Here is a 144,179-nt window from a genome sequence, read left to right as displayed (position 1 = left end):
TCTCAGTCTATTTTTTCCAAACTTCTAATCACACCCTTTCCTTTCCTCTTTTTGAGTAAATTTCTTATATTTGTTCAGTCTCAAGTACCCTGTTTTCTTTACAGCTGTTTCTTTAACACCATTGCCTGGCTTCCAACTTGTAAAATGCTTTCTCGCTTGATGTCTCTAAGACCTTCTCCTCTCCTGTCCCTTGAGTTACCTGCCAATTTTCTCTTTTTCATCCTTGCCCCTGAGAACCCAATGCAAGGTCTTGGTTGATATTTTCTGCATGCCAAAAAGTATCTGAAAGAATGAGGCTTTAGCTGTTTTCTCCCTCTTTTGCTTTCTGTCACTTGTCTTTGCCATTACAGTCTTGTTCATACGAATGACTTCAGCTGTCAAATTAGTGCATTTTATCCCATAATTCATGGCATTAGTTCATATCTGTTCTGTATCAAAATTCTGCATTGCCAACTACCTCGTTGATACCTCCACATCTGCGTTCTTTCAAAGGCCAACCTTCCCTCCCAATTCTTCTTCATGTGGTAGCAGTGCCACTATCCCTACAATCACACAAAGATGTCACGGTCCTCTCACTTCTCAGGGTGTATTCTTTTACAACGTAGTATCTCTGCTGCATTCATAAGTCTGCATCCTTGTTCAATCTCATTACCTCTCCACTATTATAATGATCTCCTGAATGGTCTTTTAGTTGAATATACATAATATTTAATCTTTATAACACATTCTTCTGCTTAAATTATTTTAATGGCTCCCTGCTTAATGCCAAATAAAATCCAAAAGCATTGCACAAGTACCTCCATGTCTGGTCTTACATTACTTTAGATGCTTCTAGAATACCATTGCAAACGTCTCACACTTCTGAGGAATGTATAATGAGAGATTCACATTCTCACGATTTTCAGTATCCATAATCATTTTACTCTTTTTTGCCTCTGGAAGTGTGATTTCCCCATTGTAAATTACAAAAGAAACCTCCCCCGTTAATTCTATCGAATTCTACCAATTGTCTTTCTTTCCTGAATACCAGTATTGTATTTTATTGTAGTCTTTTAACTATGTGTTCACCTTGAATCAGAGTCACAGATTTTTGTGTCTCCAGGACCTCAAAAAGTTAGAATCAAGTGGAGGGATTCCCACTGACTTCAAACCCCAACAATTCTAGTGCCTATCATAAGCGTTTGTCATCTCTAGTCATTAACTCAAAGCTAAACCTCAATGACTTGGCCTTTTTCAGAAAACTTGGGATAATAATTCCTTGTTTGTGCTAAGGATTAAGTGAGAATGTGCAGACAAAAAAGAAAAACACCTAGCATAAATTTTGCTAGACACAGCAAGTAGCCACAAACAAGGAAATTATTAGTAGAACCTAGAGGAAACTGCATTTTATTTACTTTATATTTCTATCCTCACACCCAGGCATGTCAAAGCCACGCCTGGCGGATGTGACAGTGTTTGTAGAACAGATACATGAGCAAGTGGATGAATTAAGTGATTAAGGAACACTGCGTTGAAACTGTCTTCTTTATTGTTAGGAATTATTGTATTCAAGCATGGGCACACATTTAATTCAGTAGTGTTGATTACTTGCAGAGGTTGTTGTAACAAATTCCCACAAACTGCATGGCTTAGCCAATAGAAACTTGCTGTACTAGAGTTCTACATGATAAAAGTCTAATTCAGGATCAACACGATGGCTCAGTCAATAAAGGCACTTGTCACTAAGTCTGGAGACCTGAGTTCAATCTTCAAGGTGGAAGAACTAACTCCCACAAGTTGTCCTTTGACCTTCATATGCATGCCATAACACACATGCAAGTATGTTCAACATGTAGCACACACACACACACACACACACACACATATGCTCCAAGAAAATAAATATGAAAATTTTCATTATAAAACTGAGGTGTGAGTTCAAGGTGTTGATGGGGTAGTTGCATCTGAAGGCTGCATAAACAAATTTACTGCAAGTTTTCAGGCCAATTCTAGGATCTGCTGGTGATCTTTGGGGTTCCGTGGCTTACACAACCATCATCTACACTCTGCCCTCGGGTCTCATGATGTTCTCCGTGCTTTGCTCTTATCTTCCTGGACATCTTCCTATACACCTGTCTTGTGTCCAAGTCACCAATTTCTGGTAACGGCATGGTCATATTCAGCTGGAACTCACATTAGCAACCTTGTTTTAACTTGACTCTGTCACCTGCAAAGATCCTGTTTCCAGAGAAAGCCGTGGTCACCTGGTCACCTTCATGCTTTCCTTGCCATGGATGACTGCATGCCTAAACCCTAAGCCAAAATCAGCCCTCCTTTCCTTACATTGCTATGTTAGGTATTTTGTCTCAGCTGTGGGAGCAAATAGTGAGCTTCAAAATGCTGGTGGGAAACACAGCCCTGATTATAACAGCTTCTAATTTATAGAAGCCATAATCTCTAAGGAGATGAAAGACCAATATAAAAATAATTGCTGGAGTAACTATATAAAAGAGTATATATTTAATTATTCCAACGAATGACATAATCCCTCAGCTATGCTTGCTCTTAAGAAAGATAGTGGCTTGGAGGGTCAATGAAAGCCTTGTGGAGCAAGGGTGATTTGAAGGTGAGCTGCTTCCTTAAATAGATATTATTCCTCAATAAGTATTATTTTTTTTTTAATATATTGCTACTGCTTAACATTTTGAGACAGCGTCAGATTACTGGAGCTAATGAGACTGCTCAAACAATAGGACTGGGCTGTTAATGCTGCACACAATAAATGTGTGTTGAGAGAAGGAAGTTTCCAGGGAACCAGAATTGCTATGGTAACCTGATATATCATTAAAAATGTAATGAATAAATATCATCAGGGTCTCAGATTCATCGCACAGGAAAACTTCGCGAGACTGAGATAACTAAGTCATTCTCAACACTGATTGCCCCGTGTTTTGTAAGTTAAATCAGAGTGATTGTCCATTAGCAAAGAGTAGTAATATTCAAATAATCCAAGACTCTGTAAGGCACATAAAACCCCCTCGGTGTCGCCTTTTCATTGAAATCACTGGATTTTTCTCAAAATATTAATTTTAGCTGTAAGTAATAGTCATAATAATAGACCTGATTATATGCTTTTCAAAAGAAATAATGTTTTGCCAACTCTTCTAAGAACACAGCCGACACTACAGTGTTTGGGTGTGTGGAGCCGTGTTAGGAAGGAGAAGAACCTGTTCCTGCTGTTGAGGGATCCACCCCTCACACCCCACCTTTCCCCTCTCCTCACCCCCATCTCAGTAGCTCACAGACACCCTCAAATATGTCTATCAATTGTTCATGTCTTGAATTTTATTTTATCACTATATGCATAAGTCAGGAAGCTTTGGGAGCATGCCTATGGCTAACTAAAATTCAGCTTTGGGGGCTGCAGATCCGGAAGGTCCAACCAGGAAAGGGTGACAGAGAGGACACACGGCCCTGCTACCATAGGGTCTCCCACCAGCTGCTCCTCAACTATTCTGTCAGTCGCCCCATGCCCATTTCTCATGAGTGTGGCAATCTCCCACGCCTTTGCTACGTTTCCTCCTAACTCAGGGCCTTTGCGTGGGTCATTTCCTTTCTCTGGAGCACTGTTCTTTCCCACTTTACCTAAGTAATTATCCACTTATCCTGTAAATTGCAGATCTAGCTTTACTTTCTCAGGCAAGTCTTCCCTGGACTGGCCACGTTTCCTTCCTCCTTATAGCCTGTGGAGCTTCCATTCAGAATATTCATCTTAATGGCCTTTTATATGAATGTTTAATGAATGGAGGTTTTCTTATAATAGTGATTTAAGTCTATCTTGTTTGCCATTGTGTTTCTGATTTTAGCACATAGCCTGGTTTCAATAAATGCCTACCGAGTAAATGAATGAATATTTGTGTTTCTAAGACTGCACTTAAGAATCCCTGACTTAGTGCGCTTATGTCTAGGATGTATTTTGGTTCCTGCTTGGGCTGGCGTAGAGTGTTGGCAATTTGAGTGATTTGCTCTCACAGTCTATAACTGTGCCACTAATGGCTGCTGAGAAGTGGAAATCTGTCTTCTCTTTTTTCTTCTGGAAGTGTGTCTTATAAATTTCATTGTATAGTTGTAGCATCACTGTCCTTGCTGCTATGTGTTGTCCATATTGTGGAGCTCACAATTGTGGATGCAATGTGGATAGATGCTCCCTGTGGAGAAGGATGCTACGCCCTAATGGTTTGGTATATGCTTGAATGGTCACCACTACAAATGAAGCTGAAGAAAATGGCAATAATGTGCAGTAAGGTCTTTGATGTGTGCAATTAGTTCTTTAGAATTCTGGAAGTGTTAGTAAGGTCAGAAAGTGCTTGTGCCATGGACCCAAGGGGTATAAGAGATTAGAGGATTGCACGTTTGCTCTTCTTAGTATAGTATTTTGGAATGTTGGAAAGAAACCTGGGAGCTATTCTCTGTGCACCAGAAGCTCACAATCTAGAGGTGGTTGGCAGAAAGAGAAAGTCTGAATTTCTAACAGTGAAATCAGAGAGAGAGAGAGAAAGAGAGAGAGAGGGGGGGGGAGAAGGAGGGGGCAGGGAAAGAGAGAGGCAAGAGGGAAGAATACTACACTATCCTGTAGTTGGGATTATAAAGACAGTTCCATTCCCTTACTGTGTAGCAGTGTGTTTGCCCAGTTCCTTTGTTCTCTGTTGCACTCATTCCTTCCTCAGTCACTCCCTCAGTCACTCCATATCCAGCAAATGTGCCTGCCCATCTTGTTGTTTACATGTCCTCTCTGGTCCTCCAGTGCATCCTGCACTAACAACACTTTATACTCCATCCTGTAGCTTTGCTAACTTTGCTTCCCAGAACACAAATCCTCTGAGATCTTCTTTGCTACTGCATGTCCAGTGCACAGCATAGCACTGAACACGTAGTAGGAGTCCAGGTAGCATGGGGGACATACGCAAGCTGTGAGAGAGGTACTCTCCTGCTGCCGTGGACACTGCAGCCTCGGGCACAGCCTTTGACCTCTGCCAACCTTACCTTATTTCCCTCTGCAATTGTTCTCTGTGTGGCAGTGTTTACTGGATTCTGAAGTGGGACCAGACACTGTTCCTTTCCTCCTCTGGGTCTTCCATGAGATGGTGTAGGAACAGACAGAGGTCTCTGAACATGTTTCTGGCTGAGTGAGGTGGCAGACACCATAATCTCAATATTCAGAATGTTAAGGCAGGAAGATTACAGGAAAACAGAAGACAACCTTGGTCACAGTGTCAAGTCCTGGCTCCAAAACAAGACAGCAGAAAAGAAGGGCCTTCTGGAGAGGCACCTGTGGTTATGTATCCCAGGATGCTGTGTCTGCCCTTAGCACACAGAAGAGGGTCTGTCCCACATAGAAGGGCGTGAGAATATCAGAGCAGCCCAGACAATCTCAGGTACCCACCCACAGGTATGTATTTGGTAGAGAACGTTTCATTTTGCTAGCGTATTCATATGCTGATAACTCAGAAAAACAAGTCGCGGTGTTTGGGCTTAGTGGAAGGTCATCTTGTGCGGTGCTGGAAATGTCCCAGGCTCGCATCTTGATGGGGGAGGGGTACCTTGGTAAAAGCGTATGTTAATTATGGATCTGTGCACTTTGAGTACCGTAGCTAAAGTCCATCCATTCATGTTTACCTCCTGAAAGTTGCATTTCAGTAAAAATGAAAGAAATAAAAAAAAAAAAAAAAAAAAGAACGGCTTTTGGTTATAAGGCTGTGAGTGTGTTCGGTCATGAAGGAAGCTTGCTCAGCAGTGATGAGCTCGTGAGAACCATAGCCATAGAGGCATTTAAGAAGGGAAAGGTCAGAGTGAGGCACGTGTCACTGATGGGAGATAGAGAGGACTAGGGCTCAAGAAAAAGCAGAAAGCTCTTGGTTCTCCTAATATTGCTGAAGGGGGTGAGAAAGCAATGTTTGTGGGGCTACACAGGGAGGGGGCGGGGTTCAAGGCCTTTGTTGGGGTCACTCAGTGCTCAGTGTCCACACAGCAAACTGCTAAGAGACTTTAAGCAAGAGTGTTCTCTCTAAAGCTAAAGGAATAATCGACAGAGAGGCAAATCCCAGAACTTTCTGCTCTCGTGGCATTGGAAGGTGGGAAATTGTCTCCTTTGGGGACGCTGGGGATCACATTAGCACCACAGGAGGAGATGGGAGAAAGCTCTAGAAATGCCAGTCTCAGGCACAGGGAAAATCCCTAGAACCAAACAGCTGTGAGGGCACATGATGAGCACGGGCAGCGGGGTGGGGGGTGATTTTATTGCACAAAAGTCACAATGGCAGATCAAAAGAGATGCCATCTGATTCAGTAAGTTTGTTCTGGGTGCTTCAGAAAGTCACACTGTGGCTTCCGTTCTCCCTCTTTCCTCCCCACTGTTCTCTTCTTATCCATGCCTCTCCATCCTCCATCTCCTCTCTCTCTCTCTCTCTCTCTCTCTCTCTCTCTCTCTCTCTCTCTCTCCTCCTCTTTCTCCTCCTCCTCCTTCTTTCCTCCTCCCTTCCCTTCCACCCCTCCATTTCTCTTTCTCCCATCCTCCCTCTCTTCTCCCCATCCTTTGCTCCCCCCCCCCTTCTTGGGAAAGCTTTAGCAATCTCTTGAATGAGTGATTACTCTTTAAGGTATTAAGAAATTTGTATTTCATTATGCTCTAGTCAATAAATTGTTACTGGAATCAAATCATGTAATATATTTAAATGTATTCTGAGTCCTTTATCTAATTGAACCTGTGAAACAAAATAGCTTACTTATTTTTCTGGATAGGCACTGTCTTTAAAGTCTGTAATAAGATTGTTTTAGGGTCAATAGCACCTTCACAGAAGGAAGACAGGATCATTGACATTATAATCTCAGGTAAGCTGTGCAAACAAATACAGCAGCATGCCTTAATTTCCTTAATTCTCATGAAGCTGTTAGGAAAATTACTAATGTTCACAGTATGTATTCTCACTCCTGGGTCTTTAAGACTAAAACAGAAAGAGATGCCATTAAAATATTGAGAGAAAAGTCAACAGTTAAGATCTCCAAACTTAACCTAGCCATCATCAATTAATCAACCAAGAAGGGGAGTCAACTTCGAGAGAGATTTTTAAAACATTTTTAATTAAAAGGAGAGAATTCATTTTCATTCCTTACAGACACTGAAGTTGTAATTGAAATCTAAATACTATTTTTAAATTGAATACTGAGATTAAAATTTAATAGGTCGTTGCATGCTATATGGAGACTTATGGTGCTAAAATAAAAGTTATTTTCACCTTTAAGTAAAATAGACTTTGTTAGGCTAACAAAATGTATTTCTACATTCTTCAGAATGTAAGATGTATTTCTCTCTGTGTACGTGCATGTGGGGAAATCTGAAAATACGTTTTTTTCGGACCTGGAAAAGGGAATGAAGAGAAACAGGGAGTGTGGAGGTTTGTGCTCTCTTTGATCCAATTTCTGATCATAAAGGAAACTGGGCTATGGAAATGTGTGTCTCTTTGATGCAGTTTTTGATTAGAATATTTATAAGCACTGGAGGAGTTCTCCCGGAGATCTAGAGACAGGAGCAGCCTCCTACCCCAGACCTCCTCTGGCTCCAATGTACCTGGTATAATTACAGAGAATGCAGAGAAGCTCAATTTTCACTGAGGAGCTAAATCAGATTGCAAACCAGTTTTTCTCTGACAACCACAGGACGCATAGCTCTGAGCCGCACTCTGGACACAAACAGCAGCCTCCCTGTGCTCTGCTCCGTGGGTACCAGACTTAAGTACGGCTAAGAGCGTCACACTGGCAAATGTTGCCTTAGTTATTTTTAATCCAGACACTGGCATTAGATCGGATCTGAAAGTCTTGCTGCTCTAGTAGTTTTCAAAAGGTTGGTAGGGCAATTCATCCGTGTCCTTGGAAGACCACATCTGACCATATTAGACCTGGCGTAAGCCAAGTATTGTCAATTCTGAGTTCGTCAGTTCCCAACTCAAGTGGAAATTTCATTCGATTAGTGATCCTGATTATGTTCCCCCTAGAAACTCAGTGTGTATTGAGGTTCAGTACTTTTGTAGATTTCTAATTGGATTTGGAAGTCCATCTTTTTTTTTTTTTTTTTTTGTCTGCTGTACATTTCTATTACCACCAAGCTCAGAAGGCTTTCTCTACTTCCTTATAAATGCTTTTGGGCCCATACTGAGCAATCAGCCATCCTCCTGGACCTGTTTCCTTATTGTCTGGGTCTGGGCTGCTTAATTCTAGAGATTAATTCTTTCCGCACTCCCATGCTGGAGAAATCCAGTAAGAAGGCAGTGGGATGGGAACAAAGGTGCACATAACCCAAAGATGATCTCAGCATTGAGGGCTTTTCCTTAACAATAAAAATTCAGTGTTTCTAGGCCCATTTTCTGGAAATTTTTACTTTAGTAAGTTCTAAGCAAATTCTGCTGCTGAGATCTTTGGACTATCAAGTTGACTAGGAAGTATTAAGAAAAATGAAAATGTTCAGACATGATTGCTGAAGCCTGTAATCCTGGCACTATGAAGGCCAGGCTCATGATTTCAAGACCATCCTGGAGTAAATAGTAAGATTCGGTCTCCAAAATACAAAGAAAGATATCAGTGCGTGTGTGGGAGGTATATATATAGTATAATACGGTGTGTAGCATGTATGTATGTGCATGGCAATGAGGAAGTATTGATTTAATTTTCTTCCTGCTATATTGGTGTTCCAGGAGTGCATTGACAACGTACCACACATTGAGTAGCTTCAACAATAATTTATTTTGTTCTCACTCTGCTCTCTGGGCAGGTCTGGGGAAGGATCAATCCCTAGTCTGTTTCTAAGACTTTGGTCCTTTCTTGGCTGTGGCAAAACAGCACAGTCCTCCCATAGATTCTTCTAGGCTGTGTATCTGTCTGCAGAAGTCCTTCTTTTATAAAGATCCTGATGAATTATGGCCCACCCTAATTACTTTATTGCAATTTAATAAGTTCTTGAAATAGTCAAGGTACGGAAGATGTCTCTAATTTGGCAGAATGTTGACCTACCCTGCAAGAAATCCATGTTCAAACTCCAGTATAAGTCATATCCAATCTCCAATCACCCATAACTGTGGTGTGGTGTTGTATATCTGTAATTCTAGCCCTCTGGAGATGGAGGCAAGAAGATCAGAAATTCAAGGTCATTCTCCACTATATAGCAAGTTTAAGGCAAGCCTAGAGTAGAGATCCTATCTCAAAAATAAAATGAAGAAAGTTACATCTGGGGTACTGCCAGGATTTCAATCTTTGAATTTAGTGGTGGACATAATTCAACCAAGAATATCCACAGTAGTCTGGCAATAGGCAACAGATGTGGGAGCCCCCAGTCTCTCCCCATCTCTCATCCTCAGGCTTCTCTTGGATTTGATCAGAAACACTGTGGAGAAATAGCTTCGGGGATTCCTATTCTCTGCCCCTGAGGTCAGGCCAGCCAGGCTGATTATGCTCAGCCTCGTTCACAAAACACAAATCCTGCCTGCAGCTGACTTTTACATCCTGGCTGTAAGTGAATGGTGGACCAAGACAAACATCTTTGGTGGAGTACTGGCAAAGTTTATTTCCACTGAAATCCAAACCTGCCATCTTTTCTTTCTAATGGCACACGTGAGTCCTGATCAAGATCTACAAATCCACCGAGCCCGCAAGACCTCATCACGTTGGGAGGCGAAAATGGCAGCAATTTTCTTTACTGGGCACTCTGTCACGCTCCCCTGGGGCCTGCTTTACGATCACCTTGTCTGTGAGGTGTGGTCTGTGCATAATCTGAGACAGTCAGCCGCGGGCTGAAGAATTCTGATTTAAAGCAAAACGCTGTGGGCGCGCGACCTCCCCTTAAGAGTTGCCTGCTTGGAGAATGGCGGTCAGATGAAGCCCAGAATGAGAAATGGCTCGGACCCGAGCACATCCGTATTAAGGGAACTTGAGGGGACACGGGGAACAGTGCGGTCGTGTTGGAGAAACTTGTACCGGGAGAGGATTTCTCTGAGAGCTTTCGCAGCCGCAGTGAGCAGCTCAAACAGCAGGATAAAGAATATTCGTATGAAATTTGTTTAAGGCACCTGATTTTCTGCACTTCAGTCAAGTTCCACATGTTGAGAATTTGGAGGTGTGGATGCAATGGACGAAGAGAGGGGCACTTCATGTAGGATCCTTCAAACTTTGCAAACATGAGACTGATGTTTGAAAAGTGATCACTAGCGACCGGAGCAGGGGAGTGGGGGTAGGCAGACATGGAGCATAAAGGCGCACGCCCTAATATGGGTCAACGTGTGTCCATATCATAGAGGCTAACAGAAGGTTTTTGAGATGTTTTGACCATGACTTATAGTGGAAGATAATTTTATATTTGGACATAGACCATGCATACTTGTATATGTATAAATCAGAAGCAAGCTTGTCAAATCCTTTCCTTACTACAATATGAAACCTTCCCTCCTCAGCAATTTTTACCTTCCTTTCCCTTCAGTTCTCCTCTCTTCCCCTCTCTTTCCCTTCCTTTCTTCCCTTCCCCTCCCCTACCCCTCTCCTCCCTTCCCTGCTCCATCCCTTTCTCTCCCCTTCCCCCTCCTCACTTCCTCTCTGTTTTCCTTCCTTCCTTCCTTCCCTTCCCCACCTTTTCCTCCTCTTCCCATGTCCCATATCCCACGTCACTCACTCTCTCCTCCTGTCTCAGGCTCTTCCCCTCTTGTTCTGATCAAATACCCTGAAAAGCAGTTCAAGGGAGAAAGGTTTTTACTTTCGCTCACCAGTCTCCACCACCCAGGGAATGGTTCTTGCCCCAATTAAGATGTGTCTTCACATTTCAATCAATGTAATTAAGACAGTCCTCCCCAGACCATCCAATTGAATAACCTTTAACGTGAGCAGTTGGGGCAGGAGAGATGGCTCAATGATTAAGAGCACTGGCTGCTCTTCCAGAGGACCCAGGTTCAATTCCCACCCACATGGCAGTTGTTAATGGTCCGTAGCTCCAGTTCCCTGGCATCTGACATCTTCACACCAACACACATGAAATAAAGTTAAAGTAATGTAGGCCGTCTAGACGGGTGTGCCAGAAGCTTCTTCCTAGGAGTTGAAATTGACAATACTAACCACCCTTCCTTCCCTGTCCCTCTCTGCCTCGTTCCTCTCTCCTTCTACTTTGCTCTTGCTGCGTCCTAGTCCACTCTGCCTCATCCTCACCCGTTCTATCTGTGTTCAGTGTTTTTTGTTTCTTCGTATGTTGCCTTTACATCCCTACATTGATTTTATGACCCCCTTCATGTATCGCACTGTGGGAAGGATGGGAAGAGTGCTCTGTGTGCCCGTGCTTCTCAAAGGCACAGCTCTTGAGTGGAGGAATGTAAAACACTGGACAAGGGTAAAGGTTTATGGATGCGCCATGACTGAAATGTAATTGCTTTTATCTTTAATAAGTGATAAAAATACAGTTGCAAACAGTTGTGAGCCACCATATGGGTTCTGGGAATCAAATCAGATCCCTTTGAAGAGCCACCTACACTCTTAACCTCTCAACCCTCTTCCCAGCCCCAGAAAAGAGAATACCTTAGTGTATTTGCTGCAGCTGTTTCTAAACACGCAAGCATCAGATTAACATACCCTTGGCTTACATTGTGTTAAAGTGACTTTAAAAATTGCGGTTTGGATGTTGCCAAGTTCAGTTTGATTAAAACAACAGCATTAAAGAACGTTGGCTTGAGAACGGAACTTTCAACAGTTTCTGAAATGGCCCTAAACACACTTCTGCGTTTTGACTGAGTATTTATATAGAGTAACATTCTCAACATGGACAATTTTAACACCAAAATATCAAAGTCTGAAAAAAAAATGTTGAAGGTGTTCTCGGTCCTGCAGTATCAAATATTCAGCCAAGATCGAATTCTTAATGCAAAAAATAAGCAAGCATCTTCTTAGTATGCAAATTTGATTTCATCTTTAATAAATGGTAAGAATATTTGTAAGCCAAATAGTTGTTTTGTATTTCATTGTGTTTTACTATTAATAAATGTTTTGTTTTCATCCCTACTTTATAAAGTTTATACTGAGGGTTGTGCAAAAAAAAAAAATTAATGGCAAAAGAGGGTTGGAAATAAAAAAAATTAAGAAGGCATGCTCAGGAGAATAGCAAGTGGATCTCTGGAGCTATTTGGGGTGTGTCACTGTTGGGAGGGTGTGCAGATGCCAGGCTTATTGCAAAACACTGCATAATATAAATGATAGCCCTGATATGCCCGGGACACCTCTTCCCCAGATGGTCATACTCAATGTCCCTACTACTGTGCCGCAGAAGAGTGTTGTGTCCCCATCTTTCCAAGTAAGCCCTGGAAAATGATTTCAGTTCCTTGTCCCCATCCTCAGAACCCATCCCAGACACCAAGAACAGTATAGAGCAATAGAGTTCCATTGTCGTCCCTGAAACCTCTCTATGAGGCACGGCAGAGTGGGCTTGGATTGGTTGGGTGACCAGTCGTCCAGTGACATCAGGTCTTTCCTGCTCTTAGCGCTGGGAGTCCTGTCTTCTGAGAACTACTTCAATCCTTGGTCACTCTGTCAAAGACAGGAACAATTCTGCTAAAGGCGAGGATGGATGCTCTCCAGCTGATGCTTTCATGGCCGTAAATCTGATTATGGAAGGGTGTTGAGAGCTCGGAGTAAACCTCGAAAGCATCATTTTTTTTAAACGTTATTAATGGTTTGGGAAACAATCTTGTGAGGCAAGGCTGAAGACCTACGTTTTTCTCCCCAGGAGGCGAACCCTGGGGAGAAGAAGGCCTTAATCACTGTCTTCCTGGGAACTGAGTGGTACTACTTGAACAATTCTAAGCAGCTGCTATCAGCTCCCAGATTTGACAGGTTAAGAGGAATTCTAACGAAACATTAGGAAGACCTTCTTGCCTTTAAGGGCAGTTTTTGAAATATCTTATTCTTGTTTTTTCTCTCCCCCCGAGGAAAGAAGAGATAAGACTCTACCTTTAAATACACATATAATTGTGTTTGTGACTCAGACCATCCTGTAAGCGAGGGACTTACAGCTTTTCTAACCTCCCTCTTTTTCTCAGTCCACAAATGGTTTAAATCTTTTCTGGCTAAGTGCCTAAGGCTGGTTGAAGTCTAGAAATAATGAAAAAAGACACACACCTTGTCCCTTAGGAGATGACATACTCCAAAACAGTCAATCAAACAAACATCAACTATGTCGGGTTTTTTATTATTATTATTATTTTTATTTTTGGTCATATCTTTTTGAAAGGGTTTCTAGAAATTTTTTTTTTTCTATTTCCTGCAAGCCAATTTCCTGGGCTTCTCGAGTAGTCCTTCCAGACCTGAGAACTTCAACTAATTAAACTTCAACAAGCTACTACCTGACCCTCACCCCTGACCTACTTTGGGTGCCGTTTTGTTATATTGTATTCAGCTTCCGGGTAACACCTTCAGAGAAGGTCAACAAAAAATATTCCAGAGCTATAATTAAGAACACAGCTTTATCATTCTTCTCCTCTTTTTTGAAGCCACGGCAAGTTTTCCCTCCCATGTGCTTTGCGGTCGGATGTCAGCTGTGGATCAAGATGGCTTCTTTTGACGTTCTCTCTTTCTAGATGAGATTATAGTATCAGTGCCTCTTGGGAAGGCAGACCGTCTACCAGAAGGGAGGGAGAATGGAGATATTTCTGTGGATGGAATAAATATCTTGAATCGTTTTAAAAATAAAATGGTACTATTTATTTCCCCAGCGCGTCAAGCTCTTGTACAGAGGTGACATCTTGGTCTGGTCTGACTGAGGAAGTGAGAGGCTTGTTCATTGAGATGAGAACTGCCAGAAAAGAGCTGGAGAGAGAGCCCAGATGCTGTCACCTCCCCTGCCCCTGTCATGACACTTCTGGGACTGCAGATGAGGGCGTCTGAGGGCCCTGTGCTCACAAATGAGGCTCTTTCTCCACGCCGCCAAGCTGCTGCCACTTGCAAACAGTGCATCTCTTAACAAGGCAGAGCTCATTTCCTTCCCACAGGAGTAAAGCATCTCTCTTTAAAAGCTCAGAGACCGTGTCACTGTGTTTACAGTATTTTAATTATTATAGACCCATTTGCTCAATTGAAGAGGCTGTGGATAGCGCTTTAAATACCTGCATGGTCTAGCCTGCATTCTGAGAGTCACTGGGCTCTGAAATACTCATTTGCCAAACCCTGCTGCCTTGGGCCATTAGGCACTACGAAGATCTATAATGATTTGGCCATTTTTAGTGACAAGCACAGAGAAGTGTCTCATTATCCTTAGCGCCCACAACTCAACATACGGGCTAGAACTCTTAATGGGGGCTTTCCCAGTTCTGCCTGAAATGAATTTTAAAATAAAACAAAAGTCATCATTTTGCTTCAATGGCTGTGCTCGTACTTGTCCCGTGATGTGTACCATGCCCTTAGCGAAAGGAAATGTGAAAATCTCTCTTACATTTTGGGAGAACTATCACATGGCAAAATTCCCGCCACTTGAGTAGAAAGTGTCTGCACCAACATCCCACATGAGGGCAGAAACTTACCTGGGCTGGCTGTTCGGTAGCCACAGCGTGGCTCAGCATCCGTACTGAGAACTGTATCACAGAGGGGAGATCCAAAGTGGACAGAGATGAAGACAGGTTCAAGATGGTTTTCCGATATGCTATATAGACATTTCTTGGTTTGGCAGGGAAACGGATCTGAGAAACAGGAATGAGCTTCTATCCCTGGAGAGAAAACGAAGAGGAATGAAAATACTTTTAATTCACAATAGACAGGTTTAGCATGTCTGGAAGGGAGCAGATAAAGGAAGGAGAATAGTGCAAAGGTCTAATAGATGCTACTGAGCAGATGGGGGCGGAGTCATCTCAAGATCAGGAAGCCAAATATTCAGTTTGGAGTATTTACCTGCTGGGTAAGCTCTCTTGCTCTCTCAAAACATGTGGTGATATTCAGAGTGGTTCCTGCCTTCCTACTCGCCCCCTTTGGTAGACCGCTGATCACTGTTTAATAATGTTTACTTATTTATTTTCTTTATTTGCTTATGCTCTAGTTTTCTCCTCCTAGATGGAAAGCTGTGGTATGGGAATAGAGCCTAAAGGCCTTCTACATGATGGGCAATCACTTTACCCACTGGGCCATATCCTCAGCCCAAATGAGATCCTTTGGGACATTTTGCTTCATGGTGTAGTGTGTTTAGCAGTTGGAATGAGAAGGGTCCCCATAGGCTCCCCTGTTAAAATGTTTGGTCCCCAGCTGGTGGAACTCTTTGGGAAGGGTTGGGGGGGTGGCCTTGTTGGAGGAGGTGTGTTAGTTGGGGATGTGGGCTTTGAGATTCCAAAAGCAGCTCAAGACATTCCATTTCTCTCTCTCTCTCTCTCTCTCTCTCTCTCTCTCTCTCTCTCTCTCTCTCTCTCTCTCTCTCTCTCTGCATCATGCTTGTTGATCAGATGCAAGCTCTCAGCTACTGTTCTAGTACCATGCCTGCTTGCTTGTTCCCAATTGTTGGGAGCTGTGAACCCCCCAGATCCTGAATTTCTGGTAAACAACTTGTAATGCTTGCAACTGCTCTGAGCACGAGACCCTCAGGAGTTCCTGATGGCAGGGGAGTGGTTTCTGGTGGGTTTGGCTGGGGCGTGGCTATCAGTTAAGGATCTCTATATAAGCGTCCCTGGTCCTCAATAAAGGGGGCATTCCTATTTCAAGGATTTTGGCATCAAGGATGACCTGTGTCTCTGTCTGTGTGTCTTTGTGTGTTTCAATCTCCATCCCCTTGCCTGGCTTGCGAATGGTCCTGTAGAGCAGGCGCCACAATACAGGAGTAGTACCGTACTGTCATGTAGTACAGGCGGGCGGTACCCAATGATGGTCAGGGACTCACCGTCTCTGTGCCTGTCTGCCTGCTATCTTTTTTCCCCCAGTGATGGTCATGGACTCACCCTCTGAGACTGTAAGCAACCCTCCAAGTAAATGCTTTCCTTTATAAGTTTCCTGGGTCACAGCATCTTTTCACAGCGACAGGGTAGAAATACGATGGAGTGTAACTCAGAGTGGAGAGTGTTGAAGTGTTCCTTACTGAGAGAATGAACGTGGCAGAGACAGCTACCATGACCAAAAGCATCCAGGGGACTTGGGGCATCTTCAGACTTGTTAGACTGACGTGTGTGATCTATTTAAATCTGCTAGCCAGTGTCACACATAGGGAGATTACCAACAGTCCTTTCTCTCTGAATTTTCTTTCTCAGTAGCCTAGCTATTACCTGAAAAAAATCTGTGACCTCTCTCCCTATTCCAAATGCACAGGATAAGTTGTGTGTAGCTGTTTTGGGATGAAAAGATGGGTCGCTTTGTAGAATCTCATTCATTAGGGAGAGAGTTTCCTTTTTATACTCTCACTTTTTAAACATTATTATAAGAAGTGATGAGGGTTTTTTTAAGTTTTAGATTCTAGAACTGTATGTAGCATGAGTTAGAATCTAAATATTACAAACCGTACATTCTGTTTCCTGATTCTCAGCTCCGGACTTTGTATGCTGACAATGCTTGCATTCAACTGGCTGAATGCCCGTAGGCTGTTATTAGATGGATAATAGAAAATCCCTCATAGTTCAGGATAGCAGTACAGATGGATGAAGCTGGCCTGCCTGGCATTGTGGGGAGGGGTGGGGACTTGGGAGAACTGAAAGCGCTGCCCCCTCTGATGTCAAGTTCACATTTCCAAAGGCGATGGTGGCAAATATAATGAATACATCTTTATAATCAGATTGAGAATGTTGTTTTCATAACAAGGCTGAGAACTGTTTTAATCATGACTACCATATTTACCTGATGAGTTCTTAAACATTTCCTTGCAAGTTCTGAAACATATAAATGGTATTGTATGAAATACACACACACACACACAAACTGCACAGGGAATTTCTGGTGTAGGATTACAGAAGATGGACAATCCTTGGGTCTACATATTGTTTATGGAGGGCTATAAATGGGAGCTAGGTAGACAATCAACAACCTTAAATCATTCGGCATAAGCTACAAAATAGAAAATAAGGTAAACATATCAACTGCTGTTCTGTCCTGGCTTTCTGCAGATCTCGATAGGTAGGAGGCCTTCTCGCTCATCACAGATGCATGGAATCGAACCCAGTGCTATTGGCACTTGGCTCAAATCGCGATTCAGAGTCATGAGTTATGTGGCCTAGGAAGTTACCTGACAGCTCTCTGACAGTCTCCAGGCCTGTCCAGCAGGCTTTTGGATAATGGGTAGAGTGACACAGCTGGGGCTGGGTAGCACTTTAAGAGCGTTTCAAAGGTTGAACGAATGACTGTTGTTATCGTAACATCATAGTTATTTCATAGAGTGGGAAAGCAGCGCTTATGGGCTATGCTCATTGGCCCTCTCATGTCTCCTGCCATGTAGGATGCCCACTTGTAAAAGGGCATGACAGCTGCTGAAGCTGACCTTGGTAGCTCTGCGCATGTCTGCAGATCATCTAACGCCATAGTTTTAGAGAGACATTTCTGTGGGTCAATATTTTCTCCTTTTTAAGTAATGCAGAAACCATGAATCCCTGAATGATGATAGTCCCAAGTCCGTCATTTTTTTTTTAATGACTGAGGTCAACTCTGTCAGCAATATTTCACAACTTTGTGGAATTTAGTAACTCATTAGAACGAGACCAAATATGTGAGGCTAAGATGCCCCACACTTCCTGATCAATGGATTCCTTTACCCTAGAGATATGATTTAAAAAGGAACACATTTGTACACATTAATTCATAACTGAATGGGGGATCTTGCGCCAGGTCACAGAGGCTGAGGCAGGATATCATCAGACACAATCTGAGGCCAGATCTCTATGCTTCAATACCACTGTGAACTTAACGATTCACCGTTAAGCAGAAGCTGAGGTTCAGCTTTCCTCTGGTATGGTCCCCCACAGCTGACTGCCCTCGTGGTCTTCTGACTAATTGCTGGCTAATGGGGCATAAGAGGAAGTTTGTGGGTATCTCAGGAAAACAATTTAAATAGTTGCTCAAACGGCATGGCACCCTCTGTCTTTCTGCTTTCCCCATTACCTTTTCAGACTTAGAACTTGAACATGAATGCAGGCACAGTCGTACAGGAGTGTGCCCTTGAGTTTGAAGCCGTATGTTAGGATGATGGAACACAGAGCTAAACAAAGTCCCCATGAAGCCCTCTCTGTCCATGTCTGGGCTTCTTTATCTTTCTAATATCCAAAACTTTTCATGTATGTATGTATTTTGTGTATGTGCATGTGTGTGTATATATATATACACATATATACAATTATGTATGTATGAGTATGTGTGTGTATGTATGTATATATTTATATGTGTTTAGGGGTACAGGAACATACCTGACCCAGTGTACACATAGAGGTTATAGGGCAACGCATTGGTTTTAGCTTCTCCCCTGCACATTTGTAGGATTCTATATCAAGTTCATGTCACTTGACATGCATGCAGATTCCTCCCCTTGACCAGTTACCTCGCCAGCCCCATAGCCGAGAATATTTTAAGTCCATCTTTTTGGGTATTTCACTTTATTTTTGTTCTTTTCTACTTCTCCTGTAGTTCTGTCTTTACCACCATTCTCCATCTCTTTATAAACCACTTTTCTGCCACGTGTCTAGATGGCTCATTCTCCGCCACGCCTCTCTTCCCCCTCCATTTCCTTCTCAGGGACTTCTTTCCTTTCCTTCCCCAAGAGAACTTCCAAACCCTGTGCACAGGTTTCTCATTTTTGAGAATAGTCGATATCAATATGAGAATTAAGAATGCACACAGACAGTGAGCTGCAATTTTGAATGCAAATACAATAATTGTATTTGCACGGTAGGATTATGGATAATTTCATGACTACCCTGTCACTAATAATGCCTTCTAATGTTAATTGTTTTCAATACCGCATAATGGCAGGGTGCTCATTTGTAATTCTGTCCAAAGCACTGGTAACCATTAGGTACCTACTTATCACTTTTACTATTTTATTTTTTGAAGACCACATTTTGAAGACAGTTGAACATGTATATCCTGGAAAATCAAACCTGTCAAAGCACTAAGGAAGAATAACCAGAATTAGAAAGTTAAGTCATTTTCTAAAAAAAAAAAAAAAAAGCATAAAACCCAGTTTAATCCGCCTCCTAAACTAAGGATTTAGTTGCTCCATGCAGGAGTAGCACTAATTGAAAATTAATATTTGGCTCGTTCAGTCCTAGAGACCTATTGCCTGAACTCCCTTTCATTACATGAGAACACAATATATCCTGGGAAGGAAGAGCAGAGGACAAAGCTTAAGAAGCTATGCTATTTATTGTTGACACCCAGCAGCTTGTATTCAGTGAGCACCCGCTGGTGCATGAAGAGACCATCTCTCGCCTGGGTGTGGTAGTGCACACTCGCAGGGCCAGAGCCAAGAGTGAGCCGAGTATGAGGCCAGCTTGGGCTGTATTGAGAATTCAAGGTTCATCTGGCAACACAGTGAGATTCTGTGTATGCGGACGAGGGCTAGCAATGCAGTTGGGCAGCGGAGCACTCTGCCTGTCGTGCACAAGGCCCTGTGTTTGATTTCCAGCACTGAAACCCAGCATCAGCATCAACATCAGCATCCCCTTCCTTCCACTCAGCATCTGCCTCCATCCTTAGAGCCCCAACCTATTTCTTAGATGTACAACCATCACTTCCGGTAGTCTTGTTCCTAATATTGTTGGTTGAAGATATCTGTTGGGAAAAAAGTCTGGAGACTTGAAATTGTCTTTCTTTAGTCATATTTTCATTTTAAGGCACCTTTTAGCTTCAAATACAGAAGAGATGAAGTGACTTTTCTCTAAAGCTTGAGATTATGTGGGTTCCAGCAGAGATTTTTTTCCCTAAGACAGCTGGGGGGAAAAAGGTTCTGATTAAAGTTTCTGAAAAGAGGAACATTCTTGGCAACTAAAATAAAATTCACCTTCCCTTTTGGACCTGAAGTCTGAGCAGTCAATGCTTCCTTACTAGTCACTCTGAGAAGTTCAAATGAATTCTGGGAGCCTGGCACGTCTGTATGGATTGAATCATGGGCCCATTAACAGAAGAAGGAAGCCAAGTTTTCTGGGGTTATTTATTAATACTACCTGTGCTTTTGAGAGCGGCCTACCAGGTCCTGCAGCGTCGTTATATCTCAGGTTTTCAGAGGTCTCCTTAACTTTTTCGCGCCACCTGATATTTTCCTCAGAGTGACTCGGTTTTCTGTCAGTAGCAAAAAGCAGGTGGCCCAGATTGGGGAAGGAAAAAAAGAATTGCCTGCAGTCCCAAGCCAGCTACCAAGAAATGTAATAATTAAGTTATGTTCGGTGAATTATAAATTGTGTTGTCTCATGTAGGTAGTTCAGATGTTTGTTGTCTGTTCACACAGCAATCTCTCTCTTTTTTCCCTTTCTCTCTCTCCTTTTTTCTAACAATATTAAAAGCCAGTTCAATGGCTTCCTTATCTAAGGAGACCAGCTGTTTCCTGACGTTTGGATCTCGCCTTTCCTTTCTAAATCAATGTCTGTCATAAGGAGACAGAAATATGTGTGTGACTTACAGGATTTGTCTCCATAATGATGAATGCTTAGCTAGAGCATTGATTATAAAAATAGCATCCAGACTCTGAAAAGCAATTTAAAGCCATGGTATCTGCCTGTTACAATCATTAAAAGCTAATGAGTATGTTTCTTTGTTGTACTTAATCTTTCCGCAGTCTGACTGGCAGTATGGATGTTGGACAGATTACACTCAGTGGATGGCGAGCATTTTGTTTATCGGCCGCCAACTTCTATGCTAACTATTTAGCCCATTAGTGAAATGTGGGAGATGGCAGAATCTGCTTCTTAATTAACAGGTATGTGGACAAGAGCCTAGATTCGGGCAGACGGAAAGAACATTCCAATGGTTCGTGCGTCCCCTGCCTGAAGATACATTAAGTGTGATTAGAGTGTGAAACCCTTGTAAGAGCAGGTTGTTTTCCGAAGAGATCAAAGTAGGGTCTGCGCACATCCTTCTGCTGTCGCCTCATAATCTTGTCAAATGTCTGATGAGACTAATCAATTGAGCTACATTTTCCATGCCTCTTGCTAGGATGATGATTTAGTTTTTTTTTTAAAGGCAACAAAATCACAGCTTTTTCTCTACACTGGGTGAGTTTATCGTAAAGCGATCAGCTTCACGAAACACCTGAAGCTCAAGTTTGAGAAATCTATTTTTTTTTCAAAAAAATCTTTATGTAATTTATAACTATCATAGTCAAAGAAGCATATGGTTTTAGATAAGGGACATTTTCATTGACCTTTTGTTGTCTGAGCCCTGTTTAATTTGTGAAGAGAAAGAAAAACATAAAAAAATCAGTTTGTAGGGTGGCTGGGAAGATGGCTAGTTCAGAAAAGGCTTTAGGCTTTACATTTAAATATCGCAAGAACCTGGTGAATAGAGGAAATCTTGACTCTCACTGAAGGAGAGACCACGTTCATTCCCAGAAGCTTCCAGAAAACTGTTTCTCATGGTTCACTGCTACCAGGATCACTGCCCAGGTGAGGTCCAGGCTTATTGAAGGATTCATGACAAAGAGTTCAACCAGAGATTCACGGAGGTGGAGACGGTGGAGACAGGGCAACAACCACACTTTCAAATGTTCAGTGATTATGATGATATTTTAAGCTCCTTGAAGAAGTTTTGAAGAAATCCTTCAATCATAACTAAAATAATTACTCTGTCTCATTTTTTTTAGGTACTGTGACTAGTCAAATATTACCTCACTATGATCGTTTGGTGCATGATCTTTTAATCAAAGTCTTAATAGTAAAGTTCACCCCACATCTTCATCTTATCCATCCATCAAATTGGATATCTAGCTTCAATTTTACCCTATTTTATATTGGAAGCAGACGGTACTCAGAAGCCTTTCTCTACATTTGAAACCTAGGTTTTTGAAAGAACGACTGTGGGACCGCTTAGATAAACAACAGTGGCAGGCAGAGCCTCGCTTCTCACTGTGCTTTCAAAGCCCCCTTTGGCTTGTCTTTAAGCATTGTTGGATTGAAAGGTCATGGAGACTTTCTCATCTCTAAAGGGCTCTAAAAATCCCCCAGGGTTCCGAGACTTGCTGCAGAGGCGAACTGCCATCAGTAGGGGATGCAGACTGACGGCTGCCGAAGGAACCTTTCTCTGGATGAAAGAAGGGAAACTCCTGGAAACTGATTGAACATCAAGTCATTGCTTTTTCTAAGTCTCTACTGCTGTCCAGTGTGCCAGTTGAGAAGCCACTATTGATGCTGTGTCTCTTGATTTCATTACTCCAAAGGGTAAGGATGCCTTTCCGCCATTTTCAGAAGAAAATAATATAATACACAGCAGTTAGTTGAACGTTTTCTTACGTGGAGCATCTATGCCAATCTTTATTATTACCTTGTAACATTTTATATTGTCTTCTTCTCTTAGGAAGTATAGAGCAGCTATGATTGAGCCCATATGACACAGGACAGAAGCGAGTGAGTATCTTAACAATCTTAGAATTGTCCTGCCGATATCACACTAATATCAGCATTTGGTGACAAGGATGATAGAGACAATATTTATAGTTGTCATAATCACAGCTTAATCTAGGGAGGTTAAGAAACTAGAGTTAAGACACTACGAAAAACATCGGTGCTATCTATTTTTATAATCTAGACTTAGTCATTCAATTTTCTCTGATTAGTTGAAATGGTAAAAATTGTTCTTAAAGTGAATCATTTTTAATAAAAATAAAGTGACATAGGCAATATGCAGAAACAAAAATCGCTTTAATTCTGCTAGCCTTGGAGCACTGATGCTAACTGATCCATGGAGGGTTTGCTCTGTTCATTTGCATAGTATCTTCTGACATTTGACTTGTAACTAAGGAAGAAAGCTTACAGGGACCTAAAGGTGACTCTACAGTGCAGAAACTATTTACAAAATACTAACTCTGGGAACGTTGTTTTAACTGCTATAAAGATATTAAATAATATGCAACTCAAAATCTTGGCTAACACCTATGGAGTAGGCCTGCAAAGCCCTAATGTAATGCCCAGTTACAAGTGAGGAAATTGACCAAAAGACTCAGCCCTGTACACAAGGCCTTACACATGTCACCCTGGGTCACCTGACTTCACAGCCTGTATCCTTAACCTGTGTTTTATGCTGCCATTTTCACTGCCCCAACACTCTCAGGAGTGCCTTGAAATCTGAGGGCTTGGGACATGGACAATATCCAGAAAGGATGCTGTAGACAATTATTTGGGATCCTTGTGCTTCTGGGAGACTTGTTGGGTAATTTGGGGTCTCCACGTAGAGCATCTGCAAAACCCTAGCTTCTAAGTTGCGGCCAGTAGGTCACTGGTCTATCAGACTCACAAGAAATGGTCAAGTAGATGGAGGTCTTGGGTATTTTATTGGCCTTCCTTTAGTAGACTGAGCCAATCAGAGTCTTTCAAAAACATGACCTGCTTTTAGTTGTTTTTAACTTCCAGAATGGATACTGACAAAAGAAATTTTTATTTGTAAATCACTGCTTTAAACATGTTTGTTTTAAATTCTGAATGACAGCACATTTTAAAAAAACAATCACAATACAAAAATCTAGGATTCCCCCACTTAGGAAGAGGGACATCAGATTCTGTGTCCGACTCTGTGCTTCAATATACAGTCTCTTGCTTCCCCCTCTTAGAGCCTTGGCTTCTTTTCTCAACAGGTCTGTGTCCTAGTTTCCCCATTCATTGAAGGAGGAATAAGTTCACACATCTTTAAAGGTGAGTGTGAGAATGTTACTTGATGTTTACAAAAACATCATAGATAAACAAAGATGTTTCCGGATCATTGGCTATAAAAGCAAAAAAAAAAAACCTAAAAACAATCAAATATTCATGCCTAAATATATATTAGTGAATATCACTGTTGAGTATTGTGCAGCCACTGAAATTAATCAGGTGAATTTAAATTCTACCATGAAGTCAGAAATACTGTTTAAAATTGCTTTCTCAGGCCTCAATAAATAGATAGTCAAGAACTCTGTTTCTTAATTTGAAAAGGAATTACCACCTTAGGAATTACTGGACAAACATCTACTGTACATTAACTGATGAGAAAGGATTGCAGGATTTCTCTGCATCTCTCCTTGTCTTTTCTTATGCCCAAGACTTTTACTTCCCTGAGATCACTGTCTGATCTCCAGGTATTTTCTGTACCAGCTCTCTATTTGTCTCTTTTCTTGGGCTGATCACGGTTCATAATCCTTTTATTCCCATTGTAAGTCATGTCTTTCTCCTAACCACTGAGACATTTCTCCAGCCCCATCTAAATTTCTATTTCTTTATACCAGAAGCATATAGGTTGAACCTGTGCCTGTTCTCCTCACTATCATAACCACACAATATCACCAAGCACATAGTGCACACTGAAGGCATATGGCGATACACACAGCAGGCACGCGTAGAGGATTCACTGTCAACTGTTAGCTGAGGTTTTCTTAAAATTATAGCAGCTGATAAAGAGAGGCGAACTTTTCAATCTATCTTCAGATTATTTTTTTTCAAATAGTGTGGATCACATTTGGCTATTCCCCCAGAACTCTGTGATCATTCAGACTTGGCTAGGATGTCTTTAATACTTTCTAACTCATGTTGGGATAACCATTGCCCTTCATGGCATCTCCATGGAGGACACTGACAATGAGAGATGTCCGTGCCGTGTTCTCTGGTTCTGTATGAAGGAGCATCCGGGTTCATGAGACAGTTGCTAGTGGACCTATTCTTTTCCCTCTCTCCTCCTGATTTCTGTCAAGAATGTTATTTGGTGATCAACATTTTGCTAATGAGTTTGTCTAGGCTGCATTTGCTGAGTCTCTCAAGATACAATAAAGTATAGGCACAGGTGGTTTGGAAGATGGCTCACTTATTAATGGTGACGACAGAAGACAGGCGGTGTAGAATATGAGACAGGAAAGCTGAAGAAACCAGGGCAAGGCAACATAGGCTAGCAGAGAATCATTTTCATCCTCATCTTATAAGCAGGTGCTAAGACTGATGATAGAACAAAAATGGATCCTAGACACACGACAGTACTTCCAGAAAGATGTTGCCTTGAGCTGCAGAAACCAAAGAAACCCATCTGGAGATACTGCAGTGACTCAGCACGGCGGAGGCTAATCTTAGGTATGCTATTGAAGCTGTCTGCTCTACAGGACATCTGAGCTTCCTTCCACAGGGGTGGGGGTGGGGCTAGGATGTCTTGATTGGTCAAACACTCGCCTCAGACTTGCTGATGAACTGTGGATACCCAGTAGATGCCTGGGTGTTGGAAGAGAGTGGATGGAGTCTACTAATCTTCTCTCCTACACACACACACACACACACACACACACACACACACTACATTCTGATATCATTTTACTGTGACAACCCACACACTCCTTTAAAACCAAGTTTGTTTGTTTGTTTTTAACTTTGTCACTTAACATTTTGGGGTCAGAATATTTTTGCTGTGAGATGAGAATATTTCTGATTTGTTTTGTTGCCTATCTCTCTCTCTCTCTCTCTCTCTCTCTCTCTTTGAAACCTCAACATCGAACTATGAGAAAGAATTAGGGCTTTGGAAACAGATCATCTTAATTCAAATATTGGTCTTAATAATTCCAGAACTACTTCTCCCAAACACTCTTCCTGGTCTCCATCTTCTAGATACAAGACTTAGTTCTCCCCACAACTGCAACAACCAAAACTGTCTTCAGACATTGGCACATGTCTGTTAGAAGCCAAAATCCCCAGATGAGAGCTGTGCCTCTCAACCCCCTCTATGTAGTAATGAGAGCTCTATTAGCATGGCTGCTTCCGATCGTCTAGCACCTCCTAGGCATCAGAATGTTTTAGAAAATCAATTCTGCTACCACCAGGGAAAACAGTACAAAAAAAGTAGATGTTTGTGTCTTACAGGGATCTTCCATGGGCTCTTATCACAAAAGAATTGTTCCCCAGTGGGGAGCTGATGAATAGAACTTTCCTCTTGGAGTTTCCTCCTTTGATGCCACCTGCAGTTCAGGACCCTGGGGCAAGATTTTTGTTCACTTCGCCCCTCCTTTTTTGAAAATGTCAAAAGAAATACTTCCTGAAAAGAATAAGGCATAACTTAAATCGTTAACTATATTGCATTAGCTTATCTCTTACGTTCCTGTTCTTCAGGGGTGCAGAAGAAAGCAAGGAGGGAACAGCCAATGAAATCTCATCCTCTGTCCATCAAAAGTCTTTGGCAACAGTCTGTAGCACAAAACCCAAGCGATGCTTTAAATAAGTTCAGAATCCAGGGCGGCTGAGTGCGTGAAATGACCTTGAGGTCTCTTAACATTGTGTGACCAGTGCATTTAATGGTTGTTTTGACTTTGTTCAGTATGTTTTTTTTTTTTTTTGTCATTTCAGTATTGATATTTTCCTATATGTGATGTTGCCTAACAGGAATGCATGTTTCTGCCATCCCCTCCCTCCTCCTCCATCCTCTTTCTTCCCTTCCATCCTACCCCTCCCCTTTCCCCTCCTTTTATTCCTCTCCTCTCCTGCTTCTTCTCTCTTTTTTTCTGTTTGTTTCTGACATATGAAACCTTGGCCTCAGGTGTTAGAGTAAGGATAATGGCTTTAGAACAAGATAATTCTAAATTCAATCCTGGTGTCAACAAGTGTACCATTCTCAGCATTCCAGCGGAGCTCATGGTACAGAACAGTGCCTACGACATCAGCATAGTCCCTTTGGTTAAGAGTGACACATAACCTTCTGTAAGACGGCATAAGGAAAAGATTATGAACAAAAATACTTTTTTTTCTGCGAATACTTTAGGCAACTGGACCTAGGGTTTAGGTATCTTAGCAACGATTCATCTCCTGGCTTCACTATGGCCAACAAAGGATATATTCTCAGGTGAGTAAATATTAACATAAAGGTTGGGAAATTAAAACACAAGACATACAGAAGTCTATTGGGAACCCATGGAACAAGGGCATGGGAATAGAAATGAATATTACACGAGAGGATACTAAATTTGTTGTGTGTTTCTTAATGCTACCCTTATTCACACAAGGCTGGTGGTTTCTTCTACAGTTCAAGCAGCAGTTTTGAGCTTTTGTCAGTGATTGGCATCATGGGGTGTGAGCTGATATCTGTAGTGGTCACTGTGTTGATGGAGAATGGCCAGGATTAGCCTGTAGTCATCACTGTGTTGATGGAAAATGGCCAGAATTAGCCTGTAGTCGTCACTGTATTGATGGAAAATGGCCAGGATTAGCCTATAGTCGTCACTGTATTGATGGAAAATGGCCAGGATTAGCCTGTTGTAGCCACTGTTGATGGAGAATGGCTAGGATTAGCCTGTAGGGGCTAGTGTGTTGATGGAGAATGGCCAGGATTAGCCTGTGGTGGCCATTGTGTTGATGGAGAATGGCCAGGATTAGCCTGTAGGATATACTGCATCAACTCAGTCTGGCTCCACCTTATAAAGATGAAGGCAAAACAAAATAAAACCAATACCAAAGCTCGTGAATCTGTTAAATCTAATTGAAAATTGAATTAAATCATGTTATACAAAAGGCATCTTCTGGAGTCGTTCTCTCCTGTCACATGCTTTGTAAACAATGTGTTCAGTCAATATTTTAAAATATTTTTATATTGTGTGCATGTCCATCTTATACTTTCTTCTCTAGATCTAGAAATAGTTTATACACCTACAGTCTGTGTGTTTTACCCTTCTCCTGTCCTGGCCCTGTTCCTTTCTCCCTGTCCCATCTACATAACAGTCATAGTTCTACGTAAATAAGAGTTCATGTTACACTTGTCACTGTCTTTCCTGACGCCGGATGTGCATCTGAGAGGTCTATCTCTGCAGAGCAAAGATGCTGTCATGTCATGCAGGTGCATCGTATCCTCCTAATTTCCAAGCGCATGTGTTTGCTGCAGAGATGGCGGTCAGGAGAGCTGCATATTCTCTGCGAGAACATACTGACTCTGAGTTTGCGTCTTTCCCCACTGGATCCCTCCCGTCTCTGCTGTAGATCTTCTCCTGGTTCCGTGTGTTCTGTGCTCAAAACATTCATTTCAATTTCTTGTCCAGCGATATAATTCCTTAAGGGTGGCATCACCAGTGCTAAACAGGGCTCCGCCTGAATCATGTGCGTGTTTGTCTTCAGAATCTCATTGTCAGGTTTAGGTGTTCTGTAATTTCAATTTATTATTATCCCCTTTGACTGAGTTGCTGTTTGATAGCAGAGCCACTAAATATTCAGCAGGTGGTTGATTTTCCTGGTTTGGTTTCACTGCACTGGGACCAAGCAACAATTTCAATCCTACATTTACTTCCTAAAGTTTTTTTTTTTATTATTATTTTTTTATGTTTTCTCTGTGATCTAAAAGAGGTCTTCTCTTTTATTTTAAAGCTGTTCATTAGGTACCTAAAATGACTTGGAACTTGTGATCTTCTGCCTTCCACTTCCCAAGGGCTGGGATCACGGGCATGCCCTCTTTCATCTGTTTCTTATTGCATTGCTGATAATTTTGGCCCCAGGACTCCTGCTGTGTTTTTTGGTAAACAAATATTGAGACTCTGTCTGTTCCTTGTGCCTTAGATACTATCCAGCAACCTCAGTGTCTTAGTTTTTGCTTTATACGGGGAACTCTGGTTGATATCACAATGCCTGCTAGTCATTTTATTCTCAATCCTTCCTGATCTCTTTGCATTTTTCCTTTCTTTTAATTTTTCTTTCTTCTTCTTTTTCTTTCTTTTTAAATGTTGAGACAGGTTAGCTCTTACTATGCAGCCTTGGCAGGCTGAGGACTTGCTGTGTAGACCAGGCTGGCTTCTGACTCACAGAGATCTTCTTGCTTTAGTCTCCCAGAGTGCTGGGATTAAAGACACAAGTCACCACGCCCAGCTGCCTCTGTCTACTGTATCATACGGGGTGGAATTTCCCTAGACATATTCTCCTTTTTGATGAAATTAGGTCAGTTTTGAGTAGTGATATGACACATATATTTGTTCTTAGGTTTGTTATTTTATGTTTGGTTTCTAGTTCATTACTTTTTAATATTTTACATGTAGTCTTTTCCTTATTGATTTATGTCTGTTTTTTTCTAACAGGTTTGAAGATTTTTCTGTGTTGTTGATCTTATTGTAACTACTTTTCATGTAGCATTTTTTATTGATTGATATGAGGATTTGTTTTTCTAACAGGTTGGAAGCTTTATATGGTTGTGTGTGTGTGTCTATTTGCCTATCTTTATAGCAACTTTTCATAGTATCTTTTATCCTCACCCATTAATCCCCTACCATGCGTAACAATAAAAGGCTTTGCCTTCCTTCTGGCCTCCCTTTCCTCCTCCTCTCTCCCATCCCATGGTAGATGTGCTTATCTTTTTTTATGACTACCTTGGCAACACTGAATAAATGTTTTTTTGCTTTTCCACTGTGTGTCAGCTTTAATTGATTTTCTTTGGTCTCCATCTGTGAAAAATATTAGAAAAATCACTGTGAACATTTCACATCCCATCTTAAATTCTCAAACTTTTGCTGCTCATAACATTTCTAATTCCCCAGGTTTCTCTCACCATGGAGTTTTCTGTAAGACAATGCCAGTATTTGTTTAGATCTGAATCCTACATTGGAGTAGATTCAGTTTCCAGTACTGATCTGTTGCAGTAATATTTTGAAGTCATTCCTTTGTTGGCTTATGTTTTCAACCTCCTAAAATCAGTGAATCACATAAAATATTTTATGAGCTAATCACATAAAATATTTTTTGAATTTTTCAATACTTAAAGCTAATGATTTTCTTTAGGCCTGAGTGAAATTATGACAACTTTGATATTTAAGATGATACTGTCTATTCTTCATTTTTATTATTTATCTTTATTTGTTTGTTGGTTTATTCATTCATTCATTATTCATTTATTCCTTGATTTTGGGTTTTTGAAACAGGGTTTCTCTATGTTGTTTTGGCTCTCCTGGAAGTTACTCTGTAGACCAGGCTGGCCTTGAACTCAGAGATCTGCCTGTTTTTACCTTCCAAGTGTTCGGATAAAAAGCGTGCGCTACCACTACCTGGCTAAAACTCTCTATTATTTAGAGCTTCGTAGGTTGGACATCGCTTTGGGAGGTTGGAATCAATGCTCTCTGTTTTCAATTTTACAAATCACTTTACTGCTTTGCCTGGTTACCCCGCAACTCTTCAGCGTTCTCTAGTAATGCATTGGTGTTAGGAATCTGGAAACGCACCTTTCTGCCAGTAAGATTAAGATATTTTTGCAAAATTTGGAAAGATTTTCTATATGCTTTAATGTTGCTCTACTTCATTTATTACTTTTATTTTTTTCTGAGACCCCTGGCTCCGAGTTCCTCACACTCCCGTGCCTGCTCATGCAAATGTCCTTAGGGACCATCCTTTCTGCCCTTACTCCCTTTTCTTTTTTGTCTCTCTCTCTCCTCCAATTCCTTTCCTTCTTCCGTTCCCTTCTCTTTGCTTTCTCTTGCTTCTCTTCTGCTTTTCATACCGCTGGGTGTGGTTTTAGCAGAGTCCATCCATACTCTTACACTTCTTCATTGCTTGGTTCACTTCTCCCTTCACTTTCTCCCCAGCCCTCTAGCAGGTTGTGTTTTTATCTGCTTTTCTTTCCTCTCCACCCTTTCCTGGGGCCCAGTCCTCTAAGCTGTTTTAGCTGCATCCTAGAGGCGATTGTATTTTCATTCCATACACAGTCAAAGCATATCTCTGTTTCCATCGTCATTGAAACTTAACCTCCACTCCTCAGGGCAGGAGATGGGGCTCCATGTCTGGCAGTTTATCATAATCACTATACTTAGGATTCTCTTTTTAAATTTCTTTATTGTAGCATCTCTGAGTGCTATCCATATATATATATATATATATATATATATATAGTGCTAGCCATATAATATATATATATATATATATTAATATTTCATCATGAACTAGGTTTCTCTTTCCATGACCACTATTTGTGGGTAGGTTCTGTATGGAGGAGACCCAGAGACCATACATTAATTAGCTAGAACTTTTTTCTTGCTAGAAGATTGTGCATGCTTTTTTTTTAACTTTTAAATATCTCCCTTGATCAGAGACAGCTCCAACTGTGCTCGTGATGCTAACTTCCTTTTATCCCCCACAATCCAAGATTGGTGTCAAAAAATAATAATAATAAAATCTAACCTTTATCATATTATTCGTTAGTGGCTCAACTCCTGACTTTTCAGAACCAAATCAAATCCATGGACTTGCCTGGCATGGTGTCACCTGCTTGTCGTTTCAGTCCTTCTAAGACTGAAGCAGGAGGGTCCCAAGTTCAAGGCTAGTGTGAGATTTAACTGTTAACTTGATAAATCCTGAAATTATTTGAGAAGGGCAATTAAGGGATTTCCCAGAGCAGATCAGCCTGTAGGCATGCCTGTGTATGGGGGGGGGGGTGTCTTGATTATTAATTGACATGTCAGGGTCCAGCCCACTGGGCAGCATTCATTGGGACTCTTAACACAGAGGCTGGGCTTCTGTGCCCTACCTCTTGCTGCCTGTCCACCTCTATCTCTCATCTGGCCTCTGTCCTGCTTTTACATCCCTTATACTTGGCATATGCCCCCACCCCAGGACCTTTCACAAGCTTTTCTTCTCGCATGTAGAGACTTGCCCTTCATCTCTTCCTATTCAAGGAGCATTATCCTTTAGACCCCCAGCTTGCCTTTCTCTTCTTCAAGGATTCTTCCCTGGCCTTCTTGACTAGTTCTCTTAGCCTCCTTTCCCTTTAAATCTGCCTTTCCCTTGCAGCTTTCAAATCTCCTCTCTTACCTACAGGGCTCTGTGAGTCTACCTGTTTGCACAATACTGCACTCCCAGCGCCTATCACCGTGTCTCGAACAGAACAGGTCCTTAACAAATAATGGTCGAATGAACAAATGGAGCAATTAGGTAAGAAACGGTCAATGAGAACTACCCCGTATCAGCCATCTGTCTTATTTTAATCGCAAAACAGCCATTCCTTCGAGAAAATACGAAGATCAAAAATGTTCTTAAAGGAAAAATGAAAGAACTGAGTCTATTTAAGGGTCCTTGAGGGAAAGTTCTGATGCTGTAAAGTTTTGCATATTTACTTTCTGTGTAGGTTGAATACAAAAGGTACCCAGGGGTCTCGAATTTGCATCCGAACTACCTAATCTCTTCAGTTATAAAAAATGTGCGAGGAATCTGTTGATGGGCTTCTGGGGATGTCGTTGGCCTTTTCTGTTGTAATTGGATTATAATTACGAGAAACAGATAAAACGTTCCCACACATTTCTTACTTCACTCCTTGGCTCAGTACTAAATCAAGCAGCCCAAGAGTGCCTGAAATAAACTTTTTCAAGCACTGTGATCTAGGCCGTCGCCTTCTAGAACCACATATATCTGTTCAGAGCACTGATGGCTCGTGTTTCTCCTGTGCTGATATTGGGGTTGATGATAGAGCCAACTTGTGAGGCTCCTTTGAGTTTACGAGAGAAGAAAGGGAAGAAAAAATGGTTGGAGATGGAAGGAATTATGTAATTTGTCCAGCTGCATTCCTCCTACAGGTGAGAAAACTGGACAGAGAGAGGTTTGATGCAAGGCCGCACCTACTGTGTGCCAAAGTTATTGAGTAGGCTTGGCTTAGATGGAGAAGAGGAGCATCATAAGAATAAATGAATTTTATAATAATGTCAAAATGTATATCAATTTTCAAGTCCATGATCAATAAACTTGTGTCGTGTGTGTGTGTGTGTGTGTGTGTGTGTGTGTGAGAGAGAGAGAGAGAGAGAGAGAGAGAGAGAAGTGCTATTTTTAACCTATGTGGTACTTGAATGGCCGAAAGAATGCACAGAGCTTTGGCATTAGCAGATCTATGTTGACTTTTAGGCCCCTTTTAGTTATTAGCTTAACAAACTTACGGTTTTACCTCTCTCTCTCTCTCTCTCTCTCTCTCTGTCTGTGTGTGTGGGTTTTATGTTCATATGCACAAATGTGTCTTTGAGTGCCTGTACCTGTAAGCCTGTGAGGAGACCGGGTTAGAACACTGAAAATCCTGCTCTATTCCCCCCATCTCGTTCCCTTGAACGGCTTCTTTTCATGGCTTTAGAGTCTCACTGATGACCAGCTGAGCTCAGCAGTCCCCCTGTCTCTGTCCACCACAGTGCTGTGATTGCAGGCATGTATAAACCATGCTCAACTATTTATATGGGTGTGGAGGGACCCAAACTCAGGTCTTCAGGGGACCACAGCAAGTCCTGACCCACTGTGCCTCCACTCTACAGCCAGAATCTTGGTTTCTGTATCAGCTAAATTAGAATATTGGTACCTGTTTCCTAGACAACCTCTTTTGTCAGTGAATCAAAATGCAGATAAAGAACAATTATTATATTAAATAGTTAATTTATGATCATAAGGAAAAGATGCTACAGCAATGTGGGCATGTTAAAGCTGCATGCTTCATTCTGATGCCCTCCTTGTCCTAAGGTTGATGGCACCACTTGCTCCGGCTTGGTAGAAGCTGGCCTTTTCATCCTATAGAGGCTGGCTATTGAGGGCTTTCAAAAAACACCATGGAAATATTACCTGACAGGGAATATGCACTGATTTTCCCCCCCTGTACTAAGTATTTAAGTGGTTTATAAAATGACCCCCGTGGTGTTAGCTGTTGTAAATGACAGACAAACGTCCACGCTCTTAGGATGGAAAATTGCAGCTCTGAGCACACCCAACTTCCGTTAATGTGTTGATGGGGACAGTATTTGCATACTCGCTTCAAAGTTCTGTCAGTTTAAAAGACTTGACTATCAACCAAGAAAATAACAATTTTTAGGGTTTTTTTTTCTTTTTCTTTTTTAGTGCAGACCAGCAAGTCAAAATCAGTCTGCCTCATGAAGCAGATTGAATCCATCAGAAGGAGACAGCCACTTGGTGACACTAAAGGAATATAGCATAGTAAGCTGAAATATTCCAGGCCCGCAAATTGCTGATTTTTCCATTAGAAATGCCACAGCTCCAAGGGAAAGGCAGTTGAGTTCAGTAGGATAACGAACAAGATCTTCAACTTCCCAGCACCTGACTTGGCTTCTGGATACTCTAGAGTTGTTGAAAGACTAGGGATAAGAACTCAGGTTTTGTTTTCTCCTGCCCCACAGTGGTTTTGGATAAAGCCATTTTCTTTCAGTCTGTTTCCTTATTAGTGGTGATGGGTTTAGAGGAGGTGCCAGCAAACAGATGAGCATTGCCCGACTACCCCACTTCATACGGGTTTTCCTGGTGCTTGAGTCTAATGTTTGGCATCTCATTACAGGTAGGTGTCTATTGTATACAATATACTCAGGTTCCAAAAAGCTCTGGAAGAAAACATATTATTAATGGGGTCCTATCCTTGCCAACTTCTAATCCAAAGATCTCGATTGCTGTATATAATTGAGGTAGTTTGAAGTGAGTCCCAATTTAACTCTGCTGAGCTGAATGAGATTATGGGTCCCTTGTGGTAGCCTGGATTCCTGCATTTGTGCACAGTGCTCTTTAAGGACCTCACTCATTTACAAGAGAAGAGAAATCCACCCTGGGCTTTCATAGCTTCTTCCGATATGATGTAAGACAATGATATTAGCCTAGAAAACTCTTGACAAAGAACAAAAGAAGGATGGCTTAGGGTCACACAACTTTAAGAATCTGGGCATCATATTCTTTAGGCTTTCTTTGCTATTTGCCTAAACCCGTGTATTCAGTGAAGGAGTCTTTCCTTCTATCATGAGGTTGTGCTATTTAGCATCTTCCATATTGTGGGTATTTCCCCATTCCTCAATTGGCCCAAAGAGAATCAAGAAGAATCTTAGAGCTTCTTCACCTACCCTGACTTTTAATTATTTCACAAAGCCTCTATCTAAATATTTTGAATTTTTTGAGGCTGGGTTTTTCGGTGAATATCCCTGGCTGTCCTGGAACTTGCATGATAGACAGGCTGACCTCGAACTCACAGAGATCTGCCTGTCTCTGCCTCCCAAGTGCTGGGATTGAAGGTATGTGTCACCACTGCTCAACCTTAAAACTGCTTTGGCCTCAAGAAATAGCATGAGCTTGTTGGTAAAGTTTATAATCTTTATTTTATCTCATGTATAGTAAATATGATACTTCACACAAAAAGTGATACAATCATAATAATTAGTGCCTCAGATTATGGAGGTGACATTATGAAATACAATATATCCATTTTCATATAACCCTGAACTATAAAATATTTCTTTGTTTTGAAGAGTGTTTAGCTCCCAGATTTTTGGATAAGAGATTTAAATAGTGTGTGTGTGTGTGTTCGGTGGAAGCTAGAGTTCTACTTAATCTATTATTCTTCAGGAATCACCCACCTTATTTGAGCCAGGGTCTCCCTCTGTCCTGGAACTCACATAGCAGGCTACGATGGTTGGCCATGGAGTCCCAGGTAATGGACTATCTTTATGTCCCTGGCTCTAGGATTACAGACAAGCACCAAGCTTTTCTTTGTGGGTTGTGCGGATCAAACTCAGGTTCTCATCTTTACCGAGTGAGCCATTTCTTAACCTAAGATCAGGATTTTCTAGCCCAATATTTTTCACTGAAACCCAGTCTCAACTCTCTAAGCTGTGAAAAATTGAACAATCTGGGTGACCAACACTGTCTTGGGTCTCTCAAATACTCTACCTCTAAATGGAAATGACAGTTGTGTCCATGCGTGGAGGTTGAGGTAAGATGGAGTGGCTCATGGGAATTGTCATAAGCATGGCCTATCTCAGAGGGGCCCCTTATGTACTTGTCAGTACTGTCTTGAAATATTTGTTCCTTATATTTCTGGGTGCCTTCCAACTTTATGAGAGAGCACACATCAGAGACTGGTGTCAAGTTCTTGGCATGGCCGCATGAATGAACAGATGACCTCGTTTGCTCCGAATAGTAAGGCAATTCCTTGTTCTTTCTCGGAATACAGGTTTAAAAAAAGAAAGAAAAACCATTTTTATTTGTTAGGCTTTTTACCTAGCTTACCTTACTCTGTCTTCTCTTCCTGGCAGACTCTGCATTCTTACTTCCCCCATCCCTGGAAAAAATCTGTCTTTCTGGCTCTTTCATGCTCTTAATCATCCACACCTGTTTGAAGTACACCTTGACAAACAGTAACACTGCCTTCAAATTCCTCATGGCTTCTTTTCTTCATCAGCTGTATTATTGTCCAAAATTGAGGTTCTAATAAGCTCCGAGCTCCTCTTGCCCTTGAGGCAACTGGCTTCTTGTTATTCCTCCTAAGACACAGACCCTCAGCTGTATTTACTTAGAGCCTTCTGAAATCTGCATGCAAAGTGCATAGTCCCTTCTCGTGGCTGCTATAAACCACAAATAATAGAGATGTTATAACAGTCATCACCCTTAACATCCGTTTCCCTCCCTCCCTTCTCTGTGTTTAGAGTCTTCAGTCTCAACCTCTTCAAGACCTACAACCACTGGCGTTGGTCATTTTTGTTCCCTGGAAAGGCTTTTCTTCGCTCCTTTCTTACCTCCCCAACATCACCAGTATCCAGCAAATGTTCCTACTGTTTCTCTTGCTGCAGTCTCAGGCTGGTGCATTCTCTTACCAAACAGAAAAACAAAACAAACAAACAAGCATAAAAGCAAAACAAAACAAAATAAGAAAAAACTCAATTTCATTGGTGGAAAAAAGTCAAAATGAATCCACAGTCATACTTCACCTTGCAGTCAAGATCATAAACCTCCGTATCTAGTCAACTTATCCTACCCTTAATATTTTATCTGACCCCTCTGCTTTACCTTTAGCTACTGTCAAATCTACTTAGGCCAGATCTTGCCCCCATTCCTCATGTTCTCTTGGCCTTTTCCCTTCACTTTAGCCCAACCTTGGTCCTTGGCGTTGGTGTTGAGAAGCTGAACACTTCCACCACAGCCAAAACCCTGCTTCAGTGGTCCCCGTTGAACAAAATCAGAAACAAGACTCCTTTTCTTGACCAACTCTATGACTTCCCTGCTTCTTCTCTCTTCTTTTTCTTCTCTCCTCCTCCAATGGAGAAATACCGATCCTTCCGCCTGTCTCCTGTATCTTATCTCTCCTTACCTTGCCAAGGATTCTGCTATTCCTTTATCCTACCTTTCCTAATAAATATCATCTGAAAACCCTTTTCATGGACAACTGAATCTTGTCACCATTTATATTGTCTTACCACAAAAAACAAAAACAAAAACAAAAGATTGTCCCTTGGACACATGCACAAGAATCTTTTATGTTCCCCACAGCTCCTGGACTGCCTGCTGCCTCTCAGATATCTGCAGAATTTAAAATCTCTGCTTTCTCACTTTGCCGTTTCCTTCCTCAGCCTGCTCTGATGGAACTGCCAGTTCTGGCACCCCACATAGCCACCTGTGAACTCCACTAGGCTTAGCCCACAGGGCTCTTTTCTCTTCTTCCTTGACCTCCGGCAACCATCCACAGTGGGCCACCTCCTGAGATGGCCTCTTTCATGAGTTTCTGAGGCGCCACAGCCACTGATTCTCCACTTCCTCTTTGTCTACCCACTCCTTTCAATGTCGACCTTCTGAGATCTCTAGCTTTCAACTCGTTTTCTGGATTCTGGGCAGAATTTCTGTGGGGTGAACCTGTCTATTTTCTCAAAAAGAAAATGTATCATACACATTACTTCTATGTTGGCACTATACAAATTTGCATGTTCAAAACGGGCCATCTGTATTCCTTTCCTCCATATTCCTCACCCCATAGCTACCCCAGCCATATTCAAAACTAACGCTGCCACCCACAGCCTGTCCTGCTCCATATACTGATGGTTCTACTACCCTCTATTCAAATTCATCTTCATTGTCTTGACAGCAATCACCATCTTGGTCCTTAGCATCTGCTATGGGCTCATATAGTCACCTCGAGATTTATCACCATCTTGATCCTTAGCACCTTTTACGGGCTCATATAATCACCTCTATATTTATCACCATCTTTGTCCTTAGCATCTATTATGGGCTCTCATACTCACCTCTAGATTTTTCTACTTAGTTCTTTGTTCATCTTGCTCTACTCTGATCTACACAGGGGATGTAGGACAATCATTAAAATTAAATTCTGCCTGTCTCTTCCCCATGTTTAAAACCCTTCGATGGTATCCCCTTGCAGCTGGCATAAATTGACCTGGACCCGAGTTATTACTGCCCAGCCATTACCTCACTTCCCTCCCCGGATCTGCAACCGTATTCTTCTCACTTTTTAGACATAGAATGATCTTGCTGTGTCTGGAACGTTTCTCCCACACAGCCCACATCCCAGATTACAGATGCCTGCTTCTAAGACATCGCTATTTTCTCTAATTTAAAAAATCATAATATTTCATTAGCGAACTGATTTTCCATCACCCCATTGCTTCCTACCCAAACTGGAGTTCCGTGACTGCAAGGGTGGGGTATTTCATTCAGGAATTCAGAACAATGCTCCCCACTCCCCAAAGAGTCTGCCGCATAACGAGTTTAAGAAGAAATTGTTCAATGACTGAACTAGGAATTTAGATGGTAGATTCCAGTGCTTCTTAGACTCTGACTTTAGACCATGAACATCAGAACTACCCTGTAGATTGGCACGAGATCTTGGTGTTAATTATTGTATATCCATAGAGCTATGCTACTTGTCGAAGTATAGGAAGTCACTACCTCTTGATGTTCAAAGAATTTTTGCCAAAATAGGGTCTTTAGACCATGGGTGCCTTCCCTACTGTGTCTTAGAATTCCCATAGTACATGCTAGTCATCATATTTTCTTTTAAAACACATTTTAAGGCCGGGCGGTGGTGGTGCATGCCTTTAATCCCAGCATTCGGGAGGCAGAGGCAGGCGGATCTCTGTGAGTTTGAGGCCAGCCTGGTCTAGAAGAACTAGTTCCAGGACAGGAACAAAAAAAAAAAAAAAAAAAAAGCTACGGAGAAACCCTGTCTGGAAAATCAAAACAAAAAACAAAAAAACCCACATTTTATACTTATTTTGCAGGATGATGCCTAAGCTACAACTGCATTTAACTCAACATAATTATGAGAATTCAGGCAAAATTAGTTTTCTGCTGTTTTAAAAGAAGAGTAGACCTGATCTTACTGTGGTGCATAATTTCATTAATTATTATATAAGAATTCAGATATTAGCTAGCCAATTTAGGCTGAACTCTCCTTGGAACTTTTAGCAAAAAGAAAGTATGTGATAGAAAAAAGTATAAGTTGTAATAACCATAAAGTGAAGCTTGTTGGCCGCTACATAAACATTAGCTTTTAATCTGAAGCATTTAATAATATGTATCTTTAGTACTTTCATAGAAATAGTGACAATTATTCTTATATTGATTGTCATCTCCATACAGTAATATATAGAAATAAAAACACTCACTTTACCAATCAGCAGCAGCAGCAGTATTCATTTCCTCATCCTCTGAAAAGGCATTATTTGGAGCTAAAAGTTTATTTGCCGTACATCCACAGCTCTGTGACGAGAATTCAATATGTTTAATAAGTAGTGAGAGAACAGACATTTCTCTGAGGAACATAGCAACCTTCGACTAGGATCATTCAGGCACTAACATTATTAAATATGATGAGGACTAGGAGAAAAATCAGTGTGATGTTTATAATTTATTTAAATCCTCAATTGTTAACAGACAGAAGAACCAGGTAAACTGAGAGAGCCTCCATTAATAACCAAGTCCTTCCTGCCATGGGTGCCTAAGGGCAGTCCCTGACTTTCTGCGCAGATTCCTGCTGTTTGATTCGGGGCAGTGTGCATGGACTAAAACAGTGATATGTGTTTAAAAGGATAGGACAAATGGTACGCATGAAATCAAGTAACTGGGAAATAAGCGAGAAGAATCAACGCCGGGTTTCACATGGCTTGTAAAAACTAAAGTCACTAAAACAAAAGGTTTTCATTGTGCACCTTTATGTCTAACACGTCCAGACACCCAGGGACATGTAAGTGATATTAAAGTCTTTTATGAAGGGATTATGCTTCATATGTTGACTGTTTCAATATATGTACCCTGCCTAAGCTACAACTGCATTTTACTCAGCATAATTATGAGAATTCAGGCAAAATTAGTTTTCTGCTGTGCTATCACATTGATATGGTATGTGGGGGAAGGATTCTTCTGGAACCTTCCCGCGATGTGTCTCTGCTTCAATTATTTTTGGCAGTGTGTATTGCGTCTCTGCCTCGGCTACCTTTTATATCGACAGTTGGTAGCACAAGCCTTTTAACGCGCGAAGGGCAGCGGTGCTTCAGCCAATCTGTGATAAAAGGGGGAAAAAAACCGAAGTCACTATGGAAACTGCGAGAAGGATCTAAAAGCTCTCTTTATATAGTAAACGTCTGATGTTTGGGACTATGGGTATAAAATTCACAAATCTCTACGATGCTATCGGTCCTGATTTGTTGTCACGGCCAAAGCCAAGTCCACACAGTCCGACCTCCGCTCCGTTAAGCGTCCTGTGTTCGGGAACAGTGAGGATTCAACAGGAAGAGGACCTGCCCTGGTCTGCAGCAAGGACTAGGGGCCTCAGAACACCATGCAGGAACGAGAGAAGAAACTCATTTGCTTAGAACATTCATTTTTCTTTTCTTGCCTGCTTTTCTCATTTTCTCTCCATTTCCTTTGGATTTGCAGCGACTCCATGGAGTCCAGCATACAGACTCATACTGTTTTGTCTTTTGTTTTGTTTTCTTCACTGATAAATAAAGCCTGGTACCCAAACTTAACTCAGAAGGCTGTACTTCCATTGCACATCGGGCTTTGCTCTTGTCTTGAACACCCACCAGCCCTCTCCTCTCCATCCAATGGGAAGTCACTCTCGTGGAGAAGGCATTTCTACCTTGCTCTCTACTTCCTATCCCGGGAGAGGTAAAATAACCCGATGGAATTGTGACCACTCAGCTCTGGTGACAAGAAGCTGACCCTAGACAGCAGCAGACACCTGTGTCTCCAAGGAGTTTCCGAATAAAAGTCGGTGCTCAGAAGTTTGATGACTTTCATAAAGGAGCTGAATTGTTATTTAAATATGGCTCTTTTATTGGATAAGAGTTCTCCAGTGGAAGAGGAACTGTGGGGTTAAGAGGACATGGAAAAGTTCTCAGAAACTGAAATTCTTCAACTTCAAGAATAGAGTCTTAATTCAGAAGATGATAGATATTCGAGTAAGTAGAGTTTATTTCAGAATCGCATAGCAACTGGGCTCATTTCTCAAATGTTTAAATGGAGTATTAGTTCATGAGTTCAATTCTCAAGTAATAGTAACTGTTGCTTGTTAAAAGCTCATGGCGCTGTTACTACAGCGAGGACACACTGAAATGTCAGAGGCTGATGGACATGGTAATTAATTGATTTCATATTGCCATGCTGTATTTAGACCGTTATAAACATTGCTAATTTAATGTTTCAAGGTACTTACGAACAATTAGTGGTAACACGTTAGCATCTCAAACACACTTTGGATGATGAGAGAATCCGGAGACAAGCCTTAAAATCCTAAAAGGGTACTTAGGAGTAAAGAAATGGAGAACAAGACGGAACTTTTCTAGGAGGGAGGCTGGCGCGATTATCCAGGAGGACACGTGGCTCTGTAAGCCACTTGTTTAAGATAGCCTGATTACTGCTGTGTGTCCTTCTCTGCTAATGACACACACGGCTGTGCATATGGCCTTCCTCTTACACCTGAGGAGCCCTAATGATCAATTGCACAGTCTCCAATGAGAGTGTGTTTGGGCACCCGAACAGAGATGCAGGCACACTTTCATTTGGAAATATTTAAATGCCTCATGCATCCTGACTTCACCGACGCTCTTTGTGCATGTAATGAAAGTCAATTATCTGTGGAGAAAAACTTGACTGGGTGGAAGGGAACGAAATTCTGTTTTAAAGACTCCTTTAAACAGTAGTGGTGAGGGAAATGTCCAATAACATTTTGGTTTAGATTGTAATGACTTTGCCATATTAATAAATCACACCTTATCCCGACTTTTAGCCAAAGATTTGTATGGGTGAGGATTGCACAGGACAGAAACGAGACGGGAGCACTTCCCGTGAGGCACCTCCTCAATCAGGACACCACCAGTGGCTGGAAAGCCCTTTCTTGGAGAAGCCAGGTTGGTCCCGTTTCACTCAAAGCTCTGACTATAGAATGATGGGTATCTCTTAAGAAAAACTTCAGTTGGAATTCCTAAAGGAAATGCTTGCTCTAGAATGTTCTATCTTTGAAAGAATTATGCAAAGATGCAAAGTAAACGTAGTGAAATCTTTTCCATTTTTTTTCTCCCTTTGCCTAATCACCTTGTGGGAGCTCCCTAACTTCTGTGAAATGCTTTTGTGTTGGGTATCAACTCTCATCAGTCAGGTTCATGTTGACTTCTTATTCATTGTGCTGGAAGTCTGAGAGTACTTGGGAACACATTTATGGGGACACAGAATGACATAGTGCTTCATTTACACATGTGACGATGCAAACACTTCCCTTTTCGCTGCCACTCAAAATATTAGCATTCTCTTCCCCGGGCATGTGTGTTCTCTGACTTGACTTCCAACAGCTACTGTAGAATAAGGAAGGCAGAGTGTGCTGCTATTATTTCAAAGCATCCTACTGCTTACTAACTGTTGAATAAAACTACCTCACGGGGCTTTTCTAAAACCAAGTAGTTACCTCAATTAAAGTATATGGCAGCTAAACCACAAAATAGATCAACTCGTGGGATAGTGAAAGAATAGCAAGGGAAAATGTGTAATTTTGCTCCTACTAGAAAGATTGCATGCTTTGGAGGGGGCGTCAGGTACCTCCTAATGTTTTCCATTAAATTATCCATGACCTTTTAAAACAAAACTTCCAGAGACAGTATTTTTATTTAGCTACGAATTAAGTGGAAACCTTGATAATAAATATTTATTACGTTCTGGATCTGAAATCCTGCAATGCCTTGGTTTATACTTTTTCACATCTTTTTGGAAGTACATAGTTGGGTTTCTATTTTTTTTTTCCAGTTTCAATGTCATTTATGCCAACACTTCCCCCTTGTGTCTTGAAGAAATGTTAGCATTCCTGACGATTGTTCACTAACTTTCAAGAGAGCAAGGTTCTAGGGAATAAAAGTCACCAGGAGATCTTACGAAACCAAGGAGTCATGGTCTAAAGAAAGTCCCAGAATTTGTTTGTTACTTTAATATTCTATTACAAAAGTCTCTGTAATTTTGCCATTAGTGTGCACCCATCAGAAATCACCATTCCTCACAAGTTTTACTCCAAATCAGAATTTACTCTGTAATCTCAAATCAGCCAGTGTAGATAAGATGGGGACTTTTAATTAGAATTTTAATATGTAATCTAAGCCATTTGTAGAGGGTGCTCAGAGGTGATTTTCTGTGTATCTAATAGCTGCATGGAGAACTTAGATAATGTTTAATTTGGTGGAGAGACTATTTTTAACTTTCCTGCAGTTGAGTTACTTAAAGCATTCCTGAAGGATCCCTCAGAAGTCACAGGAACCTGGGGTTTATTATGGGAATAACTGAAGCAGACTGTAGCATATCCTGGAGGGGGGTATAAAAATTGGAAGATTCCCTAATATAATGAAGATGTTATGTTTCCTTCTGCATCTCTTCTGGAAAACTCCATTTGGGTCTCTCAGATCAAGCTATATAGACACAAAGAGTTAATACCTAATATCCAAGGACCCAGAGTTCCCCTGGCTGTTGGGTAGGGTAGAACCTCACACTCTCCCGTGTTTAGACTTTACAAGGCCAGCACATGGCAGCTTATTTTTCCTTTCAAAGAGCAGTTGGCACATCCTGTTGGAGGCTTACTTGAGGTGACTTCTTTGACAAATTGGGGACGGCTGTGAATTCTAAGCTTAGAGCTATAGTGGACTGGAAGTGACATAGGCATCCTAGTAGGAACTTCATGAAAAAGAAAAAAAAAGCCACTAAGATCTTTTCCCTACTCCAAAGCATAAAACAATGTGTGCCATGCACAAACCGAGACCCATTTAAGCACAGCGGACACATGTAATGCACCTACGCTCCCCTTCATATGCCTATTCTGCATTTCTCTGTACAAGACTCTCACTAATGTCGATAGCCCTCTTCACACGCACACAGAAAATGGTGCCCCCTGACTGTGAGAACTGTCCGTATTCAAACCTGTTAAGAGCTGAATATTTAAAGCCAGTTTGGCACACCAAAGCTCGATTCTCTGATGAGAACAGAAGAGGAACAGAAAGATCAAAAGGGGGAGGGCATAAAAGACAACATCTGGATAGGGCCTGGATAAGGCTCTAATTAAACACACTCCTAAGTCTTCTCATGTGCTCAGGAGCGAGAGGCTACATGCCTCCTCTGTACTTAGGGGCAGCACTAAGTGCTGGGGATATGTGTCACCTCTGCTGAGATCCGGGGCTCTCCTATAGAAGGTTCTATAGCCTGTCTTCCTTGCTCTCATTTGAATGGGCTTCTGCTATTTTGTTACTGGGATAGTCATAGCAAAGTTTTTTCATTGGCAGAGCAGAGAACACATTCTTTAAAATGGCCTTTGGGGGGAAAATCAGATTATGCACGGGGAAGAAATGAGCTACAAGGTCCCCTTGTTTTCTCCTCGGCTTAGATGTTAGCAGTTGGTGTGTTTAGTAAGAAAACGTTTATACTTTTGCTCTTTGTTCAGATGAAATCAGATGGCATCCTGGGTCTGATAGAAGTTCCCTGAGCAGAGAGCCCAAGGCGGCCTTTTCAGATGTCACAAGTTAAGCAATTTTCACTTCTGGGTTTCCAAAGCCTGTATTAATTGCTCAGAGACCTAGTCAAGTCAGCATGACCCGAAGTGGTTTCAAAATGCTGGAATTTAGGAGAAGAAACCCTCACCCATCCCCATGCAGAGTTTCCTAAAACACTCTGACGTCATCTAGTACTAGCTTGCTTTTTAAAAATAAACACAACAAACCCCAAGTATTTGGGAGAAGCTGTTCGGCAGTGCATAGCTGTGTACTACATGACTCATTACCATTAACAGCCATGCATGACTAAACCTCCCCCTCCTGCTCTTAGTGTTTACCCTCTGGCTTTGTAAAATGATGCCTGAGTGTGGATTTTACAAAGAGATTTCTTAACCATCTCTGCTCTCGGCAGCATCCCTACTATTTCAGCCCATGCCATTTCCCTTGAGGGAACTCTGATAACAATGTATGGTGTTCGTTCTGGAGAAAGCAGAGTGCACACAGTGTGTCTTTTCTCGGTCACCTCTCATCTTGACTCAGTGACAAGACACGTTTTCTTTTATTCTGTTCTCTATTTTCCAGTATTGTCCTATGATCAGGAGCAAAGCCTCCGTTTGCACCCTATCAAGGAAAAACATTCAATTAATACACTACACAGATGAAAACTAGAACACAGTGTGGCCCGCTGAGGTCTAGGAATTTGGAGAATCAAATGTTCTGTCTGGATCTTCAGACCTATCAAGGAGAACGGGGAAATAAGTCATTTTTCTCTGAGCTTCTCTAATTTTGCATGGCTTAGGCATTGGGGAGGAACTGGAGATGAGAGATAGTTGGGGGGATTCTTGAGAAAGCAGTAGTGTTTATTAAAAGGACGGGGGATCAAAAAGAGTCCAGCTGTAGGGAAACAGATTTACTGGGGTTGGCTCTGATAGGGAATGCCTTAAATGGGCTTTACCCCTATGCTCAAGATTGGGACCCTCTTGATTTAAGGGAGGGGCTCCATCTGTGCTGGGACATACATCTTTATGGCCAGGGTATTTGAAATAACCTTGATTTTCATCTTCTTTTTAAAATAGAAAACCTTTGCACGCCAAGGGTTTTCTCTTACGTGCCGTCTTCCTCTTATCACCTAACACTTCATTTCTTCCCAGAAAAAAAAAGAGAGAGAGAGAGAGAAGACATTTACCATCAAATGCAAATTTCAGGACCAGTAGCTAAAGTCCCTCCCTGTAAAAGAAGCAGTTCCTGCCAGGAGACCATTCACCTCAGCCCCAGTTATTTCTTGTGGGTGATGAGGAGACCTGAGTCTCTCAGCAAAAGGCACTAGGAAAGAAGGAGTTAAAATGAAGGCAGGCTCGCTGGTTTGCTGAGATCTGTCGGAGGCTGACTGGCTGGCTACATATCTGTCTCCGGAACAATAGGTACCTGTATTCTGCACGGGCTGCTGGGCAGAGCTAGCACTCTGGAGAAGGGCTGCCTCTGTCTGCGCCCTCCTGGTGAGACTCCCCAATGACAGTCCTACTTTTCAGAGGACGGGGAAAGAAAAAACTAGCTGTCTACACTGCTGATGAAGGACAAAGCTCTGACCATTTTTGTCCTGGCTTCACTTGGCTAGAGGTTCTTAGTCTCAAGTCAGCAATTGGGCTGGCTGGCTTGCTTTCTCTTAGTCTCTCTTTAGTGCTCCCTCTCTCTCTCTTTCTCTCTCTCTCTCTCTCTCTCTCTCTCTCTCTCTCTCTCTCTCTCTCTCTCTCTCTCTCTCCCTCTCTTCCTCCCCTCCCTCCTCTCTCCCTCTCATTTTCTTTCCACCACCCTTCCTCTCTCATTTCCCCTCATAGGTTCAATGCAGGCAGCTGAGTGTCACAGCTCTAACTGAGACACACAGTAATCAACACACCGGAGTCAATTCCCATGATGGCAAGAGGGGAAACCGGAGGAGGTGACCACGATGATGAGAACATTCTTCTACCAAGTTTTAGGTAAGAAAACATTTATATGCAGTCTTTACATTTCTGTATCTTTGTGACCGAGAGAGACATTTGTGATTCAAAAAGGAAGTCTCTATAGGTAAATATTTTTTTAAGAGGGCATCTTCCCTGCCGTCCCTTGCGTATAGAACCTGTGTGTGTTCACACAGGGCTTTGTGTTATTAGAACCTTAGAGGTGAGGTGTGAGCAGGGCTGGAGGAAGGGTGGGCTGCTTTTTATGTCTGTGTGGTGACATTTATCATGCTGTTTAAATCTGTATCTGTTTAAAAAAAAAGAATTTCTGTTTGACGATAGTAACGTTTTGTGCAAGGCGGAGCATATGGCTGTGCAGAATTCAAGTGATGGTCTCTCGTTCTTAATTCGTAATTATTTTCACACTCAACTGTACTGAGGTCAGAGAGTTTTAAAAATTAATGAGATTCCCTGTGGAGCTCAAATAGTAACATCTACGTGAGCCTCCACGAAAAGATTAGGCTGTTAGGTTTTTGCCATAGACTTGCCTGTCTTACTTTGAATACATGCCATTTGACGCCTATGCAGGGTACAATAGTTTCTGGGAGTTGATGTGATTTGGAGACTAGCCCTTAATTTATTGTTGAGTGACCAGGAGACATCTAGTCTCAGGCTGCTGAGGATGAACACTGTGTGGAGAGACATTCCTGAAACTTCGCCGGCATTATGGTCATGACAATGGAGGGTGTCTCGGACTTTCGAGGAAACAGCAAGTGATGAATGAGACACATGCTAAAAAAAAAAAAAAAAAAAAAAAAAATCGGCAAATGTGTTTTTATTTTAAGTACCATGTTAAAAAAAAAAAAAAAAAGCCCAGCAGCTCTTTGGGATCAAAGATTGCTGGTATGAACAAAGAGGCGAGGATCCACACAGGTGAAAATTCTTTGTCACAGAACGAAGTCGAGAGCATGGGTTAAGGGCAGTGAGTGGTTTTTTATCTTCATTCTTGACACTCCCCCTCCCCAAAGGTGGTTCACTGGGAAAGTCCAGGCGTTTTAAAAGGTACCTAAGAACTTGTATTTCCCACAATTTAAAGACATTGTTTGTGTTCGTGGTACAAGACACTGTTTCTAAGAGGGGTACTGCAAAGCCTTCTGAACATACAATAATCTGGGCTAAGGATGCTTTTATCCCCAGATTCCATTTATGAGATCTATTCAGGTCTTCCTGTGATATATTGTTATGTAAATACTGTTCGGCCAGGGAAAGCGGGCTATGGAGATTCAATTTACTTTGGAAGTTGTTCATTATAGCAAGGAGGAAGGTTATTTATTTGATACGAGTCAGAGGCTGGGAATGACTTTTTCATTGTGGTACCTTTTGTGATGGGTGCAGGGTGATCTAATCTTTTTAATTTTGGCTTTCACACCAGTGGAGATGAAAAGAGATCTGAACTCATTTACTCATTTATCGGTTGCTAGGTCCTTCTGGAAGCCCAAGTTCTGCTTGTGGTTGCTATGGCCAGCCTGACCTCAATCTCTGTGTTTGAGGGTCTTAAGCAGTCTTTTTTTTTTTTTTAATTGAGGAGCATGTACCTTGATTTATGTCCAAACTGTAGCTGAACGTCTTTGTCTGTGGGTGATGTATGGTGCAGACCATTTCATCAGTCCTTACGAGTAAACACCGCTGTCCCACTAAAAATATGTTTTGTTCGGAGTTAATGGTATGGAACAGGGCATTCTCCACAAACAGCTATCTTTTATTGTGTTGGGGCCGCGGAAACGCTGAGCAAAGTACAGGAAATTGGCATCAGTCCTCGCGTCTATTACCATTTCATTTGTGAGTCGCACGATGAGACGGTAGGTGGACAGAGGGAGCCAGGAAGGGTGCCTTGCTGTCCTCCCTTTCTCAGCTGGGGCCGCCTCGCCGGTAGCCGCCTTCGCCAGGAACCAGTAAATCAGCCTTAGTTCCCCTGACTCCGTGCCGTGAGCATCGCTCTGCCCAAGCTCTAAAGCTCACCCGGGCGGGCGAGCTGTGACTCGGTGCTAGGGACCTGGACTCTTAGGCTGGCTATTTGAGGGAAAGTTGCTGAGTCCGATATCGGCAGTTCCCAGGAAAGGAGTGTTTGTGTGCTATTGAAGGATCCCCGGTCGCTTGCTTTCTAGATCCTTGTTAGAAAGGAGCCTGGGTGATTGAGGGACTGTGGAGAACGCAGCCCCGTGCAGCAGACGAGACCGAATACGGTCCTGCTCCCTTAAAAACTGCTAATTGATGGATGCTGCGGGCAACAGACACCATGAATAAGATGATTAGGGAGAAACAAGAATCAGGAAAGGCTTGTATTGCCACTAGCACGTTAGTTTCCTTCTTCTTAAAGCGGCTTGGTAGATTTTTTTTCTTTTTTCTTTTTAAGTAATATGCTAATGGTTTTTATTCTAAACCGGCCAGCACTGACTATCCTCCGGAAAATGGGATCCAGGAGAAGTGACGCCCTCCTCGAACTGAAAGGTAAAGAAAAAAAAATCAACGTTTTTTTTTTTTTTCAAATATTGCATGTGCTTTTTTGCCAAGAGTGTTGGAAAACTGCTTTCTAAATATGATTGCTTAAATTTTGAATAGTTTTCTTTTCACATGTTAGGTTAGAAGAGAACCGGTTAGAATTTTATTGTCAGTCATTTGCCAAAGACTGCCCAGCTTTTGTTGACCAAGTGCAACCAGGTGCCTTCTGTGTTTCTTTTCAACCTCGGGAATGGAGAGCTGCTGCTGATTGCTTGGGTGTCCACCCTCTTGGGAAGGTGGGGGGAGGTGTTGTCAGTAAAAAATGATCTTTAGGTTGTGTAGATTTTATTGTTAGAGCTAGTAAACTTCAGCCAGAACTACAGCATGTTAAAGATCTCCTCAGGCTTGAACATTCTTTACAGGGTTCCTAGGTTTCCAAAAGCCAGGGTAAAGATGCCCTTATTGTTTAATTGCAGTTGTTCAACTCCTCTTCAGCTCTTAGCTGAGAAGCTTTCAAAAGTTCTGTGCTGCCTTGCTTAAGTAATATATGGTGGCTTGAAATAATTTTGAAATAACTGATTTTTTTTCACAAGGTTTTTGTTTTATTTATTTATTTTTTTTAAAAAAAAACTGTTTTATGCATGCTTTGTGAGCCTCAGCTTTGCAGAGCTAAACTCTGGCTCCCTTTGCTGGGGTTTCTGGCTGCAGGTCTTCTCGAAGGCAGTATCTTCTGGGAGTCATTAATTTCATAAGACATATTTAATTGTAGCTATCTGAAGACAAATACAGCCTGGTACGTATAGGAGCGTATTGTTGTAATATAAGATGTCATAAATTTCACTCTGTGTTTTGCTTTGCTGTGATTTCAGAGGACTTTAAGTCAGTTCTGGATAGCAGTCCATTTGCAGGAGCGATTCAATCCACTCTAAAGAATCTGGGCGAAAGGCCTGTAATGACATTTTGATGACTTTCGTTTTAAGGTGTAATAGAAATTGAGTAAGATATTTTAATAGCCACTCTCTAATATCTCATTCCAAATGTTATGTTTTTATTGCTCATTCTAGCTTCCCATTTTCTGGGGCTGTTAATGTTGGCTGGTAATTGTTTTCTTATCTGTAGGAATCATTTTACCCTTATGTAAAAGTTATTTCAGAAAAAGTCTTGCTGCCTTTATCTGAGCTCCACTCTTGAAACAGTGAGTATTCCCAGCTTGCATCTGCTTTCATGTGTCACATCCTAAGGATAATCTGTTGGTTCTGAAAGAAAGGAGTTCTCAGGATGATAGCCTGTGCTTAAAAAGCGGACAGAAAATGGCCTGCAAGGCAGGGGAGACCGGGCAAACATAAGAAACTTAAGACTGGGGTGGGCACATTTTTTTTAAAATTTAAATTAGTCTAAGAAATAATGTACATACATATGCAGACATTGTATGTTTTTATTGATAGATAAATGCAGATATACCAACTTAATGAGATTCCAGTGAATGGTACCAGGAACGTCTTGGCACTTCAATTCTTTCGGGAGCTGTACACACACACACGTAGAGTTAATCACCTAGCTTTTGCAGAATAAAACCCTTTGGGAAAAGAAGTTGTGACACAGTGAATCAGTTGTCTTGGAATTCAAATGAAATCCTTCCATCAGTTTTTCCTGTGCAAGTTACACAGAGTCAATTGCTTCTAAACTGCATTGTTCTAAATGCTAATTAGGAATTAAAAATACAATTTAACTTGATGTGCGTGAATATTTAAAGTCGGAATATAATCCTGCTGAATGAATACATCATTAGTTTCATTTTTTCATCAAAGTAAAATTAAACTCTCATATCTGATTAAATTATTTCATTCTTGTGATATGTTTGGAAATATCTTGGCATCTGCTTTATTTTTGTAAATAATATTTTTTCAAATATTTTTATAAGTACAGCTGGGTACTAAGAGAGTATTTTTTTTCCTTGACAACTCTAATTTTGTCTTTTGTCCTTTGATGTACCAGTATTTTTACCTGTCTTCTAGAAAGTTGTATGGTCTTGGAAGCTATTTACCTAACCTATTTGTCAAGAGTTCGAGCTGAAAATTAACCCCAAACTTGTCTATTTAGAGATTGTGTTGAAATTATCAAAAGGACTGAGTTGGTCTTGGGATATTGTTAATCACGTGGTCCATAAGATTCATTTCCCTGATACTAAGAAGGTTTTTGAATAATTCCATTAAATATTTCCGTAAGCTACCTTATTTTTTCCAAACAATATTATCTAGTAAAATGATTTTAGAATGTTACCTACCAGGGAATGAGCCTTCTGGGATAGCTAGGGAAGTCATCAGCCCAAGTAACGATTCTAGCAGGTTGGCAAGGATTCTCCTGATAAAGTTTTGTCTACAGGTTTGTATTGAATCATGTTCTCGACCCCACAACAGATTTTAATTTGTGTGGCCATCAAAGATACTAGAATGGTTTAAGAAAATAAAAGTTGTATTCAAAGCTTAACTGTCTGCCACTTACTAAAAAAAAAAATGTTCAGACTTTGGAATGCAAAGATTGTATTAATGGTGTTTCTAATCTGATTAAGCTATTCTTTTTTCCTGATCCATTTCTTAGGAGATGGCCTGTATACATGCGTAATGACCTTGAATCCTTCTAACACTGCTAGACTTTATGATTTTCTAATAATGCACCATAGCAGACAGAACCTCTTTGCATCCTGAGTAATGTCTTCACGTCACATATTGACGTTTTTGATGTTTCTTGACATTATTTAGCCACAGAACATTTGTCGTGTATAAACCCTTGGATTTCCGTCATGTTTCTGACAATTGAGTTCACAGTTCAAATGCAAATCCTGAAATAAATTACCAGGCTAGGGGTTTCCTTAGAGACAGAAAGATAAGGTCACACGTAGTGAATAGGAACATATGGCATATAGTTAATTATTCAAATCGTAAGCATTTGAACATAGTGTGCTATAGACTTTTTGAAAAATTCTGATTTTTCAGAAAGTATTTGTAGAATCCAATTTGCCAGAAGTTTCAAACATGGAAATCAGACATATGTTTAAAAGCCCACTCCCACTGTGAATCATAAATGTTCATGCCTTCAGAAAACATTCTTTAGTGTCTATAGTATGTTGATGTGTCACTACTGATCAAGTTATCAGCACTATATATCTGTTTTTCACTATTAGAGGGATCTTAGTATTTGTACAAATATCATCTTGGAACATATTTCTCATGCTGATGTTTTAAATAATTTAAATATATCATACACAAATATATGCACACACAAAAACATACACACACATACACATACAATCACAAAGACACACACAAACATACACAACACACATACACACACAAGCAAATGCATACACATACATACACAAACACATGCATACACATACACTCACACAGACACACACACACACTCCAAACATACACACACAAGCAGATGCACACACATGCATACACACAAACACATACACAAACACATGCACACATGTGTGCGTGCACACATACACACACACATAGTTAAGAATGCATAGATAGGTCAGTCAGCATGCACCTCGAGGAGTCATCTTACTGTCATATGTGTTTAAACATATTGAATATGTATTTAAACATATTATCTCAATGAATCCCTTTCTCCAACATTTAGATCTGCGATACAGCACACACTCAATAGGTTTCCTCTTCCAGTGCTTCTTACACTATGACGAGAGTTTAAATTATAATCTACTATTTAAAGAGATTCTAATTCTGATTATTAATACCTAACATTTATTCACTGTATGCTAGATGTGGCTCTAAGTGCCCTTTTCTCTCACTATCTAATCTTAACTACTTCGTAAGGAAGGTACCACACACTCCTTTTTCAGATGAAGAAAGGAAGGTTTGAAGAAGTAAGATAACCTCCCCCGATGTGACAAAGCTAGCCAATAGCTATGATGACTTAAAGCCCAAGTTCTTCGGGTTCTATTAATTTTTCTAATCACTCAACAAATATTATTGAGTCCCGGGAAAGGCTTCGACTTATTCAAGACACTCAAAATAAAGGTGTAGGTAGGCTTTAAAACCCTTGAACTCAATTGCCCCAAGCTCTGCCTATAGAGTGAAGGCACCTCCTAGCTAGAGTGACATTTCCCTAGCATCCAATGATTCCCTTGAGGCAAAGGAAGGCGATTTTATGAAATGTCTTCCCTCTTTACATATTACCACCTCACTTCAGTCCTTTGCAACTGCATTATTGCCTCTTTCTAAACAGGAATTCTACCCCAGAAGCCCATCTTCCTCATTAAGCCAGTTAAGCTTGTCCTGAATTTTCTCTCATTATTCCTGTACCCCAAACAATTTTCCATTGCCCTCTCAAACTGTTCCCCTGCTTTCAGGTGCCCGAGAAAGAACTCGTGGATCTCAAGAAACCCATTTTAGAAACGAAATCCTCAAAAGCTCTTCTCGGCAGTGATCATTTGACCCATGGCTTTTCCGGCAGCTAAGGTGAAATCAGACTGGAAAAAGCCCCTCTCATGCTTGGTGTCGGTGTTTTTGGATGTACCCAGCTGACAAGTTGTCAAAGAATTTAGGAAAACAGCAGTGAAATCGAGGAAGAAAGAAAGTGTAGGGCTAGGAAGCTTGGGACTCAGTTCCCTCCTGCCTAACACAATGCCCAGTGCCTGAGCAATCTCCCATCACATAGCACATCTCCCAGTCACACTGGGAGGGTGAGAGAGATGAAAGAGGCAGGGACCACTGTGGGGGATTTGCATTCAGAACCCAGCATCTTTAAAACTTCCATATGTTTGTATCGTGGTTAGAGATCGCATCAAGAATGGTACAGGTGAATACAATGCAGTAATCGTCAACTGCAATTTTTCTTCTTCTTGGGCTAAGCTGCCATCTTAAAGCAACACGTATACATTTGAGAAGGGATGAGCATCTGTAGTTTCTAGGAGAAAGCACACCTGCTGATGCACTCGGTCTCTGAGTCCACAGCAGAGATGACACATACTGATGTCGTTGGTTTCATGATTTTACTCTACATGATTATTCTTCTAGTGTGTGGGTCATATTTCACCCATATAAAAGTTGCTCCTCACCCCCACCCTCACTCCACCCAAGACCTTTCTCTTTAGCCAATATTAAGATTTGCTAGTTAATCCTTCATACTAGATTTTACATTCAATAAAAGTTAAACTCAATCTTCAATGTTCTGATGCAAATATTCTTTATTAACCATCATCTCCTAAGGTTACTTTAATTTATGGTTTTGTTCAATTGAATTAAAAAATGTAGCCTTAACACACGTAGAGAAGTACCTACATCTGTATTTCTGTGCTGTCTCATTCCAAGTTATTTTAGGTACAAATCCAGTGGGCATCGTTTAAAAGCAGATATTGCGCCTGACTTCTGCTTTGGGGCTATTCTTTTGTCTGTGAAAGGCAGATTTATATATGTGGATCAGAATATAGAATTTGTTTCAGGGAGATGATAGATAGATAGATAGATAGATAGATAGATAGATAGATAGATACATACATACATACATACATACATACATATGTACTTAAAATATATACTAATTTTCCTTGAATATTTGAGCATAGTGTTATGTGATGTACCTTTTGGACATTTAGGGATGGATGCATTTGGAACTGCTCTGTACTTTGAGGACTGCTTGTTTTTTGAAGTAGGGATGGTTAAGCTTTGGCCCTAAGGCTCTGAGCTGGCCTTACTTTACAAAACAGGGAAGGGATATTTCTTCAGCCAGTTGAAATAGCAGCAGCTGAACACGCCACTGGAGTTCCAAAAACAAAATGGGCTCTATACGCTTATCATACACTGTGTGATGTTGATAAAGGGCAAGAGATGGCTTGGAATTCCTTTAAACCCAACTTCCTATGGTTCCCTCACTTTGACATGAATTTCAGACATGAGCCCTGGCACCTAGCTACAGTGTCTAATTGTTGGTATCAGGCCGCCACCTGGATGCACAATCGAGAGCAGTGGATGGCAGACAATATTTAGCCCCTGCGATTTTGCCATAAGGACAGACCACATGCAGTTGACAGTAAATATTCAATTAGCCAGTTTCCCAGTGCACTCCCAATAAGTTAAGTTGGTTGAAATCCCTTACAATTTTTGATTGTCTCTGTCTTGAACTCAAAGCACACAAATTTGGACACATTGACTATTAATTGGAATGTACACATATAAAGAATGTACTTTAGAAATGGGCTATTTCTAACTAATTTTTTCAAAAGATCACAAAGAAAACCCACCTTGCACTCTCTCCTTCGTTGGCTGGATGTGGACTTAAGATGAAAAGAGGAAGAAGAAAGGAAGAAGAAAGACTGTAAGTGACGCACGAATAATACCATTCTGTTTTTAGGCGTGTTGAGTGATGATGCTGTTGATCTTTAAAAGAAATTCCATGTGGTGACATTTACAAAAATAGTTTCATGTTAGCAGCTTTTAATTTTAATTTAAAAGATATATGGAGAGCGGTGAACGTTTCAAGTGGCAAGGCAATTACCTACAAGGTGCACACATACTTGGTGGAACCGGAAGCACATGGTGACTCTCATTCAGGCTTGCGCTCATGTTTCCTAAGTGCCAAATGCTATAGAATAAAACTATCTGAGGGAAGAAGCTACCATTTTAAAGACTGAGTCTGCCATTTTTTTAAGTCCAGTGTTTTCAAAGAGCCAAAACGATTTGACTCCATTTTATACTCTTCATCTTTATCCCATAATTCCATGCTGTGACATTCCACCCAATTGAGTTCACCCGCTACTTGGTGAATCTCTAACATTTATTTATAAACATCTTAAACTTAATCTCTGCAGTAGTTTTAAATTTTTGTTGGCTAACTACAATAAAAAAAGTGGCCATGGAGTTTTTAAAATTTAACATTTTTCTACAATTTGGAGAACTCAGTATTTACATTTCAAGTAAGGACAAAATGATGTCATATAGGACCTTGGTAACTCAAATGGTATGTCTTTGACTCAATGACCAGGATTGTTATAAATTTGGAAGATGTAGGCATTTCCTCACTCTCTTAGTTCATTGGCTTTTCTCATCTAACTACTGTTGCTAAGACTACGTGAAGGGTTTTATGTAAGGAGGAAATGTGATCTTTCCTTTATCAATTGTAATAATTGGAGGGAGAAAAAGAACCGTACAAAACTAATTGTCTATTATAATGAAATGACTCTCCAGCAATCATACTTCAGCACTAAGAAGGGAAAAACTATTCTTTTACAGGTACAAAGCTTTATTAACTATCAAATGTAGTTTTTAGGCTTAGAATATTGGCTTACATTTTCTGTGAGGCAATACACGTATTCCAAAGGAAGGCTAAGTCTTAAAAATGGACTTGAGGATTATTCGGTGATTTCACCAGCAAAGACACAAGATGTCTGTTTAATCAGAATTTTCAAAGATTATGTAATGTTGTAAATTATTAAACTATTCCGTGTTTTATTGGAGGCTTATAATAAAAATGGGGGGGCATGCACATGTGTGTGTGATGTTGGGGATGAAGGGGTTAGTAAAATTGACTATTACTTTAAGTATACTTCAGAGATTTTAGCATGAATGCCAATTGAAATGTTTAAAGGACTCTTTATCATTGTTTTTGTGTCTATCCTGTGAAACACTTCGATTTCCTTTCCATCTTGAGAAGACAGGATCATAGTCTGTGATGGGAAGTTTGTGAAACTGTCCCCAGCATCCACAAATGTATGATACCCTACCCACACCTTCATTTTCTGTCAGAAATAATATGCTGTTTTCACCCCTCTTAGATTAAAAACACTATATAATTAAAAGCTAAGTTTCATTTCTTGGTTTTCATCTTAAATATAAACTTTTAGGTTGTAAATGAACAAAGACAATGACCATCTATGCAAGTGAATCATAATTTTTCCAGAAAAACAAAATTAGCTACAATGTTTTAAAATTTCATTAAAAATAAAGTTTTTACTTCCGTGAATTAAAAAGCAAAAAGCCAGTAAAGACTTAATTGTCCTCTTTTTTTTTGTAAATTTTGAATGAAGACCTGTATTTATTGATTTATTTATTTATTCCCTTTACTGCTCCCTCAGGTAAGGGAAGAATTGGATAGAAAATTATGCAGTCATTCTTGTGACTCATCTCCTATGGGTGGCATATGTTGCTCTCTAAACAGATGAAGGCAAGCATCATTCTATGCAGGGTTGTGGGAGAGACAAACAAAGGGTAAATTCCTTAAGACTCCTTTCACATGAGAGGGCATATGTGGGCCATCATGGGAAGAATCAGACTGAAGGATGCTAAGACCGCTTGGCAAAACATGGTGCAGCATCCTCTAAGACCTGACAGCCTTGGATTCTCCACATCTCGAGGACAAGGTTCACTGTCCACTTGTCTAAACAGATACTTCCAACAGAGACATGGCATGCCTTCTGCCGATGCCCAGGATTGCCTTTGGGCCTCCCACATAAAGATGCTCACTCACTCCCATCTGCCTTGAGTTATATTTCATTTTGATAGCTGTTTGCAGAAGGCGCCTTTTAACCTTATACAATCTGAAAGGTATGGCTAAGAAATCACTCAATACGATTTCTTTCTTCATGTCTCCTCGCCCCACAACATAAACATTAGAGACAAGAGGCATTGTGTCTGACCTCATGCTCCACACACACTTTAGACATAGTGTTTGAAGCAAAGAAAAATAAACCCCAAACTTGAGCACACCCACCTACTACACACTGGAGAATATACTAGGTATTGAAATTTGTAAATCGGGAGAGAGGAAAACTTGAAGAAAAGGGTCAAATGTTCAATTATGGACTCAATTATTTCCATTTTTAATTTGCCTCACTAGATTGTGAGCTACTCAACTTCTTGTTCGTCCTTAATTTGGATGGTATACCTCTGAAGCAAATATGTTTTAGGGTAGGCATCCTCATATTGCCTACCCCCAGGAGATAGTGAATCACTATGTTGGGTCTCCATTGTGCTTATTAATAATAACTTAACTACAATATAGGTTGCTTATCACCATCAGAGTCTTTAGCCCGATAATGTAGCTGACTTATTTTGAGTAATGGTTCTCTTAATGGTAAATACAATTTTCCAGGCTTCATCTTGAGATATTTAAATAAGCAATAGGGTTAAAGTGTTGCATCAATGTCCAGGAGCACTGAGCAATTTTCTTGGCCCTCTAGTGAATTCATTTCTTGCCAGTAATCAATGCATTCCTGACTCTTACAGGCAAGTTCATTTTCTCTGAACATGAAAGTACCAATGATGTTTTTTGCCATTTTTTTTTTACATTGAAGTTTAGTATCTGGTTGAGCATAGTAGATTTTTTTTTTTATGTCTGATATTCTAAATTTGAGTTCACATTTTGAAGAGATGTTTGTTAGAAGGCCTCTAACCTTGTGTGATGATGGCTGGGGATTTGCCGAGCTGATGTTTCTTCTTCGTGTTCACTTTGGGATTCAAGGAGAATCAGTAAGCAAGAAACTCTAAATCAGACAAATTTAAATCGGATTTCCAGACCTACCATTACCATGTTCCGTGACTCAGCATCTGTAGATAGAAGCCCATGCTACTGATTTTGTTACCATTTTTCTGCCCATTTCCTCCATGTCAGGTGTCACAGCCATACACATCTAAGGTAAATGCTATTATCTACCATCTATAAGTAGCTACATAGAGGGTTGCACAGGTAAAGAAAAACATTGCCAGATAAATACTAGTTAAGTTCTTATTGGCTGGTTCTTTTTCTTCAGTGGGCTTTGCATTCAGAAAAAGACATGTGGGGTCAAAAGCAACAAACACAAATCAACTTTTCCAAAACCGCCATTTAGTGTAAGCCTTTGTGTATAGGATTAAAGCTATGCCGCAGTGTTAATAGCATAGCATAAGACTGGAATGTGTATTTCACCCATGTGGCCACGTCGCGAGCTGATGCTGAAGTGTGCCTTTTGAGTGGCTGTGGAGGGCTGTGTGCTATGAGAGCTACTTCATGACTTTCTTTGTGAAGATGCTGATGCAACTCTCAGCTTGAGGGGCTCGACTCCTCAGTAACGACTCTAGATAAATGTCCACTGCTTAGAGTTGAATGGAGCCTTTAAGGCAGTTTTTGTACCCAAGATGAGTAGTCAGTGCCGTTTGAGAAAGAGCCTGACATTCCTAAGGAGTGTCTTTATAGCTCTAAAGAATCCTCTATCTGTGATTTGTATGACTTGATAAAGAAAAAAAAAGAAACATGATGAAGATATACTTAGAATTTAGAACTTTCATTCTCTTGTGGCTTTATCCGCTGCCCATTTTCGGGATTTTTTTTTTTTTTTTTAAACTCGAGCTTCTCCTACTTCATCTGCAGGCTCTTGAAGTCTGTGGGATGCCCAAGTGTGTACAGAAACTCAGAAATAGCACAGTCTCTTTAGTTAAGAATAATATGTCAGTTTTCTTCTCTTGCTTTTGTGTGCTCTCCGGAGCTCACCCATGCGTGATGTTCCAGTTGACTTCAAAAGCAAGTCTCTGGTCGGATTAGCACCACAGGACAGAGAACCAGGTATAAAAGAGTCTTAGTGCTTTTATGTCCCATGGGGGAGCTGATAGAAATCAGCTATGTGCCTACCAGGATGGATTTGTTCATTAATGCCCTTCATGGTAGAACAGGCAAATTTGCATAATAATTTCATTGTCATCTCTGGATGGTCTACATCTTAAGACTATAAATATTAGTAAATAACAAATACATATTTAAAAACACCCAAAAGGTTGATACATAGCTATAATTTGTGCACTCAGATTTCAAATCCACTGATGGAAATAGAGACTTATTTTGCAGAGAGAGAGAAGAGTATAAAGTCATAAAGCTTTGGGGCATTCATACACTATGGGCACTTTAAGCACTAGAAAAGGGGGCAGAGTAAAATGGGATGTGTATGTAAGAAACCACAGCCCAGGGATGTTTGCTTTGCAGATATTTCCAACAATATTGGCTCTTCTGTCAAGGACCAGATAATGGTCTTGGCTCATGGAGGGCAGGGATAAGGGTGGTAAGCTGAAGATAGGATCACAAACTTGGGATGTACACTGGCAGAAGGTATAGGAATGAGAGAAGAATGCTTCTATGATGTAGGCATAAGATAAATACCTCAGGTGCAAGAGATAAAATGGATACGGCAGAGTGGATTGCCCACATCACTAGGAATTCAGGAGAGCCAACTGTATGAAGTATCAGTCTAGACAACAAAGGAAGAAGCCAGAGAGAGATCCCAGGGAATAACACTGTCAATTCTAAAGAGGACAGAAGACAGAGTTGCTTGTGAAGACTGTGAGCCTTAGAAACCAAAGACGTTTATTAACCCTCAGAAAGTAGATCAGATTTTTTTTACTATCCATATTTGTTATTTTATTATCATTCACAAGAATAGCCCTACAACAATCAATAAAGTATCCAAATTTCTTCCACATATTGATTTTTATCCCCTTGAATAAATGAGTAATTTCTATACTCATGAGTGGGGTTGCTAGATGAGGTGGCAAAAAAACCTTATAAACAGATTAAAAAAAAAAAAAAGGCCAATAGCATCCAGATGAGGGATCAGTAAGTTTTAAGTTTTGACCTGAGACGATAGATACAATATAAGATAAACAGAGTTAAATTCAGGAGCTGGAAATGATAAAACACTCAAAACATTGATAGGATCTGACACTGTAGAACCAGGGAACAAAACAGGCAAGGGTGGGAAGGAATAAAAAAAAATGCTTGTAGGCTTCTCTTTTCTAATGAAAAAGTTGCCCATGGAGAGCAAGACTGCCTGAGGCTATGCAGTCTTCCAGAATGCTCTAGAGACCAAGCCTTTCAGAATGCTCTAGAGAACAAGGCTGGCTGAAGCTGTGCAGTCTTCCAGGATGCTCTAGAGAGCAAGGCTGGCTGAGGCTGTGCAGATTCCAGAACGGTCTAGAAAAAGACCAACCCTATTTACCATCATGATTCCTTCTGCTGGTCTGTGGAACAAAGGAAAAGGAGCAGGAGGCTAATTCTTTGTAATTTAATTTCTCCCATTTTATCTCCAGGATCACAACTATGTGTTGCTCAAATTTACATAAGACTAAAAAAGTGTTTAATTGTCTGCCCCCCCCCCACTCTAAAGTTGTTTAAGGCCATTTTGTCCAGTATTGTCTGTGGAGACTCTACAGGAGGAAGCGCTGTCTGTGTGGCGACCGAGTCCACAGATTTTGCATTACTGGAGCTCAGATTGAATCTCCACTGCGGTTATGTTCTAGTGAATAGAGCAGGGACAGAAATGAATCATTTGTCTCCAGAAATTGTCACTCTGCTGATCTTGCTTTTGGAGTTGTTGGCATGCACACTGAGGCTGTAACAGTCCTGCTTTGATTGGTCATCAAGCCCTTGGTAGTCGACTTTGAAAGGAAAGAAAAATATTGTGAGATTCAAATGAGCTTTTCATTTGAAAAAGAAAAGCCAGTGTAGGGAGCTATCTTTTCTAGTTATTATCAGCCATTTCTCTTCTGAGGCATACGCCGTAATTTCTTGACCCATCGCCTTGCTGAGTATTTGCTTCCCACCCATGAAACATCTTTATGTTTAGTTTCCTAGATCCTATAATGCATTGTTAGGCCATTTACCATCGTTTTCTCTTACCTATAAATTCTGGAAGGGGGAACTGTTAGTAAAATAAGATTTGATAGTTATAATGAAGACTGGATTTGGAGAGGGTCCCAAGGCTAAGTGGTGGTAGACCTAGGAAAACTCAAAAATCTATTCAGAATAAGATAAATCTCTTTGAAATGTGCTGTACTTTCTGTTGTAGTACAGGAGATTAAAAACTGTAGAAAAATACAGGTGAATATAATTCCTATTCATGAAGAAATCAGGTCTCCTGTTGGATATTTCATAATGTACTAATATATCTATTAAATGAATTACTGTGAAATATAAACACTCTGGTAATAGTGGGCAGGAGTTAAATAGGGATGAAATAAAGAAGATATATAATTTTAAAGATATTATTATTTAAGAAACAAGTTCCCCATTCTCTCATTTTGCTAGGCAATATAATAATAAGAAAATACCGGATTTGACTTATTTTATGTTTTGCTTGCTGAAGAGCCTGAATACTACCATCAGGCCTAGGGCAACTTGCATGGAAAGTACCCCAGATATGATGTCATAGGAAACATAGAGGAAAGGGAACAAGAAGAGGGAGGAAAGCTCCCCATGGAAGCTAAGGTTCCTCAGATGGACTGAGGTCTAAGCTAGAACTCAGTGTGGAGGATCACTGGTTCAAGTACAGGGTTTCTTCTATCTGTGATGTCCTCCCATCATCAGGGTCCCTCTCCATATTCACTGTGGTGTCCATCTCATTTAATTATGCCACCTTGATATCTGTGTGCGTGACGTATGTCTTTGTCTCTACCTGCATATTCTTAATGCATCAGTGAACTAAGACTTTCTGGGTTGCAGATTCCAACTGAACTCCTGGGTTCCTTTCTAGATCTTGTTGCTTGCTTGGTCCTAATGATCCATTTAACCAGCTTCCCAGTCTCTCACAGTACCAGACCAACCAAATGGTGTCTCCTCACCCATCTCCATCATGGAGTTGACTTCTTCCCTTCCTTCAAGTTCATCCTCATACCACACTCGCCGTTGCCTTGTGCTGCCATCCTCTGTTAGGATTTGTAAGGCTCATGAAGCTCAGAGTTGAGTTGCCAGCAGCTTTCCCTGCACATCAGGCACCCACAACCCAGTATGCACAAATTAGTTTCACCATGGTTCCCCTGGTTTCTCTATAGTCTCTGTTTGGTTTTAAGACATTATTGTCTATTCATCAGAAGTAGAGAGACAATAGTCATTTTTACTGTCCTGTTTTCATTTCTGTTGGTTGCACTTCAGGCCAAGGGCTAGAACTATTTAATTTTTTCCCATCTTAAGTATTTCTTGATTCCCTTTACAATTGTCACTCATTATCATGACCAGTTATAGACCAGAGCTATTGCTTCTTGAGGTTAGTCTCCTGCTGGGACATCTAAACTACTCAACTTCTGATCCATTAGGGTCAAGTCCATCCAGTGCCCAACCTACAGTAGCAGATCTGCTGTTGCAAGTCCAAAGGCTCCCAGGGTTGCCCCTCCCTGACAGATACAAACAAAGTAGCCACAACCTACCTTCTACTTTAAACCCACCACTTCCTGATTCTTTCTAGGCTTTTGTTTTCCTCTGAGAACTCAAGTCTTATTTCAAAGAGGGGACTCTAGTAACATGCAACAGTATAGTCTTACATGTATGAAAGCTATTCGTGTTTATCTGCTGTCTGTGGGGTCCCCAATTCCCTTTTCAACCCTCTTTCTTGCCCTCCTAGTCCTCTTTTACTTGTCACTCTGGTCACATTCTTGAGGGCCTGGTCCTTTATGTATTTTGTCCCCATGCCATTCCTAACTATGTGAAGCCTTATCCATATGCTGCATCTAAGCTAGCCTGTGCATCAATTAGATGATGTTTCCGTTTGTGTTGATAGCTGTGAGCAGCTTGCTTCCTTTTACGGAAATTAAGATTTTCCTAAATAAGAATTTAGCCCATAACTGGAAAAATGTTTGCCCATTCCACTACTGATAATTGAGCCATTTTAGAATGCTTATTTGTATATGGGTTTATCTTTAATTTTTCTTTTCACCCCATCTGAATAACAGTAACCACGTCAAATTTTACAATTATCTTTATTGTGACCTTCTACCCAAGCATTCATATGATATGTTTTAATTGTCTTATTCTCAGAGATGCCAAAAAGACTAGCTTTTGGCTTACAGAGTATCACAATTAAAGTGTCGGGGGGGGGGGTGCAGTTTTCTGGATTACAGATCAGTCTCCTCGAGAGTGTCAACCATTACTTCTTGGCGAATCTTAAACATTTAAAGGTGTTTTTCTAACTCTTTCATTCAGTAACATACTTAGAACATGGATCTCCCCAGGTGGCCAGCTACCATGCCAGAGAAACGCTTTTAAAAGCTTGATTCATCCACATTTTGGAAATATATATTTTTATACTAAAAAGGAGCACACTGAGAGTGACTGTCCCCAAAATACTACACATGCTATTTTCTCAGGAAGAGAAGTGAGGTTTATTTTTTGTTAATGAAATGCCAAACAAGCTCCGCCAACTTGCCAGGCGGAACAAAATCAGAGCATCGTTGGCAGTACCCTGCATGGCTCCATCCACGCAAATGTTTTGCAAAAATTTAGCTTAAGCAATTATAATTTCTCTTTTGGCCAGGTTCTTTTCAGGATAAAATTGGGGCATTCAGGAATTGGGGAAGTTATTCACAATATTAGAAGCACTTAGAGACACGTCCAATAGGGCCCATCAGGATTGCAGTCCTTCAACCCAGGCCTTTCTTTGCACCTTCAATCTAAGACTTTGGTCGAGGACCAACAGGAATGTAAACAAAGTGGCAAAATTCAGATTTAAACTCCCATTCTCCCTACCGAGTTTTTATAATGTAATATATTCATTGCCTCTTTCTGTTTTTCTGTGTACCAGAAGAAACGAACACATACCCACATCTTAAGAACTTATAATTAGAAATCTCTCTTAAAACAGGACTCCCCAAAAGAGCAGGCCAACATGCAGATTAGACACAGTGGTTTTTTTTTTTCTTGCCATAGCATCAACATTTTATCACCATATTGGAATCTGTTCAATTAGTGAATATTTTAACTTTCATGGAGTACATGGTTTCTCCAGTGAAGACTTGCCTTTTCTGCCGTGGCTCTAGAGCAAGCAGGGGAAATGTTTACATGCATGAGTTTGGTTGTGTCCCAATAAAGCTTTATTTACACACACAGAGCATCCTGTATCTGGCTTTCTGGATGCTGTTTACCAATTCCTCATTTAGCTCATTGCTTCCACTAGTAGCTCTTGCTTGGGTTTTAAAGTCATAAAAACTGAAGACAGACATTTACTTCACCTTAAGAATGTAGTCAAAATAAACACTTGAGTTCCTTAAGGTTTAACAAAAAACAATGGGATTTAAATTTTTCTTTTCTTGTATTTGTTGTTTTTGTGGTGGTTTAAAGAAAAAGTAGGTCACAGATTTTATCTCAGTACTTTAACCTGTCCAGTTAAAAACAAGAAGACAGATCTCATTTGCTGTGAATTTGGGTTCAGAGCCAGGTGGTTTCCCTGTTGCTTTCTACTCATTGAGCTGAAGGTCCTCATGGACATCTTGTCCTAGATGATATTTGGAAGATCCTGTGAAGGGCATTGGCCAGCGGCAAGAGAAGGTACCACTTCTATCCCCATCAGGTACAAATGTATTCTTGACAGAGCTGTGTGACCAGCAGGAACAGTCCTAAGCCAGACTGCAGGAGAGTCAGGTTACACCCAGTTTTCTCTGACTGCAAGTCCTATAGCCTCTAATTCTTGCAATGCAATCATTCCACACCAGCAGATCTCTCTAAATGCTTCTATTTGTTGTACAGAGGTTGCCCTTCATATCACTATTTTAGATTTTTACTCATCCCTGATGGACCTTGTGGACTGTGTACCTTGTGCCTCTAACGGTATACCAAATGCATTTCTATTAATCCATTAAAGAGATTAAAAAAAATCCTCTTTCCTTTGGTGAGGAAATGATTATTTGCTTGTATTAACCTAATTTTATGTTTATAAGGTTCAAAAATGATTGTTGGTGACATTGTAGACTTTTACAGAACTCTCCTGCATGTACCTTTTCTTCTTATGGTGGTGTATATTTCTGCATAACTACATAGCTTTACAATTATACAATCTCACATTCGTGATTATGTACATATATAGGCTTGTGTATCTGAAGGGGACAATTAGAATAGCTGCGCTCTCAAATGGAGGTCATTCTGGCTTGTATCTGTTGTGAAAATGGCATCTAAGTGGAGACAGTGCACAGATGTTGAGCTTCCGGAAAATCCTACCATCCTTGTAATAATTGCTACATGCTTCCGGCCACATAAACAAAGAACACTTAGTCCCTCGCATACAGACACCTTTATACGCCAATCTTCAGAGCCAGTTATTTTTAAATTTGCAGAATTTGCTTGCAGCACGATTCTCTGCAATATCTTCCCATCTATTTTCACTGTGTCAAACTATGACAGAAACAGAGGGAAGCGGGGTAGACTAATGTGTCACTCAGGCTGGCTGGGAGATAAGCTGAGAGAGCAAGAATCGGGTGACGAAGGAGAAAATGTGTCGTTGTTTGAAAAAGAACCCTTCCCTTTCCAGCTATATATATAAAACTTATCCATTGTAAATGGCTAAGGTTATCATTAGTAACAATAACGCTTACATATGTCTAGGGCCTCATAACTTACAAAGTCCTCTTGGGCTGTTAATTCCTCTCTTCCTCTGACAGTCTGTCAATCTGCCAGCACAGACCTTATTAGTTCCTCCGTGTGTCCCAGCCCTGCAGTGACTTCCTGCTGCTCTTTCTAAACCTGGTACCTCAGATCATACATCCTGGAGCAAACCGGCCATGCGCATCTCCCAGAAGGCCCGGGGTTTGGCTCTCCTGCTTGATGATGTGTGGAAATTTGCACACTGCAGTTAATTCCTACTTAGAGATAACTCAGATCATTAAAAACCTGAGGTCAGATAACTGCAAATTATTGAGGTCATGCTATTTTTTATGGAGACATGTGACAACATTAAAAATGGATAGTATGGATTAATTCCAAAAAATTTATTCTCACTTATGTCATGGAGTCATTGGGGCCCCATCCATTTCTCTTGTAAATTAGTCCCTGATAATCATAATTATGACCCTTAGGTACCATAAGAATGAAATACGTCCTAATTACTAAGAGGTGTTCATTTATGTCTTTTTGATATACAAGGATTTTACTGCACCGTGACTCCCTGAGAATCAGTCCCCTATATATGTGATTAGATGTTTCTCCCAGTAGTATTTCTGTGAAAGGAAGCCCTATGCTTGGTGCTGAATGCAGTCAAATCCTATGATGACTTTCGCCTACACTTCTTGTTAATGTCAGTCATCCCGACTCCCTTGCTCATTAGCCATACGTCCTTCCCGAAGCGAAACCATGTTGAGTGCGCACCATGATGATGCTTTATCATGAGCGAATGCTTTCCATGTCACATACATGATCGGATATCATACAAGACCCATGAGGTATTATTCCCGGCATCTGTTTAAAGTCAGCCCCGGGAAACATACGTTGCTCAAAGCCAAATAACGAAGAAGTGACAGGGAAACATGATTCTATCCACACAAGTCAAAAACTCTCCCCATCAAACCACAGGCACGGCAGAAACTAGTCTTGCAGAATTGATGCTGGGAGCTTCAGCCAGCCCTGATTCTCTTCACATGAGGGCTAGCCTGGTAGTTCTCTTCCCTGGGACTGTTAGAGTAGTTAATATCACCTGACAAATCAGAGGCTGAGGCACCTGATTGTAATCTTGATGATCAGTGTTCAATGACATCGTCCTCAGTGTTCCCTTAGAGTGTGCCCACCGTGGGAGAGCCCCACCCAGTGCATTGTTCTGTGTGGAGATAGTTTTATATATTCAGAGTTGAAACAAGACCATGACACAGCAGGGGCCTTTTGTAATCACTATTTTTTTTTTAATTCATGTATGACAATAGAAAGCGTTGAAAGGAAATACTGGGGCAAGAGTTCTCCATTTACCTTGGATACAAAATAGATTTTTTCCCTCTGCCTTTGACTGATGAACAGAACAAACGGTGCCCACTCTTCCCGGGGAGTGTGAAACAAGAGATAACTGAACACAGGCTTCCTGATCAGCTTTTCACTCTAATCAGAACCGGGTTTTAAACAAGCTGACCCGCTATGAACCACGTGACAGCATTGCCTTGAACACGCTCATCTGCACAGTGGCATGAGAAGGTGAGGGACATCTCTGAGGAAGTCAGGCGTGGTCTATTAATTATGTGTAAGGAATGGATAGTCCCCAGGAAGCCACCATCAGCTAGAGAGACCAAAACACTGTGCAGAAGAACTTCTCCGTTTTCATGAGGGATTGCTGATTTCACATGCAAATTGCCCGCTAGTGCAAAGATGCTAACAAAGCAAACTGTGCCTCTCTGCTCAGGAATTCTAAAAAGAAATAAATGTCTTCTGTATTTATTAAGCCCTTATAATTATTCCTGGCATGTCAAGTAGAGCAGGCATAGAATTGGAGAAGATTAGGGGAATGAAATTTTAACATGATATCAGTCTTAAAAGAATTGAATGAGTGGCCCCACAAATCATCATTCTTTAAATATGACTCTGCCATTTAATTAGAGAGAGAATGTAGAACGAAATCCGCCATCATTCTAGGGTTTAGCATAATTTTGAACAGTCAGGCAAAGTGGCAAGATCAAGCTTGATGTCACACTATAGGACTTCTTAAAACTTAGAACAAAGGGGAATGAGAGGTGTGTGGCAGTGGCATTGGAGTGAAGATGTTGGACACTTGGCAGCCTGGTCCCTCCTTCCTTGGACTTTGCTCCTGTGCAAATGGTTTCCGAGTGGAAAAGTAGCAGAGTCAAACCAACCAAGATTTCTTAAGAAAAGGAATTCCGGTATCAGCCGCGAAAGAGGTGACTTTTGCATCTGTCACGTCTGAGGGCTCCTGAAGTGTTGTCTCATTAAAATGTATGCCCAGAATTAATTCACGTTCATTTTGTTAAGAGCCAAATCACCTGGGTTGAATTTGTGCGTGGAATCATAAAAAATGAATAATGAGAAATGGTAACAGGCCCGTGGAGTGGCCAGGGAGGAGGAGCATAGGTAAGCGGAGCCTCTTCTCCCCCTCGGTGATTTTTAATGTTTCTTTGGGTGGGTGGGGGGAGATAGTTCAGTCACTAAAGTCATTTCTTTGCAAACATGAAGACCTTTCTTCCATCCCCAGAACCCATGTTAGAAAATAAGAAACTGGGTATGTTGGCACTTGGTTATGGTCACACTGTGGAGGAGGCAGAGACAAGAGGAACCGTGGGGCTTACTAGCCATCCAAATTAGTCTACTTCATGAGTTCAAGGCCAATGAGAGACTTGACGGATGGTATCTGAGAAATGGCATGAGGTGTCTTTGAACTTCCACATGTACACACATACATTCACATACACAGGGGCATGCATACACACATACACATACTGGGACATGCATACACAGACCCACACATCCAAACACAGATGAACACCTACACATTTGGTGTTTATGGAGGTTATTCTGAAGCTGTTACATGGTGTAAAATAAATAGAATCTTTAAAACAAGTGACAGGTTAAAATTTGTAATTGGCTTTCAATGGTTTCCAAGTAGGTGGTAATAAGAAAAAGAAGAAAATTCCAAAAGAAAGTAAGATTTATACATTTTTTTTTTGGTAAGAAAACCTGAAAAGAACATTTAATGGTCTTGTGAGGCTGGGTGAGGAGATAGGACCCAGGGGAGAGGATTCATGAAGTTGCCTCATTTGGACCTGCACATGGCAGCGGTTTTGGAAGATACTAATAAATGCCATGATGTACCTGGCCTAGAGATGCTCAGAGGTCGAAAATTAGAGCCCCCGCTCCCATCATCTCAGAGCCAAAACAATGATATCCTATGTCTGATACACATGACTGATCTTAACAAGTATAAGGCCAGACTGGATGGCTCAACCTCTCACTCTGCACGTCATCTTGGCTGCCCATCACCCGAAGGACAGCTACTTCTTTCTGTCCTGTAGATGATTCCCAGGAGATCACGCTGGCTCTCCTCTCTTGCTAGGTTAAGACATTTGTGTTGAGTTGTTATCAGGACATTTAATGTTTTTCTAAGACTTCAACTGCTCTTGACCTCCCAAGGGTTCTAATTTTAGAACTGCCCATGATTGGCAACTGGCTACTTTGGGGATACATCATCCTCATCTCGAAAAGCAGAGGCTGGGACTCATTTCACAATGAGAGTTTCCTAGAACATTAGGGGACAGGTCCCTTCTATCTGAAGAGAGGCCTGGATGTTGTGGGGGAAGAATTAGCACAGACATGCCTACAGGATCAAAACGGAGCAGGACTGGTCTTTGTATTACCATCTATTTTTCTATCCTCCTCTCAAATGGGGCTGCTCATGTATCCCTTCATCAAAACCCAAATTCTGGACCAAGATGCTGCTTTGTACATCAAGGTTCCCCTTTTCTCGGGTATATCAGAGAATGTCTGGTCTCTGAAGCAGACAAAATGAAGTATAGGGGCCTCTCACTGTCAGCCTCTTGGGTACCAGAAATTGGTTGTCTCATTCCATAGCAAGCAGGCCACATAGACACCCCAGTGCATCCTGGGGGAGTGACCCGCAATAGCTTCTCTTTGGGTCTCCTGCTGGGCCTCTGAGCTTTTCATGATCTCTGGTGAGAGCATGCTCTCATTTTATAACTAAAGGGAAAAAAATTTTAGCCTATTCCATTTTCTTTGTGTTTCACGTACTCTCAGTGTCATGTAAATGGGCACCGAACCTACCAGTTTCTCCTAAAACTTGTACTATTTTTATTTTGGGATATAAATTGTTTTAGGTTCCTAGGCAGTCTTTTCCAAGACATCAATGTGGCCTCAAAGAAGTGTGAAGTGTAAACACTTAGGGCAGTGGTTCTCAACCTGTGGATCTTGACAACTCTAGCAAACCCCTCTCTCCAAAAAAATATTTACATTATAATTCATAATAGCAGCAAAATTACAGTTATGAACTAGCCACAAAAATAATTTTATGGTTGGGGGGGTCACCACAATATGAGGAACTGGATAACAGGGTCACAGCATTAGGAAGGCTGAGAACCACTTGCTCAGGGTTTCAAGAAAGGAAACTTTAAAGTAGAAAGAGGTATGAGGCACACACAGAGAGTTTCCCCAGCCTCAGATTGAATAGTTGATAAAATTGTGTCATAACTATCTAGAGGAAATGGACTTTGGTGACTATGTGTTGAAATCTGGCTTGTGATATAAAAACACAATTAAGCCAGCCATTTTGTCACAGCACTTCAAACCTCCCCTTCCCTTAGTGATGTGGCTTCCACTAGCTTGTGAGATTAGCTGGCATCCTTAGGTGATCCTGACATAGTCCATAATGTGCCTACGTTCCTGCAAAAGGAAGCAGATTGAATTACATGTGGCTATGGCTGAGACTGCAGAGTTTATAGCCATGTTGTTCCTGTATCCATCCACATCTGCATTTTCTAAAATGTGTACTGCTTTTTTTTTAACCAAAGGACAGCTTTGAATAGTCACCCCAGCTGATGGCTAATGCACATAAACTCTTTGTCTTTGCCAATGTACCCCGCATTGGGTTAAGTATTTATCATAGATTAATTGGAAGTAGTGTTATTTTTATTTGTATTTTGTAGGCAAGGAAGTCAACTCATGAAGAAATAAAATCACACATTCAGTTTACAGAGATAGAGCCAGGATACCACCTCAGGGGAACCTGATTCCATAGTTGACATTTAGATCAGTGGTCTTCTCAGAGATTCTATTCAGTCTTTTTTTTTTTTTTACATGAATGAGAAATAGGCAGATAAGCCAATGGACAGGGCAGATCAGAGTCAAGTTTAGTTCCAAGCCAATTGATTACATTCAGATAGAAAGAAAACAGCCAGCACAAAGAGATCACCTTTTGTTCTAAGTCTCCAGGAATCGGGAGATTGCAGTTCATTGCCCCATGCATGGCTCAGACCCGTACACTTCCATGCAGTATAAGCATAGACACTGCAGGAACTGCGTCACCTGCATTAAAACCCCAGCTCCACCACCTAGAAGCTGTGTGATCCCAGGCGAATGACTTGCTGCCTCTGTGACTCTGTCTGGTCTGTAGAGAGAGGGTAATTGTGCCCACTTTACATGGCCGTTGTGGAGCTGAAGAGGTTGTGGATGCAGATTTGTGCCTGCTATAGAGTTAAGTACAGTGTACAGGTGTTGGCTTTACTCTCAGTCTCATGATCTGCTCCACAGATGTGGTGATGATACTGGCTGTGATGGAGGCTTTAGGTATTCAGAAGCTCTCTGTACTTTATATAGGAGAAGATGAGAACACAGCTCCTGTTAGATGCACTTCAGTGACTATGACAATTTTAAGATCGTCTAGGACAGTGGTCCTCAACCTGTGGGCCGAGACCCCCCCCCCCAGGGATCGCAGATATCCTGCATATCAGATATTGACATTGCAACTCATAACGGCAGCAAAAGTGTAGTGATGAAGTAGCAATGGAATAATTTTACAGTTGAGGGTCACCACAACATAAGGAACTGTATTAAAGCAATGAAATATTTTTATGATTGGGGCTCACCCCAACATGAGGCACTGTATTAAAACAATGAAATACTTTTATGGTTGGGGTTCACCACAATATAAGGAACTGTATTGAAAGCAATTAAATAATTTTATGGTGGGGATCCCCACAGTATGAGGAACTGTATTAAAGGTCACAGCATTAGGAAGCTTGAGAAGCTTTATCTCATTGAAATGGTAAGTGAAACGGTGATCAACCGACATGTTGCATGCCACTGGGTAAAATTACAATTTTGCCCCTAGTCGAAGGAGATTTAACTTCACATACAAATCAGATGATTTTCAAACTGAAATCAGAGAGACTGAAAATTTATTTTGAGAGTCTGAATCTTGATCTGGGTAGATGATTCGGTCAACAAGGTGTTTGTTATGTGAGCCCAAATACTCCAGTTGAGATGCCCAGAGCACATGGAAAATGGTGGTGTGGAACCTGTGCCCGCATCCCTGGGATGGAGAGGCGGGGGCGTCTCTGAGACTGCTGGCCAGCTAGTCTAGTCAAATTAGTAAGCTCCAGGTTCAGTGAGAGACTCTCTCTCCAAACTAAGGTGGCTATTGATCAAGGAAGGGAGCTAATGTGAACATCTAATCTCTATAGACTCAGACAGAGTTGAGCATGAGCACACATACACATGAAATTTTGAATCTTGACATGTTAGAAAGTGGGACGTATTCCTATCTGCAAAAGTCAAGTGATTAAGGAAACCATAATAGAGCTTTTGTTTTGACAATTCATCTTGGGACGATACTGTAGGTCATCCAATAACTTACAGATTTGATAGATTTTCACAGATTTAAGTCTTCACTTCTGTTTTTGCCAAAGAATCAGACTGGATTTCGTGATTCCTTAGAGGGCTTTCATGGGGGTAAGGCAGGCTTTATGCCTTTAAGGAAGCTTGGCCCAACTCTGCCAGCTCACCAATGGGAAAGGTTGGCAAAATTCCAAAGGTGATTTGCATTTTATCTGTTATGTCACAGGGTGGAGTGTGTTTGGGTGGGTGAAAGGGGAAGCCTATAATTTTATAGCTATTAGTAGAACATTTCTGCTAAGCCTCTTTTTATTCTAAAAAATTGGAAAGAATCTCAGCACTCAGGACAATTCTAGGCTGCTCTGCCACCAGAATAGAATCTACCCAGACTCGGTACTAATTCTGACCGTACAAGTCATCAGAGTATAAATATTGAGCCCCAAATATTGACTACCTTTGCCTCTCTTTCTTTCTTTCTTTCTTTCTTTCTTTCTTTCTTTCTTTCTTTCTTTCTTTTTTCTGATCAGCATTGTCTTTTGTAAAGATTTTTCTGTGTAAATAAAGAGGTAGGGTTTTGAACTTAATCCTAACTACTTAGGAAAGATGGCGCCACTGCTGTCTTGCTTAGAAAGATGGAGCACTGTCGAGCTCACTACAGAGGCATGAATTGCTTCCGTATTGGTAGCCATCATGTGTGTCGGATGTACACATGTTCTTCTAGCTTCTTGAATAGAACTCTAGATGATTGCCCTGTCAATAAATTAGAACAACAACCATGTCATGCTTTCTCGCTGCCTAGGGTCACCCTCAGGTGAGGCTTAGCGGCTTCACTACACGTGGGTAATCAGGTGAAGGAGCGTCCCGCCATCATCCATGGGTCAGCTATGTGGACTCTAGCTGCCAAAGGCGCTTCTCCTTCTGAACCGAGCGCTTTGCTCAGCCAGTGTAGACATGGCCTGATAAACAATGGAACTTCTGCCTTGAGAACTGGAGTGTGGCTTGGTCTAATCCTTTAACTGAGAATCGGGCACAGGTTTGATGGATGGTTGAGATGACGGCGTTTCTAGTAAAGCGGATCCTAAGTTGGCAATAATGGGATGAGCAGAGTAATTTATAATGAACTTCAAAGGGGTAGCACCGCGTGCGGCAGAAGCTAATCAAGGGGCGATCAAATCAAAGGTTTCCCATGAGCTTAACTATGGGTGGCAGGGAGGTTCTTGCAGGCTTATATCTGTCAGGTCTTAGCGCTAAACCTCTCAGAGCGTTGCCTGGCCATGTCATTTTTTAACCAAGATGTCACCTACCTCAGGAGAAGCAACCTGCCTTGTGTTCTCCTCCCTCTGTTTTGTTGGGGAATGCAAATGAAGTGGGGGTGCCTTTGCAGGCTGGCAGAGTCAGGGAGGACATGGCTTATGAACAGCAACCCTGCACCCCACCCAGGCTGGCTGCGGGGAGTGGTTCCAGACCTGTCCAGAGAAGTCTGCCCAGGGTCATTGAGATACCCCTGAGATTTCAATCGAGTGTGTGAAGGACGCTGGAAACATGAATCGCTATCTGTGTTTTTCTTTTTGTGCTCTTAACCCACCACCAATAGTGGGAAAGGTGGTGGCATAAGCCTTAAAACACAACCCCTCTCTCCTAGGATTTGACATCTCCAAACTAGGCATTCCCAGACCCTCTATAGCTCACCAAGCTTCCAAGTTTTAAATATTAAAACCATGAGGCTAGTTTTTCACATATTGAAAACAACTCAATTTGGGAACTGGGAAAAAAAACAACAACAACAAAAAAAAAAAAAACCTGAGACTTGTACTTTGACTTTTTGATCATTTGTCTATTTCCTCAGGAAAAAAGAAAGTGTTACTGGTGGTGATATGAATTAACTGTGAGAAACCTAAGAAAAATATTACCTTCCAATTCTCTTCAAAATAGATGCTCACATTATCTTTAAATGGTGGCTAAGTGGTTCAGCAAGAAGCAAGCAGCGTTAACAGCTTCAGAAAATATAAACCCTGTCTCTTTAGAAGCGCGAGTTGGCTGAAGAGCCCATACGCTTAATTTGTTGAGCAACCACACAGTCTTTGCCGCTGTATTTCGTTAGAAAGGAAGGAGAGGCTGTTTCTACAGGGTGTCACAGAAAAATCGATGCTGAGCCACGGATTATTGGATCCCACAGAACCGTGGAGACTCGGCAGTGAAATTCTTCCAAAGGTGAGTAGGGACATTGATTTTCTTTCTCGTGCCTGAGGAAATATGGCCCCACGAACAGAGACTAATTTTAGATTGGAAACAAGTATGACATGACCCCTTTACTTCCAAAAAAAAAAGAAAAGAAAAAAAAAAGCAGTAACTTTGCCAAACAAATAAGCGTGGAAATTCAATAAGCTTAGAAGTTGGTCTCATTCAGTTTTTTTAGATTTGTTTTTTTAAAAAAAGTATCTTTGGTACATTTTATTTAAAAAGTGTGTTTGTTTGAACTTTTATCTGTAGCTTAGATTCAGCTAAAAGTATTTTGGTGAAATATTTTTATCATGTAATATGGATGTCTCCATCTTAAATTCCATGAGTGTAACGTCCTGTCCGTTTCTAAGGAAGGCAAACCCCTTATTTACACCACCTCAGTTAAAACAGGAGCCGGTCACCAACCTTCATCCTCAAACTCTATTTCCCCGTCGAACCTGTACTACGGCTTCTACACTCACGCTCACTTGTTTGCGTGTTTACGTGACAGCCTCTTCTGGATCTCTGAATTGAAAGAAAAAGAACAAAACAACAACAAAAAAGCAAAGCTGTTCCTCACACCTCGGTTGCTTCCCTGCATCGCTTAGCATTCCATCTGCGAAGGCAGAGGTGTCCCCGGTTTGGGAAGTATAAATCCCGTGGGAAGTCAGCTGGAGAACATTTTACGCATCGCTCATTCTGTTATGAGCCTGCTGTTCTTCCATCTCCCGACAAGGTAAGAGATTTATCGTGAACTGGATACAAGAAGTAGAGGGTGTTGTGTGCCGGTAGAACCTGCTTCTCAACGTGCCTGTTTCTTGAGAGTTATAATGGGAATGTGCAGCTTGTGTTCTAAGCAAAGCATAATTGTAGTGGCTAAACTGCTGGCTTACGTGCCGGCAAGCTCACCTGTCCCTGGTGGCACTGGTGTTCTGCCCTGGGCCCTGGGTTCTGGAATGGTGTCTTCTTCTCATGGGAAGCAGCACGGGGAATTTATTTTATAATGAATTTTAGCAGAGTTGATGATCCAAGAAGACTATGCAGGCTGCAAAGCACAAAATGGCCAAATGACTACTTTAATCTGGTGAGAAAGCGATATATCTGAATTATACTCATTTGTGCAATCAGAAATTGATTATAAAATGTCAAAACACAAAAAAAGCTTACCAGTTCATAGAAATGAATGTGGTGATCTTATCATTTAGTTTTGTTCACTTGTTTTTGTTTTTGTTTTGTTTTAAGTTTTGTTTTCAAGACAGGGCTCTTTGCGTTGCCCTGGCTGTCCTGTAACTTGCTCTGTAGACCAGGCTGGCCTCAATCTCATGGAGATTCCCCTGTCTCTGCCTCCCGAGTGCTGGGATTAAAAGTGCGCATAGGCAGCTGGCAGTTGGCAGCTGTCATTGGTTTTTCTTTTTAAATTGGCCAGTCAAAACAGTCTTATTTTCTTTTCCTTAGTGTACGCTTTTAAATCGTCTGAAACACTAAAGGCTGTGTATTTTCACTGCTCAAACTCGGGCTAAGTAGACAGTGTCCTGACTCTGACTGTGCCCGACATCCCTGCTCTGTGCAAGACAATGGATGAGAAGAGCACAGAAATATAAATAAAATAACTGGAAGTGAAAATCTTTGAATTTCCCATTCGATGTGGTAAGATTTTTATCAAGCTCTATGTAACTGCATTTGCTTTCGACGCTGTTGCATCACGCTCCCTCTACTCTGTCTGCACTGCGACTCTTTGGAGATGTTTAAAACTAATACATTTAATGATTATGTTTATATATAAATCAAATGGTTTTCTCTCTTTTCCATCGTCTTTAGATTATGACTCAGAATATCATGCAGGTAAATAAGTCAAATGTAAATGGTAGACATTATAGCTCTTTGGGGGAAAGGGCATGCTATTTTCTGTTCCTTGCTGGGGTTTAATGAGTGGTGCCTACATTCTTGGAGGTGAACAAAGACAATAGCATTTTTCAAGTGCTCAGAGGTTAAAATGGGAACTAAATAATTTTTTTTTTTTTTGCTATGAGTGATAACCGCATGTACACTGTTGCAGTAATGGAGAGTCTTTATGAGGATAAAATGACAGCCACCAAGGGTGAGATGATGCAAAAATCAGACAATGGATACAGTTCTAGATACCTGTGCACACAATTCAGAAAGCCCAGCGTCTAGGTCTCTTCACTTGGCATGTGTATTGTATGGACCAGAAGAAAAGCATTTTTTTCATGTTTATCAAAAACAATTTCATAAGATATTAAATATTTGTCAATCTCATAAGATATTGAATATTTGTCTGTATGTCTATCTATCTACTATCTATCTATCATCTATCTATCTATCATCTATCTATCTAAGCAGTGCGATGCAACCATTTCTCTTCTAGATTAAGGTTAAGCATGTCTTATAAGTTTTTCATGTTGAATATGTCCTAAACAATTTGGGGGAAGTGGCAACTCATTGAGGCAAGCTCATCTTTAGTGTGCAAGCAATCTGAGAAGTGCAAATGGCAGATACAATGTCCCTGACTTAGAAACTTTCCTTTGTTTGCTCCTCATCCTCCTCGGGGTTCTTTCTGGACTCCCCTCTCTTCTGTTTCTCTTTGATGCTTCTATTGTATTCCACTTGGCAGTTAAAGGACAGAAGCCACAATAAGGCTGCCTGGCTACATTTTCCCAGTGCCCCCAACTGCGAGTTAAGCTGACGAACATTTCAAGAGCTCGGCCCATTTCATTCACAGCGGGATGGCAGGTAAAAGCATTTCTGTATTAAAATACACATTTTGTTTCTTCAGGTTTTTGATTTAATTTTTCTGGCTTGCCGGTCAGGAGAAGAAATGGAAGTAGGTTGGGGATCAAATGCCTGGGGTATTTAATCAGACGCCTGGCAACTCCTGATTACAGGATACGGAAATTTCACTTTTAAGGATTACTGTGGTGGATTTTGTCAACTCAAATGGGTGCCCCCTTCTACACAGCATGGAAATAGTCTGCTTCCATCCAACCACCACCTAAACAGAACATAGTGGAAGAATTGCAAAGTATTTTTATGATAACTCTTGGGTTATTAGAAACTAAATGTACAGAGTAAAAATTTTTAGTGCACATACATATCTGTACATAATGGATTATTTGATCGATGAGAATGAGACAGTGAGATTAAATTTGTGTTCTAGTCACTTGATTATGATTCCTTAAGTGGTATGAGCCACCTTCCATACTGAATGAAGCTCATGTAATCAAGCAAACATAACAGAGCAAATCAAACGTTGATCTTTGATAATGGGACTTCTCAGTCTGCTGTGCTAAGTGCTCTAAGTTCAGGCAAATGGGAGCTTGTGGGGTAAAACAAACTTTTCTCCCTGTGCAGGAGCAGACAGAGGGCATTCCCCGATGACTGATGAAATTTGGATAAATAACATCAGTTTCCACCCATACCGATTGTATTTCTAAGGAAGGTTAGATCTTTATATCCGAGACACCTGGGGCAGATGAGGCTAACACTGTCACATTGATGGTGGGAGGGTTGAAGTTCTGAACTATGTCAGATAACTATGGTAGGGACATTACTCACTAGGAAGGAAAAGTTCCCACAGCTAGTGATGTCAGTTTTACAGAGCTGTTTCCACTGGAGTTAGCGCTTGCTCGCACGCTACCTTACCCTGGAGTTTGACTGGCGTTTTGCTTTGTGTTCTCTGAGCATCCCATAGATATTTCCTTTTTTTGGATCAAGTCATATCTTAACAAAAGGGTGCAGTGGAAAAAAATAACGGAGCCTTTCTGTGAGGTTTAATAAGGCAAATTATGAACTGAAGGCCCCTGGATGTCCACACTGTGACTATGCCGAGAATCTTGTCAAGGGTGTGTGGTTCCTTCTGCTTGAGTAGCTGGACAGGTCCTCTAGCCAATTTGTCAAGGCTGACAAAGACTTTCTATTTATAAATGTCCTGGAGGACCCACGAGGCATACTGGACGCTCGTTTGTTTTCTAAAGTAAGGTTCAGAATCAATAAGTTAAAAGTTTTTCAGAGTTGCCTCTCTGCCTGCCTGTGGCAACACCACCTTGGCTATTGATCCACTCAGAAGGTAGGGAAGGCCAGCTCCACTGCACTCTAGAGCGCTAGGTGGGTTCATTTTCTGCTGTCAGGAGGAGGGCTTACATTTGCTCATTTGATGTGTCTTGGCTTTCAAAATAATTTTGCAGGGTAGTTATATGCAAGGGCAGGGTTTGGAGTGGTAGAACACAAAGGCAAATCTTTCAAAAGTTATTATTATTATTTTATTATTACTCTAGTTGGTTAAATAAAAAATTCTAGAAAAATGTCTTTGTTTTGGGATCGAATCATTGAGTAAAATGCAGACCATAGCATATCCGTCACAAGAAGGAGTAGAGGGAAGAGGGCCCTTCAGCTGCTGCGATCCCTAAGGGCCCACTAGGCTGATAAACTCTTAATGAACTGGAAGCTAAAAAGATGAACCGTTTCTGTCTAAAGTGGCATAAAGATAACAAGCCACCTTGATATGGTTCTTTTCTAATTGTTAACCCCAGTGGTCCATGATGCAGGGCAAATATGGGCACCTATGCTTTCATTGAATCCTGTGCATCTTTCAGGAAGTCCCGACAACCGCAGGGGAGGGAGACCTCAGCGACCAGGCGTGTGACCCCAAAGTGGGACATTTTAGATCTGAAGTTTGGGTTTTAGTTTAGAAACAAACACTTGGCCTTCTGTTCTCATTTTATCACATGTACTTCATTGCCTACAAAAATATTTCAATGTGCTTCTCTTCAAGTAAAGCGGGGTTTGAAATAGACTTGCCATATCTTCCCCTCTGGACTATGATAGACCTTCGTGGGGTGTCTCCTGTGTTCCACCAGGTAGTTTAATGCCCAGCATCCTAGCACACACCTCAGACACTTTCTTCAGGTTTGAAAAATGCAGCCTAGAGAAACACGGGGTTGGGACACATGAATGGGCAACAGGTGGGAGACTAGTAAATGACCATCACGCACCTGATTCTGGTTTTCTACCCAGGAGGTTTTAGGTGATCAGCGTCAGAAAGTAGAAATGAGTTCCTTGTGAATGTGCAAAATTTTATTGAACCCTCTGGGCAGTGGTGGCGCATGCCTTTAATCCCAGCACTCGGGAGGCAGAGGCAGATGAATCTCTGTGAGTTCGAGGCCAACCTGTCTACAAGAACTAGTTCCAGGACAGACTCCAAAGCAACCCAGAGAAACCCCATCTTGAAAAACCAAAGGAAAAAAAATCATTGAACCCAAAGCAGTTCTTTTGGGCTTTAGGAGACTGCAGTTTTGTTGTCAGTATCTTTGAGATATGGAACCTTCTTCTTGGCTCCTCATCACCGTCTTTGAAAAACGTCCCACACTTCAAGGTTCTGTTTTCTTCCCATTTGTTTTCCCTCTGAAGATGAACTGCTACATTTTATTCCTTGGTTCAGATTTTGTGTGCATGGATTGTGTTAAGCCAGAAGAATGGAAACTTGAAATCGGGGGTACGGGACTAGAATGCTGGCGTGTGTGTCTGTGTGTGTCTCTATGTGCATATGTGTGTGTATGTGTGCCTGTCTGTGTGTGTATGTTTGTATGTGCATATGTGTTTATATCTGTTGTGTGTGTGTGTGTGTGTGTGTGTGTGTGAGAGAGAGAGAGAGAGAGAGAGAGAGAGAGAGAGAGAGAGAGAGAGATGGAGAGAGAGAGGGAGAGAGAGAGGGAGAGAGAAAGGGAGACCCAAAGAGAACATTGCTCATGTTAGTACACACACGTACTGGTTAAACTAGAATTGGCTTGAATAGTTTGAACCCCTGTTCTCCTCATTAGCCCTAAAAAGAATTTTCAACCTTCTTCCTCACCTGGGGTTATTTACCCTCGCCCCCATAGTGTGGCGACAGAAACTAAATAGCACAGTGGACCTAAGAACCATGTTTAGTGTGTGGTAAAAGATCAGATAATCATCTTTATTGCATGTCTGCACACACACATACAACCCATATACACACTTTCAGCGTAACACATTATTATTCAAAGCATGCCAGCTGATCTTCAGAGGGAATCGTGAAAAGGCACTGCTTGCCGTCAGCATTGGCATCTTCCAGTGAGCAGGTGCGTCCTCTTCTTACTCAGTCACAATGCCCGATGCCCTGCCTCCCTGTCCCTCATTGCTGGCAGACCCTTTGTGCTGCAGGTCGCCCGCACAAAGGTGAGAATGATTGAAAGCATTTGTACTGTACTGCCCGTAGAAAGGTCTATGACCTCTTATCAGGGATCAAGCCCTTAGCCAAGGAGATTGGGGCCCAGGCAGCAGCTGGAAAAATTATCCGGACTATGCAATCTCTGCCTGCCCTCTGGAGCGCTCTCCCCAGAGTCGGAGTGGTTAACTGGGCCATGGGGTGAGGTTAGTTCAGATGCTGAAGGTGCCTGCTGGGGCTCTCTTTGGGGTTTGTCCAACATCCTCAAAGGCAGCCTCTTTCTAAGCCTGGGGCCATTTAGGAATGTCTGTCAGCGTTTCCATAGTTTTAAGCCCCAGTTTTTCTTTAATGACTGTGGACTTTGAATCTTGCTATGCCTTAGACACCAGCTAGAGCCTTTGGAACAGTTTCCCCAATATTATTTTTCTCATTTGGATACATAGGTTTTTTTTTTTTCCTACCTATTTCCTATCCATAGCCTCCTTCTTACTTGCCCATTGTGTTTCTCTCACAAAGGTTTGTATTCGAGGCTGGAAGCGTTGCATCCATCAGATGGCGTTTCTGATACTTTCTTCTGGAATATTATCCTTTGACTTTTATGTAACTTGCAGGCAGGTTTAAGATGTGAAGTGTCCATGTTCAAGCTGCACCCTCACTAGGGGCTCATGTTTCAACAGCCTTGTTATTCTCTTGTATGTGTGTGCAGTAAGAATTCTAGGCTAGCCACGTTACAGGATGCCACAGAAAAGCCCTTCCGGGCAATGGGAAGAAATTAAAGAGAGATAATCCTATCTACTTTACTAATTGCCTTGTTTATCCATGGGATAGGAATAAAGGGGTCTGGCTCTGGTTTATAAGAACCAATCAGATCACTGCCTTTGGTAAACACCACAGTGGTGCAGACATCATTCTTAGTCTTTTAAAGGACACCGCACAGCCTTTGATGCCAGCACTAAGGAGGCAGAGGCAGGTGGGTCTCTGTGAGTTCGAGGCCAGCCTGGTCTACAGAGTGAATTCCAGTCTAGTCAGGACTACACAGTAAGACTTTGACTCAAAAAAAAAATATTTTTTTCCTATATCAATTAGTTTCTCAAGTAGTTTTGTTCTAAGAAAGGACTTGGAGATGATGCAGTATATTTGGTAGTTTGTAAAATTCTAAGAAGCTTTATCTCCTCACATGGCCCAGACAAGCTCTTGTGTGGTCTCTGACAATGGCTTCCCTTTAATTCCTTTACTTAGCACACAGAGGTAGACAGGACAAATGCCCAGTTGTGAACAGATGGGTGCACCAGGGTCCAGAGCACTGTTCATTGCCTGCCCAGTTTCAGTGCCCAGGCTCGCATTAAAGCCACAAACCATGCTGCTTTCAGAATGTTCTTCACAAATGAGAAGAGAAGGATGTTAATGTCTACTGAATACTTGCTATATATGAGACATTATAATAATAATCATCATCATTGTTATATAGCAATAACAACAAGAACAGTAGTCATAATAATAGCTAATTTGGGGATTTTGCTAGGCAACTAAATCGGCCCCAGTTTATACAAGTTGCCTAAATTCCTAATCTAAGCTGCTGTGGCATCTGTATTATTGTCTGTTGTACAGTTGAGGAAACAGATGCCAGGACCAGATGTGCCCAGGACTCTGACATACAGATACCCTTTTGTGTATTCATCAGCTGAGGTCACCAAGCATTTCAGTCACCTGTTCACCTGGCTCATTGTAAGAGCTGGAAGAGATTACTCTGCATCCTCACTTGCCACTCTGTATCCTGGAGTTCTTAGGAAGGGCCTTTCACTGTTTCTATTTTTTTTCCTTTTGTCTCTAATTCACCAGAGATTAATTACTAGAAAAAAAAGACAAAAATTTAAAGAATTAAATAACTTTTGTACACTATATATGTAATTTTTAACGAAAAAATAATACATTTTGATCCTGTTTTTCTCTCCCCCAATTCCTCCCACCTCCTTCCCACCTCCTTATCTTTACCAATTATATATCTGATAAAGGGTTCCTATCTAAAATAAATAAGAGCTAAAAAAAAAACCTTGAACATCAAGAAAACCAAATAATCCAGTTTAAAAAATGACTTATAAAGTTAAGCAAAGAGTTCTCAAATGAAACACAAATGGATGAGAAGCACTTAAAGAAATGCTCAACATTCTTAGTCATCAGAGAAGTGCAAATCCAAATGACTCTGAGATTTTATCTGACATGGGTCAGAATAATGAAGATCAGTACAAGTGGTACCCATGCTGAGGATGTAGGGAAAGGGGAAGAATCCTCCATTGCTGGTACGAGTGGTACAACCACTCTGGATACCAGTTCCTCAGGAAGCTGAGATCTACCTCAAGATTCACCTATACCATTCTTTAGATGGGCATATGCCCAATGGACTTACTTTTAGTATTTACAGCAGAGGCCTTGGGTTATACCCAGGTGGGAAATAGATAAAGATAAATTAGATGTCACTGTCAATACTTTTTTTTGCATTTTTGTATAATCAAAATTAAATAGAATGTCTTAATAACATATCCATAACAATTAAACTCATTTTGTGTGGTATGTGTCTAAAATGAAAACCTGCTGCCTCATCCTTCAAGTTCCCAAGGAATGAAGCCCCCACTAAATGAGTTCCCTTGAGATAATAGAGATCCCACTGTACTGAAGGTACTTGGCCTTCCTCTCTGAGGACAGGCTCAGTGTTGTGTTGATTAATTAACATTCTTTCCCACTGCATTTAGAGAAATTCAAGAAATTCAAAGAAGCAGATAACAAAGACAGGATAGCAAACATTGTAGGTTCTTTCTACAGCGATGGGAGACATTCTCTCCTTCTGTGGCTTGCCAGACAAAACAAGATACCTTGGCCTCTGTTCCCTGAAACAAATCTTGAAGTCAATATAAAAGTAAATAGATAGGAAACCTTTCTCTCCTGGGGAATTGTGGGAAGCAGGTACAAGAGCGAGAGCAGGTACCAATGTTCATTCCATCTACAGAATTATGTACAGAAAATTGATGAGAAGAAAAAAGAGGGTGAACAAAGCAGTCAGTCTCATGTTTATGTTTATCTAGCAGAAACATGCCCTGCCCTAGATTTCAAGACAAAGCTTAGCTTCTTTTACCTTGCTCACCCTTCTGCACACAACCCTGACTTCTGTATCATTGTGTTAGTGGTACTGATGCTGGCTTCGAGAACCTTTCTTTTTCCTGTTTTTGTTGGTTTGCTTTGTGGAGACAGGTTCCTGCTATGTTGACCAAGCCTTGAACTTGTGGCAGTATTTCTGCCTCTGCCTCCTGTCTCCTGTCTCCTAAGTGCTGGGAATATATATATATATATATATATATATATATATATATATGCCACCATCCCAAGTCTGTTGTGAGTCTAAGTTGAACTTCAAGGAAGAGCCAGCTAGCCGATCAGAGGTTCCATTTAGATTCCTCATTATTCTTCATGTGTTATAACCATGTCAGCATAGAGCTTCCTCTACAGTCAGAAAAAATAAAATTGATGGCCAAAGATATACCAAGATGTTAGTTAGCCTTTACGATGGAGCCTTTGCTGATTATTACATTGGCCATTTTAGTTCCTTGAAATTGATATGCATTCTCATTCTTAAGCATTGCTCTATTGTGAGATCTAATCTGTGATTACAATTGAGTTCACACAATAATATACTAATCATCTGTTTATGGGGCAGCCAGTCTATATTAAGTACCGTGATTGGGGGAGGGTGTTAAGGTCTCTGAGACACAATTGTGAACACCTAATTTCACCACCACAAATGAGTGCTTGATGAGATACCAAGATAGATTTAAAGCATCAAAGCACTTGCTGTAATAAAGAGATCTACTATCCCTATGAGTATAAAAGTGACAAACTTGGGTGGTTAGAGCCAGGAAATGCTTCATCAAAAGATTGACATTTAACCAAAAAATATATATGTAAAAATTAACAAGTGATAGATGACCGCCCATGGATTCGTCATTCACATCCTGTTTTCCTGGGGCCGTCTCTTGGCACAGGGGCTGAGATTTTGTGTTATTTTCCTACGTCTCTACACCATGTTCCATTAGACACCTAAGATGTTAGTGTAGCTAAAAGTCAACTGTACGTTTGGCATCAGAGGTCCATTGTTGTAAGCAAACATTTTAACGTAAAAACCATAAGCTTATGTAGATTTCTCCCTTTCTCCCTACTTTTCAAAAAAATATTTCAGGAGTCTGGAAAAATTGTGGTTCAGTGATCGACTACCAGGCTAACATGTGCAATGGATCTTGGGTTCCATTCCCAACATTTTTTTCCCCAGAGGAAGAGAGGAAAAGAAGACAGTAAATAAGAACATCAAGAAAACATTAAGTTCTCACTGCTAACTCCAAGTCAGACAGGGTCCAGCAAGAGATGTTTAACACATGCCCACTCAAGCTGGCGAGGCCAGTTGTATATTTGTTGGCAAGTGAGGCATCCCTGGATCCACACAGAATTGATGAATCGGTCAAAAACACCAACACTGCACGAAATGCCAGCTAATGTGTGAAGGCAGCAAAACTCTGTATGTGCCAAGAGCGGGGCTGGGTCGATATCAGATGTCAGGAGTTCGGTCTGACCCATACCCCATCCCCATCCAGAAGGCCATGTGCTTCGTATGAAGAGAGTTAGATGGGAACTGGTGCTGATAAACAGTTCTTGATAAATGTCAGCTGCTCTTTCTCTGTTAAGATAGGTTGTCACTGGTAAAGTGGCCTTGCTTTTAAAACAAAGCCTTGGTACTGTCTTGGGCCCAAGCTTTTAAAGATTTTAAGTTAGTGCTAGGAATTCAGTTACTTATGTAAACTTGTTCAGTTATTTATCTGTTTAGTTCAAATACCAACATGATATGGGTCAATTGGAAATACATACACATACACACACACACACAGGGACACAGAGAGGTACACAAAAATATGAATTATAACAAACCAGTAGACTATGCTCTTGGGTAAAGTTGGTCATATACTCCCAATCATTTGAACTGAGTGTCAATGTCATATTAAAGAATCGTACTCTTTTGTATACAAAAAGAACATGGATCTAGAATCCCGAGTCTTGTGGGTGGCGGATTTCATGCTCCTTTTCATTAGACAGCTAAGACATTTTTTTTCTCATGAAAATCTGCTTACTTTCTCACCTTTTTCCTCCTCATCTATAAAATTTAATGCAACCCTTAGAGTCGAATTTGCTGACTTTAGAACTGAACATGCCGCTTATTAAAAAAATTCAGATGCCTCCTTCACGCACTGCCTCAGACTCCAGATCTGAGCCCAGCAGCATACTTCCTTGGTTTGCGACGTCCCTCTCATTCATCCCACCTGTCTGTTCTGGCCCGTATTCCCATGTCAAATGGAAACTCCTGAAACTCATTTTTCCTTGGTGCTCCATATGTGACAGTTATTTCTAACCACAAACCCACAACCACAACGCTTGCAGTTATTTTTCATGGTGTGCTAGGATTTTTAAGCTGAGCAGGAAATGCAGAACTGTGCGTTATTATGGCTCAATCTATACTGAATTTGAAGCTAACTGAAAGTTGTTGTAAGGACCTGATTATGAATGCACAGACATCTGTTTTCATGATGTAGCTTCATCAAAACTTTAGAGACCGGTGTTCTTAAAATGTGCCTCTCTTGCCTGCCTCCACAGCGGGGCATTAACGCATTGACCTGAAAGTGTTATCAATGCATAACCTTTCCTTTGTCATTTCCGCTTCTCAGACTCTTTACAGGGTAGAGGAGTTGGTGCTTACATGGTGCCGGTCATACATCCCTTGACCCTTAAGTCTAAGAGAATGAATAGGAACAAGAGGAAGTGTGCCACACCACAGCTGCAATTTTGACACTCCTGTCCATTTTAAGGGATAGATAGAAGATCATGCCAACACAGGATGGAGCCAAAAAGACAGGAGTTATGACTTAGAACCAAGCGAAAGTGGATGTTTTGCTGAGAGAGGCCCCACGGTCAAGGTTCACTACGTTGTAAGTAGTGGAAAGATGATTTGAAGTTCCATTAAGCTTTGGAGAAAAACGAAGTTTCTAGTTATCTCAGAAAGAGTGGATCATGGATACGGATGATAGCACAATGGAGAAACTGAGTCAGCCACGGCAGGCTGAATACAGTTTCTGCAGTCTGGTGGGAGGGAGTGGTCTCTACAAGACCTGACAGGAGCAAAGGAAGCCTTCTGAGAAAGTAAGGCTGCTCTAGGGAGAGGCACTTACAAGGAAATAGAAGCAGAAGAGACACACATTGCCTACACAGCTACTTAGAGCTCGAAGAGGATCCTTAGAAGAAAATGAAAACATCTCCCTCTTCCAAGATGGGAGAAGAGACGCTAGATTTATCAGTGGGTAAATTGAATCGAAATCTACCTCTAGGGTTCATTGGTCCTCAGGCAGTAGGAAGCAAGATGATCATGGAGCGCTGATGGGAACTGTACAGATATGTGCGTAGCATCTGCTTTGAAGGCCAGGGCGGAGGATGGAGCTGAGGACATGCAAATGGAGGTGTATAGTGTCACACTAGGACCCAAGGCTAGACCTCTGTCATGGCAGCCTCGAGCTAGGACTTCACTCCTCTTGGCATCATTGAGTAGCTTGGCATCAGGAGTTGAGAAGGGCTTTGTTTAGTTTACCCAGAGTAGGATGCTCATCCAGAAAGTTGGCAGAAGGACAATGGGGCAAAACATAAACACACGAAAGAAGCAAGGCACAGGGCATGATAGGCAAAGACTCAATACTCGCGGCTTGCCCTACTTTTCCCTGCTGAAGACTCAGAGGTGTAGGCAGAAAGACTTAATTTATCCCAAGGCGGCTTTAAAAGACAGCAAATATTTAGACAGGAATCAACTTTTCTTTTTTCCTAGATTCTTCATTGTGTAAGGCAAAGCAAAGCAAGAATCTCTGCCTTAATTTTCCTGAGATTTTTATAGTGAAATGAATTCTCAGAAAGTTCATCTTTTGAATAGGGCTTTAACTAGGGGAATCATTAATCCTTTATGGTAGGCGCTATCTCCGTAATTGCTCGCATTTCCCATTGTATGTAGCTGATATGGGATAATAGGGACTGACCTCTGGGGAAAGATCATTACAGATTTATTTATGAAGACTCCACTGTGGGCACACGGATGATCCTTAAGCTTCTATTCCGTTGCCATCTGAAGTCGAACCTTTAATTTGCTGCCATCAAAATTTGGCTGGTCTGCTTTTGTGTATAAAAAGACTTTCCATTAATACATTCTGTGGGATGTGATACAGCGTGGGAAATGCTGAACTTGCTGGTCCCATTCTGCCCTCAACCACTTAAATCCAAACACACCACTTTGCACCTCGGAGTCTCAGTGAGATATGCATAAAAATACCTGTGCTTTCCTCCAGATTCCAACTAAGAGTCTGCCACATAGGAAAAATGATCTGATAATCATCTCCCCATAGGTTAACAATCCAGGGGGCATTTCTACCCCCTCCATCTCTCCTTTCCAGCCTTCTACCTGACTCCTTTTTCCTTTCCTTTCCCTTCTATTCTTTCCTTTCTCATATTGAATGAGGTCATACTATTCTGGAGATAAATGCTCCTAAGACCAGGTGTTACTTTCTTATCCGCCACTCCCATGCCCCCCATAGGTGTCCTTACTGCCACAGAAACTGCTTCTTTGTGTTTCTGGCACAGAAATGATTCATTCACTTATTCAGACAGTCAACTAGTATTCACTGAGAGCCTGCTATGGTATAGATATCTTTCTAAGTTCTGCAGACATCTGCAAACCTAAATGGAAGGTCTCTAATGCTGTTTTTTTTTTTATCCCAAGTGACTGAGGCTTTGCATTTCGATTTGACTTATCAATTAAACTACAGTGACCCAAAGAGGAGAATCATAATTCCTTTAGTCAAATCCATACCATCTAGTGTAGTGGCAGACACAGAGTGGACAGTCAATAAGGCTTTGTGGATAAGTTAATCAGGAGCTAACGCATTATTACATGCATACTCATTTCTACCCCGAGACTTAACATAGAGGACACATATTTAAGGGTGAATTCATATAACTCTCCATAGTGTTGAATACAAAGAAATTCATTTAATTGGCTGTATCTTCTTGTGACTTTGTAAGTGAAATCAGCTACGGACTTCTGGTAGAGATTTCTAGCTAATCTTCCACCAGAAGCATTTTCTGAGAGTGCCAGTAATTGACGAAGGTGTTATGAAATTCTGCTCACAAAAGTGAGAGGCAGATGGAGCGCACAGAGAAAATAAGATCTCCAGTTCTAATAAGTGATTTCTGTGACTCACTTATTTGTTTTGCAAGTCATTAAATGAAACGAGCACCCACAGCTTTGTCACAGATAAAGAGGAACTATCACTCACGGTTATCAAATAAGAAAAAGTTCCGTGATCGCTGGGAAAGCTTGGTACATTGCATATTCATAATACCAATTTCCAAAGACCCGATTATTCCATTTGTCTCGTCTGAGAGGGACATTTTCACCAAAATATCAGTTGCTCAAATTCCTTGGTTAGACTCTCCTTGATCTTTTTCCACCCCATGAGCGACTTCCTGCAGAGGAATAGGTGAAATCAATATTAATCAGGGATGTTCTCTCTTTGTTACACCCACCAGCACCACCGTTGAACAAAAGAGGCAGCTAGGCTGCTGTTGTGAAATGAAAAATAAGTTTAATATTTTATTTCCTCACGGGTCCATTGGCATCATTTCTACCAGGCAAGTATATAGGTGTTTTTAATTAATGCAGCATTTTCTATTTCTCTGTTTGAATCTTGGGGAACTGTATGTCACCTCTTCATGAGAACAGATACAAATTATTCAGGAAAGCCTTTCCCCCTGCTCTTTCCCACGGCACCTCAGAAGTCTCTAAGGAAGGTTGTATGATCTAGTGAAAACAATGTAGGATTTGGATCCTAACATACCTAGCCTTGTGTGTTTTCCATGATATAACCCCATCTTACCATGTCTCATAGTCTCCTGTAGGAATGGCTTCTATTGAGAAGATCGAGGGAAATATCTAATGACAACAGGAATAAAATCAGAATTAATTAACCTAGTGACAGTGATGCTTACTTTGGAGTTGAAAACTATATAGCTGCAGTTTTCAGTTTGTGAGTCATGGCCCCTTTTGGGGGTCGAACAGCCTTTCACAGGGTCACCTATCAGTTACCCTGCACATCAAATATTTACATTATGTTTCACAACAGTAACAAAATCACGGTGATGAAGTAACAATGAAAATAATTTTATGGTTGGGGTCACCACAACATGAGGAGCTGTGGTAAAGGGCCACAGCATCAGGCCAGTGGAGAACCATAGATCTAGAGTCTGACTAACATAAAGTAACTGAATCCATGATGGATGGCTAGCTCAACCAGTGTAGTGGCATTTCAATTTCATTTTAATAAATAAAGATTTCCTGAAGATCTGAGAGTGAAACAAACAGTCCCATTGGTCAGTCCTACAGACCAGATTATGGTAGCACACCTTTAATCCCAGTAGCCATAATGACACACACCTTTAATTCCAGTAGCCATAATGACACACACCTTTAATCCCAGTAGCCGCACTAGTTGCCATAGAAACTGGGTGGTGCATGCCATTAATGATGGTGGTGCTCACCTTACATCCCAGTCCTAGAGAGGATTATAAAATGGGAGGAGACAGCTCTCAGACACATAGTCTCCTTCTGAGATTCCAGGAGGTAGGATGGCCATTTCAGTCTGAGGTCGAGGTAAGAGCCAATGGCTGGCTGTTTTGCTTTTCGGATCTCCAGGTTGAATCCCAATTTCTGACCCTGAGTTTTTATTAATTGTGCTTCAAACCATTCCTTCATTCTCGACCCCTTACCACATATATTTTAATCTAATGTTAGACACTTCATCTAAACCAGCAAGACAATATTCAGCACATCCAAAAACCCTTATTTGAATTTTTAAGGACCTGAGTACAGAATATAAAAAACCTGATTTGTCTGTAAATAGCGAGTAAGGGAGCTTGATAGGTGTGTTAGCCAAGAATCAGGAGAAGTCGTACTTGACTATGGATGGTCCGATCTAAAGAACAAGTAACATATCCAGTTTCTGACATTATAATGTATATGAAGTTATTAATGAATAACTGTTTTTTAATGGTAGAATTATTTTTAGCCTAAGACCAAGAGTCTTGTAAATACAAGAGTTATTCTGTAAAGAAGATGTCTAAGGGAAGATGTCACCAACTTCATTTTTGTTGACGGTAATTGAGTAGAAGCCAGAACATGGTCGAGTGTATGTCTGAGTAGAAAATGGGCCTCGTGTATCTGAGAGTCTCCAAGTTTCTAACACCATTTTTGTTCTATATTGTGTAGCTTCTCAAAACTCAGAGACCATATAATTAATTAATTTTGAGTCATTGATGAATTAATTAATTTTGTGTATATGGATGTTTTTGTCTATGCATGCATGCATGAACATCCTTCTTGAGGCAAAGGACAATTTCAAGTGTCTGAATCATCTACATTTTTAAATGTTTTTGAGACAGATTTTCTTGCTAGCCTGGAACGCACCAAGCAAGCTTTACCGCCTGCCAGTGAGCTCCAGGAATTTGCCTATTTCTGCTCACCTAGCTCTTGGGATTGGAGGCAAGTGTCCTTGTCTAGGGCTTTTTACATAGGCTCTGCTTTTCAAACTCAGGTCTTCATCCTTGTATAAAAACATTTTAGTGACTATGCCATCTTTACAGCCCCCAGAGGCAACAAATTTTCACATAAAAATATGCCAATAGGTGATGACATTTCGGGCTTTGAAATTTTAAAATTGTTTATCTATCCAGTAGATTTTACAGAAATATAAAATGTAGCCTTTTATTTACCAGCATTGTACAAAAAAAAAAACACTCAAAAAACAAAAACCACTATGTGATACATGAATTTCACTTTTTTTTTTTTCAATTTTAAACGGTGACCCTCTGAGAATTGACTGCCTGAATTCATTTTTTTTGGAAGGGTCGGGATTAGAAATGACAGCTTATTCTAATTCCCCAGTATTAATTTTTATGGCACATTCGTGTATTTTATCAGCAAGCCTTTCAGTGAATTTTCTGGATTTCGATTAGTTTGTCCTAAACTCTTGGCAAGCTAAATTTCTCTAATAGTCTTCAATTCATTGCATTAAATGCCTGTTCAGCCTTAGATGATATATTGATTTTTTTCTCAGCAAAGTGACAAATACCATTTTCATGACCATAATAGAGATTGATTATACTTTATAGAACACACACAGTGAGTGAGCTGATCTCAGTGGGACCAGCATGGGCCTTACAGAAATGAAATAAAATATGAATTAATAACGACGTTAATGAATTCTTCTGTTGATGATGAGGTACAAATCGCATCTCAAGGCAAAACGATGAGAAGTTTTGCAGCAGTACAAGCAAAGCAGAAGGAGACAAATATCAATATTTTAAAAGGTGCTGCTCTGTCCAAACTTTTAAGCAAGTTAGTAGTTGTAGCCTTCAAAGCTCAAGCTATGCATGAACTCCCACCCAGCCTCCTTGGGCATACTTGAGTTAGAACAGAAGTAAATTATGCCCAGTGGAAAGTTAATTTGAAATGTTACAGACCTGTGGGGAGTAGTCAATTTTTCTGACGACATTTATGCAACTTCTATTTAAAATTCAACTGGTTTAATTTTCACCCCAATTTTTTAATAGTTAGGATAGAATTAGCCCAAGCATTAAGATGTTTTAATTATTCTGCCCTGCCGCTCAGTGCTTTTTAACATAACATCTAAGAGGTATTGTTTATATCATAAAAATGCATACCTTGTCATTGGCTTGAATTCTGTATTTATTTCCCACTGGGGGAAAGGAAGAAACTAGAAGCAAAACATCGTAGAGGTAGAAACATTGCCAGGAGATATCTCAGCATTATTATCTCTACAAAAATAAATAAAAATAAGTCTATGACAGTTTAGGACTGTACCTATTTATCTGTTTTCTACCTTTATCAACTAACACTATATCCAATATAGGATACATCAAATAGTATAAGCCTCCAAATATCTGCAAAATGAACAGACTTTCCTGATGATGAACTAAACAGATGTTCTAGTAAAACAACTACAAAGTTACATGAAAGCACACAACAGACAGACAATAGTCAACACACGCTCACGTCAGCCTTCACTTAAAGAAATATAGGAAACCATTAGCAAGTACCGAAGTAAGGTAAGGAGACATGAGGACACATACCCTGTTAGGACTCATGCAGTGACAATCTCAAATTCCGGGAGAAAGAATCTGTACTATGTGAAATGATATTCAAGGTAAACCATTGATTTGAAAGAGCAGCTCAGACTGAAATAAGTCATCTAACTTTGAGGCAAACAGTGATGTGTTCCTGCACATGTTTCTGACTATGCCTTAGTTTTCAGAAAATTCTCCATTAACAAAGTACAGGGTAACCAATGAGTCTTGGACTACTCCTGAGTGCTGTAAGATACTGCGTGTATAGTTCTAGTATTTATCAATATATGAGGTAGAGTGATAAGGCCAGGAGTAGGCTAAGTGGGAATAAAAGGGCCTCAGTGAAGCTGAAAAGTATTTAAATACCTACAGAAAGCCCAGGGAGAAGTATCAGGGGTATTTTCTTTAGATTCCAAGACTTTCTGAAAGTCAGGTCAATTTTACAGGGAAGATATGGATTTCCATTTGTGATAGTTCAGAATCTAGAGTTGGTGATTTCCTTTTATCATAGGTCTAGAGACATCTTTGATATTACCTTTTCATTTTCTTCAACTTTCTAATTTTGTAATTAGGAGAGCATAATTTTGTGCCATAACTTAATAAAAGAATACTTGTTCAAGTATGCCCACATTTTAAAATATGACTTTAGAAGTAACTTAAATAAAATAATAATGTTGAGGCAATGTTCTGATATGAATTCCTAAATCATAGGTTTTTTTTCATCAATTTTTCCTTATTAGACCTGATAAAGCTGCCCCTTGTCTCGAACAGTCATTGAGGGATATGTGTATATCAGTTGTGCTATCATGCTAAAAATATTTGAAAAATTGACTTAATTGATGTCATTACTATTTGAGATTTAGCCTTTTCTTTATGTTCCTTAACATTGGAATTAACTCTTATTAAAATCTCTGCTTGAAAATCCAAATAAGAAAACAATTGAGAATTTAATGGTAGAATTAAATTCTTCATGAAAGTATTTAAATTCTCAAAGGCAGTTTTTCTAACCCTAAAAGTTCATAAATTAGTTATGTTGCTGTAGGCCTTGTTATGATGAATATAGACAAGGGTCCTTCTTGCTCAGTATTGGGTTACTGATTTCAATAGTATCTCTGGGACATCCGTTTCATAATGAATTGCTGGTAAGTGCTTCCTGTTTGAGCTTCAGTATTCTATGAGAGCCTGAACCCTCGTCCCACTAAGTCAAGGAATGGGTGGAGGATGGCCTTAGTCATCGAATGATGACATGGCAGAAATTAGTCAGCCACCATATGGAGGTGTTTGTTTCAAATTCTATTTCTTGAAAATTGCAAACCGAAATTCTTTTCTATCAATGAAAAGATTGATAAATTAATTAAGATAAAAGGTTCTTTGTAATGTAGAAGTCAGTATGTGTATCCATTAACTTTTCTAAGTGATTTTTTAAAGGCTGTAATTGCGTCAAAATATGAGGCCTAATTAAACAAAAGGAGCAGGTGCCGGATTTCCCTCCTAACCACCATCTTTCTGACGTTATTGTCTGAAGATTCTAGAGATCTTTGACGAGCTTTATTTTTTCAAATAGCCATACATATTTAAAGTACTTGAAAGTTAACACATTCTTTTTTACCTTTTAATTTCCCTTTTTAAAAAAGAGCTTTTGTTCATGCTAAAAAATTAAAATGAGGTTGCAGCATATAAATCGCAGTGGGAAGTCTTATTCATGTCCTGTTCTCTGTATCCACCATAAATCGAGCATTTTCTGAAAACTAAGACTTAGACATTAATAGCCATGAGAACACATCACTATTTACCTTAGAAGTTAGATGATATATTTCAATCTCATTTGTTCCTCTGTAGACTCTTCACTAGTAGTGAATATTACTTCTTTTTCTGAAACCACAGAACAGTGTTGTTGGTACTCTTCTGTGTTACCTAATGGTCACCCAACCTAACATGTATTTGTTTGAGTGGTCAGAGTTAATTTATAATTCTAAAAACGGCACTTGAGTTAAGATTATCAGAAGCAGAATAGAACGTATTCAGTTAAAAATCAAAGGGTTCGGCTGACACCCCTTGAATGTCAAAGTCATTCTTAAAATTAATCTGGAACATTCAAACATGGGATAACCTGATGAGATTTTGGATTATGCTTTTAAGAAAAGTGAAACGATTGACGTGTACTGTGGACAAAAAAATAGTTGTTGTTCCTGAATAAAAATAAGAAGGTTTAAACGTCTTGCCCAGTGTCTCTGTCATCCTTTATTTTTCATCTTTCAAAATGCTCTCAGGGTTTCCTGCTACGTCACAGAAATTAAAATAATGTCTCCTGTAGATGTGTTCAAATCTCAAGATCTGAAATGGGTCTCCTCACTTGCAAGTTTGAGCAGAATGCCTGGCAGGTGATTCTCAAGTCTAAATTTTGAGAAAAACTAGGAAAGAAATTCAATTTGCTTATAGAGTGTTGAAGACTTCTTATACTGAATTCTGTGGTCATTTTTATTGGGCACTTTTTCCTACTCCATAGTCAAATAGGACCACTTACTCACTCACAGTCTAGTCTAGTCCAGTCCATGTCTGGTTCTTCCTCCTAGGAAAGTTGACTCTCTTCTTTCCCTGTCTCTCATAACCAAGTCCAAAGCCTAACCTCTCTTCTTCCATGTGACCTCTGTATGTTTTCCACAGTGTATGCTTGTCACAGATGTCTCTTGTTGCATATATGTGGCATTCAGGATTTCTCATTGTCTTATGCAGTCAACATTCTACAAACATGGTTGAATGAGGAAATATATAATAAGGTCAACAGCAGGCCAAAGCCTGCACTTTAACCCCCACCAGGGAGGTCATGTTGCTCTAGCTGTTAATTGGATGTTCCTAATTTTGGTGAATACAATAGCTAATCTTTGACATTGATTTGAATGTATTAATTGCATCTTTAAATCTCAGAATGTTTGGTGCTTGATGAAGTTAATCTGCACCAAAGTTAGAGTTTATAGATATGATTTGAAATGTATCTTATAAAACAATACTGGCATACCCTTGTCATTGTATCTTGCTAAAGACCTAGCTTGCTTAACTTTAACTCAGTTTTCTTCAAAGAAGATTATTTTAATGTTCAGAATAATTCATCGGTAGTTGCAAGCTTACATTGTATTAAGGACATTGCAATAAATGACACAGGAACAGACTCTTTTAAGTATTTTTAATCCCTGAACTTTATTTTTAGTGCCTAGAGCGAAGTTACATGATGTGTGCTGACATGAAAAGAATTTGGCAATGGATAAAACATTTGAGAGGTTGTTCATGTGACTGAAAATAATACTGAGACTGCAAAATTAAATTATATTGACCAGTGTAAGGCTGACTTAAGAAAAAAAAAACTCTGTTTATTTGAGGAAGATGAAGCCCATGAGGGAGATATCCCCAATGAGATTTCCAGGCCCCAGGAACATTACATCATCTAGTTCCTCCCTTATTTTTAAAGTTGAGCACTGGATAAGTCACCTTGGAAGAATGGAAGCAATTTATTAATTTGTCATTTACGGGGAAAGAAATTATCTGGAAGAAGAAAGCCCATATGCTGGCCGCAGTCTCCTTTCTTTAAAGCTAGGGTGTCTTTTGCCACCTTAGTGTCCTGTAGTGTGCTTAGGAAGGAGCAGGTGTGAGCTTCCAAAGTGTCTTACAAGTGTCTCTGTGGGGCTCCCCTCCCTTGCCTCTGCAGGACACAGCCCACCTGTTTAATCCCTATGTTTCACTCAACCATTCTTATTATGCCGGCGGAGCTCTGAGGCTCAGCTGGATTTTGCCTCTGGGAATTAATTGATGGGGCTCTTTGATCTTAGCTGTGTATTGCATTTGTTTTATCTTTCTTCCCTCCAAACTCCGATTCTAGCTAGGAGTCCTCAAGTAAGCCCATAATTATACAAACAAACAAACATTGTTATTTAAAACTCAGAAAAAAAAAATCATTCTTTTTTTAAACCTCTTTGTGGCATAGTGAACTTTCTAGAAAAAGAAGGAAAAAAAACACAATTTAATTCACTACTCTGGACAAGACTATCAGATTTGAGAGTATTCAGGTATCAACCAATACGTATGTATCTGATGGAGTAGGGTCAAATGCAAAGAAAATGACAATTATCAGTCTTTGCAATTTTGTAAGTTGGTATAATAGCATAAAAACTTATTAATAGACCATATTGTGTGTGGGGGGGGGGGAAGCAGAACCTACTTTGAGATTCTACCAAAACTTATCAAAAACAATTTTTTTTTATGAGACTGAGGAAATCTGGGTTCCAGAGACAATCACTTGAATCAGAACAAATTATACAGAGAAATCAGTTTCTGGATAGGATGCCATTAAAAAAAATCTTTAAAATGTAAAATGTAATATATATGTTCTGGTATGAAGCAGAAATAGAGACATATTGAGAAAAGAGTTATTTAGAATTATTTGGTCGTTTGATTTTAGCCATGCCCCTGAAAGCACAGAGTGATGGCTAATTGAACTCTAAGTTGTCAAGTTTTGATGTGAATTACTTTGATATTGATTAAGCATTCGGGAGACTTGTTATTTTTACTTCTAATTCTCAAGGGTCTTCAATTTTAAGTATTCCATGATCTTGTGATGATACTGTAATGTCAAAGCTGTCAGAATAATTCCAACCGAGCAAGGAATTGATGTCTCCTAAAAGCCAGAGGGCTTCATGAGTTTTGCAAATGTTTCTTGGAGAGGAAGATGGGGACATGGCTGTCTGCTGTGTCTGTTCTGTTTAGCACAGATTTTATCCAAACATATGTAAACTACATCTTTGAACAGCACTTAGTGGATTGTCAGAATAGATGCTTTTCTTAGATACACTGAAAGATTGAAAAAATATGAAGAATAGGTTCATCATTGTAATTACTCCATTGTGGTCCCCCTGGAGCTCCTATGAGACATCCAATTCTGAACTCAGATTTTTCAAGACTATTTTTGTTTCTCCTATGGAGGCTTAGAGTAACTCCGCAGGAAAGAGATGGGAATGGTGGCCCAACCTTTCTGTAGCACAACTGCTCAGAGTCCCATACCAAAGATAGCTTCACTCTTCTATCTATACAATGTCTAGCTTGCTACCCACTGGGATACAGTTTTATTTACTTAGCCAGTTAGCGTTTCAACTCAAGAGAGAAGACCTAGAACCCAGTTGAGCATAGATGGGTTGTTTCACTTAGTTTTCTTCACCTTTGCTTGCTTGCTTTCATAACTTACACACCTACCTGATTTCTATGCTTTTCTAATAGTGGATTAAAATGCCCATACTTTAGCCTGTGGAGATTCTCTGCTATGTGGACTTCTTTAAAGGCCTCATTTGGCCTTTCCCACATGAAATAGGTCAAGACAGATGAAAATCATTTGGTTTTGTGTTTGTGCCTTCTTGTGATTTCTGTGTTCCTGAAAGTGTGTTGGAGTGGTGGTGGTGGCCATGGAGACTATTGATGCAATGCTTAGGGGACCGTAACTTTTCACCTTGGAGTTTGTATTCAAACCGCTAACAGTGCTGTCTGTCGGCGTGTGTGCTTATCAATTCTCCTACTTCATTCCTCACTTGCTTTCTTATTAGTTCCTAGTAGCATCTGAGCAGGAAAAATTGACCTCTATCACTCCGGGTCTCTATATTATTTTTTTGCATCTATCTCCAGAGAATGTTTAGAGAGACCAGTTTTTGTTGAGATGGAGACATAGTTTCTCCCGAAGGATTTTTCTCCCGGATGCCCTTGCATAGACTCTCTGGCCATTCCTTTCTGTCTATGACTTTCGCATTGTAGCTCTATCCTAACTCCTCGAATGTCTTTGCCTCATGAACTGGCAGAGGACCAGGTTCGGGTCCCAGAGTCTGCTGAGTGACTGTCCTTTTTAGGATCGTGAGCATGAACAAGCCAGTTAAAAGGCCATGAGGAGACTGGGGAGATAACCCAGTTGGTAACTACCTGCAACACAATCACGAGGGCTGGAAGTCAGGTCCCAGCACCCGCATACATGTCTGGTGGGTGTGAAGACCTACTTGTATACCTGGTGCTCAGAAAGCAGAGACAGGGGATCCCTGCACAGGGATCCCTGAAGCAGACTGGCTGGGTAGATTACCTGCAGTGGTGAGCTCTGGGATCAAACAACAGACCCCACCTCAATATATAAGGTAGAGAAATCAATCAAGGCACCTGATATCCATTGCTGACCTCTCTACACGTGCAAACACCTACCCCCACATTCATATAGTTTGTACACAGCACACACACACACACAGCACAGGACTAAATTTTATATCTTTTTGTAAGACTTTACCTGAATGCTAGACTTTTAAATTCAGAGTATTGTTTTCCCATTCTGTTTTTAAAACAATTATCCTCAAGTAATTCAAGGGAATTAGCTCTTGGCGAAAATAAATAATCATTGAAGCTCAGCAGATGCTTCCAGAATTATTACAAACTATGCCATATCTACTTACAATGGTCTTATTGATTAAACTATTTAGCTTTAGGTAGCTATATAAGGAAAAGACATGAATATTACACAAGAGAAGTTTCTTGAAAGGATTGTGTTAATACCATATTTTGTTATTGGGCCAAACATGATGAATATAATCTATAACTGCCTTCCTGTGTTACAAGAAAGAAAACAGATCCAGGTTAAAAGAAAATGTGTCTTTACTTGTAAAAAAAAAAAAAAACAAAATGCTTGGAAGATGTGACCCTTCTTTTCATTAGGAATTATGTCATCATTTCTTTTTCCTCCCTTTGAATCTTCCAGGAGTTGCCATGAGGAATAAACTAAAAATCATGCTTTTATCGCACATTTGTGTTGAATCTCAGGACTAGAAATGATGAAATTCTGCTCAGCAAGGTAAGTGAGAAAGGAGAAAAATGATATTCTTTGGTTTTGCATGAGTTTATACCTTAATGTTCCCATGTTTGTTATCAGACATGCCATTCGTATATTCTGGACTGTCCAAAGTAGACTATAGCTTTGGTATTCCGTGGCCACCAGCAAGGGTATCTGCCATCACCCGAGAGTTTAGTAGAAATGAAGAATGTCAAGCGCTAGCCAAAACTACTGAATCAAAATCTATACCTTAATGATACTCACAGGACTTTCGTTGTCATTTAAATTTGAGAATAGGTATATGGAATATGCACTGCCAGTGGCCACATGGGACTATATCCATTTGTTGGATAAAATTTTCTCTGAGTGAAAAGCTGAAAGCAGCAGCACTCTTCATACTCTATAGTTGGCGCTCTCTACCCGCTACTGTTCAGAATGCACTGGAAGGAGTGTGCTAATGCTGTTGATGAGACCACTCTTTAGTTATTAAGTATCTTCAGGTGTTGGCCATATCATCTAGCCTCTGAACTAATGTATTTAGCAATTGCCTTTCTCCTTTAAGTCCTGTGCATGTTTTACAATGAGGTAACTGAAGCCATGTGCTACCCAAGACCATCGCATCACCCCTTGCCAGTTTAGGTATTCTAATGGCTAGCACCAGCTAGTCCCAAGGCAGGTTAACATTGATAGTTGCACCTTTAAAAATTAAGAAACACATTCTTTTCGTATGTGGGGAAAATGTGACACTCTTAGGCTAACACCAGGGGTCCTTGAGATGATATTTGTAATGAGCATTACATTATCGGATTTGTATATTTGGGATGCCAAGGAATGCCTTGGCTTTTAAACTCATGTCCAACTATATGCTATCAGTTCACATTTTATTACATACAGGGAACCTGTGCTAAGTGGCTTCATTTGCCACACCAGAAGCCCTAAACTCTACGTTCCTCTGTCATTTAGAGGTCTGGATGTCTGTCTGTCTGTCTGTCTCTCTCTCTCTGATAACAAACATTTGTATTTCCGTGCATGATAAGCGAGCGCCTTCCTTGATATGAATCTAGACTTGGATAAAATATGGGAATTTAGTTCGAATCCCTCCCTCAGAATGAGATTTTGTCGAAGGAAGGTGTTCTTGGGTAGAGAAGACGCTGTAGGACAGAGGAGAGGCTGCAGGCAGGTCAGCATTCTGACATTTGGTAGATGAAGTAAATCAACTCATGCTACAAATGGCATTGGAAGCCGTGTGGAAATGAGGATTGGCAGCAGGAAGTAGCAAGGTCTTGTGGCACAGGTGGACAGAAAAGGCTCTGTGGTCTCCCTGCTCATCACCCAGGCACACAAAAGCTGTAATGACCATTCCTAGCTGTGGGACAATGGTAACTTACAGAATTATTTTTACAAAAACTGAAATCAACTACCTATTCAAACAAGAACAACAAACTTTCTTTTATTAATTTTGTATCTGTTTTTTGTGAATTTCACTTTATACAACTAACCAGTTCATCTCCCTGTCCCTCAAAATCCACCTCCATCCTTGCAACCTCTGCTCCCAAACCCTTTTTTACAAAGTCTTTATGTGTGTTGATTTTTATAAAAACCCTGCAAGTATGTGTGTATGAGACTATAATATATTATCACAAGGTATGTACATACAAGTATATATCTGAAATTTGTACAGCTGGAAACTATATACTGTGAAAAGAAATTCTTTTCATTTCAAGACCTTTTCCTATTAAGGCATCCATCATGAGAAATACCTGACATAATATTTTACAAATAATCTCCCAGCATATAAATTAAATATAATATTCTTATCCTATAGAAGAGTGATTTACAACATATATGGTTCTATGCCTTTCTTTGCTTAAAATGAATCATAGGGAACACTTCATCCCAAAACTTCTCCATTTATTCTAGTAACCTTATGACATCATTATAGTACTTTTTTTCTATTACAAATAGTGCTGCATCTGGGATCTTTCCCTTGCATCATCAATCATATGTAAACACATGTAGATATATTACATGCATTACATATACACATGCCATATACACACACACTCATATGTGTGTGTATGTATGGCATCACTATGTGTGTAGCCCCAGGTTTTCACATTCAAAGCCCTTATTTGTTTTGACTGAAATGAGTTAAACGACAGCAAATAACTAGCCAATTAGCCTAGAAGGCAGAGCAATAATAATTGGCAACATCATTTACCATGTGGCACTTTGCAATTACACCTTTAATTCTTATTCCTCGTTGAGGTGGAATTAACACTCGTTGTTGTGATTTATCAGTGGAGAAAAGCCGGGCCTTGAGTCCACTCAGGAAGTTTAACTCTAGAGCCTATGCTGTTCTTCAAAAAGCGTGTTGGTTTCCAATGATTCTGTTGCTGCTGTGCTAGTGATGGGGCATTTATTAGGCACCGACTGTATGATCAGCAGCTGGCATGTAGTATGAGCCACCTCTGTCAGAGTATTCCAGTATGTTATTGTTGTCTAAGAGTCCTAATGAGGTGTAATCATTTTCTCAAGGTCTCCGAGATAATAAGTTAAGCTCTAAGAATGGAAAGGAGACAGTGCATCAGACACCTGAGACTAAGGCAAGCAGAGCAGGGAATTCCGGGCATTCTCTTTCATGCTTAGTGTTCTGGAAGGCAGAAATTAAATTTAAATATATGTGAAATATAATTAAGCCTATTCAAGCCACGAGAGGGCTAGGTAGGAAAAGCCGTCCCATGAGTCAGCGGAAGAGGACTCAGGGCACACTGGCAAGAACATCCACAGCAGAGTTAAGCTCGGTGGTCTTTGTGGACCCCAAGGGGATCCTCATCCCAAGAGAGTATTTTCAAAAGGAGATTTGACTGGTCCTCATTGATTGGTTCAACCTTTTAAAACATCCCACGACCATGTGCCATGTCTATATAACAATAGCCCTATCATGATAAGGGGCACAAGTTGGCTCTGCTCCAAGTCAGGCTTTATGGCAATGGGTAGCAGAATTGAGCAAATGTCAAACCAGGTAATGAGCATTCCAGGCAAAGCGAGAGCCTGGGGCTTCTCCCGTTGCAATCCACTCTGTCACATCCTTGCTGTAACCGCCATGTTTCTGGAAATCTTCATGGTGAATTCAGTCCTATGTAGTCCTTTGAAGGTAACCTGTGTATCTGATAACATGTATTCTAGGTCCAATTATAATTTGTGACTGAAATTTTGAGTATTGGGGGCTTTTATTAGTATTTGTATTGTTGATTTTTTGTTACGTTTTGCAAGTTTTGCAGTCTTGGTCCTATCTGTGTGTGGTCTTTTGCACTGAAGTTACCACACTTTCCTTGTTTCAAAATGTCTCATTTACCTTCATGGATATTGGCTAATGATTGATAGAAAACGTGTAAACATGCAATATGCAGTTCAGGATGTATGCAAGAGATTGTATGTGTATCATCTGCTCAAATACCAATCTCCTGCCGTGTAGTCAACCTGATTACTGCGCTGTTTGGTAGCTGAAGTCTTCTGCTGTTGAAAATGAGGGGTCACGATGCTGAAAGGGGCAAGGCTTTCTCATACACTGCAGCCTACGCAATGCTCCACGCCCACCAGTTCTGGGCTTGTGAATTCAGCTACCCACAGGTTGAAATAGTCAGAGAAAAAGTCATGGTATCAGAATGAGAGACATACAGACCTTTTATATGGCTGTATTAATTATCTTTGGTATAATTTAGAGTATAGAGGAGAGTTACATGGGACATATGTCAACACTGACTTGACCAATGCCCCACCATGAAGGATGGCTATGATTTCTACCCAGCATTGCCCCTTCTAGACTTTTCAGTATCATCATAAGAAGTTAGTATTCATCTTTAAAAAGGCAATTTTCTAGTCTTTCTCATAATCACATCCTGTTTATGTATGAGCAAATGCCAAAATTTGTTTATTAATTAATAATTTATTTCATTCTTTAGAGACATAAAATTCATTCCATTTCTCTTATTGGCTCTACAGCCATAAAAAACCCTGCATATAGTATATTTTATTCTCTGAATTTGCTAAGAGAAAAATCTTTTCAGTCTGAGTCAAGATCTTTTAGATAAATTATAATGTCCTGAATTGGAATCATTTCATGGGAGAATTGTTGATGCACTTGGCATTCTTTTAAAAATGCCTATTTTAGCCCCCCCTTGGAATTAAGTCTTTCTATTAATTTAAAAATATATTTTAAAATAAATATATGAATAGTTAATGTACATTTATCAATATATCAATACGGGGCCTAAGGAGTGGAGTTTTGCATCCCTAAGATGATATGCATAGACCAGGTAGCCACTCCTCATCCACGTGTGTAACTTGAGTTAGCACTGTGCTAAGGCCTTGAGTAGCTGCCAAAGCTTCCGTAGTGAACACGGTCAGAAGAGCTCACTTCCAAGCAAAGCTTGTTGAAAGTGATCATCAAAGCTTTTCTCCTTGAAACTGAGCCACGACAGACAAACTTCCATCCCCTGACATTTCCAGCATCTTTGTTCTTTTGCCTTCTATGATTCATTTTCTTTAAATGCCAGCCTCAAGAGATCAAGGTTAAAGATTATATTGCTCTCAAGAAGAAGCCTAGATCAACACAGACATGAATATATAAATAAATTTTAAAAATTTCTGAAACCTTCTTATCTAATTCTGATGAGATTTTGAACCCCCCCCTACACACACAGACATACACAGAGAGAGAGAGAGAGAGAGAGAGAGAGAGAGAGAGAGAAAGAGAGAGAGAGAGAGAGAGAGAGAGAGAGAGAGAGAGAGAGAGAGGAGAGAGAGAGGGAGAGAGAGAGAGAGAAAAGAGAGAGAGAGGAAGAGAGAGAAAGAGAGAGTACTCCTAATGAATATATTTCCTTATTTCCACTAGATAGCTTTAAATTATTAAAGATCCATGTGTTTATTTTCTTAGGTTTTTAGATTAAATCAACCAAGTGTGGCTACTTAGAATCCTCTTGTAGTGATGTCCCCACACGCAAAGAGAGTGGGCACAGATGACGTCAATCAGAACATAGCCTCCCCAGGGTTGATCTAAGCCTGAGTCTCCAGGGGCAGAGCTCTTAGACGCATTCTTAGGGCAGAATAGAAGAGGAAAGGAAACCAGAAGGGCATCTGAGAAAGGAAACTCTGCTAGGGGCTTTTAAATCTCTATATAAATGTGCAGCATCCTAGAGCCTTAGCACCAGGCTTGAGGTTCTTCCCTCTCCTGTAACTTTGCAGTCAGCCTGCTGTCTGAACCCAAGCCCTCGGAACTACACGTCTCCGATCTGAGTGCGTTCTTGGTCTCAAATCAATCTTGTCAGTCCTCGGAAAGCAACGCAAGATAATAAGTCGTATTCACCTGATTGCTTTCCTGCGCTGAGACGGCTAGTGACGCGTGTCTTCCTGATAACCAGGAGTTTCAGATCTGAGGCAGGGATAAAGGGAAGCTGGGGAGCTTGCGGAATCTAAATTTGACAGTCGATGGCTGAGGAGAGGGTCAGCAGGGATGGGATCCGTGACACTCGCGAGAAGGAAACAAAATTTATCTGTCCTGGTTGCAATGATTAGATGTCTCTTTGTCTGGCTGCCTTACAGTGGGTGACTGATTGTCCCTGCCAGCTGGCTAATATCATAATTAGCAAAGTTGCTACTACATCTGCAAAGTTTAATCAAAAAAATTTACCAGTGGTATGATGGCATTGTCACCAAGATCACCAGGGTCTCGGAGTCGACTTCTGCTCCAAGTGGAATGGCAAGCTATGTAGCTGAAAAACTGTGAAACTTGTTCAGCCAAAGGTAGGTTTCCTTTATAATTCTACATCCAGGGTTCTCGTGTTAAGATTTTTTGTGTGGTAGTTTGGTGGGTTCCTTCCTGTTTCATGACTGAAATGCATTACTGAAAGATCCATATTTTTTGATCATTTGTATCACATTCTCTGAAAGCTTTAAGATGTTATTGTTCAGAAATCTGAAAATTCAAAATGATAGTCAGAATGCTTTTGCTACTGGGGATAGATCATAGAAGAATAGTTTGCCTTTTCTGTCTAGCTGATTTTGATCATTTTCAGAATAACTATTTGGTAAAAGATAGTAACTAAATATTTATATTGGGGAACACAAATGTGAAAGCTGTTGTTTTGCCTCCTTTTACGTGTCAACACAGAAGATACAGTTATAGAATGTGTAAAGTCTTAGTTTGAAGAAGGGTTCAAATTGGAGAGGAGTGGGCTCTGTACACACAAAGCAGGCGCCCTCTCTTATTTCCTGAACCTTCGTTCTCCTCTTGGTCGTCAGTCTGGCCCATGCTTGTCCTACCTGTATTTCCTTTCCACCGTGATTTGCTGGGGCTTGATTGAATATTCAAGCTCTGGGGTGTTTCTCGAATTATAGCCTTCACATATCGTTAATTAATGCATGTGAATATTGATGAGGAGAGCCGTATGTGCCTCTGTGACCATGACTGCGCACTTGATCTGAGCCCAGAGGAGGGGGGGAGGGTCTCAGGACTACGCAGGAGGCAAGTTTGGGTGATTTATGCTGTGTCACACCACCGCCATAATATCCTGGTAATTGATGTGCAGCAGAACTGGGCACACACATTAAGGCTCGTTTACTTTCCCTTCATCCAGGCAGTTTCATCAGGACCAGTCTTTTGACTTTTGCCTGTCACCAGTGTCTTTTGTGCTCACAGCAGTGTTTCAACTGTACAACACGTTTAAAAAGGAATGCAGAGTATATGTGTTCGAAACGTGCCCAATTTCAACTTTTTCATGATTTGATTCCTAACCCTTAGAAAGCATTATGTTCTCAATATATTCATTTGAGAAAATTTGATAATCAAATTTCATATCATCAGCGTAAGAAATGAATCACCCCTGCGGAATTATGAGTTTTGAAGTATTTAAGCATGCAAATAATTTTAAACACTGTTTATCCAAATTGTGGTATAGTTTGACTTAAGTATTCTCAAGTCGTCACTAAAACTCCATGAATCCGGTCAGAAAGGCTGGAAGTGGAGAGTTTGATTGTTTTATTATATTTTAGGGATCATTTTCACAGCACAAATGTGTCATAATAAAGATCCTTTTATTCTTTAGCTTAGAGTACCCTTCAGCCGTATCTTCCATGTGCCAGACACTCCCTGTGTATCTCAATACACACCACGGACTGAGTTAGTGGATGTAAAGAGTCTGCTGGTCTTCAAACACGATTAACGTGTGCTTCCGGCAAATCAATAGTCTTGCTTTTCACTAAGCTTCAACAGCAGAACCAAGGAGATGACCATCTTAGCCCAAGACAATGCGGAGGATTAAGTCCCCTAAACGCACAGGGCTGCTTTAACCAACACCTATTGTTTTGTGTACTGGAGATTTGGCGCTGGGAGAACTCTGATGAGTATCAGGGGTTTCTGGGGATTAGAAAGAGCTAGGAAAGTCAGTCACAGCTGAAGGCCTGCCTGACTTCCGTTGCTGTTTCAAAAGAATAAGTTCTCTCTTACGAGACAAAGAAATGAACTTTTGTCAGAGTTCCAAAAGAATGCAATACTTTTAGTCAAATGTGGTAATGTGAAGAGAAGATGAGAGACACGTAATGAATAAAACACATTCCTTCACATAATAAACGTCCTGCAGGTGACTGGGTCCGCAGCAATCTTACTGAAGACTCAACTTTCACTGACCTTTGTTGGGGTGATTAACCTTCGAAAATTAAAAACCTCCTCTGAATTAGTCTGTCTAATTTAAATGCAAACTTCAAGTAGGCCCTGAGTCATTAAAATAATAATAACAATAAAACCCTTGTATTTTAATTTTCTTTTTTACATATCCCAGTGATGTGTTGTCTGGGAAGGATCAGAGCTCTGGCGAGAGCATTGATCAAGCACAAAAAAATGAAGAAATAATGAATATATAATGGGGAGCCATGGAAGGAAAATCACAAATACTATTTCTCTGCTACAAAACCTCAAAACCCTTACCACACCCAAGGCATGGAGTGTGAAGCCCAGATCTATACAACTGTCAATATATGCTCTCCATAGCGAAGCAATGAGTAGACTGACTTTCCTATCTCTCTCCTAACCCGCTTCACGCTAGGCCAGGGTTAAGTTTATACAGTGGTTGCTCCAGACTATGAGCCTTCTACCATAGCTTCTCGTTAAGCACCCTGAAAGTTGATTTCTGATGTCTGGAATTTCACTCCCATGATCTCCTACACCCTATGGCTGTATTGAGTATTTTCACCGAGCCCCAAACCATTACAGGAAAGACAAGCTCCACCTCTTTGGAGATTCACATAACGATTTCATTTTACTTCTCTTTGGTAAATCTTCTGGAAGCCTTTGTGAAAAGTTTGCATATTCAGGGTACTCCCCAAATGATTTTCCTACCCGGATCACACTGCTTTTCTTCTTACTAAGCCGGTGCATCTCTTTAGTATTGAGTCCTTCCACACAGTGAATGTGCCCTCCTTTTATGGGTTTGTGAACTATTAAAATGGTAATAAAGGTTCCCTTCATATGGTATGCAATTCATTTCTCCCTCCTTTCATCAAAGAATCTGCTCTGAATGTGTAAAGGCAGAAAAGCCCAATGAATTGTAATATAAAATTAAGAAGCCCGAGGAGCTATCATTTATTTTTGCGCCAGCTTTTCATGTGGGCTCTTAACACCGTTCTCAAAGATAGGCTTTTACACTAGGCCTGTGAAGAAAGTCACAGAAGTAACACCTGGGACAGAGAGACTGAGGGGAATCAGCAGGTGGAACGACCCTGGTCCCCTCCAGAGACTTCTAATGCTGTGAAGCACAGATTAACAATGTGTTTACCTAGAATATGTTTGCTGTTGGGATGATTTCCTATTCTTAATCCGGGGACAAATATTCACCATAAATTGTAGACACATGGGTTGCTCTTTGCTCTCTGATCAGGTGCAGATAGTCAGCCTTAGCTTCAGCACACCTTTAAAAACTCACTCTTTCATTCCCCCCACATTAACACTTGTTTGCTTACTCAAAACAATTTTTAACAGTCACCACAACAAGCCACTGCTGTGGAAAACCCACCAAACTACACTAATCATTCTTCAGACATAGGGGAATTGGTGGAAGTTCTATGTTGGTTAGTCTCAAATCTAATCATCTGTTTTGCTTTATTGTGCTTTAAAGACGTGTGTGTGTGTGTGTTTCCTTTATTTTCTGACAATCAGTTCCCTTCTGATCTAACTAATACCAAACCTGTCTCCTTCCCTTGTAGTCGTGAAATAGAATCATTTGCCATTAATAAGCCAAGATTAGCCTGTCTGATATTTGTATGGACTACATGTTCGTGTTGGGGTCCTTCTGTTTCGAACAAAATCAGACTTTTAAAAAGCAGCCGTTGATGGCATTTATTTCCTTGCTCATTGTCCCTAACTGTGTATTGTGTCAGCAACTTAAGTTCACAAACCTTGAGAGTATGCCTCTTGTGAGTGGTTTTATTTCATCTAACAAAAGAAAGACAGAAAGTTGCAGATTTAAGGGCTTTCAGAATTTTCTTCTCATAATAGAAACGCTGTCACCTACAGCTTTTTCAAGATGCTCTTCTCAACAGACATTAGCGGAAAATGACTGGCTAAGAGTAGTTAAGTGAACTATTTCTTATCATTTGTTTGAGATAATCTAAAGAAAGAAAATACTCAAGAAATGACAAACACCTCACCAATTGACTTTCAAGATTAATGAGAGCAGTTATTTCCTTAATACCTATTCTCACATGACATTGACCTAGTGAAGTTGGGTGGGTGTGGCCTGTTTTACACTGTGTGTGCAATTTGTACTAAAATTATCACACTATTCAGTTTGCTGACAAATAACTAGTAAGCCCTTAAAAAAATTATCTTCGAGGGCTGGGAAGATGGGTCGAAATAGAGAGATTGTCGCACAAGTATGGCATCCTAAGTTTCCGTTTCTGGAATCCCCCGAAAGGACTGACCCAGTAGCAGACATATCCCAGAAGAGCAGAGCTCCCCTATCTGGAGGAGGCAGGTAGAAGCAGGGTAGGTCTGGACTAGCAAGTTTAGGGGCTGCAGAAGCGGAAAAAGCAGAAGGTGAATGAGATCTGACTCCCAAGGAAGGTACACTGACACACACACACACATGCACACACACGTGCACACACACACACACGAAAAACTGTCTTTAAAAGGTTTATGCCTCTCTTTCATTTAACGTTCATAAGAACTCAGTTTAACTAAGAAGTGTCTTTGCTGCACTTTCTTTAAATGTGCCTCTTGGTGATTGGACACTGACACTCCGTTGGTAAATGTTCCTTTCTATTTGATAGCTTCCATTACTGAAATTGTGTCCCAAAGACAGCTTCTGTCGGGTTTCTGGGTTGTAGGAAATTGTCCAGTTATTTATGATAAATTTATCTAAAGGCTACATAAAAAACATCATTTTGATAAATATTAAAAATAAACAGCAACAAAAAATATGCTGGAACCCTACAAAGTGAAGAAAGGACAGCGTACTGCTTAGCAAGAGAACTTTGTTCCCATTCCTAATCTATTATCAAGGGGAAAAAACTAGAAATTATCCTGAGTTAGACAAAAATCAGATCTCATAAGGTTATCCCGGCACGTTCTGGGCTTGGAGGGCACAGATACAGTGTTACTTGGTGATTTTTTTCTCTCCCTTCTGAAAGTTGATTCTGTTGGTCTGTAAATTGAATGAAGTCAGCCCAAAAGAGTCTGAGAACTCTAAGTCCACCTTTGCCTCCTGCCTCGGGGGTTTTAGGAGGCTCCTGATCCATGGCAGGAACTGAGGAAGTGTTAGTTAAGTTGGATTGACAGAATCTCTTCCCTTTCAACTAAAGCTAAGGGGGCTGCAGCCCTGCTTCATTAGGAAGGGCAGGTGTGCAGAAAGCAAAACCGCACTCTGAGGAAGGAAAGACGTTGAGAGGGTAGGCGGAGAGATAGATGTAATGACCTGTTGATAGATGGGTAGCTGGGTGCGCTGATATGTCCTAAACTGTTCCCATATTAGATGGTTCTTAACGTAAGTCACTTGTCAACTCACTTGTTGCTTGCCAAAAATCCAGCCAGTCTCTCCAGACAGCTTAGGGTAGTTCCTCAGAATTATCATTTTGGTTTAAGTCTTTACAGAGACAAAGCGAACATCAAACAATTCATCACAGCCATTTTGGAAACAAGCTCGTAGCCCAACTAGAGGCCATTGTGTAGAACTAGGAACCCTGAATAATTACCAGCATAGAAATGGGGGTGTGAGGGTGCTGTCCTGGCTCCAACTGTGAAAGGATTCCTGGCAGAGAGGGTTTCAGCCTGTGGTGAAGTGAGTCACCAAGAGTCAGTCCTGTCTGGGGATGGGAGGCAAGATGGATTAGCAAGTGGGAGCAGGGTCCCCGCCCCCAACCCCCAGTTGTAGGAATCCATGAGGATTCATTAACCATTTCCATCTCGCTTGATGGTGATTACACTTTTAGGCAGCTATGAATCAACCTCACTATATGGAAACATTGAGGAAAACATTTATAAAAAATATGATACAATTTCTGAAAATACAGACCAATTAAAGACTGAGATTTAATTTAGGAATTTTACTCTGTCTGCATGATGTATATATTAATGATGATTTTTTTCTCTCCTCATTCTTCATTTTCATAAACAAAATGAGATTTTTTTTACTTATTGACATATTACTGAAGAATCTAGCTTTTCCCCCAAAATTACACATTTTTTTTGCATAAATGTGCCTAATTACCTGAATTCAGTTTTGATTAGCAGTGTTAATTGATGCAGCTGTGGACGGGATCTGTTTACCTAAATTACCATGTGCAAACAGCAATATGTCTGGAAGTGAGTATAGCGAAGTGAAAATACTAATTAGCCAAGCCAGATTGTTATTCAAGTCACATTGTGGGGCTTTCTAATGAAAGCCTGGATGTGTCAGGGTTGTATGATATTCAGACAGAATGTCTATATTACATATGATTGCTAAATTTAATTCATCAGAGCAGATGGGATGTCAGCCAGGCTTCTTCTGCTTTATTCCTTTATTAATGTGAATATTTAGCTCAACTGGAGATACATTCGTATGTTTTTGTCAGAAACTCATTGTAGGCTTTGACAATGTGCCAACCCTGTGCACAGGGGCCTTATCTACTTCTTGATCAATATATCCACAGATTATATCCACCTACTGTCCCGGAGATGAAGATAGATACACTACCATCTTGCAAGTTTAATCACACCATTTGGTTCGCGTAACTGTAGAGCAGAAAGGCTAGTTAAAAACGCAGCTTACACTGTATGATTTTTGCCTTTTATCTTTGCATCCCAAATAAGTAATAAAGAACCCATCCTAGAAGTCTTAAAAATGCCTATGCATTCCCTGGACCAAAAGGTGGATGAGTGTTCCTTATTTGTACGTGGTTTCTGTCTTCATTCCTTTTTAAAAAGCTAAGAAACTGTGGTTCTTTCCCCGTGTCTGGTTCAAAATGTTGCAGCTTTGTGTGTGTGTCTTTGTTTCTCATTACCCTTGTTTACCCTTGTCCTAAAACATGGCCTGCTTTGCTTAAGGGTTCTCTCCAAAGGAAACATTCTCATTTTGCCGTCTTCTCTGGCTCTCTGTACTCATTACTGGCGCTGTAACTCGCAGGTACCTGAATATTATTGTACCAGCCCTACATGTCACAGTGAAGAAATAATGGACCACTTTCCCTCTCCCAAGAGGCCAAATGACTGCGTCTAATGCATGATGCCTCTCCTCCCAAAAGCTGCGGAGATAAGGCCTCTTGACTCAACCTGAAGGGCTTAAGGTCTCTTGTTAGATATTTTAAGATGCCACGAGCAAAATGGGGATAATTTTCATGATGCAAATTTGAACATAATTATAGTTTGGCATATTTAATTTAGGTTTAAGTGAGAATTATAATTGCCCAAAATTTAATTATTTCAATTATGCTAATGTCTATCCCCAAAGTTTTGCGTAATTTGGGTTCTCTAACACCGACTGAGGCATAACAAAATTACAATGGAATTTAAAGGGAAAAATAAGAAATCTGAAACAAGGAATCTGTCCTGTCTACAGTTTTGCTATCAAAATGTAACTGTGGTGCTGACTAGGCCAGGAAAACTCAAAGTGCTTTACAGAGCTTAAATAAAAAGCATGCAGGGTGTGTGTGTGTGTGGGGGGGGGGGTGCGGACAATGCATATCAAACGGTTCATTTTCCGTATCAGTACCAATCCTAGCATATAATTGTTTTGGACTATTTACTGTCTGCTTAATGCGGATAAGCTCCATCCCTTTAAAAATGAAATTCATACGTGTCATAATGATGACCACTGTTATTCCTTCTAAAGGTTCCTGGTATAGATTTTCATATTTGTGGTAAAACAAAAACAACTTAGGTTCTATTTCCCAGTAGCTGAAGGCAACTTACTGCATGTTGTATAGATGATCTCAAGGAGTTCAGCACTACGGACTCAAAGTGTGTGTGTGTGTGTGTGTGCTTAGAAACACCACACAAGCAAAGGACTTTGAATGCTGTACCTGGCCAACTGTTCAATTATCTGGAAGATTTTTTTTTTACCCCTGTACTCCTCTGGGTGTGCCAAAGAAACTGCTGGAAACCCCAGGACTATATACAAGACACAGCATAGGAAGCAGCCCCCTGAAACTCAGTTCTGTTCCCCACAGAACAGTGTCTGGGCTACTTCTCGATGCCACCAGGAGACTCTAATATTTCAGTGAAAACTCTTCTCTTCTTTCCTGTTCCCATGGGCAGGCACGAGCCTGTTTTGTGTCGATACATGTGCAGGGGCACTTGAACAAGGGGAATGGGGTCAGAGATGTCAAATGAGAGATGGGGCTGTGGTATCTTATCAGACTTCCAGGAAATTGTCTTGGGGCAAATCACTTAACCTTGGTGTGAAAATTAGTTAGTTTTAAGAATAAATATATCTATCTTTCTGACTTATTAAGGATTTAGCACTTGTGCCCAAGGTTCAACTGATCTCCAAATGAGGTGTATGAATCTTTTCTTTGAACTCTAATTGGCGTGGGGGGAGGCAGGTCTGACTGAGCTGAACGCTGAAGGACTTAATCCTTTGAAGAAATTTTGATGTACTTTTTAATACTTGTAAGTATTGCTAATGTATTCTGAGATTAATTTGACTCTTACTGCTTTACTTATTCAGGTTCCCTTCCCAAAGGGTAGATTGAAGACTCCCCAAAGGAAACTGGCTGCCTCGGGGGAGCCTTCTCACTCCCTTCACATGGCCTTATTCCCCAGAGATGCTATACACACAGTAGGTTCCTCCTAACTGGTTCTCAGATAAGCATAGCATGTGCTACCTGGAGTTACTGCCCATTTGCGATGAAGGGACTTGGACTGGTTAGCAAATCCCTGTGCACAGGTACTTCAATTTAGGGTTGGCTGACTGTTTTACCTTGGGGCATTTTCTTAACTCCCCTCGACCTTAGCTTACCCATCTGCAAACTAACTCTTCGTGTTGGTCATCCGTGTTTGTATGATGCACGCTTTAACCCAACCTCGACAAATGTCCAGTGATCTAAACATGGGAAAGTGTCTCTGGATTTCTTGAGAGATTAGAGCATACATAGGAGTAGTAGCCATACTTCTGGCCCCAGTACTCTAGTGACAGAGGCAAGAAGATAAGGGTTAGCATGCTCTTCCTGAGACCCAGAAGAGACTGGAGAGGAACACACAAACACCTTTCATCTCTGAGATAGTTTTAAAGATATGATAGAGGCATAGTGGGTTGAGGGCATTGTGTCTCTAAACATTCTAAACTAAGCTATGATTATGTACCTATTCTTCAAAGGCGCGGAGGTTAAAGATATAGATCTTGCCCCTTTTAATACTTGGGATGTTAGGACGTACATCCATTCATTGCGACAGCCATTCAACAGGCTTTTGTTCCTCCTCGTAGCCAGATACATACATAAGCTTAGAAGACAGATGACCAAGGTTCCTATCTTTGCTCCTGTCCCAACTAGGGGCTGTGTAAATTGTATGGCTCTTCTGCTCTTTTGTCTGTAAACTTGGGTTGGCTGTGATAAGACCAACATGGGCATTAAGAATGTGTGTAAGGAACTCTTCCACGGTGAGGCACATATACTTGGGGATGGAAAGGTAGTTAAAGAATGGAGAGAGTCATGTACTAGGTCGGCCAGCGAATCATAGGATAGCCATGAATAAGTGCTGTGTAACAGGACCCATATTCCATGGGCCTAGAGTGTAGAACTAGGAAAGGAATTCTAGAGAAAGGGCAAAGAATAGTAAAGATGTGTTGTATATAGTGTGGCATCTAGAGCTACCCATGCTTTTGTTCAATATATGCGGCCCAATAGACATCTCCTTAGTAACTACTGTTAATTTAGGAACCTATGGCATCTATGCAGTTTAAATAGGACCAGAGTTCAAACCCAAAACACACAGGGCATGGTTTTCTATTCAATGTGATTGAATCGGACTGTATCCACCCCCTGGCCTTTGATTCACGAACTCCATGGGACTAATTGACCTTGGGTTGTGACCCTTTTTGACAGTGAATATGGTAGAGTTGCAGTGTGTTTGGACGCACTCCGGGTTATGTCCAGCAAATCCAAATTAGATCTTTTGTCATTAACTTGTCAAGCTTGTCTTAAGCCCCTTTAATGAGGTCTGCCATGGAATGTCGTTTATGCTCCGTGGCCTCTGTACTCAGCCCCCGCGACTCTCAACTGTGGCTAAGGAATTAATGACGTTACCACCGTGTTTGCTTGGGGGTCTGCAGCTCTGGAAAACATCCCCTCATATGTCTTTGAGTATTTCAGTTCTGTTTCCTAGCTTCTAGGGTTTACATCCTGGGGGTGCATTCGAGTGCTTGGGAAATGAGACCAGATGGAAGTGACGATCCGCCATTCGACAAATGGCACACACATTCCATTTCAGAGAGCCAGTGTGCATATGTCTGCCTGGATGTGCTCATATGTTGGGTTCTTTCTGTTTCATTCAAGCGGTTGGGACTTCAGTGAAGCGGTTACCTAGAATGTCAGCATGAACATTTTCTCGAGGGGAAAGCAGGGCCCTGTGCTAAGCCATTTTGTCAAATAGGACTGGATGTGGGGGCTGATGAATGGCATCTAAGCATTTTTTTTCTGAATCCCTATGGTTTGCTTTCCATAGCAGTCACCAATTCATGGCGTAAATACATCTATTGTCTATGATACCCCTACAATGTAAACTCTAAAGGCAAATATTTTTATGCCATTTAGCTTTCTCACGCTTGGCATGTGCTAATGAGCAAATTGGCAATGACTGGGATAATGAAATGGTATTTTTGTTCTCCATCATGCTGAAGGCAACATAGCAGGAAGAGATTTTTTTAAATTTTATTGTAAGGGATAGACTTGTGTTTTAGGACAAGGATGATGCCCACCTAACCCTTATATGATATTTGCTGTATGCTAGACACTGTTCTCAGCCCCTTACCCCTAACCCAAACAGAAACCTTTGAAGCAGGGGCCACCGTTTCCCAATTTTCTGTGCTGGGACATTGAAACACTGGTAACTGGTGACAGAACCGTGTTGTGATCCATTAGCCTGGTATTCTACATCACACATTATTGAGAAGTAGCCTCTGGGGCCTGACTCTAAGTCATATCAGGAATTCACCTGCCCTTCCAGTGAACAAAACCTATCACATCCCATTCTTAAATACGCTATTCAGTTCAACCCAACAGTGCAAGGGGAAGCAGTCCCATTTTTAGCCTGAGACGCAGTCATCTGGAGAGGTGATCACATCCCCTGTTTTGAATTGCCTCCTTCATTGATCTCCCTGCCTACCTTCTCTTCAGTGGGAAAAGAAATAGAAAAGAAAAACGGCATGATTAATGCTATAAATTAGCACTGTGGGGTTCTGTGCTGGTTAAAATAGTCCATTAGCAAGCCCAAAGCATATTGTCGGGCTGAATGGAAAATTTGGTACTGAGGATTTAATCTTAGCTTACTCATGGTGACTCAGATTCATTTGACACAAATTATGATAGAACTATGAGATTTAAATAGAAGATTAACACACACCACATTTAAAAGCAAATGTGCCAAGCCAGTTGGGTTTCGTTAGGTTTATTTTCAAAATTAGTTAGTTGGTGCCTTAGCACAGAACAGATATGTTATTATAGGCTCTGTCCCCGTTGAATGCCAGAAAAAAATTATGGAGAAGCCGAAACAGAATTGTAAGCTTCCTAAAAGCAGGTGAACATTAACTCTGGGTATATTCCTACTTCCCCAAACTGAGGCTGTTCTTAGAGATTTCTGAACAATATTAAGTACTTGGTAACATACCCTGATGATGTATCTTTAGACATGTATTGTAGAGATCTTCATCTACCTTGGAAGAAAAATGCAAAACATCCTTTTACGGATGACTTCCGAGATAACTTCATGGTTTTTCCCAGTCAGGGTCAGATCAACAAAGCCATGTTTCTACTACATGATGGATTTCCTTGCAGACCTTAGGCTCTCTCTATATTGTGACATCTGCCAGTCCTTATTTAATAATCATTTATCATCGCCATGATAACTGAATCTCCAAAAATCACTGCCAGTATTCACAGTCTCTAAGGGGTGTAATTGTGGGTGCTGAAGAAGAAGGAAGTGTGAAATCCGATTTAAGGGGAGCTGAAGATGTATCTTCATCAGTACCATCTACCAAGTTTTCTTCATGCACCCCAAATTCAGATGCCACCTTCTTCCCTGAACGACTTCTTCCAGGGGTGGTTGGACAAGGCTGTTTTGTTAGCATTTTTGGTTCCTAGTCCTATATGTTATGTGAAAAATAACATTTTCTGCTAACTACTTTTGCTTATAGAAGGTTAAAAACATTAAAAAAAAATATAGAAAGATGGTTTTATCCTTTCTAGCCTACCCTGACCACACACTTGCTATTCTCCTGCCTTGGCTGTCTGAGTATTGGGATAAGAAGCACATCCATTATAATGTAATTGAATAAAGGCTTCATATATAAAATATGTAGCATGATGTTTTGAAATATGCATGCATCTGGGAACGGCTCAACTGAGTTAAGTAATGCACTACCCCACAGATGTTTCTATGTGTGTTGGGAGCACTTCAAATCTATTTTTAGTGATTTTTCCAAAACTCCTGTGTGCTGTTATAAGCTATAGTCTATGTGATGCATCACTTGGGAGCATATTTATCCAAAATAAAACTTTACCCTTTGAACACATTCCCCGTGTTCCTTAACTCCTATTTCCATCCTCAACCCCTGAACCATGTTGTCCTCTTTGGGGTTCAGCATTTCAGGCTGGACATCTGAGAGGGTTCTGCCTGTGCCTGGCCTGCTTCCCTCCCTACATGGTTCTTTAGTTTCAACCATGCTGTTGCAAAGGTCAGAGTTTCTTCTGCTTCAAGGCTGATAGCACTGCGGCTTTTATTTACACCTCATTGTCCTTATCCACACATCTGTTGACTGAAACTTAAGTTGATTCTGTCTCTGGGATCTTGTGACAAATGCCGCAACGAACATGTACTTATAGATGCCTCACCAGCAGACTAATTTCATTTTAATTTTGTAATTTGCACCCAGTATGGGATTGCTGGATTCTGAACTGGCTGTGCCAATTTACACTCCCACCGATGGCCTTCAAAGCCTCCCACTTTTCCACGTCCTTGCCAGTGCATTATCTTTTGATAGTAGTATTCTTAAAGCGGTGGCATCATTTCTCAGGGTGCCTTAATCTGTATTTCTCTGGTAGTTAGTAATAAGTGAGCCTTTTTCATATATCTGTTGGTTATCTGTGTGTTATCTCTTGAGACATCTCCTTGATCTCTTCTGCCTGTTATTTATTTGGGTTCCTTGTTTTCCTGCTGTTGAGTCACTTGAGCTCCCTATATGCTTCGTGTACTAACTACTTGCATGACATGTAACCTACAGATACTTCCTCCCATCCCTTTTGTTGCTGTTGTTGCTTCTCTGCTGATTGGCTCTTTGGATGTGTGGATATTTAGCTTGCTATCTTTTCCATTGGTTCTTTTTCATGTCTCTGTTTCAGGTCATAAAGCAATCACACCCATACCCGTATGCACATGAGCAGCACTAACTGGGCTAAGTGGGTTATGTTGGGTATGGAGAGAAGAGGATAAGGAATTGGGAGGGGAATGTGGAGTGGTGGTCTGGGCGAAGCTGAGGGATAGCGGGAGTGAATCTGATCAGAACACGCATAGATATACGAAATTCTCCAAGGATAGATACATAATAAAAATAAAAAATCATGACTTATTCCAGTGTCAGGAAGATGTGGCTCTGTTTCCCTCCAGTACTTTTATAGCTTCGGGTCCTACGCTTAGGAATTTAATCCATTTAGCGTTTCTGTATGCAATAAAAGAGGCTCAATTTCATCTTCCTGCACCTAGATGCCCAATTGCCCCAGCATCATATTTTAAAGAAGCAATCTTCTCACAATGTGTATTTTTTTGGCATGTTTGTTGAGGATCAATTGACTGTTAAAAGTGTTAGTTTATTTCAGGGCTTTCTAGTATATTCCGTTGGCTTAAATGTCTGTTTTTATGGCAGCCCCATGCTGTGTTGATTGCTATAGCTTTATATATTTTGAAGTTAGGGAACCTGATGTTTCTAATAGCTTTATTCTTTTTAATGTAGGTTTTTTTTCCCTACTACATTATAAATTTTAAGTTTTTTTCTATTTTGGTGGAAACAACATGATAATTTTGATAGGAATTTTTATTGAATCTGTAGATTACCTTGGGCGATATGTGCATTCTAATAACATGCGTCTATGGACATGGAAAATCTGATGCTTCCTTCAGTTTCTTTTGCTATTTTGTAGATTTCATTGCACAAGTCTTAATTTATACCTATACATATATCTATAAAACATGTTCTCTAGATCCCTTATTAATGAGGTTGGTTTCGTGGTTTCTTTTTTAGATAATCTGTTACTAGCATTCACAGGGTGTGTGAGCCTATGAGTGATAGTAAGAGATTATCTAAAATTATTAACTGCCTAGCAGCAGTTTTCAAATGTGAATGGCAGGAGACCAGAGCTGTGTAGAAAACAGAGACATATACCCAGGCTGACTTCCACCATCTGTAGAATCTTGTTATTGGCCAGTGTATGTCTCCTTCCCCCTTCCTCATGTCAGGAGGCCAAGACTCACCTTTGTGAAGCGGTCACCATCCACTGGAGGTTCCAAATTGATGGCAAAGTGAGAAAGCCAAATGATATTTTGGTGGAAATGCCCTTTCTTGGGGTTCCAAGTGCTCTATTGATGCCTTTTAATGATTAAAATGCATGGTGGTACAGTCCTATGACCCTAAAGCTGAAGATTTCAAGGGCAGCATGGGTTAGATAGAGAACTCCAGACCAGTCTTGTCTCAAAACTAAATAAATCAAAATAATGCATTGCAGTTGAGATACAAATCCATTGTGTTTCAACTATGCACCATGATTCTTGCTTGAGAGACTTATCTGTGTCCCTTGATTTAGGCAAAGCATGGTTAGCGAATCCTTAATTCTTTCTATTGCACTGTATGAGAGAGACCTAAACTTCTGCTAGTTGTTACAAACTTCAATTAGAAGTCGCATTCTTGCTTCTACGAGATAAATTTTAGCTTTGTGATCTTTATTTCCTTGACTTCTTTTTTGAGGTGGGAGTAGATTTGTATAATGTCATGTCATGATGAATCCATTGTCTTTTATGGTATCTTTCCTTAATGTCATTAAATACACACAAGTTAAGTGGGATGGCATTTAACTTGCTAAGCTCTAACATCACAAAACGTGGAATCTTCATCACCTGCTGAAGAAGGTGACCAGAGCTACAGCGCCTGGGTTGCCTGTGTGCCCTACATCTGGCATAAAAGCCTCTCTGATGTGTAAAGTTTACCACTGTCTCATAAAAGGGATGACTGAGCTAGTCGTGTTAAGACACCTTTCCCAAAGTGAGCTACAAACTGATTTGAAAATGGGACTGGTTACAAAGACCACAGTCTGCTGCCATGCCAGCCTACACTGCGCTACTGTCTCAGAAGTAACCTCTATTAAAGATATAAAAAAGAATTAACTTGAGTTCATGGACCATTGCTAATAAAAACACAGACTATTATCCCAGTTTCAAGCTAGGCTCCCCTGTCCTCTTGGTAACAGAATCACCAATTCCAGCATTTGGTATGCCATCAAGAAACCTGGGGAAAGGCAGGTAAGAGAAGGGGGTTGAAAAAAATATATAAGATTTACGTCTCAGTACCTGATGGCTTATAAAGGAAGTAAATGGAAGATATTTGGCTTAGTTTTTGTTAATTGAAGAAAAGTAGTGGGGAGTACCAGCAAAAGGGTAAGTAAAGAGTATTTATATGGTGATAATGGCCAAATAAAGGAAAGAAATCAGAGTTCAGAGCTGGGAGTCACTTCCCCATCTCCCTGGTCATTGCACCTATCACGGAATGAGAACGTTCATTTTGGCTTTCAAGCTAGAGTTGTCACGCAGGAAGAATACGTTAATTTCATATCTTCTCATCCCTTTCTTTTGGGGATAAGCACTGGGGTTTTCTGCTGCTTATTATTTCAAAGGCATCTATATGCTAATACATTTTATGCTAATTATTTTCGTGTTTGCCCCTCAGGTTATGCTTCGCATCCCCCACCAGGGAGGATCATCTCTCATGAAAACTTTCAAATTTGATTTTGAAAATTTATTCAGAAAAATTTAAGCCACGCTCTTTTTTTTTTTTCCCAACACAAGAAATAATATGCTCTGGAGAACCCGCTAATTCACAGAAAATGGACTGGGCTGACGTTCGGGTTCTCATCCTACCACAGTCCTCTTGAGAAGGACAGCCAGGTACACAAAGCAGTTAACATTCTGACATTGAAGTAATGGAAGTATGATTAAAATAGAAGTCTAATAAGATACTTTGAGAAAGCACTAAATTACTCGGTGTGGTCCAGAAAGGAGGAAAGGGATGCTTTTATCTCTCTGCCATGCCTGTGATGTGCTGCCGTTTCTCTTGCTATAGTGTGGTCTTTTAATTGTGTGCCATCTTTTTTTTTTTTTTTAGCATTATTTCTAAACACTTAATTGTAATAGTGTTGATGCCTGCAGTTGAAACTGTGCACACAGGAAGGACCAGGAAAAGTAGAAATAAATGAATGAATAAATAAATAAAAGCAGGACTAAAACTCCTGCAAGAAGCTAGCTTGATGTTTCTTGCAGTACTTTCATGATGGAGATTTTCTCTGTGAAATTGTCATTTGTTTTAGGAGCAAATTGCTATTTGGAAAAGAAATTATTCGATTAGCCTGTCTTTATAACATTTTTCAGAACGTTCCTCTTTTGAAGATAAATAGGCTTGATACATAATTCCTCAACAAAATGTATCGAATGTAGACAATTGGGGATAATGTTTTACATTCCTTCCTGGGTGGAAATTGGACTCCTTTTGTTTCCAAGCACTTTGGGAGGACCAGAATGTCCTAGTACATTCTCCACGTTGTTCTTAGTCTTGTTCTGTACTGGAGAAAAGCAATGAGCCTGAAATACTGCAGGGAAGAGGGGTAGCCATCCTGCAGATTCAAGTTCATTCTGTGATCAGCCTCTTCTTCACCTGTTTCTCTCCGCACCTTCCACCAGCTGTGCCTGAATGCCTTTCTGTATTTTCTATGCTCCCACTCTGAGTCCTTACTGGTAACAGCGTTTTGCCCGAACTGCAACCCATCTGTTGGAATATCTTCTACTGACTGGCTTATTTTAATGGCCCTTGAGTTCCAAGACATCTTTGTTGAGTAGAAAAGTGTCTTTTCAGACTTGGGGGAACAAAGGTCCCTTTCTAGAAAGGGACCTGATACCTTAAGGAAACTCTCTTCAAATGGAGTACAGAAGTACGGAGAGGGAAGAAGCCAACAAAAGGCAGGTGACGATAGCTACAAGAACAACGTTTGCCAGACAGCCAAGCAATATTTCCACATTTTTAGCCATAATCTCTATAAACAAGATGAACCTTTGCTGGGGCTATGTTAGTAAAGCAGCTATAACAAATGTTTGTCCAGTAATGATAAAACAGCATTCTGCTGCGATCTGACAATGTATAATGCAGTTTGCTCCAGTCAAAGACCTGTGTTATTTAATGTGGTAGACTCGGGTGACCCATCATTGTCATCATTTCATTCTATCTACTTACCCAATCACAAAATAGCTGCACATTTCCCCTTGAAAGCTGGGACTCAAGAATGATTTATTAAACTACCACAGTAGCCCTAATAGAGCTCTAGCGAATAAGTCCTTTCTTCTCATCGCCTTGATTGTTTTCAGTGAACAACTCAAAGATAACCCCAAAAAAAGAACAACAATCTATGTGTCATTAGGCACCAGCATTTAGCAGCTGCTGCTTCTGAACCACGAAGTACACACCCTGATTAAGAACGCGGCTAGGATTGTATTGTAGTCCTTGTGAGCTGAGTTCAGAGAGAGCTACAGTTTGTCTACAGTTGCTGGAGCTGAGGTAAAGTTTCAGAGGCCCCGGCTTTCACTCCAGGAGAGCAGTAAAGTTGGCTCAACACACTCCTCAGGGTATGCAAAGTGCAGTGTGACTGGGGACTAGCCTTCCTGGCTCTGCCCTGCCTGTGGAACATGGTTTGAAGCTTCAAGCTTTGGGAAAATAAATAAGCCTTAGTCTGAGTCCCAGCTTGAATACCCTCACATGTTCAAATCTCCTGGCCTCCCTCAGCCCCATTCTTAAGTTCAGTTTGCTGAAATTATCTGTGAGAACTCAATAGGACTTGGACAATGTGTTTTTTGAATGCATCCCACAGTAGATGCTCAATAGACAATACTATTAAATATTATCTTCTGTTATCATTGCTATTTTAATATGAATGATTTGCTTTTTTGCTATTTATGATATTCGCAGGTAAGAGACTTGGACTTTTCTCGAGTAATATTAGCAGTACAAGGAGATGGATGCTAAACACTTTCTTTTGCAAGTAAAATGGTAAAAAATAAAAATGTGGGAAGTTTCTTATGTTAAACGCGATCTAGTGGAGCCCTGTATCACAAAGGTCTAGTGTGACCTATGAACTTTATTAAACATAAGGTGGAAATTCAAAAATGTCATCAAATTTTGCTGCTTATCACTAACCAATACCAAATATTAAGGTGATCCTGAAAGAAAGGCAATTACAAGCAAGAACTTCTTGCCCTCACTGCCAAGCATCCAGATGTCCAACTAATGAGCTTGCCCCATCCCTCTGTGAAGGGCACTTGACATTTTGCAAAGCCTCCTTGCGATTGGCCCCCTTGGTTGCTGGTTGTGGTGGTCTGTGGGTAACGGGGCTCTAGAACTAACTGGTCAGCATGAAGGCTGTCCATAGGAAATGATGGCCTGCTGGATGAAAGGTTCTAGTGAGCTGCCAAGATACCCCCGTGGGTCCAGAACATCTTAGAAAAGCATGCAAACAGGTCTCAGGGCCCTTCAAAAGTTTATCTCTGCTTCTAAATAAAAGTAAACAGGATTGGGCTCACTTCCCCACAGAAAGAGAAGTCAGATGCTAATTAAAACTTTGCAGTGCTGTAAAGGATCATGGCGTTCTGTATTGAAAAGTCAGCTTTAACTTCTAATTGGATGCCCACAAAAAAGGAGAGGCAGAATAGGAAAAAAAAAAAAGACCAGCAAATATATTCACTAACAAAGGTTCTTATTGTACACCAATCTCATTTAAAGGGAGAACTCTTCGTTTTCCCTTTGTCTTGGGGAAGATTTTAATGACAGTCAGATCTTTAGTAGAATAGTCTTCTCAATGGAGATTGGTTATGCTTTGTTTAATTTCACTCTCTCCTGTGGGTTTCCTGCTTCCTCGCAACCACCCTCCAAATATATAGCAGCAGAAAGCTGATGCTTGCACGCTGTTGCACTTTCTGGCATTTCGTCTTAATCATTTCCCCGAAGTAAACATAGGTTTCCCTGTGCTTACCATATAGTAGAAGTGAACTAAATAGCAATTACCAGGAAATAGCCACAGTCGAGTTACACTGATGCCTCCCAGTCTGCCCTTCCATTTCATCAGCCTGCAAGACTTCGAATTTTTCACAGTCACCAGCCAGAGAACAGAGTCAGAGAGGTTTTCATTTGTAAGATTGCCTTTCTCTTATCTGCTGGTCTTGTCTCCCAGACCGTCTGTCCGTCTCTAGAAAGTAAAGTCAATAAAAATGATGAGAGTTGGCATCTCATGCACATACACCCTTAAAGCTTGAAGCAGTGGTGTGCGGGAAATATTTTTCTGACCTTTTCAAATTGCATCCAACTGTCTCGGGAATTTCTCAGGGACTCGAGGTAATAAGGTTCAATCCGTTTTACCGTCTGCCTTCAAATTTAGTTCCTCCGGAGCTCCGGAGCTGGAACTTCTCTCTTCCTTGCATCCTGACCTGTACAGAAATCCATGCATCTCATCAGTTTTTCCATTCCATCTCAGTTTTTTTTCTCTTTTACCACAGTATGGAATCTACAACCATGTCAGATTTCCACATACTGCCCCATTCAAAAACCAAATGTTAACCTGAGGCGAATTTGATGATGTAGTCCTTTGAGAAGCCCTTGTTGAATTTAATTAGCTTTTAAATTCATTCTCTTCTTAAATCTCAGGTTTTTACCTGTGTGATTTGTTCCCTCATGGGCTTTATTAAAAAAAAAAAAACTTTTTCAACTTAACTACACTGTGGGCACTCTTTAAAAAAAATACAAAGGAAGCAAAAACATGGAAGTTTCTTTTATTCTGAATTGATTTTTGCTTTTCTTCCGGGAGTCCAAATGGAATGGACAAGCTCTTTGGCAAGGAAGGGAATTACCCAAGTGTGACATGTTAAAAAGGCAGCTGAGTGGTCCCATTCTTCACTGTTCTCCTTAAAGGAGAACGGAAAACAGAAGCTGGGGACATTAGTGGCTTTTTTTCAACCTCTTGAAAGCTCCTGATGTCCAAAGCCTTGGCAAGAAGTCAAGAGCTTCTGAGGCTTTCAGGCTCACAGCTTCCCATATGGTGTGGGCCTCTGGAGTTGTAGGACATTCCCAATCCAACAGCTCACTCTGTTCCGTCATCCCATCCCTTGTCCCTTCTTGCTCTCTGTAGAGAGTAGACTCTTGGCTGGAATGATCTGTGGTGCCCAGAGGTGAGTCCATGGACCAACAGCCACCAGGAGGAGTTCAGCTTTTTTCAAGTTGCCCATCTTAGAATCTCTTCTTTCTTGTATAGTAGTTTGTTGAGCTTGATGACATCAGATCTATGGCTTCATAAAGCTGTGTGGTTCCAGACAACCCTATTTAGAAAGCAGGCTTTGGGAAAGGGGATGAAGGGATCTGTTTTCCTATTTCCAGCAATGGGAATTGTTCTTCAAAAACTAGATCACATGGATTTATACCAAAGTTCATCATCCAATTATCCATAATATGGCTTTCTTTTCCATTTAAAACAATGCCTAATTTGGGGAGGGGCATAAAATAAAAACGTGGTCTTCAGAGTGTGTTTAAGTGCAAGCTGCTATTTTGTCATTTGGAACTGAATTCTTCTTAGTAGTGATGTTCAGTGTCCTTTGGCAACCTGGACACGGTCAGCTGGCACTTCAGAAGAGAAGACATAAAAAAGTAGGATGCACCTTTTAAAATTCCTATCCACCCACTATTTGAATTAAGACTAGTGTCTTATCACCAGCTGGAGAGTAAAGGTTTTCACATGTAGTAAAGCAGGTTGATTTCCCGAGGGGAGCTAATGCACACCCAAAGAATGTGAATGTAGGTGTGCATGTGTGTCTCTGTGTGTATAGGTGTGTCTAGCCGTGTGGGAGGCATACACACCACACTGAATTGGAGGATAAAAGGCAGCAGTGACACAGCCCAGAGAACCCATTTTCTCCCCATGGATGCTTTCTGTTCCATCATTGGAAACTTGGCTGTGCCTTGTCTATGGGAACACAGAGTGCATGTCAGTCTACTGAGTCATGCCTCTGTCTCATTCCTAAGACATCACTCTTTTCTACAGGACCAGTAAATAAAATGAAGTCACTAAATAGACTTGCCACTGAAATAGGGAAGTGTTTGGAATCGATCAGATTTAAAGCGGGTGAATTTGTAATGTGTTCATCTACTTGACTGGGTGTCCTTAGGAATGCTGGGAGGGGGGGGGGAGGAACTTTAGAGGAAGAGGCACACAGGGGAAAGGAAGCCTAAATAACAATGCCAAGGACAATACTAACTGTTTCATAAAAGGTAACTGTCAGGCGTATCATAGATGGTAAGACAGGGACAATGGTCCCACACAAAGGGAAGGAATTGAGCCTAGAGAGTTTGCAACTGGATTTGTTTTGAGGAGCAGAAAGAGGATTATTTTTACATGGAAAAGAACAAAAGTCACTCAGCTGTTCTGAGTGGTACATCCGTGTTTCCTGATTCCGTCCCCCTTTCCCTTCTTCCCACATCTCTTCCTCTTTCTTTGTCTTATGTCTCTTTCTCTTTTTTCTTTTTCCAAAAAGAGAACAGAATAAAGCTAGAATGTTGAAGCATCCCATTTTTTTTTAAAGTGGGGCTCCCATGCTTGATCTGCCAGAGAATTGCCTTCAGTAGAGCTACCAGCTTTAATGGTGGCCAAGAGTGCATTCACGTGCCCAGCTCTGTTTGTGTTGATATCTACCCAGGGTAAAGGGGGCAGGAGTGTGGGAAACAATTTGAAGCAAAAGTGCTCAGGCATTATCTATCTATCTATCTATCTATCTATCTATCTATCTATCCATCCATCCATCATCTAGCCATTCATCCATCCATCCATCATCCATCTATCTATCTATCTATCTATCTATCTATCTATCTATCTATCTATCTATCCATCCATCTATCCATCATCTAGCTAGCTAGCTATCCATCCATCATTCATCTATGTATCCATCATCTATCTATCTATGCATCCATCATCTATTTATCCATCCATCCATTGTCTGTCTGTCTGTCTGTCTGTCTATCTATCTATCTATCTATCTATCTATCATGAACAACTGTTTCTATTTGAATAATATTTGCCTATCAGGATATCTAGGAATATTGCATTCAGACATACAACTGAGAATTTGTTTTCTATTTGCCTCCAACATCTCTGTAACAAAAACAAACAGTCTTTATTGCAAAGCCAGGCTTATTACTATGCTGTCTGCTCAATGGAAATATCGACGCTCAGGGATTCAATTTTCCTATTATGACAATGTCTAATATGCTCCACGATGTGGCTCAGGGACAGGGCTCCATTATTTATCAGGGTGAACTGGGACTCTTCGGGTTGCCACGGCATCGCTTAGGCTTATAATCCAGGGTGGGCACCTGCCCAGCACATTGTGTGTTCCCAGGCACATCAGATGGGAACCTGATTCAAATTTAATCAGAGTGGCTGGATCTTGAAGGCTGTCACCAACACTCACTGCACACACAATCTTTCTAAAGAGAGTGCTTGGAAAATCAGTCACCATTTCGCTGGAAACAAATACAGCCCTTTAAAAACAATGTCAGATCTACATAGAAAGAGCCAGAATAGTTTTAAATGCAAATATAGAATTTGAAAGTGTCTCTCTCCCTAGCTTGTTCCCTCCTTCTCTCTCCCCTTGGGTTTGAGGTCTCTTAAATATGCATGCAGTCTCGGTCCAAGGTTCAGGAAAGACTGTACACTTTGCACAAGATCCCCATTGGCTGCCACTATCAACCTTCCTGGAAACACACTCAAAATAATGTGAGCAAACAGGAATAAATCAACTCTCAAACTGCCTGTCACACCCAGCTCTTCCTCAGCCCTTTGCTTGCTGACAACACGGCTCAGCCTGTGGTTTCAGAGCCGCACACCTGCCCGTGTGCTGTGATCGGCTGGTAATCTCCCCTTGCTGTCAGGCTGCAGCAGTATTTATTTTGCCTTAATTGGAACCCCGCTGTCACCCTGTGGGATCCTCCCCCTTTGCAAGGCAATATATCCCTATAGACCAAGAGCACTTCTGCCATGGTTGGGTGTAATATTTTATTCAGAAATAGCAGCATTGGGATCAGAATTGAACCAGAACCTAGGTTAATGGAGTTTCTTGGTGTTTCTATTTTTGGGTTTGGTTTTGGTGATAGTATTAGGAACTCACGATTTTTTTTTTTGTTTGTTTCTCAATGTTTATCTTCGAGGTTGAAACAGCACAGTGAAGGCTCAAGTTGATCACATTGCTAGAGTTTCCCCTGCTTTAGCTCATTAATCCATTGCTGGGGTCAGAGGGAAACATGAGAATAGCTGTCAGCGTGTCCAGTTATCACCCACCCTGAACTAGGAAGCAATCAACACAGACAGTGCATAGGACACTCTGCAGAAATAGCGCTCTTAGGTGTACGCCTGTCCCCTCTTGCTTTCTACACGAGCCAACATGGCAAAATGGCTGCAAAGTCTTACTTTTCTTACAATTAAATGAGTTCAGATTTGCAACTCGAGCCTGTTGCTCTTAACTTTGGGTGTCAAAACAAGGTTTGCTCCCTTGGTCTCCGCGGACAGACCATTGTGGACGTTTGGTTTCAGCACATCTGCTTTTCTCTTGTGCTAATTTTATTTTCATCATTAAAGTTCATGAAGACTTAATCATTAGCCCTCTAATTTTCCATGAAAAGAAAAAAAATGTTGATGTATTGAACTGGTTACAGCAAAAGAAGATCAATCTGACAGTGTAGGTTAATAGCAGGGAACAAAACGCATCCATAATTAGGAGAGAAAGGACGCTCCTTGTTCCTTCCAGTTTATAATAAAAAGCCCCTTGCCAAAGTGTCTTGGAAAATAATGCATTCAGACTGAGCCGAATTACCGCCTAGCACATTCTATTTATCTGTAGCTTACAAAGCAGCTGCGGTTTTTGTAAGAAGCGTTGAATGTGGCATTCCTCCTTAAAGGTAGAGGAGAAAGAGCACCCCTTGTTTTGTAATAAGGGGATTTTCAATTTAAAAGAGAGAGCTGGCCTGTTGTGTGGAGTAGGGTTGTTACAGCCACTGTATTCTCTCTCGCCCACCAGGAGGCTAATAATGAAGGGGCCAGGGAAGGAGGCCAATACTACAAGGGTTATCTCCCCACCTCAGATGCTGGATAAGTTGAAGGAGGCAGACTCGCTTCTGGATGACATTCAGAAAGGCTGGAGCGATTATTTGGAAGAGAAAACCCTGCCTCTGTTTTCAAAGGTAAACAGTTTGTTTCATCTCTCAGTCGCATGTGTTTGTACAAAAATATGTCTCTATAAAGATATCTATAAAGCCCGCCTTTAAAAATAGCACACAATCTTTTCAGGTACGTGAATATTGTCGAGACCTGCCCGTCTAAAGGTCCCGTCCTTAGAATCCTGCCTCAGACAAAGGATGCACTTGGAGCCCGACCACACCTAAAACCACGTTTTGAAGGATCTGCCAAGCTCACTTTTAATCATGAGAAAGAAATTACCCACATGGAGGCAGCAGAAAATGAGAAAGTAGAGTTCGTGCCGCGATTAATTCCAGCGAGTGCCAAGGGGCTAGTTGAGGAATGGCTTCATGAGGTGAATATCTGTAGCTTGTACTTAGGGTTTGCTTAGCGTATAATCATTTTCTCTTTCAGGAGTGAATACGATCCTAAGTGTATTTCCCATCCAAGCAACGCTCAGGGTGTTTGTGAGGACGTTGACAGATTTAATATAGGCCTCGCCCTTTCTGTTATTTATGATGACTAACGTTACATTTATAAATATGCAAAAATCAATTTAGGTGGCAAGGATCTCTGAGCCCCATGTCTGTCCCCAGCCGTCTGTCTCCATGTGCAGTTGCTGTGCTGTGTGGCATGCCCAGTAGTTTATGTCTCTGTGTATGTATGTGTTCTTGTTCTTGTCTCTGCTCTGTCGTGAATGTGCGTTGGGAGAATTAGTCAAATGGTAGGATCCCAAAAGATGGGACCCAAGACTTTCATTTGATTTTTGGAAAAAGTATATATATATATATATATATATATATATATATATATATTTTTTTTTTTTTAAAAGTATCCCATTGTTTTCAAGTCATACCAGGAGGGAGGGCACCAATTGGGTAGGAGTTATCACGTAACCAGACAACCAGGATTTAAATTGAACATCACTTTCAGTGTCAAATTAGTTTGAAGCCTCCTCCTTGATGATGGCTGCTTTAACCCCTGGATATTTATTTGTTAAAAAAAAAAAAATCCCTGACTTCATTCCCAGGGCACTGCAGCTCTTCTTGGTTGCATTTTTTCTAAAGATTAGATCCAAGAGAAATACTTATTTACTCTACCAAGACCGTCATTACTTTCATGATTACCCCCCCCAAATATGTCATTTCTTTTGTGGGTCAAATTAATGTTTCATCAAGTAAGCGAACAAATAAATCATAGCATTTTTTTTCTTTTTTTAAGGCTAATTTTGGTAGGGAGTGAGGACAGGCCAGGGTCTTTGTGAGTCCCAGAGAAAGAATGCAGCAAAGACCACATTGGTCTCGGTCTTTGTTTGCCCACACAAGCAAGTCCCAGGATCGCCATGCCAACCTTAAGCAATTTTGGCTCCCAGCAATCCTGTGTTCCCGAGTCTTTCAAACTACCCCCTCTATCCTGCTACAGAGGACCAAGGCAAAGGCGCGTAGAAAGAATGCATTAGCTGAGAAAATGCCAGACTGTGTTCCCACTGATATATGTTTTGGTGCCACAATTTAAGCAACACTTGGGTCCAAGATTGGATGATCCCCTTTGTGGGGTGTGGGGGTTCCTGATGAAAGGGAAGGTATTGAAGTGGCTAAGAAAAGGGGTCATTCTTCTGGGTGCTTCCAAAAAGAACAAGGCAGGGCTCTTTGGTACCTTCTGTAAGAGAACAAGAGGCTCAGTAGAGAAGATGAGTCAGCTGGTGGGTGTTGGAGAGTGGAGGCACCTGGGAGTGGAGTGAGGCAGAGGGATAGCCAGCTGGGGAAGGAGGTAGGACCTGAAGCCCAGAGGTAGAGGTGGAGGCAGAACAGCTGTGTTTATTTGAAGATGTATCATTTAACCCTCACCCAAAAACAAATTGGAGAGATTTGGGAGTGCATTAATCTGGACCCAATTAGCATGTCTTTCTCCTTCCAAAAGTGCAACCTGAGATTAATGAACATCAACCGGAGTTTCAGAGGCAGCACGTAAATCATTTGCATGTTCGTGCATGATAACTGAATTTATGTACGCACTTCCTTTCATTTAACTCTTCCCAGGCTCCTTCATTATAGTGATTTCTAGGTAGAAATAGCTTGAGTCGCATTTTACCCCTAAAGGAAAAAACTTAAGTGGTTAGTAGTCGAATTCCAATGGCATATTTTTTTTTTCAAATGCAGAGGCCAGTTGGTAATAGGGTGGAATGCTGCTGCTTCTGGAGTTGGTAGACAGGCACCTCAGATATATTCTGAAAGGCTAGAAAAATATGGAAAATTCAAACATCAAGCTTTCAGGGTTTTGGTTCAGCCACGCGTAAGTCTTCTTATCATACTGGGGACAAAGCCACTTAAATGCAGCACGAGAAATGTTCTTGGAGTTTGGATGTGTGTTAATTAGATCACTGAGCAGCTTCAGCACCCAGCATTGTTTCTGGCTTAGTTGGAAACTTGTTTCCTTAGAAAAGGGTGGGGATGCCCTCAACCTCTGTGAATGGCTACAGACAGGCAGGTAGCCCTTGTGAACCCTTGATGCTATGAGTTTGGTCCTTCCTTCCTTCCTTCCTTCCTTCCTTCCTTCCTTCCTTCCTTCCTTCCTTCCTTCCTTCCTTCCTCCCTCCCTCCCTCCCTCCCTCCCTCCCTCGCTCGCTCCCTTCCTTCCCTTCTCTTCCTCCATCCCCCTTTTCTTTTTTTGATTATTTGGATGTAGGTCGCTTACTGATGACACAGCACACACAGGTCTTAGGGATCTTCCTTTCCACTTGGTACCACACAAAACATCTGAACACAGACAGTGAATGTGTAAGAAAGCATCCTGTGGAAGAAAGGAGAAGCAGGAGGTTTGAAATAATTCTCCTGGCTTCAGTTTGTACAGTGATTTGTCTGTCTTCTGTCTCTCCTTGTGTGTTTCCAAGTTCAATGTCCAAGTGATGAGCTTTTCTCCAGGAATTCTCCCCAGTGTCCCTTTGTTTTTGATGACATTCTATGGTTGAATGTTACTGAGTGTCTCCTGGTCTTGTTTCTGGTCCTTGTAGCTAAGAATGTCATTGAAGGCTAAAATCTTGTTAATTTGCGATGTTACAATTTAAGTGTGCTTCGTGTCCCTTACAACGCAGCTGAAAATGTTCTCTAATGTAGCGTGAAATGATTGGTTGGCTTAGAAATGGTTGTGAAGTCGTGTGAAGAAAATAAGTTTCACATCCGACCAAGATCCATTCACTCTAGTGCTTTATGGCTTTTTATTCCTATGTGATTGTAATGAAGTCTCATGTAGGGATGGAAGCCATGAAATACATTGTGAAAACGCATCACCACAGAAGGGGCCATCATCAGGATAGAGAACTGTATGTAGCCTTGGAGCGTGCTGGAGACGTGAGCTAGTGGACAGCTCTGCTACCCTGTCAGTGTGTTCCTTGAGTGTCTTCATCTTTAGGCGTTGACAGCTGAGGAATGGATGTGGAGAGAGTTTTTCCATCTTCCTGACCACCGAGTAACATGCACATCTGACTTGGCGCATTTCTGTCTCTCATGCATTTGTTCCTCCGTTTTTCCTACTAACAAACATACTCTGGGGAAATCTTATTAGCCCACTCTCGTTGTAGGCAGCGTTCAACCCTTCCGTGACTCTTTTTTTTCCCCTGACAACTTTTGAGGTCTTTCTTCTGAAACCAAGAAGAAATAGACAAACCAGGTTTGTCCTATTGGGAATGTGGTCCAGATTTCTCTACTCCCAATCTCCAAAAAATAAAAAATAAAAAAAGAAAAGGTATACCTCGAATGGGCTAGCTCCATACGTAGATGCAAAGATCACGTGAGAGCCGTCTTCCTTTTACAGGTGTGGTGTAGTGGAGGGGCCCTTGAGCCTTTGGAGAGGGGATGGGGTTCTGATATCTTCATCAAGTCAGCTATGTGACTGGGGCTTGTGAATTAAACAGGGGGGCTCTCTCTATATCTTTAGAATGGGGGGTGAGGGTGGGACCAGTCTCATTATCAGGATTAAATGAAATGACAGCTCTATACTTTGTCTAACTGTTTGACCTTAACTCTGTTTTAAAAAGCTCATGGAAATATTAGTTTTTTCCCCTTCCTCCCTCCTCCTGTTCCTCTCTCTCCCTGTCCTGTACCTGTTCCTCCTTCAGATGTTAGTCTGTCTAGAACACCACCTGAGGATCTAAGCCGGACGTTTGAGAAAGAAACGACTTCAAGGAAAGACTCCTTTCCCTATGGTTTAATTCCTTACTTTTTACCCGGATTGTATAAGATGTACTCTCAAACTATGCTCACCCTTTCTGCTCTCTGAGTATTTTTTTTTTTTTTGCTTGAACTGCTTAGCATTGACTATTGAACTGTATATTCATTCTGGATTTTTAAAAGAGAATTCTAATAAAACCCTATTTGTGTTTTTAATCATTTGTCTCTCTGCTTCCTCTATACGATGAGATAGTGTCCTGCATTTTATAAATCTCTGACTGCTATAAGGGGGCAAATATGTCTTAGAAGGGATTCCCTGACCGTGCCATGAGGACTGATCCCCTTATTCCTCGTAGCCTGTCAGTGAGTGGGGGAAATTGCTGGGGTAATTGTAAGTCTGATGATCATTTATCTAGCTATTTAGAATAACTAAAAATTAGAATTTGAAGGGCACTAAAGTCTGTGGGTCAGGAAAAGAACTTTGAAAGAGCACACATAATGAGACTTTTAAAAATTCCACAGTAATCTACATGCATTGCTATCAAAGCAGAATCTGGTAAGAGCCAGGGTGTTTTTATTACCATCGAGTTTTCCCTCGACAAAGCTTAATATTGCACTTGACATGAGGGAAGTTCCCTAGAATTGAGGGACGGGGTATCTGTTAGAAGGTAGAGCAACAGCCGCATTTCCATAGGTCAGAGTCAAAGATTTGAAATTCACTTGTCAAGGAATTTATGAAAAGGCTTTATGAATGGTTCTTGAAAAATTTTCCAACATGCAAAACATTCTACCCTAGAGAAGATATTTACTTGTAAAAATCTTCATAAGTATCATTAGAAGCAGAGAGCCAATTTGAATGGACATTGTCGGCTTAATTAATGACTGCTAGGTCTCAGTGGGCGGCAATTAGCTCTTACCCTGCAGGGTAGGATGAGTCTGAGCTGTCAGAGTACCCATGAGTTCAAGGAGAGCCATGTGTTTGTGGCCGTGTGTGTGCATGCTCGCTCTCTCTCTCTCTCTCTCTCTCTCTCTCTCTCTCTCTCTCTCCTCTTCTCTTTCTTCATTCCTTTTGTGAGATTAGATCTCAACTATAATACTTGGAGGAGTAAAGACAGTTGTCTTTAAGGAGAGCTTCTCAGTTGCCACTGGCCTGTTGGGATTATGGACTGGTCTCTGAGGATATTCCTATTTAAGAGGGCCACAGAGCAGAAGGTTCCAAAGAGAAGCAATCTCACTTGGTAATGAATAAATGCACATCCCACGCCCCATTGCCAGGGTCTTAGTGCCAGCAGCAGGCACATCATGCATCAGGAAAACGTGAGTGATTGACATGCCCCTCCATGAGATGTCCTGCTCATCAGAAACCTTACAATGATTGTATGACAGTTAATGGGAGATAGTATCTGTGGGCTCTGGGTTTGGGTAGCTTAAGAAAGTTGCCATTGTCCAATACATTCAAATCCAAAAATGGGGCCTTGGGTTTGTGGGATCTCCTAAGAAGATGAAATCAAGAGTCCAGAACTCTCTTCTCCTTTGATTAGTACAACAAACTCTAGCCCCATGCTTCATATAGCAGAAAAGAGCCTCATGAAATACACACATACACATGCATACAGACACACACACACACAGATGCAATGCATACACACACACACACACTTATTTACTCTCTACTATTGTTTTTACCAATATCACCTACAGAGGGGGAGTCTACAACTCTGGACTTAGATGGAGATCCACACAGGAGAGCAAGGACCTAGAAACGCTGTGTGTAACGAACATGAACCTTGAGCATGAAAGCCAGGTTTTCCATCTCTAAACCAAAGCTTAGATTCTAGGTAGGGTTGTCAAACAAAGTACAGATTCCACTATCATTGGCATGAAAATGCTGATGGCCGTAGTGTGAAGTGGGGCCAGGTTTAAGAATACCTGTTACCCTTCTACTAGATGGCCTTTTCCCCTATAAACCTCCTCTGAAGGAAACTTGCAGACCTGTGGTACTTCAGCCACAGGTAAAGATAGTAATGCCCTGGCCTTCCGGCCTTGCCTTTGACCTCTAGTCCTTATCAGAAAGAAGCAGAGTTGATTTACGGTAACACTCGTTACTGCATTCGGTCAGCTTCCCTCCATCCTTGTGTTTGAGCAATGCCAAATGCTTTTAGGCAAGACATGTAATTACACGGGTGCATGTTTTAGCAGAGAATACACAAGCAATTTGTAGTTTAAAATTAGGCCTCACAATGAAAGCTCATAGGTCTTTGCTTGAGTTCCAAGTCCTTGTATGTCACCCATAGGTCCACATGACCTATTCTCAGGCATCTTTCTGAATTAATCTACCGTGTTCTCCCAGCTCATCTATTCATGCTATCTTATTCTGGGAATATACCAAACTGGCTTCTTCTTCAGAGCCTTTGGTGGTATGGTTTCTCACCCTGATTAATTTTCTGAGACACCTACTTATGTGTCTCATGACATCTCACTGCCTTAGGACTCTTTTGAGATTAAAATTTCAAAAATCTCTTATCAGTGATATTTGGTCAGATTGCCTTTTATAAAATTGTGTCTGCCCCTCCTCTGAATTCCAGACTCCTTATCCAGATTGGCTCTTTTCCATGGATAAAACCAACTTTTCTCTGGTATACTACTGCTACATATTTACCTGTTTGCTTGTTTTCTATGTTGTTGTGCCAGAGCAAAGCATAAGTGGTAGGAGACCAAGAATGAATCTGTCTCTGTTGATGACTGTTCTTCCCCGAAGCCTAAAATCGCATCCACATCAAGTAGACAAAAACCGGCTGGAGTTACTGTGTATCTGAAAATTCCTAGCATGCAGGACTCCAGATCCTGTGATTATTTAGTGCCACAATGAAATGTGCACAGTTCTCACTGCAGGAATTAAGCGTGCATCTCGTCACGCATAGAACTTCACTTTCCTCCTTTTCCACCTAAGACTTTTGCTCCACTATATCTTTACCGATTCACGATTTTATCCATTTCCTTCTTGGAATAAATTCAAAATCAGAAGTTAACAGGTAAGTAGGTGACATAGGCCTGTAATCCCGGAGGGCCACAGGTTCACAAATTCAAGGCCAGTCTGGGTTACATAGCTGTTGCCTCAAGATTTTTTTAAAGAGTTATATTCATTTGTGTGTGTGTGTGTGTGTGTTCGCACATGTGACTGAGCTACTTTCTAGATATGATACGCTGACCCTACTCTGCAGAGAAGTAAAATGCAGAGAATTCCATTGACTACTTAAATGTCAACATTGGGCTGATTTCTACGAAGTTTGCCAGATCTTCTGAACTTCCTGCCAATTCCATCTTTTGAGTGATTTTGCCTAGGAGTATCCATCAGCGGTTACTGTTTTCACTTACTTTTTCAGTTTAAGAAAATTTCTAGAAATAATTGATTATTTGAGAAGTCAAAGGAAGCCCCAGATTCCAGTTCAGCACTGCCCCCACCCCTCACCCCCACACTATCCTTCTGAGGACTTGTAGCTTGTCACCATTCTACTGACAGAACTCAGGGCCATAGACATGGGATATTTAAGCAAAGCAGTCCTGGAAATGGTGGAAACCATGAGTTAACTAAAAAGAATAGGAGTATACAACGCCACCCTAAAAGGTCAATAGCTCCCTACCCTTATGAAAATGACTGTTAAAGTGTCCAAAAAATTATCTCTTGATGCTGAGAGATGAAGGATGCTCATGGCATGTTGGATAAAATGCAAGAGGTCTAAAATTCTGAGCTGTTTGCCCAGAGCACAATATTGTTTACTAGCCAGCATTAATGCCTCTAAAGAAAATGTAAGAGCCCAGGTAGAACAAATGACTCAAATTGGCAGCTGTACCCATCAGGAGCTATGAGGAATGATTTAACTATGGCTTAGTATGGTTGTGCGGACAGGTGTGTGTGTGTGTGTGTGTGTGTGTGAGAGAGAGAGAGAGAGAGAGAGAGATAGGGAGAGAGAGGAGAGAGAGGGGAGAGAGAGAGAGAGAGAGAGAGAGAGAGAGAGAGAGAAAGAGAGAGCCATTCAGTTGAAGAACCTAAACTTACTTGAAACTCAAGGGTAGAAAAGGCCCACCTGGAGACACTAGGATTTAAAAAACTGCTGCCAATTTTTATCCTTGCTTTAAATATATATTTCTTGATTATGCCTTGTTCTTATCAAGATTATAGGATATAATTTCAGGACATATATTTTAGCTTTGTCATATCCATATTGTGAAAGTTAGCTGGATTCCCAATATCCGTCAACCATTACAATCTGTTGAGTCTAGAAAACAACTTCTCTCGAAGTGTTTGTGACTTCAATACCACCCCCTCCATCTCCGTAGTCTTCTGCTTGAGTATGCCTAGGAAGCAAGGAAACAACAGTGTGCCCATGGCGTGTTAAAAACCATGTCATTCACACACGCGATTTTGTTTCATTTTCTCTACAACATTACTAACAGGTTACTATACTCAAACAAAAAGTACTGGGTTTAGAAACTTAGACTCCAAGATATTGTGTGTATTTAATTGGGTTCCTTTTGGCATTATTCCTATTCTGTCCTGATATCAGTCCCTTAACCTAAGGCATTCTTAATGAATGTGGTAACTATCAAGATATCATCTCTCATCTCCAAGCTGCCTTGTGGATTTTGGTTACACAGAAAGGACGTTTCTCTTCCTATTCTATGGTTTACAATCAAGAAGTGATGGCTCACTGAGCCTGTCCATAAATACACCCCTGTGTTTATAGCATCTGATGATTGAAACTGTCCAGAGCAGGGAAGACTTGAAACAGGAAAACCAGCTAACATTGCCTACAACTTTTACAAGAAAATCTGTCCTAATTAACACCTATGCCAGATATATTTCAATTATAGTAGCTGTAACAAATCTCAATACAGTTGTGACCACAAGTTTCTTACTGTGTCCAAGGCATCTTTTCCAGATGCTTTAAACACACACACACATACACATACACACAAACCTTCTGTAATCTCCCTGTATCTTTCTGCCTGCATTGTCAACCATTTTCTATGATGCTTACTGAAAATCAGACTGGTGTTGGAAAAGTCAAGGGAGGTCCTATCAAGACACATTGGCTGCCAACAAAGAGTTAATTGATCTTTTGGGGGAAGGGATTTGAGATTTTCTTTTCCCCCCACCTCCTTGTGCAAGAGGGCCTGAATCCTAATTTTATTAGTACAAGCCTGGGACTGACCGAGGCCCTCTATATATGTGTGACAGTTGTGTAGGTTGGTCTCTTTGTTGAACTTCTAGTAGTGACATCAGGACCAGGCCAAAATGCTTGAGCTGGTTTTTGGGAACCTATTCCCCATAGTTGATTGCCTTGCCCAACTTTAATACAGATAGAGGAGCTTAGTCCCACCGAAACTGGATATGCCATGCTTTGTTGACAGGCATGGGAGACCTGCCCCGTTCTAAACAGAAACAGAAGAGGAGTGGATGGAGGAGACAGAGGGGAGACATGGGAGAGAATAAGAGCAGAGGAGGGAGGGAAACTGCAGTTGGGATGTAAAATAAATAAAAAATTTAATTAATAAAATAGATGATAGCAACAAAAAAAGAATTTAATAGTATACCTGCTATGATATCAAAAGCCCAAGGGAAGGAAAAAGAAACTTTAGAGACTCTATAATGTTGTGGAATATTTGTTTACGTTATAAAGATGTGTCTTTGCCAAGGTGCCTTCTAATTAATACAGAGCTGAATGGTCAATAACTGGGCAAGAGGTACAGATGGGACTTTTGGGCAAAGAGAGAGACAAAGAGGAATCTACTCATGACAGATGCCAGGAAACTCAGAACAAGTAGAACATACACAATGAAAGAAAGTTACAAAGCCACTTGGTAGAACGTAGCTTAAAAATTATGGGTTAATTTAAGATACAAGAACTAGTTAGGAACAAGCCTAAGCTATAGGCTGAGATTTCATAATTAATATAATGCCATTATTTGGGAGTTGACTGGTGAGACAGGGGAAGACGAGTTACACCTTGATAAGTTTTTTGATCCTCAGAAGTATTCTGTAGTAAAACACAGAGCATAGGAGACAATGGCAGCTGGGACCAAGAGAGCAGAACGAAGCTCCAAGGTTCAATTCTGCCCCTCGTTGGATGTATGTCCAGGGGCCATTTACTCTCATCAATCCCATTTGCATCCTAGAAATGATTTCCCATCCTTACCATCTCAAGGGATTCTGAGCATTAGCTGGGGACACTGATCTGAAAGGTTTTGGTAAAACGTCGCATCCTTATAGACATATAGCTTCTGCACAGCTGTTATTGTGCAAAATGAAGTAAAATGCAAAAAATAAATGTCATTTCATTTTAAATTTACACATGATCCTGACCCAAAGGCTGAGAAGCAAATTGCTTAAACTTAATAGGCACCTTTTAAGTTCCTGCTCTGACCTGTGTGCCATGGCTTCTTAGCCAGGGTTGGAGATATTGTCAAGAAGAGAGTAAGTATCGCCTCCAGTAGAGGCTACACAGTGGAATGGTAGAGAATGAACAGTAGAAAGTGAGATTAGAAAGAGGTTTGGGAAAAATAGATGCCCAGAGTTCAAGGGAGGTGTAAAGAGCTACCTTTGGGGGGGGGGGGTGTCTAAGAGGATTTCCTGAAGAAGTGACATCTAACTCTGTATGTCCTTAGCTTTCCATCCCCATAACGAAATCAGTGAGGCACAGCGGAAGAGATTGGTCAGAAAGTACAGGACTTGCCTTGCAAGCATGATGAGCCAAGTTCTATAACTACAAACTGCACAAAACGCCAAGTGTGGTGGCCAGTGCTGATAATCCCAGCCCGGAGCTGGTAAAGAGACCCTTGGGACTACCTGGATAGCCAGCTAAGGTGTATTTGGCTAGCTGAGGCAGATGAGAATCCATGTCTCTAAACACAGAGAGATAGCGCCTGAGAAATGATATCCAAGGTTTTCTTCTGGTCTCCGCAAGTGTGGACATACATGTACGTGTGCATCCATGTACATGTATACATCTAAACATGTAATGCACATATACATAGACACACACACACACCCGTGCCTGCGCGCGTGCGCCACACCTGAAACAAACAGCTTAGAAGGAGGAAAGATAAGGTTTAAGATGCACGATTTCAGTAGCCTTGGCCCATGATCATTGGTCCGCATTGCTATGGGTTTGCTATGAGACAGATGATAAGGAAGGAAGCACAGCACACAGCTAAGCAGATCAACTCAACTCAAGAGAACTGGAGGCGGGAAGACAGGAGGAGAACAGAAAGAAGGGAATAAGGTTATGTCCAGTGATCTACTTTGCTCACGTGTATCTTGCCTCCTAAAGTTTCTACTGGCTCTGCCTTGGTCACTTCCATCACTGATGTGACACAACATCCACCCTTCCCCCCCGCCCCCCAAAAAAAACCAAATTGAGGAGAGAGGGCTCTATTTTGGCTTATACTTCTGAAGAGCTGTAGTCTCTCATGGCCAGGAGGCCATAGCAACAGGAGCACGAGGCCAGCTGGACACACTGTATAGCCAAGCAGCAAGAGTGAGGAATTCAGATCTCAGTTAGATCTGTCCTCAGACTCACTGAACAGGACTGGCCACTTTTGAGGTGGGTCTTCTATGGCAAGAAACCTAGTCAATATAATCCCTCAAAGGCATCGCCAGAGGTCGACTAAATCTAGATATCCTCTCGTAGGTTTGTCTGGATGCTTATGTTTTACATCATCCTCAAGTCTATCAAGATGATTACATTAGCTACCACAGCTTTCCAATAGCCCATTAGACTAGGAGTCCATACCTGGGTTGATTCATTGATGCTGATCCACTAGGTTATTACTTGCGATTCAGGCACCTCCCAAAGGCCCCACCTCATTGAGGGCTGAGCCCATGAACTCTCAAGCTTTTGGAAGACCTTTGTGATCCGAATCATAACACCCTGGCTTTAAAGGCAACGGTTTTCTTACTTTAGAAGCTAAGATGCACAGAGTCCATAACCCACTATGTTGCAATTTCCATACCTTATATAAGGATTCAATGCAGTTCAGTCTTCTGGTTCCCCCCCACCCCCGACACACGCACATATACATAAAGGTGTAAAAATGAAATTAAAAGGAATTTGTAGCCAAAGGGTGGTGATTTTTCCACAAAGAATTTTCCTTGTTGATTGATCCTCCCTGGGTCGTTGAGCAGGGCCAGATGCCCATCATGGTGATGCATAAGAGAAGTACAGCTTCATTTCTCCTGGCGGATGTAAAAGCAGAAACCGTATCTCTCCTTCCTTGAGGGGATTAGGATATACATTTCCTATCTCTACATATGCAAGCCAAGGGCTTCCCTCTAAAGGTTAAACACAAATCAAGCGAAAGCTGCCCCGATGCCTTCAGCCACTTTCCTAATCAAATCTCTCTTCCTCACATATAAAACTTCTGAGGACTGTCATTGTGTATGACCCTGACCAAATAATTTAACCTCCAGAAGGAAAAATATTAATACCTCAAGAATCCTAGGAGGATTCTCGCATTGATGAAGAATGACTTGAAATAGTGCCTGGAACTCAGAACATTTTAGACAAGTGTAAGCTGGTGTTGTGATTGCAACCTTCATTTCCATTTTCTTACTTTCTGCTTACTCTCTGTTCAGTCCAATTTGCCCATAAAATATGACTCGTACCCGTAAAGACATCCTGCTTTCCATGTAGCTAAATCTAATGAGCTATTTAAGTCTTCATTTTGCTGACTCCCCTGTAACAACCTATCCTGTTGATCCATAGCTTACAAAAAACCAAACACATATATTCTCTTCTGTGTCATGTTGATGCTAATGCCATAACGATGTTTTATCTTTTTTTCTGATCCATGTAGC

At 40.9% G+C, this 144,179-nt stretch overlaps 1 long non-coding RNA gene across 4 annotated transcripts; it reads left to right on the top strand.

Annotated features, from left to right (window-relative positions):
- The first annotated feature begins 53,312 nt into the window (after positions 1-53,312).
- Positions 53,313-135,538, top strand: LOC130866453 (uncharacterized). Of its 4 annotated transcripts, XR_009056345.1 has the most exons (11): positions 53,313-55,641; positions 75,221-75,585; positions 76,106-76,330; positions 77,050-77,241; positions 78,227-78,345; positions 100,827-100,919; positions 106,503-106,703; positions 122,695-122,793; positions 130,999-131,161; positions 131,268-131,511; positions 135,271-135,538. It is a non-coding gene; the product is annotated as an uncharacterized LOC130866453 (long non-coding RNA). The 4 variants fall into 4 exon arrangements; XR_009056344.1 differs by lacking the exon at positions 53,313-55,641 and having other exon boundaries at positions 65,338-75,585; XR_009056347.1 differs by lacking the exon at positions 53,313-55,641 and having other exon boundaries at positions 65,338-75,585; positions 122,576-122,793.
- The last annotated feature ends 8,641 nt before the right edge of the window (positions 135,539-144,179 follow it).

Source organism: Chionomys nivalis, chromosome 25 (genome assembly GCF_950005125.1).
Source record: "Chionomys nivalis chromosome 25, mChiNiv1.1, whole genome shotgun sequence".
NCBI classification, from domain to species: Eukaryota; Metazoa; Chordata; class Mammalia; order Rodentia; family Cricetidae; genus Chionomys; species Chionomys nivalis.
This window is presented reverse-complemented; position numbering and strand designations above follow the sequence as displayed.